A 144,179-nucleotide genomic window follows, 5' to 3' on the forward strand; every position below is an offset into this window, starting at 1 on the left:
CAGGAATTAAATGTTATAAAGGTTATAATTAAGAAGAAAGCTAAAAAAAAAGGGATTTTTTTTCAGAGGAACAGAAAAGGTTTAGTGGGATCTAATAGAGGTTTTCAAAATTCTGAGAAATTTTGAGAGAGTAAGTGGTGACAAATTGTTTCCATTGTTAGTGAATCAGTAACAAGAAACTGAAACTTAAGATTGTGAGAAGAAAGAAGTGGGAAGTTAAGATTTTTTTCACACAATGAATTGCTATAACATAATATGCTTTACTACAAGTGACTATTGAGACAACTATCACGAGGAATTGGATAAGTATTTGAAAAAGAATATCCAACTATGGGGAATAGGCAGGGAAATATGATTAGAAAAGATAGATCCAGTTAAAGAGCTAGCACCAATGGGCTAAATGGCCTCCTTCCATCTGTAATTGCTACCACCACCTGCACGTTCCCCTCCAAGTCACACACCATCCCGACTTGGAAATATATCGCCGTTCCTTCATGACCGCTGAGTCAAAATCCTGGAACTCTCTATGTAACAGCATTGTGGGAGTACCATCACCACACGAACTGCAGTGGTTCAAAAAGGTGGCTCACCACCACCTTCAAGGGCCATTAGGGATGGGCAATAAATGCTGGCCTTGCCAGCGATGCCCACATCCCATGAATGAATTTTTTTAAAAAGCTGGAATGCCTCCTATGATCTCCACAATCACAGGCATCACCCTCTTCCTTTCCCTCCTCCAGCTAATACAGAAGCCAAAACCCAGCAACGGTAATAATTCCCATGTTATATAACCGTCAAAGACTGAACAGCATCCTGAGGACCCTTTAAAGACCATTTGGTTAAGCCAAGTGTAGACCTGGTTTTCCTGAATGCAGCAGGCCTGGCACCACCTGCGTTCAGGGCAGCTCAATTTTACAAAGAGGGCATCAAAGAGGCTTGTCATAGAGGGCGTGCAGCAAAGGTTCACCAGACAGATTCCTGGGATGGCAGGACTGTCGTATGATGAGAGATTGGGTTGACTAGGCCTGTATTCACTAGAGTTTAGAAGAATGAAAGGGGATCTCATTGAATCTGAGGGCTAGACAGACTGGATGTAGGGAGGATGTTTCCCCTGGCTGGGGGATGTAGAACGAGGGGTCACAGTCTCAGGATACAGGGTAGGACATTTAGGACTGAGATGAGGAGAAATTTCTTCACTCAGAGGGGGTGAACCTGTGGAATTCTCTACCACAGAAGGCTGTGGAGGCCAAGTCACTGAATATATTTAGGAAGGAGCTAGATAAATTTCTAGACACAAAAGGCATCAAGGGGTATGGGAAGAGAGCGGAAATATGGTATTGAGATAGAGGATCAGCCGTGATCATATTGAATGGCGGAGCAGGCTTGAAGGGCCGAATGGCCTACACCTGCTCCTATTTCCTATGTTGCTATGTTTTACCAGAAAAGCTTGAGAAAAAAAATCTCATATCATAAAATTGCAATTACTTTCGGCCTCTTAAATTGCTTTCATGTCAGGGTCACAGCTGTATTAAACAGAGGAATTCTATTAAAAAATAATCAAGCAGAGTGTTTAGCTGAGGAATTCGATACAAACAGATTTCAGGAAGAAAGAAAGAATTGCATTTATATAGTGCCTTTCATGACCATAGAACATGCTTTACAGCCAATGAAGTGCTTTTGAAGTTGGGTCACTGTTGTATTGCAGGAAACGCAGCAGCCAAATTTGCACACAGCAAGGTCCCACAAACAGCAACATGATAATGACCAAATAATCTGTTTTTTAGTGATGTTGGTTGAGGGATAAATATTGGCCAGTACACCAGGGAGAACTCCCCTGCTCTTCTTTGAAATAGTGCCATGGGATCCTTTATGTCCACCTGAGGGGGCAGACAGGGCCTCGGTTTAACGCCTCATCCAGAAGACGCCACCTCCGACCGTGCAGCACTCCCTCGGTGCTGCACTGAGTGTCAGCCTAGATTTAGTGTTCAGGTCTCGGGAGTGGGGCTTAGAACCCATAACCTTCTGACTCAGAGGTGAGAGTGCTACCACTGATCCATGGCTGACACGGCCAAGAGGAATTACCACTCCAAGGACCACAGGTATGTTGACCATCCAGGTGCTATCAGGGTCCAGTCGCCACCAATAAACATATTTGTTTGGCAAAGCCCCTTAACTGCTTTGATGCGATTTTATGTGTGAGAGACTGAGCTAGTGGAGTCCATAATACAACAATATCATTCTTAAGCATTTGAGGTTTTGAATGGCTGGAAAGGCAACCTAAAAAAACAGATGTCAAACCAATAAAAAAAAAACAATTTTTGGGAAGTTATTTCCACCTCCAAAATGGATGGTTGGAGCCAGGAAGAAGCAAGGTAAGTGAAAGATTTTAAAGTTATTTTCTACAGTTACAAAATGATAAGAATATATAAATTTAGTTAGATTATACAGAAAAAGCTGAAATAATAAAAATAGGAATGAGGAAAAGGAGAAAAAAGGGACAGGGACAACAGGGTGAACAGAATGAAAGCTTTTAAAATTTTATTTTAATTTTTGTAGTTTAGCATTAATATTATAGTAAATAAGCTTCTTGTGATACCATAGTAATGATATACTGTAATATTATGATTTGTTATTGCATCATAGTGTATGAGCTGCAAACTTAAAAAATTGCCTAGCCCAGAGAGACTGGAGTTTCTCTGGACATGATAGCAGCCTACGGGTTAATGGACATTACTCGCTGATAACGCAATTTCTTATATACAAGAATGGTGCCTCGTTTTGCCTCTAAAGGTACATTTTGCAAGGTTCTGCTCCTGGTGTAGTGTATGGATTGGAGAATCAGGCACAGAGGACATTGTGCCCACTTCACGGTTCTTCCAATTTTCTGGCCACTAATTTTAATAACCATAGAATCAGACATGCTGACATCCACCACTGATTGCTCAAGTGGGCAATCAGTGTGGATGTCAGCATGTCTGATTCTATGGTTATTAAAATTAGTAGCCATAATGCTAAAGGGATCAAAGGATATGGGGAAAAAGCGGGAACAGGGTACTGAGTTAGACGATCAGCCATGATCATTTTGAATGGCGGAACAGGCCCGAAGGGCCGAATGGCCTACTCTTGCTCATATTTTCTATGTTTCTATGAAAATTAACGGCCAAAAAAATTAGGAATGCCACTAATCGGGTGCACTGAGCTGCAGTCTGTTGTTCTGGTGAGACTGCACCAGTAGTGGAGCCTTGTAAAATGTACTGTCTAGTTTTTTGGTGATATCATAACATTTTCGTAAGACTGTCATCTGCTAAAGTGATCCTCCTTGTGCCATGGACAGTTTCTGTGATATAGAAACAAAATACTGTGGATGCTGGAAATCTGAAATAAAAACTGAAAATGCTGGAGAAGCTCAGCAAGGCTGGCAACATCTGTGGAGAAAGAAACAGAGCTAACATTTCAGGTCGGAGACCTTTCATCAGAACTGGAAGGTGTTAAAAGAGTTAACGTTTTTAAGCAAGTACAGAGCCAGGGAAAGGGGGGGAGTGGGGGGAGAGGGGAGGGAAGAACAAAAGAGAAGGTCTGTGATAGGGTAGAAGGCATGAGTGATTAAATGACAAAAGAGATGATGGTGCAAGGCAAGGAAGGTGGTAATTGGACAGGTTAAGAAACAAAATGTTGATCAGGAGTAGCTGAAAATGGCAGCAGCAGAACCATTACCAGCACTAGCTGACCGAAAAAATGGGAGCAGTGGTTATGATCTGAATTTATTGAAATCAATGTTGAGTCCAGAAGGTTGTAAAGTGCCTAAACGAAATTTGAGGTGCTGTTCCTCGAGCTTACATTGAGCTTCATTGGAACAGTGTAAGAGGCCGAACCAGAGAGGTCAGAGTAGGAGTGGGAAGGAGAATTAGAATGGTAACTGACCGGCAGGTCAGGGTCACGCTTGCGGACAGAGCGGAGGTGTTCAGCAAAGTGATCACCCAGTCTGCGTTTGGTCTCCCCAATGTAAAGGAGACCGCATTGTTTGCAACGGATACAGTATACTAAATTGAAAGATGTACCAGTAAACCGCTCTTCCTTGAACGGAGGCCCAACCAGTCCCCATCCACCACCATCCTCCTCCGCCTGGCTGAACTTATTCTTACATTGAACAACTTCTCCTTTGACTCCACTCACTTCCTCCAAATAAAAGATGTCGCTATGGGAACCTATATGGGTCTCAGCTATGCCTGCCTTTTTGTGGGATATGTGGAACATTTCTTGTTCCAGTCCTACTCAGGTCCCCTCCCTTACCTCTTTTTCCGGTACATTGATGACTATATTGGTGCTGTATCCGCTGCACACAATGCTGGTCTCCTCTACACTGGGGAGACCAAACGCAGACTGGGTGATCACTTTGCTGAACACCTCCACTCTGTTCGCAAGGGCGACCCTGACCTGCCGGTCGCTTGCCATTTTAATTCCCCTTCCCACTCCTACTCTGACCTCTCTGTCCGCGGCCTCTTACACTGTTCCAATGAAGCTCAATGTAAGCTCAAGGAACAGCACCTCATCTTTCGTTTAGGCACTTTACAACCTTCTGGACTCAACACTGATTTCAATAAATTCAGATCATAACCACTGCTCCCATTTTTTCGGTCAGCTAGTGCTGGTAATGGTTCTGCTGCTGCCATTTACAGCTACTCCTGATCAATCTTTTGTTTCTTAACCTGTCCCATTACCACCTTCCTTGCCTTGCACCATCATCCCTTTTGTCATTTAATCACTCGTGCCCTCTACCCTATCACAGACCTTCCCTTTTGTTCTTTCCTCCTCTCCCCTCCCCACCTTTCCCTGGCTCTGTACTTGCTCAAAAACTTTAACTCTTTTAACATCTTCCAGTTCTGACGAAAGGTCTCCGACCTGAAACGTTAACTCTGTTTCTTTCTCCACAGATGCTGCCTGACTTGCTGAGCTTCTCCAGCATTTTCTGGTTTTATCTGTGATTTAGATGCTAGTCCTGTAGTGATACTAATCACTAGGAGGTTAGCTACTCTTTGATAGTTTGAAGTGACTAGCACTACTGAATGTACAATTACACATAACTGTAAAATGTTCATCAGTTACATATAACAATTATCAAAACTTTTCCTTGCAACTCATTTTAATTGAAAGACGTAAACTTGTCAGTATGGCCGACTGAATCAGGCGAAGTCAATAAAGTCACACTTTAGTCATTCATTTGCTCTGAATGAGTTTCCAAAACCCCAGAGCTTCCTGAAAACAAGTTGCTGCAGAAGGCTGACACAGAGGCACAACGCCATACAAGAGATTAAACAGAGTGCTGGAAATGCACAACAGGTGAATCAGCATCTGCAAGAGGAAAGTCAATTAACATTTGGGTGTGGCTTTATCGTCGGAACACTATGACCATCCTGACACACCCTATGGCATTTATAATTCTTAGTCCAATTCTCTGGTATTGTCTGTTTACAATAAGAGTGTAATGTTTGCTTAAAGAGGAATCATCTCTTGGGAGATTTGGGGCAGGCCTAGTACCTGAAACACCAAGGAACAGCCTAGTCTGACAACACTGATTTGGATACTGGGTAATAGTTACCAGGAAAGGTTGCACTGCAACCGAGGCAATAATGTAAACTTTTGCCATGTCCTTTTTGTGAGGCGAGTTTATAATTAAATAATCTTTAGTTGCAGTGCACGTTGCTTTCATGGTACATAGTATACTTGGTGCAGTTAGTGTCGGCTTATTAGTGTCTTGTGGCGACTCTGGTGTCTAACTCAGATAAGTGGTTGTACCTGGATATTTTGCTGTGATTGTTCAGTTTCATTTCTTGACCTTACTGTTATAGCTATATGGTTTTCTTCAGTTGGATCTGCCTTAGATACCTTCTTGGGTTCAGTAGCATCAGTCACTCTTGTACTCAGTCTGAGCATCATTATGGGAGTTGACTCACGCTGCTCTATCATAGAATCATAAGAAATTTACAACACAGAAGGAGGCCATTCAGCCCATCATGTCTGTGCCAGCTGAAAAAGAGCCATCCAGCCTAATCCAACTTTCCAGCTCTTGGTCCATAGCCTTGTAGGTTACAGAACTTCAAGTGCACATCCAAGCACCTTTTAAATGCACTGAGGGTTTCTGCCTGTACCACCCTTCTAGGCAGTGAGTTCCAGACCCCTACCACACTCTGGGTGTATTTTTTTTTCCTCAGCTCCCCTCTAATCCTTCTACCAAATACTTTAACTCTATGCCCCCTGGTTATTGACCCCTCTGCTAAGGGAAATAGGTCCTTCCTATTCACTCTATCTAGGCCTCTCATAATTTTATACACCTCAATTAAATCACCCCTCAGCTTCCCCTGTTCCAAAGAAAACAACCCCATCCTATCCTATCTTTCTTCATAGCTAAAATTCTCCAGTCCTGGCAACATCCTAGTGCAATCACATCTTTCCTGTAATGTGGTGACCAGAACTATACGCAGTACTCAAGCTGTGGCCTAACTAGTGTTTTATACAGTTCTAGCATTACCTCCCTGCTCTTATATTCTATGCCTCTGCTAATAAAGGAAAAGATTCCGTATGCCTTATCTACCTGTCCTGCTACCTTCAGGAATCTGTGGACATGCACTCCAAGGTCCCTCTGTTCCTCTACACCTCTCAGTATCCTCACATTTATTGTGTATTCCCTTGCCTTGTTTGTCCTCCTCAAATGCATTACCTCACACTTCTCCGGATTGAATTCCATTTGCCACTTTTCTGCCCACCTGACCAGTCCATTGATATCTTTCTGCAGTCTACAGCTTTCCTCCTCACTATCAACCACACGGCCAATTTTTGTATCATCTGCAAGCTTCTTCGTCATGCCTTCTACATTTAAGTCTAAATCATTGATATGTACCACAAAAAGCAAGAGACCTAGTACTGAGCACTGTGGAACCCCACTGGAAACAGCCTCCCAGTCACAAAAACACCCGTCAACCACTACCCTTTGCTTCCTGCCACTGAGCCAATTTTGGATCCAACTTACCACTTTTCCTTGGATCCCATGGGCTTTTACTCTGCAAAGTATTCATTAAGAACCATACCCAAATCTTCCACCACCACACATAAATTACCTTTTTGTTCTCTAATAGGCCCTACTCTTTCCTTAGTTATCCTCTTGCTCTTTATGTATTTATAAAACATCTTTGGGTTTTCCTTAATTTTACTTGCCAATATTTTTTCATGCCCTCTCTTTGCTTTCCTAATTTCCTTTTAATTTCACCCCTGCACTTTCTATACTCCTCTAGGCTTTCTGCAGTATTGAGCTCTTGGTGTCTGACATAAGCTTCCCTTTTTTGCCTTATCTTACCCTGTATGCAGCTTAACATCCAGGGGGCTTGAGATTTGGGAGTGCCACTCTTTTTCTTTGTGGGAACATATTTGCTCTGAACCCTCACTATCTCCTCCTTGAATGCCTCCCACTGTTCTGACACCGATTTACTTTCAAGTAGCTGTTTCCAGTCCACTTTTTCTAAATCGCTTCTCAGCTTAGTAAAATTGGCCTTTCCCCAGCTGAAAACTTTTACTCCTGGTCTATCTTTGTCTTTTTCCATAACTACTCTAAATCTAACTGAATTAAGATCACTACTACCAAAATGCTCTCGTACTGATACTTCTTCCACCTGCCCAGCTTTATTCCCTAAAACTAAGTCCAGAACTGCCCCCCTCTTGTTGGGCTTGCTACATCCTAGCTAAAAAAATTCTCCTGAATGCATTTTAAGAATTCTGCCCCCTCTATACTTTTTACACTGATTCTATCCCAGTTAATATTAGGGTAGTTGAAATCCCCTACTATTACTGCCCTATTGTTTTTGCACTTCTCAGAAAGTTGCATACATATTTGCTCTTCTATCTCCCTCTGACTGTTTGGGGGTCTAAAATACACTCCCAGCAGTTTGATTGCCCCTTTTTTTGTTCTTCATCTCAACCCATAGGGCCTCATTTGATGATCCTCCTCACATACAATGGGTGGGAGCACTGGATGACTATTCCCTGGACTGCTCCAAAATTGTGGTGGGCCAAACGTCGACAGGAATGGGCCGGTAAGAACTAAACAGTGATTTTGGTGTCACTGCCGCCCACCCCATTCCCACCAAAAATGGGGCAATAATTGAGCCCAATATATCTTCTGACTCACTATTAGCAACACCACGGGGATCTGCTACATATGTGAGTGTGAAAATATATAGTTTCTTCAAAAGAAAAATACTGTGAATGCTGCAAATTTGAAATAAAAACAGAAAATGCTGGAAACACTCAGCAGGTCAGGGAGCTGTCAGAGTTTCTCTCCCAGCAGATGCTGCCTGACCCGCTGAGTGCTTCCAGCATTTTCTGTTTTTATTTTATATTATACACTTTTGCAGATACATAAAACGAGGCAAATGAAATCACCACATTGGGGTAATGTCACTCACTACCTACACTGCATGATACAAACATCAATAAAACAATTGACTAGGTTTTTCCTCCCCCCAGTGGTGATGATGCACCTTTATCATGAGTGGAGGAGATGCTAACACTCACCCACTATTAATGAGATGCTAACACTCACCCACTATTAATGAGATGCTAACACTCACCCACTATTAATAATTCTGCTATTTCACATATTCGTGCTATTTCAGATGAGCTGAAATTCTGATGCAAAAACACTCACGATATATCTGACACATGCACACGCGTTCTTTCAGTTTTCACATGTATCCTTTTTATAAGATACAGTATCTCTACGCCTTGACTAATTTCTAATGAGTAAGTTCACCACTTCCTCCCTCCTTTCCTCCAACCCTTTAGTAAGAGCTTGCTCGGCGCGGGGGCGGTTGGTAGGCGTCAACCTCGGGTCCAAATATGGAAATCGTATTATTTTACATTCCGTATATGGATTCCACACAGCGTCACAACCCATATATGGGCATCTACGTCACACCGGCAGTTCCCCTCGTATAAATGCTATCGCGGGGATCACCCTTTCCAGAACCTTGATTAGTAACAACCGAAAGCCACCGAGAGAGCAGGCGAATTTTGCTTGGTGGCATAAATATCCTTCCCGTTTTTAAGTCTCTGAACTTAAAAAGAAAGGAAAGTTATTTTTACAAAAAATTTAATGATGACAGTTTCAGGAATCGACAGCCAGCGCTTAAAGAAATTTATTAGGAAACAAAGAGGTAGAAATCTGATGCTGGATTGCAGACCGTTTCTATCCTTCGCGGCTTCTCATGTCCAAGGTTCGTACAGTGTGAATTTGAATTCGGTGGTGATCCGAAGGTCGAGAGGTGGTCCGATCCCATTACAGTTCATCATCCCGGACGAGCGAGCCAGAGCCAGGCTCCGGGAGGGCAGAGTGTCCACCGTCGTGATTCTGGACGAGCGAACTTCGCAGAGTCAGAAACTGAGCAAGGACAGCACTGCGCAGATCGTGTTAAACACGTTAACTGCGATCACATCAACAGTCAAAATCTATTTCCTCAAAGGTGAGATTAAGGTGCAAATTGTCCACGTATTAAAACGCCAGGATTTTCCGCAGTTTGATGCTAGAGTTTGTTTCGGGTTTTTGTTTTTGTCATTTCCAGTACATACCGAGTTATTCTAGGCATCGGTCCTGGTTGCAATCTTTTTGTGTCACAGTTCATTTAAAAATATTTAATTCAACGAATGCATTTATGTTGTACCAAATATTCTTGTTAAAACTGCCAGGAAAAATTCTAAGAGTTCAAGGAATGCTGCTAATGAATAGTTATTTTTTTATTCCTAAAGTTTACCCTGTCTTAAACTAGAACCATTAAAACATTGGAAATACACCGTTCAGGCGTAACGATGCTTAACGGATTGGTCTGAGATTCCTCTCTGGGTTGTTTTCGCAGAGGAGTTCACTTGCTTAAAACAAACGGGTTCGAATGTTTCTTAGCGTAATTTTAGAGCAGGCGTTGTGAGGAACTAGCAGGAGAACCCCATTGAAGGTGTACAACTGATTACCGCTCCCCACGAAACTGGGACTAAATTGATGAAAAATTGAATAAAATGATATAAAATTGAGCACTGAGTAATCATTTATTTGTGTGGGTGTCCGAATGGAAATTCCTTGGAGTAAAAAAAAATCCACCAATGATGGAAATAAGCTCAGAAAATGCTGGAAATTCACAGCACGTTCGTCACACTCTGGGGAAAAAAACCTGGGTTAATGTTTTCAGGTGTGACTACTGTTGAAGTCACACCTGAATGATGTGTTTGACGGGTCACATCCAACACATCATTCTATCCTTCTCGTTCTTATGCTGACTGACCCGCTGTCCATTTTCAGCATTTTCTGTGTTTATTATTTATATATTACTCAGTGCCTGACTCTTGAGGCAGATGCAGGACTTTAGGGAAAGAGCAGAGCAGTGGGATTAGTTTTGGATTGCTTTGGCAAAGACCCATTAAGAAAAATTGGGCTGAAGGCCTCCTTCTATTCTATAAGCCTTTATAGTTGTACAGTAATACAAAACCTACAGACATTTCTGTTTCATTGAGGGCATTTGCAGTTAAGACTGCATAACCTATATCGAATCGGTCTCTTTGTGATGTGAGGGAACCCGGGCTTTTGTAGTGTAAAGTACAACAGTGATTTGATTCTATTGGGTTTACCAATGTACATAACGTCAATGGAAAAATAGCACTTTCCTACAAGGGAATGGGATATCCTGTCGTGTAGCCAATCACCATTTCCAAAATTGATCCATGATGCCACACCTGGCAAAAGAGATCATCATTAACTTTTCTATTGTAATGTAAAAATGATTCTTTTGTGTTTACACTGCTATTAGAGATAGAATGGTTATACCTCAATTACTGATTTCTACCCCAAATAATTGAGTTTACTGTTCTCACATTGGTTAAAACTGGACCAGTTTTACAACTGACTAAATGGTTTCTATCAATTACACTGACTTGCACGAAACTATGGATACAGGTGTGGGCGTGGTGGACTATCCACTGAACAGACAAGTTAACAGTTTTTCCTTCAGTGGGAAAAGTAAATAGCCAAACATCTCCCGCAGTCTGTTCGGAGAATTCATTGCAATCGGCATGGAGTTGGGAATGTCTGATCTAGAAAAGATAAGACACTGAGTGGTTGCTGCTGTCAGCCAGTACAGCAGGATATAATTACAGCCATGAGTGGTGTGCCTTGAAAGATGCGGTTTCTTTATTAAAATGAAAATCAGTTGTGTTCTATAATGGGGGGATGGTCCGCTCTCCCAATTTACCACCCAAGTGGTGAAGATGAAAATTACCCTCTACGAATCAATAAACCCGAAGAGGGGAAATACACATTGGTGGTTTGGGGGCCTTTTACGTGGTAAAATTGCACTTTATTTTTATAAACTCTTGGATATCCAGATTTGATATGGAAATAGGTGAGGGCTTGAGCAATGGTAGAAATTTGGAAATGACGTAAGAAAATCCAGAGCAACAAAACTGACCCGTCAAGCCCATTCAAGCCAGGGTTATCCTCTTCCCATTTATTAATCCCGACTTTAAGGAACATTAACTGTTCCTTGCCCTATCCCTGTTGGTGAAAAAAAAATCAAACAGTGCTGTTGATATCTTTACAGTTCTCAACAGATATCGATCCAGCTCCCTTTTTAAAGATGTTAACTGACCTCAAATAAGTGCCCTTTCTGGGAGTTTGATCCTTTCAGATTTAGACTTTTCTGAAGAAATCCTACCTGAGAAGCCATTGGCATTTTAGACACTCAGTGAAATGTTAGGGAGATTATTGGATAGGAGATGTGACATTCAGTATCCCTACGTAAATTCATGGGGTGGATTATTATCTAATACTGGATGTGTCACAGCAGTTGGGCGTCAAGTGATAATTAAGCATGTATCATGTAACTCTGAAATTGATATCAGCACTGAATACTGTTGATGAGCATCAGTGAGCAATCAGTTTGAAATTTATTTGAAAGAAGTTTCATTCTGTTTGGACAGGCAAAGTCATAAGCTGGTAAGAATTGAATCATTCACAGGTGGACAATAAAACCTTGTACATGAATCACAAAAAGTTAACATGCAGGTACAACAAACAATTAGGAAGGCAAATGGTATGTTAGCCTTTATTGCAAGGGGGTTGGAGCATAAAAGTAAGAAGGTTTTGCTACAATTATATAGGGCTCTGGTGAGATCACACCTGGAGTTCTGTGTGCAGTTTTGGTCTCCTTACCTGAAGAAGGATACACTTGCCTTAGAGGGGGTGCAACGAAGGTTCACTAGATTGATTCCTGGGATGAGAGGGTTGACCTATGAGGAGAGATTGTGTAGAATGGGCTTATATTCTCTAGAGTTTAGAAGAATGGGAGGTGATCGCATTGAAATGTATAAAATTCTTAGAGGGCTTGATAGGGTAGATGCTGAGAGGCTGATTCCCCTGGCTGGAGAGTCTAGAACTAGGGCTCATCGTCTCAGTATAAGGGGTCAGCCTCTACCCCAGAGGGCTGTGGATGCTCAGTCATTGAGTATATTCAAGATTTAAATCGATAGATTTTTGGACACTAAGGGAATCAAGGGATATGGGGATAGGGCGGGAAAGTGGAGTTGAGGTGGAAGATCAGCCATGATCTTATTGAATGGCGGTGCAGGCTCGAGGGGCCGAATGGCCTAGTCCTGTTCTTATTTTTTATGTTCTTATGTAACCCTCGCTGTTCCCCATAGTTATTAATCAGAACATTGCACCAGCATAAAATATCATTTTTAAATGTATACTTGAAGCAATATTATTTAGAAATAAACAGTTTGGTAGTAAAAGATTAGATAAATATGAATGCTTACAGGAAAAAAAAATAAACAAGACATTATGTAATTGACTGGGCAAGTGGCATGAGTCACATTTTAGTGCCTGAAGCTTCCATTAGTAATCGGCAATTTCAGTACTAACTATTACTTGGCTAATTTCTTACATTCTGTGTCAGCCAAAATGGTTAAGCCGGTTAAACCAGTTGACACTGGAATCCACAGAGATCGTAGCATTGGTGGTTTTGGATTTACTTTGGCTCATTTGTTCAGCCGTGAGACTTTGCTGCCCAAAGTATCTTGTCACCAGTTTCTACGTAACTTGTTCTTAATTGCATTAGACTTTTTAAAATCAAAACAATTTGTTTCATTTTCTACTGTCAGTCAATTAGCTCAATTTGATACCAAACGTTCCTGCTGTCACCACTGTTGTATTAGTGGTGTTGTATTAAAATATTCAGTGACATGGGGTACTAATGATCGTGCTTTTCTTATACACCCTGTGTCTTCAGTTTGAGGCATTGTTCCCATAACCAGTTTCCACTGGTCTGCACCAGCTCTTCCTTACATTCACATTTGTACTCACACAGCCTATTCTTACAATCTACAAGATCACTTGTCTGCTTCCTTAGTTGGGATATGATGTTTAGTAGAAGGGACTTATGGAAGGGAAAGGAAAAAAAATATAATTAACTTCCACCCAATTTATGGAATTTAGCATCTCCATTGTAGGTATTCCATTTGATGACAACCATAATTTCTTCTACATGAGGAAAGATGTGAATGTAATGCCATGGGGCAATATTAATATAGTCTCTTAGACCCTAGAGTGGGTAAACCTGGGCTTTCTTACACACAAAGGAGAGACCATGGCTAAAAGTTCCTTTTTTGTTTTTGAGCAGAGTTGAAATATGCAAGGCATAAACAATTTTCTCCTTTGTTCTTTGTTTGTAGGAGGATACGAAAACTTTCACTCCCTGTATCCCGAATGTTGCACTGAGCTGAAGCCTGGCTTGAACTATACCAGTGTGCAAGAGGTTAAAGAAACTGATGCAAGCCATATGAACCAACACGAAAAACCTGGCAGCAACTGCAGACCAGTCTATGATCAGGTGCGTATGGCTGAAGAATAAACACAGAGGCTTGTGCCGAGGGACAGACTAACATTAGAGTACATTTCCTTTCAGAAGTGCCACAAAAGAGGAAACAACATCAGACAGAGTTGTTTTTTTAAAGCCACTGCTGGTAATTGTCATCACTGCATGACATCACCTTGCTATAATTGGGCACACAAAAAAGTGCTACTCTAAAGATTGGTGGCTCTAGAATCGAAAACTATGTGAAGGAGTAATGTGGGAAGGTATTTTTTTTTTAAACTAGTTCCTGTTTCCTGAGGGTTTTTACGTGTGTTATTTTGAGGGGTTTTCTGTTTTGTTTGACATCCTTTTTTGCTTCTGCTTTGCATAAAAGGTAATGTTCCTGGTATCTGTGAATATGTTCTGTCTTTTTGACTGGAGGTGGAAGTGGATGTTTCATTAGTTCCGTTTAAACAAACAAATTAGACTGAGTATTAGTCTGAATTAACTAATGATTTGCATTAAAACAGACACACTCAAAGCTAGCAACAATTATTATTTTGGATAATATCAAACCCAGCATTCATATGGAGACCTCTATGCATTATGCTCGCCATTTACCTTTCTTCCCGATGCCACTCCAAACTAAGGCCAGACATCAGTCAATCCCACAGCTAAAAATGAAGGAATCTGGATTCACACTTTTAGCTTTAACTGGAGATCGAACTACAACTCACGAGGCCACAAAAACACTGTTCAGTCTCCAATGGCTGGTCATTCATATTAGAGTGCTGTTGACAGCAGAAATACAGCACATCTGCCATCAATGGCTCCATCAGTATAAAACTGCCTTATATATTTTTTCCCCCCGTTGCCCTTTTCTGGATCTGTTTGAGGGTGTGACCGAGGAACTTGAAAGGGTTACAGGAGACTGCACTATATCTGGCATATCAAAGGCATCCTAGAGAGTGAGACAAAAGAACATGAAATGTAAACTGGAATCAAATTAGTATTCAAATCCAGTTAATGTTAATCTGGTTACTCTTGTCTCCTGACTACATGTTGTGGAGTCACATGACGATAAATGAGTTAATAACAGTGGAGCTGACCCTCGAAAACATTAACATTAAAAGTAATGACAGTATATTTTTTCCCCTGCTGTGTTTAGAATTAAATTAATATTTAATATCATAATCAACAAATGTTAATTTAAAAATTCTAGGTTTTTCTGTACAGTATTTTTTTGCAGTGCCCTAAATAAAAAGGGCAACTAATTTCTGAGGTCAGATTATTTTTTTTACACACTATTCCCATGTGCTGTCAAGCTCATACCAGAATGAAACCTGTGCAGTTTTCATTCCACAGCAAGGCGACATCATACATTGTACGAGTCCAAAAACTCACCCCTTTGACTATGGTTTTCATACAGGAACTGGCACAGGCCTGATCTGACACCAGAATCAGCTATTGTTCTCCCTAAAGTATCTCCTAAGCAGTGTATAACATGATGACTAATTGAGCCCTTTAAAGCCTGTGCCTGAATTTATAATTTTTTTTAAAGGAAGCAACTTATTGGTGTTTTTACATTATTAAAGTGCTGGCAGGGGATTGGCATACATGGACTCCTGGCACTGCTGTCCCCATTTACCTTTCTTCCGGTGCCACTCTCAGACCTGAGACCAATGATTTCCGTAGCTAAAAGGGAGAGAATCTGCTCTGTGGTTTTAGTTTTAACTGGAGATCTGATGGCAGCTCACGGGATAGATGAAAATGTGGCTCTCTGATGCCTCTAAGTCTCCAGAGATTGCGTCATTTATTTTAAGGAGCACTGTTGATGGTGGGAGTACTCTGTATCTGTATCATCAACGGCATTCATCAGTGTAAAAACCCTTTTTATTTTCATTCCCATCACCCTTTCTAGGCCTGCCTAAGTGCATGTTCCAACAATGCTGCAATATAATCAGCTTCTAGGAAGTGTGTCGTAATGGTCCAGGGAGATTTCTATTTTGTTTCTTTTCTTTCTTCCTGTGTGGAAGCACCTGGTCTCTGGTTGGTCCTTTGCTGTGATGGCATGACTGAGAATATACAGGGAACTGCAATTGCACCTACCATTCTGCACAACATATTGGATCTTAAACATTCTGCACCACCATGTGGTTCTCAGATTTACAAGATCTGAGATCTGCAATTGTGTAAATGTCCAACCCTCAGAGTAGGAGCTGCTTATAAAATACTGCGTGAAGTGGGTAGAAGCAGGGAGATGAGAGGTACAAGTGCAAACATGGCATAAATTTGAAATACTTGAAATGTTATGACCAAACTAAAATAGATCTAAAAGCACTTCTGTATTAAATAACCTGTGAATAATTTCATGTCAATCCATACCGAACTTATTGTGATTGGCACTGACCTGCTAGACTGATCATTACAGTGGGTCACTTATACTCGATGATAATAGTCTGCAACTGCCCACGCAACTAAAACTGTCTGCCACTTTAACAGGATGAGATCAGATGTGGCTGATGTCTTTCTGTTAGCGCTGTCTTTTCAGTTAATTAGTAGGCACAGCAGGACAAGGATCCTAAAGCAGTCTCTGTTTACTGTTTATATTCCTGATTCTTTAGTCATACTGAAATGAAACACAGGATTGGAGCATTGACTTCCCAACACCAATGTTATTACAGGTTATGAGTTCCAGCAACATCTATTTTTTCAGCTTTTATTCTGGAGTTGAATTCATGTTGGATTCATTTAGAATAACATTTACAGTAAATGGAGTAGGCGTAGAGGGGTGAAGTGACATAGGTCAGAACACATTGGTGCTCTTATACTTTAGAAAGCAGACTTCTGACATTACCTGGCCTGAGTTGCATTTCTGCATAGGGACGGACAATCAGATGGACACCATCTACCAGCAGCTTGCTCCAGACCGATATTCTCAATGGTCTAAGAATCCATGAGAATGGTGTGTGACATGGAAAGCAAGGCCAAAAGTAAAGCCACAAAAAAACATACTGAGATAGGAACATAGGAACAGGAGTAGGCCATTCAGTCCCACGAGACTGTTCCGCCTTTCAATTAGATCATGGCTGATTGTATCTTAACTCCATCTAACCATCATGGTTCTGTAACCCTTAATATCCCTGTCTAACAAAAATCTATCAATCTCAGTTTTATAGATAGTGTCTCTCTTTAAATATAAAAACCTTTAATCACCTAGTGGGATTCTTGATTTCATTTTTTTTTGCCACCACATTCCATTCCGTTGTGGCTTTCCACTACAATGTGTTTTTTTTTTCAGTCTCTTCATATTATTTACCATGTTTGTTGTGTTCAATTTTCAGGGAAAACCTGTTGAAATCTTGCCCTTTCTATACCTGGGTAGTGCTTACCACGCCTCCAGACCAGACTTTCTAGATGATCTCCACATCACAGCTTTACTGAATGTCTCCCGTAACTGTGCAGAGTACTTCAAAAGCAAATATCACTACAAATTCATCCCTGTGGAAGATAGTGCGACTGCAGACATGAGTTCCCATTTTCAGGAAGCAATAGACTTCATTGGTATGTAACAGTTGTGTGGATTTAGTGTTTTTCACAATGAAATAATACCGGTTGGTTTTAAGTATCTGCTGGTATAGGCTCTTTACCAATATTCGTGATTATCCTGTGAACAATGTCACTTCTGTACTGACGATTGAAAGAGTCCTTTTCATACAGATGCCAGGGTCTTGCGTTTTCAAACTATTCTATTAGATTTTTCTCTGCACTCTTTTTACAGTAAGCTCCCAACAAGGAAACTAAAATGGGAATGTCCATCTCATACCAATCCCCAATTATCCAAAGAAATTGGGATGTTATATTGTGGAGCAATATTGATAAAAGTCCTCTTCTGAAGTAGAACACTCCAATTTTAAGAACCATTTCCCTTCTTTCCAAAATTGGTCATGCTAATAATTGACCTGACTTCAAGCCAGTTCTAATGGGCGAGGGCCCAGGCATAAAATTAGCTCTAATTTGGCACTAATTACTCAGAGGGGCTACGGGTTTCTGTAAGAAGTGGAAAACTGTCACACTGGTTGGGGCAGAGGTACATTGTGCAGCAGAGTAAAAAGAGCTTTACTCTGTGCCTAGCTATGCTGCACCTGACTTGGGAGTGCTTGGTGCTGGCACCAGCTGCTCGAAATGGAAAGTGGACAACATACATTGGGCTGATAAGTGGCAAATAACATTCACGCCAGACAAGTGCCAGGCAATGACCATCTCCAACAAGAGAGAATCTAACCACCTCCCCATGACATTCAATGGCATTACCATCGCCGAATCCTCCACCATCAACATCCTGGGGTCACCATTAACCAGAAACTTAACTGGACCAGCCATATAAATACTGTGGCTACAAGAGCAGGTCAGAGGCTGGGTATTCTGCAGCGAGTGAGTCACCTCCTGACTCCCCAAAGCCTTTCCACCATTTACAAGGCACAAGTCAGGAGTGTGATGGAATACTCTCCACTTGCCTGGATGAGTGCAGCTCCAACAACACTCAAGAAGCTCGACACCATCCAGGACAAAGCAGCCCGCTTGATTGGCACCCCATCCACCACCCTAAACATTCACTCCCTTCACTACCGGTGCACCGTAGCTGCAGTGTGTACCATCTACAGGATGCACTGCAGTAACTCGCCAGGCTTCTTTGTCAGCACCTCCCAGACCCGTGACCTCTACCACCTAGAAGGACAAGGGCAGCAGGCACATGGGAACAACACCACCTGCATGTTCCCCTCCAAGTCACAAACCATCCCGACTTGGAAATTTATACTTTGCAGTTCGCAGTGTTCTGTACTGCTATATTACCAAGCCAAGATAGGCTCTAACTGTAATGCACCGGCAAATCAGACGTTCCTTCGTCGCTGGGTCAAAATCCTGGAACTCCCTTCCTAACAGCACCATGGGAGAACCTTCACTACACGGACTGCAGCGGTTCAAGAAGGCGGCTCACCACCACCTTCTCAAGGGCAATTAGGGATGGGCAATAAATGCTGACCTTGCCAGCGACACCCACATCCCATGAACGAATTAAAAAAAAATTCCGGAGCACTAAGGTGTTAATGAACACAAAGTTCACAAAAAAGAGTAAAATAAATAAATGACCAAATAGCTTCAATTGAGGCTAATAATTTGAATGTCGGACAGCCTTAGTTCTTGGGCATTTGATCACTTAAGATATCCAGCCAATGCTTTTGCTGGCAGAATCCAGGGTTGGAAGGGTTTCAGAGTTTTGGTGTAATGCAATTCTTATAGAAGACCAGTAGCATCAACCTCCAAACAAAAAAGCTATTATTTGTAAAGTGTGTGACTTGCACGGAATTGAATCACACAAATGAGGAACATCTCAGGTTCAATCCCCAGACCCTGCAGAGTTAACTGATTTTAGCCAGGGTGACAGTAGGGATGCTGTAATTGGTCTCAGTGTCCGCAAACTAGAGCGAGAAAAGAAATCAGACATTCTTCCCATGCCTGATCACTATCCGGAAAATGTGTATATGGAGACATTGCATGAGGACAGGATTCGGCTTAGCCATGATGCCCTCCATAGTTGAATATCCCACGAACACTTGCCGTCCAGGCTCCCATATGTAGAATAGCCACTTGGATGACGTACTGGACTCTGTCCAGCAGCTGTGGAGCAGTACCTTAGCATGAGTCAACACCTTAACAAAAGGAAGAGGGAAATTGGAGAAGAAATAAGAAATGATCGATTGAACACAGTTGTGCCAAGTGGGCACCTTTGCCCCTCTTGGCTGAAGCATCTTTTATACTTTGCAGTTCGCAGTGTTCTGTACTGCTATATTACCAAGCCAAGATAGGCTCTAACTGTAATGCACCGGCAAATCAGATATTTTGGAATACACATTAACCATGAGCTAATGTTACTTTGCAGATCATGTCAGACATACAGGAGGGAAGGTCCTCGTCCACTGTGAAGCAGGCATTTCCCGGTCGCCCACAATCTGCTTGGCCTATTTAATGAGAAGCAAGCAACTACGATTGGAAGAAGCCTTTGACTATATTAAAGAACGAAGAAATACCATTTCTCCAAATTTTGGATTTATGAACCAATTACTGCAGTATGAATCTGAAATCCTCTCCCTCACCCCCACCGTCAAATCCTGCAAAAGGGAGACAGCGTCCTGCTCTGCGGAGGAACTGACCTACAACAAAAGTTTGGAAAGTTCAGTTTATACTTTTCCCAGTTCACTTTTGAGTACAGTGCCAATACCATCACCAGTGCACCAGTTTGAATTCAGCCCAATAAAGGTATCACTTTCATGCTGAAATACAACGTGACATCAGAAACCATGGAGTGGAAGAAACATGAATGTTGAATTACTAAAACGCACAAACCATGTGATGGTGAACCCTGACTGCTATTAAGTGGTTTTATCAAGTCCAGTAGTATTTTGTGCTTAACAAGCTTAGCTTTTCTTGCAATGTTTGTCCAATTTCAATAATCAAGTCAGATCAACACGTTTTCTGCACAAAAGCTGCATACGGTTGTAACTCATTAACACGCCTAGATGGAGTGAGAAGGCAGTAGTAAATCAGTACTACATCTAGATGGAGTGGGAAGGCATTTGTAACTCACTACCATGCCTAGATGGAGTATACGCTAATTATCATCTTAGCTACATGTATCACCTTGTGCTGAATCACATAAACGGCCACCTAGCCTTGCGTAGCCAGGGTCTTTCATTGTTCTGTGGCTCAAATATTCTGTGTAAGTCAAAGCAAACCAAAGGTTGCATCAACAGTGTATGCAGTGCTTCTGTAATTAACCATTTGTGTCAATTCAGGTCAATGTTCTTGTCTTTGTATCAAACAATTGCATGAATAGTGTTGATTTTATATGTGTTGTACTGTGTTAGATAGAACTCATAAATATCGTCAATGTATTTTTTTAAAAAAGAGCCATAACACAAAAGAGTGGGAGGGACAAGACTTTATCATCATTGGTCATGAATCGTAGTCTCTGTGCTGTGTTTATAGTGTCAGAACAAATGCCTCATTCAGGATTTTAAGTGTATTGACTCCTATAGTTTAAATAAAACCAAATTGAAACTAATTATTTCAATAAAAATCAGTTGTTACCCCCAACACCAAATTTGACCTGATTTTGCAGCAACTCTTCAGGTTTAAAACCTTAGGGTTCAACCCAGGGGTTGTAGCTGTAAACCGTTAACATAAAAGAGTTTATTATAGATCATGGGCAACAAATTGGTGAATTCTTCTGGAAAAGAAAGAACTTACATTTATATAGCATCTTTCACGCCTGCAGGATGTCCCACAGCAATTCATAGCCAATGAATTACTTTTTGAAGTATAGTCACTGTTGTTATGTAGGCAAGCACAGCAGCCAATTTTACACAGCAAAACAGCAATGAGGTAAATGATCAATTAATCTCTTATGGTTGAGGGATCAATGTTGGCCAGGACACCAATTGAATCCCCTAGTCTTCAATGGTGCCATGCGATGTTTTATATCCAACTGAACAAGCAGAAGGACCTTGGTTTCCTATCTCATTGGAAAGAAAACACCTCCGACAATGCAACACTCCCTCACTACTGTGCTCACATGTCAGCGTAGATTATGTGCTAAAGTCCTGTAGTGGGGCTTGAAGCCACAATCTTGTGCCCTAGAGGCTAGAGTGCTACCACTGAGCCTAGATGGCACAGGGAAGCTCTCTTTATGGAACACCATTGGGTTTTTTTATTTATGAATTTTTTCATGCACTTATCCCCCCGTCATCAGTCTGCCTACCCTTGGCACCTATGCTTCTGTTCATCTTGCTCTCAGACTGTTGCTAAACCGCTCTGCAGCCAGTCACCAAGAAGTGGTGGAGACCAGGGGATAGAATTTCAACTTGCCGCCTGGGCGTAAAGCTGGTGTTATGGATTGGTCGCCTGTTATAGAAATCGTTTCTATAATGGGTGACCAAGCTGCAACACCAGTTTAATGCCCGAGCGGGAAGTTGAAAACCTACCTTCATGACTATCCCTTCAGTCACACAGGGAGTCACTGCAATCTCCTCTTCATGGCTCAGTCCAGGAATTGGATGGAGTAGGATTTCAAACCTGCATCAGTCTCTCACTCTGTTTGCTGAGCGTTCATGGTCCAATGCTCTGCCCCAACACACCATTTTATATCATCTGTCGATTGACATTGAAATCCAAAATATCAAACTCCTTCATTCATTTCTATATAATTTGTCACATTTTATCTCTGAACCAAAGCTGCTGTTAAGAACAGTCAATTTTTCCGCGTAGAAAACAGGCTAGCCACAACTACCTGTGTGAATTTAGGCAGGCCTCCCAACTCATCAAGTGTAGGTGTGAATCATACCACCATCAGCCTCGTGAATATATTAGCACACTGCTACCTCTGAAGGTTGAAAATATATGTTAAATGTTAATATAATTTTGGTGCTTTCTACACGTACGATGATTTGAAATAACCGTTGAATCCCGTTTCTTGTCGGGTCAGCTGTCTTGCTTGTACATGTACAATTAAACTGAGTTCTGAGTTCTGAAATATAGTTTGAGTCATTGATGTCAAGTTTGTCTCAGGATGTTGTGAAGTACTGTATAGAATCTGTGAGCTGTGTAAATATTTTCAGGGAATGTTGCAATATCCTATTGTGAATGAGCAATGCACTTTGGGAATATGTACAGTGGTGGTTAATTGTATGTTTTCCTGCACAGTGTCAATAAAAGAATGTTTCAAATGGAAAAGATCAAAGTCGATAATTGAACTGATTTGAAGAAAACATTAAGCGCTTTCACCAAACCTCCTCCCATAAAAAAGTATTGGTTTAGTAAAGTATTGGTAACTGTTATGCAGAGAAAATATAGCTCTGGCTCTTTAACCAAGCTTTTGATCACCTGTCCTAATATCTCCTTATGTGGCTCGGTGTCAAATTTTGTCTGATAACGCTCCTGTGAAGCGCTTTGGGGACATTTTACTATGTTAAAGGTACTATCTAAATGCAAGTTGTTGTTTTGAAGGAGTTGAATGTCACAAGTGTTATTTTGTAATGAAAATATATAAACTGCCCTCATCCCTGCCATTTTTTTAAAGCCTATTTTAATTAATAACTTTTAATGTATTGCAGCCTCAATTAGCCAGGCTCCACTGACTTCTATGTTCATTGGGCTCAGATACATTAGCAGGCTCAAGAATGAGCCACTTGCATCCGCTGCCATGACAACGGGATCAGGCTGATGTGGGGCGGTGGCAGTACACACTTGCGACCCCTGAGTCACAATTGAACACAAACAGGATTGCAATCAGAGCAGTTTTAGAAGTTTTAATTTATTTTACATTTACCAAATGAGAGATTGTGTAGTTTATAAATGATTTAATACCATATCTGCTGTGAGTGGTAGAATGTGATATAGTATTGTAGTAAAGTCAATATCTGACCATCTCTTTATTTGAGGGGCACTTATCCTCCCCCATCCCCACAAAAAAAAATCGCAGGACCTGTATTTTTTAATATTTACATTCCAGCTATATTTTTCTTTATTTAAAGCCATTGACACACAAACGTAAAAGAAGGTATCGCACTATACTTGCAACAACATGTACATGGGGTCACATAGATGTATAATAATATAAGCAGATTTAAAGGTCTATTCATTTCAGTTTAGATTACTGTGTATAGATGAAATCTTAAAGGCCTGTGTAATGTTGGGAACTGTTTCAAACGTTATTATAAAAATTCTATTAGTGTGTACCACATATTAGTACGTACAGAAATGTTCAATAGTCCCCATTTAAATCTGCGCATTGTGATTTTGGAAGATTTTTAGTAAAAGAAAAAAGAAAGAATTGCATTTATATAGTGCATTTCATGACCTCAGGACATCCCAAAGCACTTTACAGCCAATGAAGTACTGTTTTTTGGATGTGTAATCATTGTTGTAACGTATGAAACACGGCAGCCAATTTGCATACAGCAAGGCCCCAGAAGCAGCAATGAACTAAGTGACCAGATAATTTGTTTTAGTGATGTTAGTTGAAGGATAAATGTTAGCCAGGACACTGGGAGAACACCCTGTTCTTCTTCGAATAGTACCATGGGATCTTTGACGTCCACCTGAGAGGGCAGACAGGGCCTCGGTTTAACATCTCAGCCAAAAGGCGGCATCTCTGACAGTGCAGCATTCCCTCAGTACTGCACTGAAGTGCCAGCCAGAATCTGTGCTCAAGTCTCTGCAGTGGGACACTTTGTAAGATGGTATGGCTTTCTTTGTTTTAATTGTACCAGACCATCCTTCCTTTCTTCTCGTAGCCCTCCTCTTCAGAAGACTTGAGCTCTGAGTTATGGTTTAATGAGCAGTTGGAACCTTCCCTGAAGTGACCACGCTTCATGTGTGAGCTTGTGCAGGGTATTCAACTTTGGGCATAACAGTCAAGTGGAATAATGTTCTCATTTGATGTCCACACATGGGCACTTTCCAGCAGGAATTAATGGGTTGCAATTAGGAACAGGGCCCCTTACTAAAATTTACTAAAAGTTCTAGTTGGGAACATTGTCCTGTGTGAGGTTGACTAACAGTTTGGGTTCTGCCAGGACCACTCGGCTCCAAACCTCATTACAGCCTTGGTCCAAACATGGACAAAAGAGCTGAATTCCAGAGGTGAGGTGAGAGTGACTGCCCTTGACATCAAGGCAGCATTTGACTGACTGTGGCACCAAGGAGCCCTAGTAAAATTGAAGTCAATGGGAATCAGGGGGAAAACTCTCCAGTGGCTGGAGTCATACCTAGCACAAAGGAAGATGGTAGTGGTTGTTGGAGGCCAATCATCTCAGCCTCAGGACATTGCTGCAGGAGTTCCTCAGGGCAGTGTCCTAGGCCCAACCATCTTCAGCTGCTTCATCAATGACCTTCCCTTCATCATAAGGTCAGAAATGGGGATGTTCGCTGATGATTGCACAGTGTTCAGTTCCATTCGCAACCCCTCAAATAATGAAGCAGTCTGAGCCCGCATGCAGCAAGACCTGGACAACATTCAGGCTTGGGCTGATAAGTGGCAAGTAACATTCGCGCCAGATAAGTGCCAGGCAATGGCCATCTCCAACAGGAGAGAGTCTAACCACCTCCCCTTGACATTCAACGGCATTACCATCGCCGAATCCCCCACCATCAACATCCAGAAACTTAACTGGACCAGCCATATAAATACTGTGGCTACGAGAGAAGGTCAGAGGCTGGGTATTCTGCGGCGAGTGACTCACCTCCTGACTCCCCAAAGCCTTTCCACCATCTACAAGGCACAGGTCAGGAGTGTGATGGAATACTCTCCACTTGCCTAGATGAGTGCAGCTCCAACAACACTCAAGAAGCTCGACACCATCCAAGATAAAGCACCCTAAACATTCACTCCCTTCACCACTGGCGCACAGTGGCTGCAGTGTGTACCATCCACAGGATGCATTGCAGCAACTCACCAAGGCTTCTTTGACAGCACCTCCCAAACCCGCGACCTCTACCACCTAGAAGGACAAGAGCAGCAGGCACATGGGAACAACACCACCTGTACATTCCCCTCCAAGTCACACACCATCCTGACTCGGAAATATATCGCCATTCCTTCATCGTCGCTGGGTCAAAATCCTGGAACTCCCTCCCTAACAGCACAGTGGGAGAACCGTCACGACACGGACTGCAGCGGTTCAAGAAGGCGGCTCACCACCACCTTCTCAAGGGCAATTAGGGATGGGCAATAAATGTCAGCCTCACCAGCGACGCCCACATCCCATGAACGAAAGAAAAAACAGGGAATTAATTATTTCTTGCTGATTTGGTATGTTTGTTCTGGTTACTTTAGTCATTTGCTACTCATCATAACATAGCAACCCTTCTGTTTAAGCATGTGCAATGGGAATGGCATGTTCATAATACAGTAATAATCATAACCACATATTTGTAAAGGACTTTTTGTGCCATCTTAACTCATGCCTTTAGACTATTATTTATCAATGAATTTCACTCAAGCAATCAAACACACACAGTTCGTAACAATTTCTGATTATAAGTAATACAGAAAGTTTAAAAGATATATGTTTTGTGGTGAGTTTGAAACATCAAAATCAAGCATGTTAATGCTAAGCAATGTAACACTCTTTCCACTTTGGGCACCTAGACTGCATCAAGCACTTTCAGGTCAGATGCAGAGTTCAGCTCCCTCTACTTTGTCCCAATAAAGTGCCTTAATCCCAATGTCTTCTCTTCTGTATAAAAATGAATTATATAATAGGATGACTAAAGGAAAGAGCAATGTAAGTGCACTACTATATTGTACCACATACTAGTTAGATATGGGTCTGCACCCAGGGCTGTAATCACTGTTGAGGCAATGCAGACAGCTGCCTCTGAGCTTCGAGAAAGATCGAAGCTTAGTAAGAGCACAAAAGAAAGGATAAATGCAAGTCCTTATTATATATGTACAAAAATAAGGACAAGGATTATAAAATAAACTTGCTAAAATATGTATTTGATGTTGCAATGTAAAATACCAAAGACTCTGGGCAGCCACAATTGTTGTGGGCAGCTATGTTTGTTGTGGACACGGAAGCTGTGTTTACATCAGTGAGCATTTGACCATGGCTATGACCCTGCTTGCACCTGAGATGGCCTTGTACATGGAGGCACAATCAGGAGCAGGGCTAGTTGAAAGTAGCATTGGTAGAGGTAGCTCAGTTGACAAATAACATGTGATATGTTGGACCCAAAGGGATGGGAAGTGGCGATCGTCACACAAGCAGTCTAAAGTAGTTTCTGCCATTTTAAATGTGTAAACATTTTATATTCCACGTCACGGGAGTGATTCTTTTTTAATATTCAGTAGAAAAATGGAATCAAGTTGGCAAGAGTTTATTTTAGTTCGGACTGCTGCATCATTCATTTTTACTTAACTTACAAAAAATATAACTGTTGCATGACGGAGCACATATGCAAACTGAAAACGTCAAAGGGTTAAATTTACACAGTACCTACTTTCAAGATTTCAGCACTGTAATACAAAATGCCTCTTGCATACTGATGTACCACATAATTCTTTTCAGATGTGGTTGAGGTGTTATAATGGACTGCTGTAAAATCTGTGTTATACATAACTTGCCCATACTTGATGCTATCACTGAAAAAAATGAAGTGTCATCTAATCACTGCTCCATAATTCATGTCATCTTCTGTCCTACTCTTTTCAACCTTGCTGGTGTTCTGTACTATGGACCTTAGCCCTTTATGCAGGTTTCTCAATTTAATAAATTCACTTACACTGTCAGAACATGAGAAAGTTAGCAGCTATGAAAACTCAGCCTTTTCCGCTTGTAAAGATGCTAGTTCTGGACTTTTTATTTAAACAGCCTATTTTAACATCACCCCACCCGAGAGCCAAACCCATATCCCTCCACTCCCTACTGAATCAGGAAACTGCCCACTTCCTTTTCCAGTGTTTCAACAGAATCTGCATTTATTGCACTTTCTGGCAGAATGATTCCACCAACAATTCCAAGTATCAACAGCATAACTCATCATAATTTGTGTTTACCTTGAAGTTTCCTTAGCAGTTAATTCTCCTAGCTCACAAAATCATAGAATTTTAAGCACAGTCAAAGGCTATTTCGGCCCATCATGCCTGTACTACTACTAGCTCAGCATCAGAGCTATCTGCTCTAGTCTCATTTTTCTTTTTGTTCCCTGCTCTCTTTAATATTTTTCTTCTTTGAGTGTTTCTCTAACTCCCTCTCAAATGTTATGATTAAATTGTCTTCAGCAGTCACTTGTGGTAATGTATTCTATAATGTAATAGCCTTTTATGTGAAAAAAAATATTCTAACCTCCCCATTATACTTCTAGTTCCACAATCTATTCCTGATAATTCAAAGTTAATTTTGCACCAAAATGTTTTGAATTATCCAATAATTTGAATTAAGCAATGTAATTAGCACTTCAAAGTGTGAATTCAGTTAAAAATTGATTCATCAGACAATTTGAATTAAGCAAATTTAAATTAAAAGTAGTAGATGGTAATCCTAAATGTATGCCTCCTCATTACCAATTCACCAACCAGTGAAAATAATCTATCACTATTTACCCTGTCAAACCCTTTCATAATTTGAACACATCAGAAAAAAAAACCTGAGTCTTGAGCGATGGTGGTATAGTGATGAGCAGAGCTGCCTTCCAAGCAGTTGACCTGGGTTCGATTCATGGCCATCGCAGTTCGGTGCCTTTTAATCCACTAACTTCAGAAACTCCCAAGATTGGACTGAAATTGACGCTGTTTTAAATGATTATGGGCGCTAAATTGGGCACTTCCAGCGTGACGTGCGCCAGACGCCATCTTGGTATAGGAATTAGCGCAGGCGCAGATAACGCCTGCTGAGATCATGTAAAGTAGGGAGAAAATGGCTTCAGTGTGCAACGCTGATTTAAAGTAATAGACCCTATTTTGGGACTTAACGCTCAACTCAATGCACAGTCTTAACCCCGACCATCTGAACGTGTGTTAGAGTGCCTGGAGGACCCCCACCAGCGCTATTTAAAGGGACCATGCAGGATTTACAGGTTAGTGGCTGGATTATTGCTACTGGCTGCCGAGACATTTGTAACTGTTTTTGGAGGTCTCCTATACTTGAATACTAGGACGCGGGGACATAGCCTAACATTTAAAGCCGGGACGTGCAGGAGTGAAGTTAGAAAATGCTTCTACACACAAAGGGTGAGAGACATTTGGAACGTTCTTCTGCAGATGGCAGTTGATGCTAGCTCACTTGTGAAAGTTAAATCTGAGATTGAAAGATTTCTGTGAACCAAGAGTATTAAGGGATATGGGGCTAATGCGGATATATGGAGTTAGGTCGCATGCCCACCATGATCTCATTGAATGGTTGAACAGGCTTGAGGGACTAAATGCCACCGCCATTTGCTGCTTCTTGATATGCGCCACCTTCTCCTGCAATAAAGCAGGACGTGTGTCTGGGTGATGTGCCTGTCATGGTTGAATAGCTGCCAGTGGGTGTGACCTGTGAGTTGTGGGTGGGCGGCTTGTTGGAAGCATCTGGTTGGAAGAGTTGCGTACTAATGGAAAGAGTTTGTTGGTATGTGGGTGATAGGGGGTGTGGTGCATGGTGCAGTTGGTAGGAGACGCCACTTGACAATTGACCTCACTCATCTTGACCAGTCATGTCAAAGCATTGAACTTCTTCCTGCACTGCATCCGTGTTCTTGATGCTATGCGCCTGGCATTAACTTTGTCCCCTACTGCCTTTTCGGTATATGTCTGGAGGGCCTCTTGCCTCCCTCCCCTCACTGCGGATATAGGATGTCCCTCTTTCTGTCAAGCTCTTGCACCAAGGCCCCTGGTGCATCAGCAGAGAACTTTGGTGCACGCACTCTCGCAGGCCTGGTACAAACTCAGATTGGCAGATTGGTGAGATCTAGCGTGCAAATTGGAGTATGTGGGATTTAGTGGTGTGCAACCTTTATTCAACGTTCTAACATAACTCATCAGTGTGTAAACATAGGGACGGGACCTGCATCTGTGCTTTACGTGTGCAATGTCTGATCTCTGTGCAGACAGCAGACTGTTATTTTTAGCAAATAACAGGTACCAGCTACCTTAAAGAGATTTCTAACAGACAGCCTGCCTTTAAGAGATTGGAGCTCCCCTTGCTGGTGGAAATTGCGATTTGCATTGAATCCTAGTTCAACGCTGGTTTCCAACGCAGATTGGAGGTAAGTCCTCAGGCGTGACAAAAGTCTTGTCCTGCCTGCGCAGGGGCCATTGGGCGCGGGATAATAGCGGATCGTGCTACCCCCGCCCAAAAACAGGCCCTATCCAATTTCCCCCCTTTGATTCCAAAAGAAACATGTTATAATTTATCTAAAATACTTTCAACATTCATTAATTTTCACTATAATGTTGAGTTTAACTTTGATTCCAATGCTTGGAAAATAAGAGTCTAAATGGGGTAGAGGAGCAGAGGGATCTGGGGGTACAGATACACAAATCACTAAAAGTAGCGACGCAGGTTAATAAGGCCATTAAAAAAGCAATCCAAGTACTGGGGTTCATTTCTAGAGGGATAGAATTGAAAAGCAGGGAAGTTATGTTAAACTTGTATAGAATCTTGGTTAGACCACACTTGGAGTACTGTGAACAGTTCCAGTCTCCATATTATAAAAAGGATATAGAGGCACTGGAGAAGATGCAAAAAAGATTCACTAGGATGATATCAGAACTGAGAGGTTATACCTATCAGGAAAGATTGAGCAGGCTGGGGCTTTTTTCTCTAGAAAAGAGCAACCTGAGGGGTGACCTGATAGAGGTGTTTAAAATTATGAAAGGGTTTGATAGGGTAGACATACAGAAGATGTTTCCACTTGCGGAGGAGACCATAAATATAAGATAGTCACTAATAAATCCAATGGGGAATAGGGGAGAAGCTTCTTTACCCAGAGAGTGGTTAGAATGTGGAACTCGCTATCATAAGGAGTAGTTGAGGCGAATAGCATAGATGCATTTAAGGGGAAGCTAGATAAGCACATGAGGGAGAGAGGAATAGAGGGAACGTGAAATTAACAGTGCAAGGACTGTGAAGGAGGGTAAATTAAAGGAGGTGAATTAAATGTCAAATCAGGTACAGAAAGAGAAACAAAGAAAGATTGGATTAAGAGACAGAGAAAAAAAAGAGACAGAAAGGAAAAGTAAGAAAAAACATTTAAAATTTGACATTTTTAAAATCTCCCTGAAAAATTCAAAACCTGAAGCAATGAGACTCCACACTTGCAATAGCTAATTTGTGGTACCAGAGAGGTTGATTGGCAGTCATTAACACTTATCATGTCATTAAAAGGGAACTTAAGCTGGTAATTACTAGCCCTAAATATCTTCGGCGGGTTTAGTTCGTATCTACTGCGCAAATACAGCAACTTCATGACATTCAATGCATGTCAATGGTGAGACAGACAGCAAAATGCTGTTTTCGCGAAGCTAATGGCAGAGCGTCGCAACTTGGCCAGCAACTTTTGGATATTGGCATTTAACCGCACATCTGCTCCTCGCCTGAACTTGCTGTACCATTTACGCATAAATAACTGCGAGCGCCATTAGCCTCACCGTTATTTTGACAGCAAAATCTGGCCCAGTAAAACTGATTCCAAATCTTAGATTATTGAGCTCAATGGCTAAATACATCATATCTGTGATACTGAACCATGTGGATCATGTCTCGTTGATTGATATGAACAATACGCACAGCATCAGTTTCCACATGTATGCAGACAACACTCAGCTCTATCTCTCGATCACCATCCTCGACTCCACAACTACCTCGGTATTGTGAGATTGCTTTTCTGACATTAAGTCATGGATGAGCCCGAAATTTTTCTGCTCCAACACTGGAAACAGCAAAGCCATCTTATTCAGCTCCAGCCAAAAAGTCTGCACCTTTGCCCCGGATTCCCTTCCCCCTGCCCAGATGCTTGTTCAGGCAGTCCTGTTCAACCTTGAGCTGAGCGGGGAAATGGGATTAGAATAGGCAGAGGCATGGAACAAATAGCTTCCTTCTGAGTTGTAAATTTAATGATTCTGTGAACTCTGTACAAATGAATAGAAAACAAATGCCTTTTTAATATAGGGTAGGTACACTTAACATATGCTTAATGCAGCAAACTGCACAATAAATACACTAGTAAGAATGTAAAGGGAGAAGGCAAGAACCGTTTTAGAGAGGTTGGAAGTGATTATGGGTAACCAGTCTGCTGAGATAGAAGATATTTAATGAGATCATCCCTCATCTAATTAAATCTCTATGTGCTGATTCCCATCAAAGGGAAGTAGACTGTTACAACTCCTGTTCAATTCAATTAAAGTTAGCCTTGGCAAATATGATTCTTTAGTTTGTTGTTTTTAATAGCTAATAAAATAATGGATTTTGTAAAAGCTTATTGTCTTCTCAACATCATTATACTAATTTGAAGTTGCCAGAATAGATACCGTGAGCCAATACAAGATAAGTCTTGTAAACAATTTTACAACACCAAGTTATAGTCCAGCAATTTTATTTTAAATTCACAAGCTTTCGGAGGCTTCCTCCTTCGTCAGGTAAACGTTTGTCTGACGAAGGAGGAAGCCTCCGAAAGCTTGTGAATTTAAAATAAAATTGCTGGACTATAACTTGGTGTTGTAAAATTGTTTACAATTGTCAACCCCAGTCCATCACCGGCATCTCCACATCAAGATAAGTCTTAGCAGGTATTAGTTACAACATAAATCAAACTATGATATTCCATTGAGTAATCAGACACTCTTCTCTAAACAACATTATGTAAATTAATTAGTCAGAAAATAAACTGGAACTGACAACTGCACCTTGTATAATGGATTGTGATATATATCAGCAGAAAATACATCACTGTCAAATTAAATCAATGAATTAGGCAAAACATATGGAGAGGGTAAGTAAGAGGCAATGGGTACATTGATGTTGGATGCAAAACAGCATCACATTGCAAGGGGCCATCCATGGCAAAGTATATGCTCCCCAATCCCTGGAACTCCGTTCCTCTGACTCCGGCATCCCCCCTCCCCTTGCCCCCACCTTGGAGGCTGTGCCTTCAACTGTCTAAGCACCATGTCACCCCAAAACATCTTGGCCTCTCCAGCTCTCATCCTTTAAGACCCTCCTGAAAAACCATCTCTTTGACCAAGCTTTTAGCCATCTCTAACTTTGAAGTGTTTAAATTATTTGAACTTAAAATATATTGCTGAGTAGGTGGTTTCTTTACACAGGAATTCTGGATTCAAAGTTAAAGGTAAAATATAATATTCTTAGTCTCAGTGATGTGGCTAAGGGGAGTGCTGAGAGGAGTCTAGGCATTTCCCCATGAGGAAGGGAGGTGCAATCACAGAGAGTCAATGTTTGCACATTTCCTTTGCACATTTCCTGGTAAAGCTTTTTGTCTAATAGGTGACCCTCTATCACATTCTCACTATTTCTTGTCTTTCTTTGTTTTATCAAACTACTGTTGTCATTGCACCTCTGAACTTCACTCTCTTGTCCCACTTAAGATCCAAATCCATTGTCTAACACACTCATCCTACGCTCTGCATTCTCACTGTGTCGAATAAGGCTCATCACGCCTTTTTCACAGGTTCTCCTTAACTTCCTCAGTCTTTCCTTCCTCCTCACAATTCAAAGGCTTTTAAAACCAAAACTTGATGTCATCTAATCATTAAATCTTGATCTATCCCATCTCCTTTCCTATCCTTTAGCTCTGGCTCAGTGGTATCACTCTCACTTCTGAGTCAGAAGGTCATGGATTCAAGTCCCACTCCAGAGACTTGAGCACAAAATCTAGCCTGACACCCCAGTGCAGTACTGAGGGCAGGGTTATACCGTTAGAGGTACTGTCTTTCGGATGAAACGTTAAACCTCTCAAGTGGACGTAAAAGATTCCATGGCACTATTTTGAAGAAGAGCAGGGGAGTTCTCCCCGGTGTCCTAGCCAATAGTTATCCCACAACCAACATTACTAAAACAGATTATCTGATCATTTATCTCATTGCTGTTTGTGGGACCTTGCTGTACACAAATTGTTTCCCCACATTACACCAGTGACTACACTTCAAAAGTACTTCATTGGCTGTAAAGCGCTTTGGGATGTCCTGAGATCGTAAAAGACACTATATGAATGCAAATCTTTCTTTTTAAAAAAATATGATGGATTATCATTGTAGCAAAAAGCTGGCTCAGAGCAGCACTGGAGGAAGCCTAGGTGTAGATCAGTCAGCTGAATTTGGTGCAGCTTTCAAAACTTGGTCGCAAATGTACCCCAGTCACTGAGTAGGATGAGTACTTATGATACACAATTCAGACATACAAACAATGACGGATAGGAAAAGACCCTCTGGTCCATCCAGCCTGTCCCACACAATTGTGATACTTCACAATATATACACTCTCCACCCCACCCGAAACCATGCGATCTCCTGGGAGAGGCGAAAAACCAGATAAAAACCCAGGTCAATTTCGGGGGAAAATAATCTGGGCAATTTCTCGCAGACCCTTCCTAGGCGATTGAAACTAGTCCAGGAGATCATTCTGGCCCTGATAATTCTAAACATACTTTTCCATTATGATTATTTCGTCCTGTCATTAATAATGTGTTAATCATTAGATTATCCTATTTGTCAGTAAAGGTTTTTGATTTAGTGTCATCCTTACATCATGTGGCTTTTGTCCTTCTCTTTTGTCCTTCTCTTTTGTCCTCCAGCAATGTTTGCAATCCAATCCTGAGCTCTGTGAGAAACCATCAGCACCTTAGTGCTGATTTCCACTAGGTGTCAACGTCACAGGTTCCCAAAATTCCAGTCTAGAAGGCTATCTGCCCTACTGTACTTTATGTAGAGGCATAGAGTACAAAAGCAAGGAAGTCACGATGAATCTTTATAAAATATTGGTTCAACCACAACTGGAGTATTGTGTCCAGTTCTGGGCGCCGCACTTTAGGAAAGATGTGAAGGTCTTAGAGAGGGTGTGGAAAAGATTTACTAGAATGATTCCAGGGATGAGGGACTTTAGTTATGTCAGTAGACTGGAGAAGCTGGGGTTGTTCTCCTTGGAACAGAGAAAATTGAGAGGAGATTTGGTCGAGGTATTTAAAATCATGAAGGGTCTAGGCAGGATAGAGAGAAACTGCTCCCATTGGTTGAAGAGTCAAGAACCAGAGGACATAGATTTAAGGTGATTGGCAAAAGAACCAAAGGTGACATGAGGAAAAACATTTTTACACAGCAAGTGGTTAGGATCTGGAATGCACTGGCAGAGGGGGTGGTTGAGGCAGATTCAATTGTGGCTTTCAAAAGTGAACTGGATAAGCATTTGAAAGGAAAAAAATTTGCAGGGCTACGGGGATAGGGAGGGGGAGTGGGACTAGCTGGATTGCTCTTGCATAGAGCTGGCACGGACTTGATGGGCCGAATAGCCTCCTTCTGTGCTGTAACTTTCCTATGATCCTACGTGGTTATATGTAGTGAATTTTGTTTGTAGTATGTTGCACAGCTGGATAATCAATTTTTCTTCCAAACTTAAATCTATATAAAGCTTTTGCAGCACTTTAGGCTTTTTTATAAATATAAATTTTCTGCATGTGCATTCCTCATGATTTTTAGTTAGATTTCAGGGTATTGTGGGCCACCCTCAAGTTGTTTCCATTGCCACTTCACCCCCAGCCACATATGCTTAGATATTTGGTGATTAAGTTGTTGCTTATGCTCTTTTTGTAAGTTCTTATATTTCTCCTTTCCCCCCCTGCAAATTAGGTCAACTTGTACTATGTGCGCTCTACGGCTGAAAGGATGCATTTGGGATGTTCTGAAACTTCTACCATTGCTGCTCTATAGCTGGAAAATACGTGCATGAGAGTGACTATCCAGCTGATTTTCCTTCCTTACTAGCCCATTGAAAAAACACCCGACCTCTGCTTCCTCAGTACTCCCTCCCTTGCTGCTTGGGCTGAGATAGGGCTCCAGGGTGTGGGAATTTGCAGGTGCAAACTTACAAATTACTGTGTGCTGTACCATCCACACTCCTTGTGTTTATCATGCTTTTTTTTGATCAACGTTTCAGTGAAATTGCTGCGAGTCATTGAAATTTAGTGCAAACAAAATAAATTTGCATATGTAAGTGTAACAGAATAGTGCATAATTTGCTAGTGTTTTTAAAATCGGTGAGAAAAATGTTGGATATTTGCAGTCAGATCTGGCAAAAAAACTTCAAAACTTTGAATTAAAAAAAAAAGGCACAACAACAAAGTTACATGAGATTCACATTATCACAAAGCCTCGCAAAAAAAAAAACCTCCGACAGAATGGATTGTAACACTTAAAGGGGATATAATCAAATGCCCCTTTAATACAAAACACAGCACCAGGCGCCAGAACTTCTCTTTGCCGCCAAACCTTTGACCTCGCTTGGATCGTACCATTATCAAATAGGGAAGACAGAGCGAATGCAGGGGGAAAAAATCTCGTATTTTAAAGTCAAACGAACGCATCAAAAATAAAAATAAAAATACTGATGAATATTTACTTCAAAAGAACGCTTTGGACCGCTCATTTTCCTTGCTGTATTTCTGTCCTCCCCCTTGTAATCTCTGATTTGGTGCAGGACGGGAGAGCTGCCGCCATTTTCTCTGTTTGTTGCTTTGAATTTGTTTCCCCCCCCCCCTCCCCCTTTCCCTAATTGCCGGGCAATCCGTCAATAAAGTTTATTATTAGTCGGAGGTGGCGGGCGAGGAGGGGGGAAAAAAAGAGTCGCCGCCGCTGTTGTTGCTGCTCAGTCCCGGGGTGTTGAGGTGTCGCGGCCGAGGGCGAAGCGAAGCGAAGCCGCGCTCGGTGTGAAGAATGTACATTAAACAGGTAAAAAGGCGCCGAGCCCCGGGTCCCGGGTCGGGTCTGAGGGCCCCGGGGCCGGGTCTGAGGGCCTCGGTCTCCCGGGACTCGTCATTGTAAAGCGCGCTGAGGGGGGAGGGGAAGCTGGAAAGGGTTAAGTCTGCGGGATCGGGATCGTTTACTGAAGGGAAAGAAATAAAACAAGCCGCTCGGTTTAATCAGGGGGGCGGCGACTTTTGTCAAAACGTGACCCCGATTAGTCTTTCAGTATCGTTTACAATTTCTGGCTCCCATCCCCGCTCTCCGTTTGTAGTTATGCGGGAAGCCTGCGTGACAGGCCCCGGCTCCCATAGGCCGAACTTTTAACCCCCCCCCATCCCTTTTCTTGGCCCTCTTCCCGTGTTAACGCGATGTTGTTTGTGAGGTTCCCTCGAGTTTGAGAAACTTGAGTTTCCTTGTGTCCGTTCGCGTGCGTGTTTTGGCTGCTGCTGCGGACCTGAGCCCTGATCACTTCTATTTGCTCCCCTTTATCCCTCCTCGGCCCCTCTCTCCTGTATTCATCCTTCCTTTCACCTCTCGGGTATTCTGCTGCCACCCCTACCCCCCTACCCCTACCCCCTACCCCAACCGTCCAGCACTTCCTCGACCTTTCTCCTCTCTTGCTGCCATCCCAGACTTGACTCCCTCTTCGATAAACCTACAGCTTCCCTCTGTGCCTTTCTTGGTGTCCTCCAAAGCGCCCACCGAGGCACTCGTCGCTTCCTCCTTACTAGCAGCAACCCCAACTGCCCCATCCTACTCTCTCACCGACCTTCCGCCCAGCGTGCCTGCAACATTGTAAAACCACCCAGGACACTTCACAGGAGTGTTGTCACCAGCCACACTAGAAATTAGGACAGGTGACCAAAAGCTTGGTCAGAGGTAGGTTTTAAGGAGCGTCTTAAAGGCGGAACGAGGTGGCGAAGTTTAGGGAGGGAATTCCAGGGGTTAGGGCCTAGGCGGCTGAAGGCACGACTGCCAATGGTGGAGCGATTTAAAATTGGGGATGCACAAGAGGCCAGAATTGGAGGAGCGCAGAGATCTTGGAGGGTTGTAGGGCTGGTCGCTCCCAGCGCTGACCCTGTGATCTCTGTCAGCGGATCAGCCCAGACTGCCGCAGTGGCGCCGAGGCCCTTATCACCAAATTGTACCTGGTTCTGTCCCTCTACTCTTCTGGCACCTTCTCCTTCTTTGAACATCTCGCTTTGTTGCATCCCTCTCGCCTCTTTAAAATCCTCGTTCTCTACTGCCCATCCAAGTACCATGCCAAGTTTTTCACTGAGATAGCTTCACTGCTTTCCTCCCTCGACCTCTGCATTGAGCGACTTCTCATCCTCCACTTCAACTCATTATGCCTGCTTTCCTCTGAGTCCATTGTCTTTGGTCCCCGCCACAAACTCTGTTCCCTGGCCACCGACTCCATCCCTCTCCCTGTCCACTGTCTGAGGATGAAGCAGACTGTTCGCAACCTTGCCATCCTATTTGACCCTGAAATGAGTTTCAGACCCCTTATCTGCTCCATCACCAAGACTGCCTACTTCCGCCTCCGTAACATCGCCTGTCTCCGGCACTGCTGCTGAAACTCTCATCCATGCCTTTGTTACCTCTAGACTTGACTATTCCAATTCTCTCTTGGCTGGCTTCCCACCTATAAGATTATCAATGATATATAATCATTGCAAGGGGAAAACAAGTAACTGTAACTCGCATTTATATAGCGCCTTAAAATAGAAAAAGTCCCAAAGTATAAGGAAAGAGAATGACATTGAAACTAGGAGATATATTATGATAAGTCTTAAGGGGGAGAAGGATCTTGAAGGAGGATAGGGGGGTGGACAGGTGGAGGAGGGGTTTAGGAAGGGAATTTCAGAATATGGGGTCTGGGGGGTTGCCAGTGGTAGGGCCAACAACAACAACTTGCATTTATATAGTGCCTTTAATGTAGTGAAATGTCCCAGGGCTGGGGGTGGGGGGGTGCAACAGTCAGAGGAATGGGGATTTCATAGGGGGGCTTGTAGCACTGTAGAAGGTTACAGAGATAAGGAGGGGTGAGGCCATGGAAGGATTTAAACACAGAAGAGAGTTTTAAATTTGAGGTGTTGGGGGACTGGGAGCCAGTGTTGGTCATTGAGGATAGGGGTGCTGGGTAAGCAGGACTTGGTGGAGGATAGGATGTGGGCAGTAGAATTTTGGTTGAGCTAAAGTTCAGTTCTATTCGCAGCCCCTCAGGTAATGCAGCAGTCTGTGCCCGCATGCAGCAAGACCTGGACAACATCCAGGCTTGGGCTGATAAGTGGCAAGTAACATTCACGCTAGACAAGTGCCAGGAAATGACCATCTCCAACAAGAGATTGTCTAACCACCTCCCCATGACATTCAACGGCATTACCATTGCCGAATCCCCCACCATCAACATGCTGGGGGTCACCATTGACCAGAAACTTAACTGGACTAGCCACATAAATACTGTGGCTACAAGAGCAGGTCAGAGGCTGGGTATTCTGCGGCAAGTGACTCACCTCCTGACTTCCCAAAGCCTTCCCACCATCTACAAGGCACAAGTCAGGAGTGTGATGGAATACTATATATTTGCCTGGATAAGTGCAGCTCCAACAACACTCAAGTGAACCTCGACACCATCCAGCATAAAGCAGCCCGCTTGATTGGCACCCCATTGACCACCCTAAACATTCACTCCCTTCACCACCGGTGCACCATGGCTGCAGTGTGTACCATCCAGAGGATGCACTGCAGCAACTCGCCAAGGCTTCTTCGACAGCACCTCCCAAACCCGCCACCTCTACAAGAAGGTCAAGGGCAGCAGGCACATGGGAACAACACCACCTGGATGTTCCCATCCAAGTCACGCACCATCCCTACTTGGAAACATATCTTCTTTCCTTCATCGTCGCTGGGTTAAAATCCTGGAACTGCCTACCTAACAGCACTGTGGGAGAACCTTCACCACACGGACTGCAGCGGTTCAAGAAGGCGGCTCACCACCACCTTCTCGAGGGCAATTAGGGATGGGCAATAAATGCTGGCCTTGCCAGCGATGCCCACATCCCAGGAACGAATTTTAAAAAAACTTGCATCTTTCACACTTCAGTGTCACATTTATCATTCATTGCACACAAAAATTGTGTGCTATAATGCATCTCATTGGCTCAAAATATCATTCATGTGACATCAATAAATCAGAACTGAACAGGAAGGTAACCAATTTGTGAGTAAGTAGTAGGTTTTTGAAAAAAGGTCAAGTTTAGTTTTTCTAACAAACTTCCCTGAGCAACAGCCTTTAATTGACCTCAGCATACGCATATTTACAGCACATTCCCACAGGGAGTAGTTAAGCAGATAGAGGGTCAAGATTTCTGCTCTAGTTTACTTAGTCTTTGATGACCTTAGAGAGAGAGAGAGGTTAAACACAGCTCCACCTTAACAGTAGACAGCTTTTGTCAAGGATTCTCCTTTTTGGCTGTCAAGATGTAAACACTGCTCCATCTTGTTAATATATTGTGCATCACATGGTATAATGTATTCTTTAACTTAGTATCAATATAAAGGAATAATATACTACCAGCTTTGTTACAACTTGAAATGTGCACATGGGTTTTTAATTTGTACCAGTTCAAGCAAAATTGTGGAATATTAATTGTCACAGATTGTACCTGAAAATATTGCCCATATACTGTGGTTAGTACGGTTTCTTCAAAAACTGTTTTTCAGGTGGAGAAGTGGGTCATCTCCTTTCAAATGTTTCTTTATCCTAATATTTGTTGCTTCGATTATATATAATCCTTGAATTCTCTTCTGGTCCCATTTGTAATATATTTACTTGAATGAGGTCTCTGCAAGGGTGGGCAGATATTCCGCTCCAAAGTCTCTCTCAGTGCTGCTGTTAAACAGAAGGAAACGGGAGTGTGCTGGGGTAATGCCCTTTACCCCATCTCCTTTCCCTTGTGCCAAATGCTTAGCCTATACTCGGCATCACCCCCTGACACATTGCCAAGATTAAGAGCTTGCTGTGTACCAGGCCCTCCTATTCTCTGCCTGAATGCATTGGAGTGGCAACTTACAGTGCAACCAAGAAGTAAAACTTATTCTATGGAAGTTGTTACCGTATGCCTTGACATAAACAGCTACTTTGTGTTGTCCATCTTCTCTGGATGCAGTATTTGACAGTTATGTTACATAGGATCAGCTACCGGTTGTCCAGCTGAGACTCTTCCATCTTGGACATAACAGGCATCGGTTTTAGCTGTCTCATTTTTGGGCTGCACACTGTAAATAAAGAGATGTAGGTACTGATGTACAAAATGCAGTAAGTTTAGGTCAGCAATTTACTTTGACAATGATGGCTAAGGTTGATGTTATACTACTGCTTTGGACAGACACAAGATTGGCAGTACAACTCGGGTGTCCAGATCAGCACATTTTCGGCTGAATGGTGAAAGCACCTCCAGCTGGTTATATTAACCTGGTTCAGTTGGTAGCAGTCTTGTCTCTCAGTCCTGTACTGTCATCCAGTACAATAATACACAAGAGTAAGCAATCTTTGAAAACAATTCAAAATAAAATACTGAGTGCAGGAATAAATCACGAACAGTAATCCAACTTCAGGACCCAAGAACAAATTGCTTTGATGCTGTGACTCAACTTGTCTGAACCCCTTGATTTGTAATTCAGTCCACCCATCCAGTATTTTGTGTGTAGCTGGATCTATTGTGGTGTATCATTTTAAAATAAAAATCAGTGAAGGAGATATTAAGCAGATATTTACCAGAATTGAACACGCTCAAATTTCGGAGGTATTTCAACAAACCAAAATGCATAACTTTTTATGTCATTGGTTCCAATATTACATGTAGCTCTATATTTAAGATGCATAGAAATTTAGACTGGGACAGAATAATTAAAGCTTTCTAAAGAAAGTGTCTACATTGTGTATGTGTGTTGTCACTAGGCCTACTAGGAACAGGAGTAGGCCATTCAGCACCGCAAGCCTATTCCGTCATTCAATTAGATCATGGCTGATCTGTATCTTCACTCCGACGCTTGCTGTCGTAATACTTAATACCCTTGCTTAACAAAAATCTATCAATCTCCGTTTTGAAATTTTCAATTGACCTAGCCTCAGCGGCTTTTTGGGGGAGAGTTGCAGATTTCCACTACCCTTTGTGTGAAGAAGTGCTTACTGATTCCAGTAAATTATAGAAAAGATTGCATTAATATTGTGTGATACTCTCAATTTATCACAAATTGCTTCAGTCAGCAACAGGCATGTATGCACCAGTACTTTCACTGAGTGTTGGAGCTTAAAGTGCTCTTCCCAGACAAAACCTAGGTTTGGAAGCACAAAACCTGTAATTTTGCGGCTAAATGTTTTTCACTGTTGTAATTGACACTATGAAAATTTGATACACCCACTCTTACAGTTTACTGAAATCTTAAGTGCTGGCACTCTATTTCTGTACCTGATTGTACATTGATGCTGCATACATGTTGCTCTTTCTGGGTGTGAAAATGTAGTGATGAAATGTTTGTGCTTTGAGTTGCTAAATGTTGCTAAACTAATTAAGAATTTTCTGCTGCACTTGTGGATCAATGGGTTTTACAGTAGATTTGTTAAAGTTGCAATGCTGTCTGTGCAGTTGTAGGTGCAAAGCCTACAAGAGAACTTTTAAATTAATAGGCTAGGTATTAAAGTAAATATGTAGTGACTAAACTTTGGCTTGTACAGTTTGTTTCCATTTCTGATAGTCTTTGAGTGTCCAAATTGGTTTTAATTCAAGAATGTCCCATCAGTAACTATATAATTTCAGATAATTTGTCAACACTATAAAAACCCTTTTGGAGTAGCTGATGTTTGTCACACATGACTGTAGGCTTAAGTTAAGGTAAATGTTTTGACCTGCATACTTAATTACAGTAAGACTTGTGAGCAAGATATATTTTTGTTTCAGGATTTGCGCCATTATTCAGTTGATTTTTTTTCTGACCAGTTGAGAAAGCAAACTTTTCTTGTTTCTAGGGTTAAATCTCGTCATATATCCAACAGTGTGGTTGTGAGGAATATTTAGCACATTGTTAGTGCTGTATGATGCATCTGTAATTGTGGCTTATTTTCTTATGCTTCATTGTGCTTAGTTTGTGAATTAAATACTGGAGTTGATCTTAGCCTGTACACCTTTAGTCTTTCATTTTCATATTTCTGTTATTCAGGGGAGACTGGATATGTGGAACATGGCCTATGTAAAGTTCACTGTGTGGTTACTGCAATTAATGGCAATTGCTAATCTGCAAGGGCAAAGCTCAAGAATCACACTGCCTGTTTGTGACAGTCCAGTAATGCTCATGAGAAGGGCTGAACAACTATCGAAAGAGAGGATAGTACTTCAAAAGCAAAGATTATAATGCTGTAAAGTTCTGCTATGCAACTGATGGCTATAAGTTACCCCCTCCCCCACCAACACTTTCATAATGTTGATAATGGATTGTGACATTAGCCCCCACCTCTCCATCCTTCTGTCCTCCCCTCCTCTGAAACCTAAAAACTTGGAAGCTTCATCTCTTTAAAATTTCTGGGTGATCAACATCGACCAATCAGGAAGCAACCTTTTCTAGTCCTCGTGGCCTAGGAACTTGGAACGTCATTATGCACCTCAGAGGTCCTTGTCTAGGAAGCTGATATGATGCCTTCATTATGCAACAGTTCACGGTGCCCGAGTTATTTGAAGGAGCAGAAGTACTGGGTAGCTGGCTCTTGGGAGAACAGGAGTATCCTTTGGATCCATGGCTGCTGACTCCACCGCGAAACCCTGAACAGCTTGATCTGTATATCTTAGCATCTGTTTGCTGTCCCACAGATGCCACCTCCACCTTCAAGGAAAGTGTGCTGTGCAGCTTTGCCACAATGGAAGGGTGTGTGTAACAGAGTAATGGCTGTGTGCAATGCTTCAAGTGGGCCCCACAAGAAATGTGCAGAAAAAAAAAGTGAGAAGCACCCTTGCCTTTGCCTTGTTCATGATACTAGCAAACTTCTTCCTTATTTGGAGCCAGGCACAAGGGAGCATGGTGACTTCATTAACTTGGTTGGGGCCTCCCTCAATGGAGCTGGGACCTGTCCTTTGACTGGAGGGTGGCCTTCAGCTCCAAGTAGGACCATGATCCTTTGGTGCACCTCTTAGCATCAAAACAGAGCAGCGTTGCCAAGATGTCTCCATTGTGAACAATTAATGCACTTTGCCACCATCACAACTTTCCTCTTTTATGGCAAACTGCAGCCTTGCCAGATTTTCCATTTCTCAGCCAAGTGTACTGCAGTCCAAGCTCTCTTGGCAAGCTCTTTCCATGCCAGTAGCCCATTTATATGTTGGGGTGGGGGATGGGTAACTTCTTGCAAAATCTGGCGTGGCGTGGCCTGTCCCTGAGCAGGTGCGTCTGCGTCATGGGTCCATTGAAGCCTGTTTTACCATTTGCAAAATTGGGGCTATAGAGAATTTCAACCATTGGCCTATTTGGGCATTGCTATTAAGTCGGGGACCCCCATGAGAATATGTTAATATGAAGTTATAATTATTTTCCTTGCATTAACAGAACTTTGTAGTTGTTAAAATGAAAACTTAGAAATGGGGAGTTTTGATTTGTAAATCTGGTCTTACTTAATGGTGCCAGTAGTCCTATTGCCTGATTTGGGAAAAAACTTTTTAGATTTAGTAATAGTCAGGTTCAGTGTATACACAAAATATAATGCTGCTTTGATGAATCCTAGCAATTTTTCTTTCACTCCGCTCGCTCATACTCTCTTTTGGTCTAGATAGTGTTTTAGTGTTTTAATCTTGTGTACTTTTGTAGGATTGGGATTTTGATGTGAAGTAGTTCTCGGCATTGATCAGAGCTGTGAATCTTGGGGTTTACATAAATGTGGAATTTTATTTTATGATGCTGGAAAATAAAGCTAATTGTACTATTTCTTATTCTAGGTGATTATCCAGGGTTTCCGCAGCTACAGGGATCAAACAATTGTTGATCCCTTCAGCTCCAAGCATAATGTTATAGGTGAGTTTCGAACATTGCTAATTCAAAAAATATTTGTCCAGAATGCTTATTTACTTGTGGTACATTAATTAATAACGATTAAAATCATTGTATTGCTTGATTTGTGCACCATTACAGTAAACTTCTAGGTGAGCTAAACTAGTTCCCATCTACTTTTCATGCATGATATTTGAATTTAATTGTGATTAAATGTCACAATTGAAATTTTAACACTAATTAATTAGGTTTTGATTTTAAGTTTTTCCAAAATGTTTAGACAAAATCTCAACTGGACAGGCCTTGAGTCTCTTACGGCTGTAATAAGAATAGCGTCAGTTTGACTCCATTGGTAGTATTCTCACTGCTGGGTCGCACCCTGCACCATAGAAGGATGGTTGGTGTAGGCATTGATGATGTTGGGGCACTTTTGACGTTGCAGTTAAGACGCACTGTTGAGCTAGAGTAGAAGATGCTCTACTCTGCATGTTAACTATTCTATACCCAACTGTGCCCGATAGTGGAAGTTAAAGGGATGATTCCGTAATCCTGTGCTTCCAGTGCAAAGTTGCTTTTGCAGGGTACCTAGATCAGAGATAAAGCTACATCATTGTTCCCTGATTCTCCAACTCGGGTTTCCTGCTGGGAGTGCAGGTTTTGGAATTGCTTTTTTTTAAATTGAAGTACTTTTGTTCCTTGGTAGTAGCACGATTTATATGAACAAGCACAAAAGAAAACCTACTTTTTAATGAATATTTGTGCTCATCGGGTCTGTCAGCTCAGGAGAATGGACTTCTTTTGACTTTTAGCACTCAGTATCAGCATCTTCCAAATAAGGGGTCATAATGTGCTGTCAGAATAACTGAAACTACTGATGCTCGCTATTATTTATGCGGAAATGCTACAGCAACTTCAGGTGAGGGCCAATGCGAGGTTAAACACGGAAATCCAAAAGTTGCTGTGCGAGATGCGCTGCTCCACCGTTAGCTTCACGAAAACGGCATCTCACTGTTGAAATGCATTGAATGGCATGAAGTTACTGTATTTTCGCGGTACATATGAACTAAACTCGCCATAGAAAGTTGAGTCTAGACCATTTCAGTCGAAGTACTTTTTACATAAGAACATAAGAAATAGGAGCAGCAGTAGGCCATCCAGCCCCTCGAGCCTGCTCCGCCATTCAATAAGATCATGGCTGATCGTCTACTTCAACGCCATTTTCCTGCACCATCCCCATATCCCTTGATGCCTTTAAAATCTAGAAATCTATCGATCTCTGTTTTGAATGTACTCAATGACTGAGCCTCTACAGCCCTCTGGGTAGAGAATTCCAAAGATTCACCACCCTCTGAAGAAATTTCTCCTCATCTCAGTCCCAAATGGCCTACCCTTTATTCTGAGACTGTGACCCCGGTTCTAGATTCCCCAGCCAGAGGAAACATCCTCCTTGCATCTACCCCGCCGAGCCCTGTAAGAATTTTGTATGTTTCAATGAGATCACCTCTCATTCTTCTAAACTCTGGAGACTACAGGCCTATTCTACTCAATCTCTCCTCATACGACAATCCTGCCACCCCAAGAATCAGTCTGGTGAACCATCGTTGCACTCCCTCTATGGCAAGTATATCCTTTCTTAAGTAAGAAGACCAAAATTGTACATAATACTCCAGGTGCGGTCTCACCAAGGCTCTATATAATTGCAGAAGACATCTTTACTCCTGTACGCAAATCCTCTTGTAATAAAGGCCAACATACCATTTGCCTTCCTAATTGCTTGCTGCATGTTAGCTTTCAATGATTCATGTGCAAGGACACCCAAGTCCCTTTGAACATCAACATTTCCCAATCTCTTAGCATTTAAAAAATACTCTGCATTTCTGTTTTTCCTGCCAAAGTGGATAACTTCACATTTTTCCAAATTATATTCCATCTGCCATGTTCTTGCCCACTCACTTAGCCTGTTTATATCCCCTTGAAGCCTCTTTGCATCCTCCTCACAACTCACATTCCCACCTAGTTTTAACAACGTGATAAGTGTTAATTATCGCCAATCAACTGCTCTGGCACTGAAAATGAACTATTACAACTGTGTGGACTTTCGTTCCTTCAGGTTTTAATTATTGTTGGAGGTTTTAAAAGTTATCAGGGCACACTTTCAGCAACTTGCCATGCAAAAAAATTTAAAAGCATAAACTGGCAAGTGTAACTAATGGCAGATGCCATTAGATGCCCTGCCACTGCAAATTATGGCCCAATATGTATTCTGATCAAATAAAGAGCAAAGCATTCCTCTGTTCTACCCAAAAATGTGTCTTACCTGTGACCTTGTAGCAGTGTAAATGTTTTTCCATTTTGCTTGTTATAAATTCTCACAGCTTTTCTGAGTGAGCTGTCAATTGGTTTTGTATTGAATTTCTGGCCGTTTTCTGCAGTGGGTCTGTGGTCATTTGAGATTGCCTAAATTTACGTCATCTAGGACCCTTACAGTTGATGGAGAGATCAGATTTCACTTGTCGTTATGGACTAGATTGAACCGTGACCCACGTGTGAAAGGACAATGTGGAAACGCTCTATGCAATTAATGCACAAATCTTGGTTTCCAGCTACCCATTAATTGGATGTACAGTGTCATTGCATTCTTCAATGTAACAACCCACACAAGAAAACCAACGTTAAGGAAAACATTGACCTGGAGCAGAAATTGCCTGAGCTTGAGAACTGCCCCTGACGTTGGACTGACCTGTACTGGCAGAACTCAACTCCCTGATAAATGCTTGTAATTTAATTAAAAAGTATGCCTGCTAACAAGTAGATGTGAGTGAGTGCATGCTAATGAAAAGAAGCAAGTGCATGGAGGTAATTGTGAGACAAGATGGAGCTGAAGCAGGAGACGAATCAGGGAACGTCAGAATAGAAAAGCATTTTTGTTTTAAATTCTTTAGCTGCTGTTTTGAAAAAAAGCCTGTTTTTAAAAAAAACTGTACTATCTTGAGGGGGGGGGGTCGCGGTGAGGGAGGAGTTTTCCCATGCAAACAATTAAGAGATCCTTATGGTATCTGGGAGCCCTAAAATAAATAAAATTAGTTGTGTTTCATGACCAGTAGTTCAGTTAATTTAGGCTAATTAAGAAGGAATGTATTAAATAATTCTGAAGCAGGCTGGGAGTTATTAACATTCTTTTTACTTTTTTACCAATCTAAACTTGACTGTTTTAATTGCCAAAGTATGACATCAACTGTGAATAATCCACTCAATACTTAACAGACCAAAATGTATTATTTAGGAAAACTGCATCATTGTTGTAGTGTTTCAATACTTTTTTGTCTGAATTTTACTTCAGGGGAGAAAGTTGCTTTGATAAAGGACTGATGGAGAACGGGAAGCTCTGCCAAGCTCAATGTAAAGTGGAGAAAACGTAGTGGGCATGTTATCCCAAATCCTTTTCTTGATCTGGAGTTTATCATTTTGTTTTTCATACATATTTTGGGGTTGAAAGGTTTGCCTGTTCTGATGTCACTTGAATGATAGCTTTCTCCAGTTACTATAAAATTATGGAAAATGTATAGTACTTTAAATAACATTTGTTGTAATTATATTTCTTTCTATTCAGTTGGCCGAAATGGATCTGGAAAAAGTAACTTTTTCTATGGTAAGACCTGGTGCTTCTTTATTTCAGGATAGGTTTTTATTTAGAAATGATTGTAATGTTCTAGAGATTATGCAGACTGAAACATTGTAAACTCTCAAAATGCTATCCCTCTTTATTGTTTGGATATCAGTAAACTGAATTAAATATTTGTACAAAATACTGTTTAAACTCTAGCCTTGTATCATTGACAGTAACTTTTGCAGGGAGTAGTATGATAATGTAGTATGATGGAATTCCAGTATACTCACCATGGAGTGGTAGGGCTTGTGCTTATGGTCATAATTTCCTAAGTGACCTTCTAGATCCCACTGTGCTGCTGTGGACATTCTCAGTTGGAAGCCAAGTTAGGGAGGGAATGAGAGAAAATCAGAAGGTTATTTTCCCTGGTTTCTTTTCCACACGTGCTTGTACCATAGAATGATATTGTTGGAGGTGTGAAAGCAAGACTCTTGCCCATTTTCTCAGCTGATGAGATTTATGGAGGAGGGAAAAAGTAGATGGAAATAATATAAAATAAATTAGAAACAAAATCTTTCTGTCTTAGAAGGGCTTTTGAAGTTTCTCAAGTGGTAAAAATTCCAGGATAGATATTATAAATGACCACGCTGAAAGAAAATGCTGATGGCAGTTTTTGTGAGTGCTAAAATTTCCTAAAAATTAACCACTGAGCAAACGACTTTTCAGAATGGAAGAAATTTCAGACCAGTATCTTCTGATTGAACCGCTATGTTTAGATAATGTATTCACGGTAAAAGGTGTAGGAATTAGAGAGTTAATTTTACACTGTACATCGATGAAATCACACTGTTAGGATCACATGCATTTCATGTAATTTCACCTTTCAGTATTGTTCTTCTTGCACCAAGTGAGTGGCTGCAGAATAGGACTTTTTTAAAAAAAAAGATTTGTTGATTAAATTATAATGTGAACGAGTCAGCTTTGTAGCTCTGATAATACAGTTGGGTATTGTGACACTCTAGTTTACTGTCAGATGCCAGCCTAAAACTCATATTGAAGATATTTTCTGCTCTAGTACCTGAATTATATCAGTTGTCCTTTTCCTTTGAATAAAAGTGTATTTATTTGATGCAACATTTTTTTTCCCCCCATCTTCCCTCATACTTGCAGCGATTCAGTTTGTGCTTAGTGATGAGTTCAGCCACCTGCGCCCGGAACAGAGACTTGCTCTGCTGCATGTAAGTACTGATACCAAAAAAAGTTAATTTGCGTCTGCAGTTATCAATCACTTATAATGTCTTGTATTGCACAACTGGTGTGTTTCATTTTGCAGAAATTGCTCTTTACAATATGCTTGATACCTTTTAGAACTTATAAATTGTTATGGAATCCCTTGTAAACAGTGAACCAAAGACACCAATTACACAAGAGTACAGCACCTAGGCCATTCTTACTACCAAGGAAGTGCATCTACTGATTTGTTGAAATGTCTTAACATTTTAAAATTTTTTTCAAATAAATTTGGGAAAACCAATAGGAAGAATGCGTATTAACCTATATTGTATAACTTTTGCAACAAAAAAAGAGAAAGCATCTTATGACGTTTTGCTAGGCTGCTGAACACTACAGGGCTAGCCGCTGCTTTGAAAATGGTTCCATTTTTAGGAGCCTGTCCGACATCCAAGATTAAAAAATATTACAAAACCACAAAAACCTGTGCACAGACCATATGTAGAAAGGCAGACTTAAAAAAGAAAGTTAGTCACAAAACTTTTTGGAACAAAAAAATGGTCCGAAGGTTAAATGCAATGGTACCATTCTTTTAATTCAATGAATGTTGCTTGTTTACATATAAATTACATAATTATTTGTCTTTGCAAATTACCCACCATCTTGGGCTTGATGTCTCAGATGGTACACAGATAGGTTGTTTGCAGGCCACTGACATTGCTTCTTGTGGCTATTTCTCCCAGCCAGCTCTTGACATGTAATTTTTAAAAATCAAAAATATTTTTAAAAAAAAAGCAAGAAAAAAAATCTTAAAAAAAAATAGTTGTGACAGTGAGACTCCATCTCTTAAGTTCACTTTTTTTTTTCTCCCTTTCCCCTGATGGCTACTGTGTACTTTCCCTAACTGAGAGGGAAGGCAGCTGTTTGATTTCTGAGCTGGGATTCTGCTCTTTGGGGTGAAGTTCCAGCAAAGCCTGCCCGTCCTGAACTATTTCCTGAGTTCGGGGGTAATTTTGTGGGGCATGGTGGGATTCCTGCCACTAAGAGGCAATGGCACATAATCCCTGCAGTGCTGCAGTGGGGGCAGAAAAAGTGATGAGGGGCTTTAAAAAGACAGAAGCGGCCTGAAGTTGGCCTCGGTCAAGAACGAGGTCTTCAGTATGCAAGTGCTGGGCCCAAATTGGAAGGAAAAGGGGACGCTACAAGGCCGTTGGAGAACTCGGGGCCTTTACTGTTGCTCCCTGGGGCCTACTGCCACCTTCCACATGGAGGAAAAGCCTTCAGAGATCTGGGTCTCAAACACCACCCCCATTTGAAAGCAGTGGGTGGGGAAAGAGCAGCCAGTGGTGGTCCCATTGGGGGCAGAGGAAGGGAAATACCGTTGAATTTTCCCTTATTTCGCCACTGTTCCTAGTTGGTATGTCGCTGTATTACTGACTGTTGGGAGGTGGACTCGTCTGGAGTGTCTTGATCAAACTCCCAATACCATTCCATTTGTTTTTTGCATGGCACATTTTCACAATAGCACGACAGATTAAGTGAGTTACCCTGCTATTCTCGCCCTAACACTAGCTTGAGCATGTTCCAGTACTGAGGTGCTACGTTTTGTTACCTTCATTTCCTCCTTTTCCACCCCACTGATAGTTTATTCTAATGCAAGGTGGTCAATTGGTCTCCTGTGCAGCCTGTATTGCTAATGGAGTTAATTTTTACTTCATAAGGTTCATAAACACTTTCAGTGGAGCCCCCCCTCTTAGCCAACCTGTTTGAAATAAATCAAAATTCTCTCAATCCTACACATTTTACTATTGCTGCAGTCCAGGAAGGGTTAGATGACAAGTGTGTAGCATTTCTGCACCAGAATCAAAAGTGTAATGAATGTAATTTATTTATAACTAAATTAAGAATCATTATGTAGTTCTTTTTGTTTATTCAATTCTCTTTGTATACAGGTATTTAGCTTAAGAAACGTAATAATTGTCCTGTTTTTCAAATGGTAATTGATGTAAATGTGTGCACGTTGAAAGCTGTTTGATATATTCAGTCTTTGTAACATTGAAATTTTATGGATTGACCTTGTGACTCAACTATTTCAAATTGACAAAATTTAACTACAACTTCAATTAAAGTTTTTAACTTTAATTTTTGGTTGTTATTTGTAGGAAGGAACTGGACCTCGTGTTATTTCTGCTTTTGTTGAAATAATATTTGACAATTCAGACAACAGATTACCTGTAAGTATGTTGTTCATTGAGTTGAAAGAAGCATTCTTTTATATTGTTCACATAACACTGTATAAATGAAAGTTTATATGTACATTGCCTTAATGATGATATAGTATGCCACCTTTTATCACCTTCCTTCTATCAGGAGGGAGACTTGGTCTGGAAACTAGAGTTCACAAGTTAATGGTTACTATCAATGCGATTGACAAGTGTACATGATTCAAATGCAGTAAGCCAGACGAAGACAATGTTTGCTTCTTCCTTGTTCTTCGCCTTCCCCCACTAATGCCAACTTGGAAAAATTTGCCTTTCCGTGGCGCTCCCCTGGCGAATGAGATGGTGTGACACCCAGTCCAAATAGACTCAAACTTGAGGCTTTTGGAGTGGGGTTGGGGAGCTTAATCCTATCACTTGAGTAAACAAACTGCCCAGTATTTTGCTTTTTGTTCAGATGAAACAAATACTGTAATCTAAAGTGTTGTAAGATTATTTTCATATGTGTATGTATATGCAATTGTTGTTGCTATGCAAACTTAATTGGTTAATGTGTGTAATCAAGATTTATGATGTAAAAGCTACTGGGGGCTCGTCCGGGAAACTTCATCGTTGCCTTTAATTCAACAGTCCAAAATCCACGCTAACACAATAGATCTAGCATAGGTGGACTGAACAATATTTATCCAAATTGGGTATACCAGCTCTTTGTTATTGATTTAGTGTAATGATATTGGAAAGGAATAAATTGGTAGTTGGGTACAATTTTTGTTTATCAGGATTATACATGCGTGAATTTGACTAGATTTAAATGCAGAAAGTTGGGAAAACAAAAACAAATAAACACTGATGCTGTTTTTATGATTTGCCTTATAACAAGAATTCTGGTTGTTGGCCCAATTGAGTTGTATTTGATCAACTTTTTGTATTTAGGATGTGCATGAATGTGTTGGAACAGCATGGTTTCTTGCTGTTGTTGAATTAATGGATTCCTTTCATTCTGTAGATCGACAAAGAAGAGGTTTCTCTCCGTCGTGTCATTGGAGCCAAGAAGGATCAGTATTTTTTAGACAAGAAAATGGTGACGTAGGTTTCTTGGTTTCTTCTTACTCCCACACCCCCTCACACCACCTGGGTTTTGTTCAGCTTTTTATATGAACTGTGTTAAAGAAACAGTACAACACATTTCATTTATGTTGGTACTTACCATTAACCTGCCAGAAGTTATCTTTTCAATCATATCTTTTAAAAAAAAAATTTAAACCTTTTTAGTTTTGACTACAGATCTCCACAAAATTCTGCTGTCGGGTACACAATAGATGTAGGGTACGGTAGCGTGGTGGTTATGTTACTAGACTAGTACCCAGAGACTTGGACTAATAATTCAGAGAAAGCAAGTTCAAACCCCACCATGGCAGTTTGAAAATTTGATTTCAGTTTAAAATTTAAAAAAAGCTGGTATCAGTAAAAATGACCATGAAGCTGTTGGATTGTTGGAAAAACCCAACTAGCTGTCTAATGTTCTGTAGGGAAGGAAATTTGCTGTCCTTACCTGGTATGGCCTAAATGTAACCTCCAGTCCACACCAATGCAGTTGACTCTTAATTTCTCTTCAAAGTGGCCCAGCTCACCACTTGGTTGTATCAAATTGCTTTCAGTGGTTCAAGAAGGTGGCCTACCACCACGTTCTCGTAAATTAGAGATAGGCAATAAATGCCGGCCTTGCCAGCGACGCCCACATCCTGAGCAGGATTATTGGGTACAAATCTGGATGTGTAGACTGGTAACCGTGCAACGTTAAGACTCTAGATGTTGGGGGTTACTAGGAGATGATTTATTGTACAAGTTGTCATCAGTGGATTCCTTATATTAGCAATTTTGCCCTACGTAGAAACAGGAGTAGGCCATTCAGCCCCTCGAGCCTGTTCCACCATTTCAGTGAGATCATGGCTGATCTGTATCTTAACTCCATACGACCGTCTTGGCTCCATATCCCTTAATACCCTTGGTTAAAAAAAACTATCGCTCTCGGATTAAAAATTATTAATTGAGCTAGCATCTACTGCTTTTTGAGAGTTCCACACTTCTACTACCCTTTGCGTGAAGAAGTGTTTCCTAACTTCTCTCCTGAATGGCCTGGCTCTGATTTTAAGGTTATGCCCCTTGTCCTAGACTCCCCCACCAGCGGAAAAAGTTTCTTTCTATCTACCCTATCAATTCCTTTCAAAATCCTAAAAATCTCAATCAAATCACCCCTTAACCTTCTATATTCCAGGGAATACAAGCCTAGTTTATGTAATCTCTCCTCATAATCTAACCTTTGGAGCCCTGGTAACATTCTGATGAATCTGCGCTGCACTCCTTCCAAGGCCAATATATCCTTTCTATGATGCGGTGCCCAGAACTGTACACAGTACTCCAGATGGGGTCTAACCAGGGCTTTGTATAGCTGAAGCAAAACTTCCTCCCCTTTATATTGTAACCCTCTAGCTATAAAGGCTAACATTCCGTTAGCCTTTTTGATAGTTTTTTGTACCTGAGTACTACACTTCACTGATCTGTGTACATGGATCCCTAAATCTTTTTGGACCTCCACTGTTTCTAGGTTTTCACCATTTAAAAAAATACTCGGACCTATCCTTTTTTGGTCCAAAATAGATGACCTCTCATTTACCTGCATTGAAATCCATCTGCCACAGTTTTGCCCACTCACATAATCTATCAATGTCTCTTTGTAATTTTATGCTCCTGCCTACACTACTTACTAAGCCACCAATCTTTGTGTCATTGGCAAACTTGGATGTATGACACTCTATTGTGTTAAATAAGTCATTAATAAATATAGTGAATAGTTGAAGCCCCAGCACAGATCCTTGTGGGACACCACTAATCACTTCCTTCCAGTTTGAGTGCACTGGATACAGCAAAGGCTATGAGCCCCGACAACAACCCGGCTGTAGTGCTGAAGACTTGTGCTCCAGAACTAGCTGCGCCTTTAGCCAAGCTGTTCCAGAACAGCTACAACACTGGCATCTACTCGACAAAGTAGAAAATTGCCCAGGTATGTCCTGTCCACAAAAAGCAGGACAAATCCAATCCGGCTAGTTCCTGCCCCATCAGTCTACTCTCAATCATCAGCAAAGTGATGGAAGGTGTCGTCGACAGTGCTATCAAGCGGCACTTACTCACCAATCACCTGCTCACCGATGCTCAGTTTGGGTTCCACCAGGACCATTCGGCTCCAGACCTAATTTCAGGCTCGGTCCAAACATGGACAAAAGAGCTGAATTCCAGAGGTGAGGAGAGAGTGAATGTCCTTGACATCTAGGCAGCATTTGAACGAGTGTGGCATCAAGGAGCCCTCATAAAATTGAAGTCAGTGGGAATCAGGTGAAAAACTCTCCAGTGGCTGGAGTCATTCCTAGCACAGAGGAAGATGGTAGTGGTTGTTGGAGGCTAATCATCAGCTGCTCCATCAATGACCTTCCCTCCGTTATAAGGTCAGAAATGGGGATGTTCGCTGATGATTGCGCAGTGTTCAGTTCAATCCGCAACCCCACAGATAATGAAGCAGTCCGTGCCCGCTTGCAGCAAGACCTGGACAACATCTAGGCTTAGGCTGATAAGTGGCAAGTAACATTCGCGCCAGGCAATGACCATCTCCAACAAGAGAGAATCTAACCACGTCCCCATGACATTTAACGGCATTACCATAGCCGAATCCCCCACCACCACCACCATCCTGGGGGTCAACATTGACCAGAAACTTAACTGGACCAGCCACATAAATACTGAGGCTACAAGAGCAGGCCAGAGGCTGGGTATTCTGCGGCGAGTGACTCGCCTCTTGACTCCCCAAAGCCTTTCCACCATCTACAAGGCACAAATCAGGATTGTGATGGAATACCCTCCACTTGCGTGGATGAGTGCAGCTCCAACAACACTCAAGAAGCTCGACACCATCCAGGACAAAGTAGCTCGCTTGATTGGCACCCCATCCACCATCTTAAATGTTCACTCCCTCCACCACTGGCGCATCGTGGCTGCAGTGTGTACCATCTACAAGATGCACTGCAGCAACTCGCCAAGGTTTCCTCGACAGCACTGCCCAAATCTGTGACCTCTACCACCCAGAAGGACAAGAGCAGCAGGCGCATGGGAACGCCACCACCTGCACATTCCTCTCCAAGTCACACACCATCCTGACTTTGAAATATATTGCCGTTCCTTCATCGTCGCTGGGTCAAAACCCTGGAGCTCCCTACCTCACAGCACTGGGAGAACCTTCACCACATGGACTGCAGTGGTTCAAGAAGGCGGCTCACCACCGCCTTCTCTAGGGCATTTAGGGATAGGCAATAAATGCTGGCTTCGCCAGCGACGCCCACGTCCCATGAACGAATTTTAAAAAAAAGTACACTTCCTTCCAATTCGAGTACATACTCGTTATCCCTACTCTGCTTTTTACCGCCTAACCATTCTAATCAGGTCAATTATTTGCCTTCAATTCCATGAGCTTTAATTTTAGTTAACAGTCTCTTATGTGGAACCATATCAAATGCCTTTTGGAAGTCCATATAAACTACATCCATAGACATTCCCCTGTTTATTACTTTTAGTTACTTCCTCAAAAAATTCAATTAGATTTGTTAGACATGACCTACCCTTTATAAATCCATGTTGGCTTTCTGTAATCAGCTCAAAGTACTCAGGTGCTCTGTCCTCAATTATAGATTCCAATAACTTACCCACAATAAATGTTAGACTAACAGGTCTGCACTTTCCTGGTTTCTCTCTCTCACCTTTCTTAAATAATGGAGTTACATTTCCAATTTTCCAATCTAAAGGGACAATTCCTGAATCGAGCTTTTGAAGATTAAGGCTAATGCATCTGCAATATCTCACCTACTTCCTTTAAAACCCTAGGGTGGAAACCATCAGGTCCTGGGTTTTGTCAGTTTTTAGTGCCATTATTTTTTTCTAATTCTGTTTTTCTTGCTTATGTTAACTTTAGTGAGTTCCAGTCCTTGATTCATTATTGGTTTCCCTGGGATGTCAGATATATTATCCTCTTCCTCTACTGTGAAGACTGACACAAAATTATTCAACTAGTCTGCCATTTCCTTATTTTCATTTGCAACATTACCTGCACCTGTTTTTAAAGGTCCTACATTACCCTTGATTACTCTTTTTTTCTAATATAATTGTAAAAACTTTTTGTGTTCCTCTTGATATCCCTCGCAATTTTTTTTTTGTATTCCCTTTTTGCAGCTCTTACTGCCTTTTTTTGAGGGGATCTAGAGAACATTGTTCCTTTTATATTAATGATGTAATAATGTAGTCAGCTTATGGTGTCACTTTAAAATGTGTAGCTAGTGGCAGAAGTGCCAAGTGAAGGGTGGGTTCTTTTTCCAAAGGAGGGAAAATCAACAGGCAAGTCACCAGAGACTGATTCTGGGCAGGTCCTAATGGCTGCTTTGTGCAGTATTGGCTGTTGCCTGCCTTCTTTCCTTCTCATCCAAAAAACCTTCCCCTCTCATCCAAGAATTGAAGTGTAGCATGTGTGGGACTCCCAAAATAGGAAGACAAAATAAAAAAGTGATTGCCAAATATCCTTGTAGGTAAGTGGGAGGATTATTAAATTGCTAAATAAAAATGTATCTTGAGTGTAGCAAGTGCAAACTGAGATGTATTGTCAATGTCTTAGTGGCACACAGGAATATTTTTATATGCCTTGCTTCTGTGGATTCTCAAATAAATTTGTATCATATTTCAATCCTGTTTTTGTTTGAATAGGAAAAATGATGTGATGAATCTTTTGGAGAGTGCTGGATTTTCCAGAAGCAATCCTTACTATATTGTCAAGCAAGGAAAGGTAATTGAATCTAGAAATGCATGTGGTATTTCCTGACTTAAAAATGTGTTTCGACTAGATTTTCAGCTCTACATTGAAAAATCCTTTTTAAAGTCTATTCTTAATTAAAATGATCTGATAATTCAGTTTTTAACACTAAATTCCCACTTTGCTGAACTGTTGGATGATTTTTTTTAGCGCACAAAATGAGTTTTGAGGCGTGGACTGGATTTAACTTTTTAAGGGAGTCAACATTGTTAGAATGTGAAGCAGGAATTAAAATAACATTTTTCTACGGAAGTTGAAACAGGTCTTAATTTTTGCTACTGTTTTGGTTGCAGTTTCCATTCTTATTCAATTGGCATAGGCCTCTGGCCACTCTGATCTGCGGCTCCATGTATACTGACACCATTTTCTTGAAAACAAAAATAAACTCAATTAATTGTATTTGGAATCAGGTCTTGTTAAGCAGCAATTAAAATCAAAGTTGCAGTTTTGAATTTAATTTAATCTTTAAATAATTCTGGCTGCCAAAAATAATTTTGGCCACTTGACCTAGTCATTTAGATTTTGTATGGTTGTACCAGCATGCTGTGCTGCAGAGTGGTAGGATGTGGGTTTCTGACAACCCCATGAGGTCCCCTTTTAGTTGTCTCCAATCCGAAGAGGTATCCAAGGAGTTACAAAAAGAATTGGATAAAATACTTAAATGGATGAATTACTGGCAGATCAAATTCAATACGGATAAGTTTGAAGTACTGCACATTGGAAGAAAAAAAAGTCGAAGTATAGACTTGGTGGAGTCTGTTTTAACCTGTTAAAATCTACCTGAATGAATTGTATTCAGATAGCAATGGTGAAGTTGAAAGAGGTCTAGGGATGTTAATTGAATTGGTGCTGATAATGTTCTGTCACTGCAGAGCAGCAGCAACTAAACAAACATGTTTTCTGGTTCATTTTTCAATTTCAATGATGACTCAACCCACTTACACACCTCGACTCCATTGTGAATGGAGTGAGGCATCTGTGAGCATTGTATGGCTTGCTCTCATTAACGTGAGGGTGAATCTAGTAATGAGTGTTGCAGATGGTGAGACTATTTTACAGACTGAATCTTTTTTCTATATGAAAATGAACAAGTCAAATTACAAAATTAGACAAAATTGTGAAGGCGATGGCTGTGATTCAGGTAGCAGAGGAATAAGGCAACTCGCAGTAATTTTTGTACTAGAGCTGTAAAAAGTAAGTGTTATTGGACCAAATTGGTGAGCTAATTGACGAGAAAAGGCCATAGCACCCATTGAAGATCACCCTTCCAGTGCAATGGCTCTCAAACTTTGTCAGCTGGGCCCCACCAAATACTTTTCATGGCCATTACATCGCTCAGAGGCAGGTTTTGTGCCCCACCAGTGAGCCACTGTTTGAATACATTAACTCACCCATCGTGGCATCTAGTTGTATTTTGAATAATCCCAGTGCTTTTACTTTTTATTGTTTTGCTTGGTAGATTGTTCCATATCATTCCTTGTAAAAACATAGTCAGGGATGACACGAGTATCAATTTGGCATAAATGCCAACATAGAAAACTCTCAAACGTTAATGATCAGCCTGAATTTAGGCCTGTGACCAGGACCGCTGCTTTATGGTGACAGAATGAGTTAAATTCTGTTTGATTTTCTGTGGGATTTTCACCAGTGTTTTGAGGACCACATTTCACAATTGGGACTCTGTCTGTAAAGAATGAAACCTAAAGACCTTTCCTATGATGTGAAAACAAATGATTATACTGAGAATGCAAGTATGCAGTAGTGGAAGTAAAAAAAAAAGTTGTGAATGGGAATGAGAGCACTCAAGATGCAAGGTTTATCTCTTAGTGCGGTCTGGGGGTGTACCCACTCTCTTCCAGAAAATTTTGATATTAGGTGCATTTTCCAGCATTTTGGGGGCACTGTTATTCAGCCTTTGAGGACTAAAATAATTTGTTTTGGAAGGGTTACTGACATTAAATATTAAAAGAAAGTAGTTGTTACATGTTACAATTGACTTGATTCTTTGTACCATCAAAAGGTAATGCACAGTGAGTATAACACTGTATAATACTGCTAATAATATATTAAGCAGTAACAGCTCATGGTAATAAGAAACATTGTCTTGCAGTACAGAGTTCATTAATTCAAAAGAAAGGTTGGTGAATGTCAATCCCCTTACCTGTCTGCCACCAAATGCCAGGCAGCACCAGTGTAGACCCATGTGTTTCTCCCCGCAACATCCATGGATGCGCACAGATCTTTGTGTGTAGAACTTCGCTGATTCACTGAACTTCCTTGATTTGTGCATGCAGGAAAATGTGGGGTTTTTTTGGTGGAATGTGGGGAGAAAATTGAAATTGTTCAAAAGCTTTCTTTTCCCCCCCCAATGTAATCGGTGAATAACAAAAGTAGAAAATAGCCATTTGGAAATGATGATGAAAATTGATAGATCTGATGGTTAAAATGTAGACGTTGGTCATGACTAGAAACTTTTTTTAAAATAAGGTTCTTTACTTTATCTTGCAATTATCTATTTTAGATAGCCTTTCAGGCTAGATGTGGCCTGTGGGTCTCACATTGTGAAACTCCACTCTTAACTGATCATTAGCGGAATGAGACTCTTAGTTGCTTCACCACTCCACTCTGCCCAATCATGCCCCTGAATATCCACCAGCAGGTGTAGTTTTAATTATTTTGAGGGAAGTACCATGCAAAACATTTTTTCCCATTACTAATGGGATAACTTGTAGGGGGTGGGGGAAGAAATGAATTTTGTGTATCAAACTGTATCTGCTTCAGTCCATTGTACATCAATTATTTATTCCATTTGCTTTTGTGTGGTGCTGCTTGTGCTGACATTCACTATTTGAATCATATTTACTTTGCTTTGTTCACTATGATTATTTCAATATGAATCACTCCCTTTTAGAGCTAAAAACTGCATTGCTTAATTACCATGCATGCAGTCGCTGTATTTTCCTAAGGGAAGTACAATGTGTGTATTTGCAAATCCTAATTAAAAAACTTAAAAGCATAAAATAATGAAGAAGTGCCCATTTATAGTTTATTTCTTTTAACTTAGAGAATATATGCCTGTCATACATTTGGTTTGATCACATTTAAAGGGATATTATCATTAAAAAAACACTTGCAAAGCTTTTAATCATTTGCAAAATGGGAATGGTGAATTATGTTGTAACATCACCTCCATGTCAATTGCTCATTTTGCATCTTTCTTGCACTCCCCCCCCCCCCCCCGCCAATCTTTACATCATCCCAGTTATTGCTGCTGCCTTGTGGTTGAACTTTTCTCCTTTACCTGGCAGATCTGTTTGTTGATGCTGTGCGGTTTCAGCTAGGAGGTGCAGTTTACTGAGTGGAATAAATTGGCGTACTGCGTTCTGCATTAATCCTCTTGGTGCAGAATAGGACCCAGTTATGTAAGGTCCTGAAATTCTTTGAGTCAAAGTAATCCGTTTATAAATGCTTTTCAAATATTCATTTCAAAATGGACTCTTGAGATTTCTTTAGACTTTTTTATTGAGCAACATGACTTCAATAAATATTTATTCAAGGACTTTTGATTTTATACAATTTGCATTGATGGTGCAAACAAGCCTGTATTTTTGTTTCTGGGCTATCTTTGGAATTAATATAGCTCATTAGACTTCTGCATTGTGTTTGGATTAGATTAATCAAATGGCAACAGCGCCAGACTCTCAGCGACTGAAACTTTTGCGAGAAGTTGCTGGTACCAGAGTGTATGATGAACGTAAAGAGGAGAGCATCAATCTTATGAAGGAAACTGGTAAGAAAACGGAGTTTCTGCCGCTTGCCTTGTTTTATGAACGAGGTTCCAAATAAAATGTAGATTAGGCTCTCTGGGATTTGGTTGCCTGCTTGCCAGAGTTCTTCACTGTTTCTGTAAATGCCTGCCTTGTGGAAGGTTCTTCATTCTCCTTCTCAATGTTCTCTGTAAATGGCAGGATGGGTATTGAAAAGGAAAACTAGTACGCGTTCGGGAATTATTCGGGTAACATATCTGCTTTGAACGTCTCAGCAGTACTTGCCAGCCAAATATCATTGCAAGATATTATTGACATCAGAATTGACCAAGGATCTGCCCAAGTGTTTTCTGAATGACCCAAAACTTCTTCAGTAAGTTCCGTACTTACCAGGTGTGATATCTAGTGAAATAAAACAAGGTCCAGATTGGATAGTTGCCAGATCATAAAGGGAAAATGCTATATTTTTAAAAATAAAGTTGTTGCTTGGTTTAAAAAGAGGGGGAACTGGATGATGCAATAGATTATACTTTAATCTGTGGGACTTGAGTTTCAATCCAGCTCAGATTTACGCAATGCAAGCCATTGCTCTGTCACTCTGGCTGTAGGGGTCCTGTGTGAAATGTGTTTTGACTGTCTGTCTAGTTCTCACTGACCTTGGGTTCACAGTATAAAACTGTTTTAGATTTTGGCACAAAATAATATTAAAATGGACAGTCTCTGTCTGATATGTGCTCTCCTGAGTTGGGATTAAAGGATATTGTTGCAGCAGAGCAGAACGAGCTTTATTCTGCATCTGGCTGCATATACACATGATATGGGAGTGGTTGATGCCGACACAGGGAGCCCAAAATGGAAAAGTGTTCCATTTCCTAGTACTGATATCTTCACCTTGAGCATGAATTTTAGATCTAATACTTAGCATTGCTTTATAAACATAATGTTTATCTAACACCATTTTCTGTATATTTTGCAGAGGGGAAGAGAGAAAAGATAAATGAATTGTTGAAATACATTGAGGAGCGTTTGCATACGCTGGAAGATGAGAAGGAAGAATTGGCGCAGTATCAGAAATGGGATAAGATGAGAAGGGCACTCGAGTATACTATCTACAATCAGGAACTGAATGAGACTCGTGCCAAACTTGATGAGGTGAGAGAGAAGGGGTATTTCGTATGGCTGTACTTTCAAGTTAGGTTAAATTGTCCCTGGAAAAAAATTTTTGCACTTCACATTTGCATGTGCACTGAGGAATGTAAGTTACACTACAAAATTCTTTTGTTAGAAAAAACAGTCTCTTTTGAGAATCTCGTGGGGTTTCCAGTTATGCATTTCCCGTACTTTATTTTTTCCAGGTGCCTAATGACGTTTCAACTTCCCTGGCATATATTCTTGACCAGGGTCAACTCAGTTGAGTATAGAGGGCTTTTAGATTCTTTATCAATTTCTAATGTCACTATTGTGATATGAGGAAGAGATCTGTATCTGGGCTGAAATTTTAAAATTTATTATGAACATTGAATTTCTTGACATAAGTGCTAAGAATTTGGCCGATAAGGTGCAATTCCACCATTTGGTTCCATTGATAAATCATTCTTCTAAAGTTCATATCTTGCTTTTGATTGATTGGAATATAATTTCTGTTGCCAGCTTTCTGCAAAACGGGAGACCAGTGGTGAGAAGTCAAGGCAACTACGTGATGCACAGCAAGAAGCTAGAGATAAAATGGAGGTAATGTTTTTCTCATCATAAATGAATTGCTGGGTATGTGTGCACTATGATTAATTGTTAGCAAATGCATCTGGGTTGAAATTGATGCTCTGTACAGATAAGACTTTTTATTGGAATGTTATGTATGAAAGTTTAGATACAGTATATGAAGCTGTAATTTACCATCATTCCAAAGCATTTCCCAAAGTAGCCTGAATTTCAAAAAAGATCCTTGCTGCTCATTAATTACAGAAATATTATTTTCTCTGCTTTGTGTATTTGTTTACATTTAGTTAATGTGTAGGGTATCTCAAGAAACAGAGGCCCATCAGACGGCAGCCTGTGGTCCTAGTTAAGACTACAAGTTTGATTTGATTAAAAATACACTTTTACAGTAAACCATAGTACAAAAAGATTGAATTGTTACTCTGCTAAATTAGCTTATTGTCAGATTTACGTGGGTTAGAAAGTTTTGTAAGTTCTCTCTATTTCATCACTTTTTGTAGATGTAATTGGGTGTGCCATCAAACTGATCGCGTTGTTAAGAATGTGGCATTGCTTGTCTTACCATTTGTATTTGAAACTAATTCAAAAATATATTCACTTTTCTTCAAAAACAAGGATATTGAGCGGCTGGCGCGTGAACTGAAAGCAAAAATCTCATCTATGAAGGAAGAGAAAGAGCAGCTAAGTTCTGAACGACAAGAGCAGATTAAACAGAGGACCAAGCTCGAGTTAAAAGCAAAGGATCTACAAGATGAAATGGTTGGGAACAGTGAGCAAAGGGTAAGGAAATGGGAATTGTCAGGCTAGATATTTTGAATGAGTTGGGGGGACAGCAGTGAGAAAAAGGTCCTGTCGTGCGGGGCAGTCAAACAGCTGCTAGAACAGGAGTTTCCAAACTATGGCTAGTGATTTGGATCTGCCCTTCAAGTCTATCCAGCCTGCAAAACCCCTGCTCTTCTGTTCCACTATTTTGGCTGCTACACTGTTGGATTTTAAAGTATGGGGCTGTTTGATTGAAAAATGTTTCCTGATTGGTATAAAAAGGCCGGTGCCAGAACAAAATTGTTCTCCAATTGGTGAAAATCCAACAATGAAGGAACAGTCTCTCTACTGCTTTTTTATACTGATCAAAGTATTTTCTAATCCACGAGAAGTGTATTTAAAAATTAAAACACATAAAGGGAAAGAAAATCCTATCCACTGGAACTTCACGGATTGGAATATCTACCCTTGTATGTGAAAATAAATCTTCCTCTTTTGTGTCTGTATATACTAGCAGACCTCCTGTGGTGTTCCCCAAGACAAACCAAATGGTACATTCTTTTATAAGAACAGAAGCATTATACCATGCAATGCTCAATGTTTTACTCTACTGCTAAGGTGCATCTGTGTTGAAGGTGGCCTGTCCCTTCAAATACTTATCCAATTCCCTTTTTAAAGCCACAGTTGAATCTGCCTTCACCACCCCCTTAGACAGTGCATTCCAGATCATAACCATTCGCTGTGCTTTTTTAAAAAAAAATTTCTTCATGTCACCTTTGATTCTTTTGCTGATCACCTTAAATCTATGTCCTGGTTCTTGACTCTTCCGCCATTGGGAACAGTTTCCCCCTATACTCTGTCTAGATCCTTCATGATTTTGAATATCTCTATCAAATCTCCTCTCAACCTTCTTTGCTCTAAGGAGAACAACCCCAGCTTCTATAGTCTATCCACGTAACTGAAGTCCTTCATCCTTGGAACCATTCTTGTAAATCTCTTCTGCACCCTCTCTAAGGCCTTCACATCCTTCCTAAAGTGTGGTGCCCAGAACTGGACACAATACTCCAATTGTGGCTGAACCAGTGTTTTACAAAGTTTCATCATGACTTCCTTGCTTTTGAACTTTATGCCTCTATAAAGCCCAGGATCCTGTATGCTTTTTTTTTAAACCGCTTTCTCAATCTGATAATAACAACTTGAGGTTAATTGCTGTTAGGGAAGTTTGTAGATCGGCAGGTGTTTGTAAATTCATGGCTGTAGCTTGGAACAAACCAGTATAAGATGGCTGGCTGCCTGCCTATTTTTTAAAGAAAATGTACTTTTGATACACTGACGTGTAGTAGACTCAAAACTTTTACATTTAAACAATACCTATGTAAGAACAGCTTAATAGCTATGACCTGGAAATACCTCAAGCTTTTTGATTCCCTTCTATTTGAGGGAAAAGCTTTTCTCAACGATTGAATGCAAAGCCCCATCTAACTTAATCCTGGTGTTGATGCCAGCAAAGCTTGGCAAGCTCCCTGTCTTTCCAGGTCTGTCTGCAGTGCACATTTTAGCAGTAATAATCTATAAATTGGTGACAGTTCATGCCATTTTCAGGTAACATACAGCACAAAACTGCCAATTCTGCCTGCCCTTTAGCTCACTGACCCTGTCCACACTTTTTAAATAGAATCATTAGCTACTTTCAAGGTATGTTACTAATCCAGTGTTAGATAACTCTGAAAATTTTTGTCTTACCCTCATTTTTTGTTAAAGTTGTCTCCCTTTTCCCTAACCACTCATTTTCTTCATCTGCTGCCATGAAGATGTTGACTCTAGTGCTGGGATAAGGTCCATAGGTACCAACAGCCATCCATTACATCGCTCAAGTGGCTGTTTCTCATCTGGCAGCCTTGACAGGCTAATCATCTGTGGAGGGCAGCCCAGCTAACCAGATCCTGTTTTTACTCATGCCTATTTTCTAGCAGGGGTCACTTGAAAGTAAGAAGGAAAACCATCACTGATCTTACCCCTCTCTGGCCCAGTGTCATTGAGGTCAATTGTAATGCCCCAATTGCTGCCATAGCTAAGATAAGCTAACTTTTTATCACAGGCTGAGAATCAAGAAATTTTTGTTATGTTTGGCTGTTTTGCACCAGGTGGTGTATTTACCCATTGGGGGAGCTCTACCCTTTTTTTGCACTTTATGAATATTTTAAAGCTCCATTTTCTTACATTACCATTTGATTGCAGAGCTATGTTTCTCCATGAAAGATGGATTGTTCCTCTCATTTACTGGCATTGAAATAATATGGGTGTTTGCTACAGTGAAAATTATTGTAAATTTATTTTGTATGGTTTGTTTCCTTCACAATTTTAGCCCAGTCATCATTATAGGTTCCCCCTTGTTCTTTTATTGCCATGTCTACACATTTACCCAGGGAATCTCTTTTGTCTGTTGCCGCCTAATACATTATCAAAAGGGGACAACTCCCAGAGGTTTGCTTATTTGATGAGTTTCCATGCCCTTTTATGATATGCAGCAGCTTATTCACTTATTAATTGCCATTATATTCTTGTACTTTAAATGCATTTATTTATCTGCAATATGTTTCATTTTTAAGCTGGTTTTCTTGGCCGCTCCTGATGCAAATGTGTAGAATATATTTATACATGTTTTCAGCAGAATAATCTAATTATGTTTGTATCTACCCATTTTATGTAAGTTATTGTACCGAACAGTTTGTCTACATAAAGCATTACACTTTAAAGGTAATTCAATGTGTGAAGCACTTTGATATGATGAGGTGCTGTATAAATGCAAGTATTATAGTAATTAAATATATCAGTAGCTGAAGAGATTCAATTGAATGTTCTGACGCATCAAATTGCCGTCAAAAATTGTTTCATTGACGCACGTTATTTCAGAGTCTTGTTCAATTATGTAGTGACATCATGCTGAACAAGCTGTGGTTTGTTTAGAATTGGACTTCATAATTCCGTCAATGCATGTGTCAATCACCCAGCTAAGACCAAAAATGCTTATTTATCTATCCCCTTATCATAAGACCAGCAGTCATCTGAGGATTTGAGCAGCCAGATAAAGCGTGTCCACTGTTGCAATATGCTCATACCAGCTGACTCAGTCGTGACTTAATTATGGATTTAAAATATTGATATATGGAAAATTTAAATAATCCATTTTCATTTTTAAAAAAAAAAGACATGAAATTTACTGGCACAAAATGCATTTTAAAAAAAAAAGACGCCTTCCGGTAAGGTTTACTGTGATCTACCTGTTTATTGAAGAGCAGCGTTTCAGGTCTGTTCAAACTGTGGAGGGCATTAAAAATGCAAACCAACACATTAAAGGGAAGGAAAGTCTTGGAGATTTGTTGTCCGATGTACTACCCTATTGTTGTAGAGTAAAATAATAATCTCATTCGAATTTTGTTTGAGGTTTTTGTGGAAGTATCTATTTGTCTTGCCTGCATGGAGACTCTTAAGTCAGGTCTCTCTCCCTGGTAGGCCACACTAGTGATATCTTCAACTAGGAGTGTCCCAGTGCATCCTGCAGCACATCCATGGGAAACAGACTACCCTGAACGCTACACCAGAGCTGCCTGACCCTAGGAAACCATGCTGTTAGCTGGATTTGCAGATTTCCCAGCTGATTCTATCTGGTATATCTAACTGTAAATATCATTTTTCCCATATTGTGGAGCAGCTTACCTGAGACGGTACTTGCCCCTAGAAATGCCTTCAATTTGATATAGAAGAGATACGGAAGTAGAAACTGTATTTATACTTATGTTTTCCTATTCATTTTTTCTTTCTGTAGAAACGTCTTTTGAAGGAAAGACAAAAGCTGTTAGAAAAGATAGATGAGAAGCAGAAAGAACTTGCAGAAACAGAACCAAAATTCAGTGCTGTCAAAGAAAAAGAAGAAAATGGGATAGCAAGGTCAGTAGAAATTGGTTTGAGATAACCAAGATAAAATTAAATAACTTGCTATTGTACAAGGGGATGTTTCAATAAATACATTTTTATGTGCCTTATTTTTTTTCCTCACTGATTTCTTAAGGTGTTAAATCATGCTGAAGTATAGTTCTATGGGTGCTGGCAGTCCTCTGGAACCTCAGCATGTTGCCATTTTTGAAGTGTAAGTCAAGACAGTGGGTGCAGACAGTTTATTTGACTGTGGGAGACATCACAGCTGAACCTGATACTGTTCTTGCCCAATGTCAATGTGTACTTTCCAGCAGGGGTCACTGCATAGCAATCAGAATGGGAACCTTGGCTGATTTGGGTGCTTCTAACATATGCTTCTATTACTAAATGGTTTTTAATTGTTTTTGAAGACTATTTGTTTATACAATAAATATAAATTATAGTAATTCTTGGTTCCAGTGGTATGCAAATAATTCATTAGAGATTAATTTGTTTTAATATTCTTCATAAGCACCATATACTGGAAAACTATTCATTGTACTAATCTTGAGGATTTGAGTACAGGAGTAAAGGTGTCTTACTGCAATTATATAGGGCCTTGATGAGACCGCACCTGGAGTGTACAATTATTGTGTACAATTTTGGTCTCCTTACCTAAGAAGGGATATACTTGCCATAGAGGGAGTGCAATGAAGGTTCACCAGACTGACTCCTGGGATGGTGGGATTGTTGTATGAGGAGAGATTGAGTAGACTAGGCCTGTATTCTCTAGAGTTTAGAAGAATGAGAGGTGATTTCATTGAAACATACAAAATTCTTACAGGGCTCGGCGGGGTAAATGCAAAGAGGATGTTTCCCCTGGCTGGGGAATCTAGAACCAGGGGTCACAGTCTCAGAATAAAGGGTAGGCCATTTGGGACTGAGATGAGGAGAAATTTCTTCACTCAGAGGGTGGTGAATCTTTGGAATTCTCTACCCCAAAAGGCTGTGGAGGCTCAGTCATTCTGTATATTCAAAACAGAGATCGATAGATTTCTAGATATTAAAGGCATCAAGGGTTACGGGGATGGTGCAGGAAAATGGTGTTGAGGTAGAAGATTAGCCATGATCTTGTTGAATGGGGGAGCAGGCTTGAGGGGCTGGATGGCTGCTATTTCTTATGTTCTTATGACCTCTCAACTGGCCAATCAGGGATACAGCCCAGAAGCTTCTAGGGTGGATGACCAAAATCAAAGTCCCTGGAATTTACAATGCTGTGCCCATCTGTACTCAAGCCAGGAGTCATAATAACAAGGAACACAGCTGGGGAATCCAACTGCAGCCCTCTCAAACGCTTTCTTTTAATTTGTTTTATCTTAAACTTTCTATTTTTTGTTTTCCTTCTTGCTGTAGTTCCATTTTGCTATTTTTTTTCCTATTTGAATATTCTTTATTTCTCGCTTTGGCTCATTTTTCCTTCTGCCCCCTTTTATGTGTTCACATTGTCTCTGATGTGTTCTAAATTGTATCTTGCTCATATGAAGTTGTACTGTGAGTTTAAAATAGAACTCTGTTGCTTCTAAAGGATTTCTTTTGTCTTAACACTCAGCTTCAAGACAAACACAATACTGTCTGTAGAAGAACTGCTAGTTCAAGATTAGGTCAGCACTCGTCTGTTTCTCATTGCCTATAAACAAAAGCTGATCAGGTCACAATTGTCTGGCTAGTGTGTCCACTTTTGTGAAATAATAATATGGGCAAGTTTCCCACTGAAGAAACTGAACTGATTATGTGATTGCCACAACTATTATGTGGGTATCCTGCCAGATAGAAATACCAAAGGACTTAATTTGAGGCTTAAACATCTCTGCAGACACCTATGGGGCTGCAATCTACACATGGTACCTACTTTGCTAATAAATAATTACAATTACCAGCATGTTGAAAGGAAAGAAAAACCTTCAGTTTCTTCAAAGAAGCTGGCCTTCACTTCACTTCAAAGGATGTGAGGGGTATAACTGGACAGCAGCCCTATAATGGTTAGTTAACTCAATTCAGCTATTTCCATATCACAACAGTTAGACAGCTCCGTTGGTGCAGATAAATACACCAACATAAACCATCATCAAAGGACTCTGTTTTAAAGATTCTGAAAAGGGGACTTTGTTTTCAAATTAAGGAAATAAATAATAAGTAAGTTTAAACTTATTGTTCTGTTATATGTTTTTGGGAAGTTCTTCCTTGTTATAAATTCAGTTGGTAGTTTAGCCGGCATTATATGATCTGACATAAACCCCTTAGCTACTTCCTTCTTTTAAGGCATTATTTAAAACCCATCTCTTTGACCAAGTTTTTGATCACCCCTCCTAATATCTCCTTTCTCTCGGCATCCAATTTTGTCTGTGGTTACGCCTCTATGAAACATCTTGGGATTTTTTTTTACATTAAAGACTGACCTGGTGTGACTGTCTTTCATGTGCTGAAGTTGAAATGCAGAGTTAACCATTACTTGTTCAGCCAGGGCAATCTGTGACTTGGCCACTGTGGCCTCAGTATAATTTCTGCCTCAGCAATTTGAAGGGATTTTGCGCTGATAGAGCGAACATGAGCATTTGGTTTGGTGCTGCTGCCATTGCTCTGAAATCCACCCCATAATGTAAAGATGGAAGACTCCAGAATGTACAGAGCTGACGGATAACAGAACGACAGTGAAACCTGTATAACCGGACACTCCCAAAAAACGGACACTTATTGACTGTCTCAAATAACTTGCATTATAACAGATACAAGAGACACTCTGAAACTACAGACACTTGCAAATTATGAACTACAGACAGCCTTCCATGCACCAAATCCTTTTACATCTTAAAACACGGGACACAGCCTGCCATCACACATTAAAATGTAATGAGCCTAATGTATCTGAATCTGAAGATCGTAATGACTGATGGATTGTCACTGGATTCCTTTTTGTTCCTGCCTGTATTGGGGTTTGAATCCCCCCTGCAGCTGCTGTCCCGCTGGTATCGGGGTTTGAATCCCCCCTGCAGCTGCTGTCCCGCTGGTATCGGGGTTTGAATCCCCCCTGCAGCTGCTGTCCCGCTGGTATGGGGGTTTGAATCCCCCCTGCAGCTGCTGTCCCGCTGGTATGGGGGTTTGAATCCCCCCTGCAGCAGCTGTCAGTACATATGATGACCATCTTGAAAATAAGGACACCTGCAAAAAAAGGACAGCTGATATCAGTCCCTTAGGTGTCCATAATTTACAGGTTTCGCTGTACTTCCGTTTGAAGTAGTCTGCACGGTATAAATTGACTGAACCAAGAATGCCAACAATTCCATTGAAATGTATATGAAGAACGACTTTACTACTGGGAGTTGGTCTCTTTTAAAGGCAGCTTATTGAAGAAGGTATGTTTAGGGAATAGTAGCTTCAAAAACACAGTCATTAGCTCTGTCTCATCTGTGTAAAGGCCTGATGGTGACATACTGAGAAAGAAATGGTGGTAATCCTGGTAGTCTTTTGATTTACATTCAATCGCTTTTGTTCTGCTTAGGTTGGCACAGGCCACCCAGGAAAGGACAGACTTGTACGCTAAGCAGGGTCGAGGCAGTCAATTTACGTCAAAGGAGGAGAGAGATAAATGGATCAAGAAAGAGCTAAAATCACTCGATCAAGCTATCAATGATAAAAAACGACAAATTGCTGCTATTACCAAAGACCTGGAGGATACAGAAGCCAATAAAGAGAAAAACTTAGAGCAGTACAGTGTAAGTAATTAGTAGCATGATGGATTATTTGAGATGTTTGTCAACCTTTTGTGTGTTACATGGTGTAGTGAGTTACTCATCACTTGTTGAGAATTTTGTTTAAAAGGAATTCTTGTCCAAATTAATTTTTCTCTTCTAAAAATTTTGACATGAATTCTAAATGAAGGAAACTACCTGAAAAGGGATTTGCATCAGTAAGCAAAAGGAAGAGCTTGAACAGGTCACAAAAATGCTCTGAATCATTAGAGAAATTAAAAGACAAACAAATATGCTCCAGAACTAGCCGCGCCTCTAGCCAAGCTGTTCCAGTACAGCTACAACACTGGCATCTACCCGACAATGTGGAAAATTGCCCGGGTATGTCCTGTCCACAAAAAGCAGGACAAATCCAATTACCGTCCCATCATTCTACTCTCAATCATCAGCAAAGTGATGGAAGGTGTTGTCGACAGTGCTATCAAGTGGCACTTACTCACCAATAATCTGCTCACCGATGCTCAGTTTGGGTTCCGCCAGGACCACTCGGCTCCAGACCTCATTACAGCCTTGGTCCAAACATGGACAAAAGAGCTGAATTCCAGAGGTGAGGTGAGAGTGACTGCCCTTGACATCGAGGCAGCATTTGACCGAGTGTGGCATCAAGGCACCCTAGTAAAATTGAAATCAGTGGGAATCGGGGAAAACTCTCCAGTGGCTGGAGTCATACCTAGCACAAAGGAAGATGGTAGTGGTTGTTGGAGGCCAGTCATCTCAGCCCCAGGACATTGCTGCAGGAGTTCCTCAGGGCAGTGTCCTAGGCCCAATCATCTCCAGCTGCTTCAATGACCTTCCCTCCATCATAAGGTCAGAAATGGGGATGTTCGCTGACGATTGCACAGTGTTCAGTTCCGTTCGCAACCCCTCAGATAATGAAGCAGTCCATGCCCGCATGCAGCAAGACCTGGATAACATCCAGGCTTGGGCTGATAAGTGGCAATTAACATTCGCGCCAGACAAGTACCAGGCAATGACCATCTCCAACACGAGAGAGTCTGACATTCAACGGCATTATCGTCGCCAAATCCCCCACCATCAACATCCTGGGGGTCACCATTGACCAGAAACTTAACTGGACCAGCTACATAAATACTGTGGCTACAAGAGCAGATCAGAGGCTGGGTATTCTGTGGCGAGTGACTCGCCTCCTGACTCCCCAAAGCCTTTCCACCATCTACAAGGCACAAGTCAGGAGTGTGATGGAATGCTGTCCACTTGCCTGGATGAGTGCAGCTCCAACAACACTCGAGAAGCTCGACACCATCCCGGACAAAGCAGCCCACTTGATTGGCACCCCATCCACCACCCTAAACATTCACTCCCTTCACCACCAGCGCACAGCGGCTGCAGTGTGCACCATCCACAGGATGCATTGCAGCAACTCGCCAAGGCTTCTTTGACAGCACCGCCCAAACCTGCGACCTCTACCACCTAGAAGGCCAAGGGCAGCAGGCATGTGGGAACAACACCACCTGCACGTTCCCCTCTAAGTCACACACATCCCGACTTGGAAATATATCTTCCTTCCTTCATCGTTGCTGGGTCAAAATCCTGAAACTCCCAACCTAACATCACTGTGGGAGAACCTTCACCACACTGACTGCAACGGTTCAAGAAGGCGGCTCATCACCACCTTCTCGAGGGCAATTCGGGATGGGCAATAAATGCTCGCCTTGCCGGCGACACCCACATCCCAGACGAAGAGCTAGGGAGTTTCCCAGTGTCCTGGCCAACATTTATCCCCCAACCAAAATCACTAAAACAGATGATCTGGTCATTTATTTAATTGCTGTTTGTGGGACCTTCCTGTACTCAAATTACCTGCGGCGCTTTTACATTACAACAGTGACTACACTTCAAAAGAGCTTCATTGGCTGCAAAGCGCTTTGGCACGTCCTGAAGTCATGAAAGGTGCTATATAAATGCAACTCTGTTTCCTTGTTATAAAGCCACTGAGTTCATTTGTGTATTGGGTTATCATAGTTGGAAGTTGCATCACTCTTAGGAAGGCAATGAATGAAATGTTTGGACATGTAAACTGTTAGTAAAATTTAAACTGTTCGAGCACTGAAGACCTCTGAAATTTAGAACTATGTTCTGTCAATTATGTAAACTTGGTTTTGCCTAGTCACAAAATGATGTTGCTCTTAAGTGTTAATGTCTCACCTAATGGGGGATAAAATGCGGTGATCACAAATTGATGGTCAGAGATGGTGTTTTCTTTGTGCGTGTCCTGCAGTACTACTTTCTGGTGCTGTATAGAATCTCTTGAACAGAAATGCAGAATAAGATTATTGTGATATTGTTTATCATTTCTGCCTGATCAGTTACATTCTTCCTACAAGCGCAATATCAAGCGTCCTCATTCTAAAAAAAAACAGTGGTTAAGATATGAGACTATCTTTTGTGAAGCTAATGATTCAGTCTTCGATGATTTTCACATAAATGACTGGATTCCATGCTTTTTATTTTATTCTGTTTTATTTTTGGATAAGTTTTTCTCCCTTTTTGTGTATTTTTATTCCCTTTGTTGCCTAGTATGACATCCATGATAAAGAGTGCAGACGTGTAGGTTACTTTCTGACTTCACAAAGCCAGTGGGGAGCTGTACTTCTGGGAATGCATATCTTCTTCTGGCACAAGCTACAAACAGTTTTCTGACACTTAATTCAAATGGTTAGAAAACCATGCACAGTGGGCGCCTAGAATTCTGATACGCACACCCTGCAGGCAAGGATCCCTGCCAGGAGTGGGAAGTTGGAAAATTACCCTTAAAGTCGACTACCAAACTGCTACCATTACCTTGTTACTGCCTGCCAGGAATTGTACTGGGAGTGTCATTGAAACCACTGTGTCAGCCAATGAATTGCACTGCATCAGCCAATGAATTGGGGGCGGGGTGGGACTTACGACAGGATTTACAGCAAACAGTCTATTTACTCAGCAAACAGCAAAGCAAACAAAGTCTATTTACAGAGTCTATTTAAAAAGAGTCTGCAGTAAACAGAACTCATGACCAAAACTGCAGTAACTTCTCCCGATAAAAGCAGGATGATTTCTCCAGCAAAATGTAGTGAGTGGAGGATAGTTACACACAAATTTTGCGCGTAAAATCAATCCCAGTCACTCCCAGCCACTTAGTGCGATCTCCAGGCGTGATTGACGGGGGAGTTACCCAATCACTCCATTCTGGCTGGGAATATTGGCGTCACTATATGCAGCCCAACTGTAATGCTTTCCTGCTGAAAGGTACTCTGGAGAGATGCCCCCGAGAGATTCTTGGTCCCTCCATGCTCCAATCAGGATTTCAGCCTGCAATTTCCTTCCTTATTAAGCATTAGCTTCTATTCAGTATCATTGTATTCCCCCACCATTCCATTGAGAATTTTGCTCAGCACTTATGCTTATAGCTAAGTAGGTACAGTACAAAAATCCCAGCATTGATTTGACTCCAGTTTAATGTCTGGAATTGACACAGTTGTCCCCCTCTCTCTCTCTCTCTCTCTCGTTCCCCCCCCACGCCCCCAACCCCAGCCACCGCGTCAGGCATCTGAATATCCACCAGTCAATTAGAGTCTGACCCCCCTCCAGCCAGCAGGAGGTGCACCAATGAGGAAATATGAGTATAAATGTGATGCAAATAGCAGGAAAATTCCACCACACGTTAGACGAGGATGGTTAAGCAGCCCTGCGCACGTCGTCATTGTAGTTGGGGAGTAATGGGGTCAAAAACATTGTTTTGTAATTTCCCATGATACACAGGACTTATTTTTTCATTGTTCATTAGAAACTTGATCAAGATCTGGCTGAAGTGAAAGCACGAGTGGAGGAACTTGATAAGAAATACTATGAAGTGAAAAACAGGAAGGATGAGCTGCAAAGTGAGAGGAAGTAGGTTCATAGATAGTTACAATACATTGTAATGTTCTTAAACTGGCAAATATTATTTGGGATACCAAAGTATCATACTATTTGCATTCACAGATCCCTAAAATAGTGTTTTTAAAATTTTTTTATATTTATTTTAACATTGTACATTATCACAGACCTATTAATTCATATTGAAATTTCCTCATGTTTGTGTGTGTGTGTGTGTGTGTGTGTGTGTGTGTGTGTATTCCTACAAACACAACTAAACAAACGAATTGCGATTGCTGTCATGAAGCACAGTATTGGCAAGACTTTTTAAAGCACATCGATTATAGAATATAGCATTTTGCGAGCAGCAGGGGCTCGTAGTGGATGGTTAATTACAACATATATGTTCACCGCTTTCATACAGCAACCTGAACCCATGCCTAAATGCGGCAAATCCTATTTAATGAGATTGAACTTTGGTGGCTGCTCATCGTTTTGCCTATAATTAGAACTGGAACTGATGGGGTTTTTTTTAAACTTAAAATTTCTGCTCCAGTTTCCTACCATCTTTGAGGACACTTACTCATGTTGAGGTACAGTTCCAAGGGTTATCCCCTGGTACCAGGTCCAAAGGGGTATTCTTAACTCACGGAACAGTGAATGTTGCCAGGCTGTTCATGCATAGGGACCATCAGGACCACGCTTGAGTGCATTTCCATGCAGCATATGTGCTGCTGTCACAGGATAGTAAACAGGAATGTGCTGCTGTCATAGGAGAACAGTGCTCGACTACCTCATTAATTCATTGAAAATATTCAATATTCTACAGAAAACCATATGTTTTCCTTTGGCGCAGCCTCAATGATTTAAAAAGAACAATTCAATGTTATCCAGATTAAAATGATAATTCAAAATTGTAAATTTGCCCAATAGCTGCATTGAAGGCTCTTTTTGAACCAATTGAGAAAATTAATTTCAGATGTCTATTGCCAGTTTTCTTCCTGTTTAGAGAATTTGTCATGTTTGTTAATGTGGAACTTCTCAATATAATAAAACTTGTCACAATAATATGATTTAGCTTACACAAGCTCAGAAACCAGATGGTAATCGTGCTCCACATTTTAGGAACCTTGGTGTTTTATTCATTCTCTGGATGTGGTGTCGCTGGCATGGCTGGCATTTATTGTTCATCCCTAGTTGCCCTGGGAATCAGTGGCTTTATGGGCCACTTCGGAGGGTAGTTAAGAGGGAGTGGACTGGAGTTCCATATAGGCCAGACCAGGTAGAGATGGCAGGTTTCTTGCCCTAAAGGACATTAGTTGGGTTTTACCTGTTAGCTTCAAGGTCACTTTTTTTTACTGATACTAGCTTTTTATTTCCTTTTTTTAAACTGAATTCAAATTCTCAATCTGCCATAGTGAGATTTTAATTTGCCTTCTCTGGATTAATCCAGACCTAACTAGTCCAGCTACTGTACTACTTTGCACAGGTTGAGAGGTGTGTCAAACACAGACTAGGAATGAACTTCTTTGCAAGATTTGTATCATAGCAAATGAAACTTCTTGGTGCTGTAGCTAAGCATTTTTTTTAACCTATACTTCTTATTCTTTAGTTACCTATGGCGGGAAGAGAATGCTGAGCAGCAAGCATTGGCAGCAAAGCGAGAAGAGTTGGAAAAGAAACAGCAGCTTCTACGAGGTGCAACAGGAAAGGCAAGTCTTGTTACTAATCTGCAGTAAAACAAATTGTGCAGGAACAAAAACAAAGGCAGCATGTTGCCGGAGGAGCAGAATTGAGGATTATAGTTTGTAATTTTTTTTTTGGATAAAGTTTCCCTTTTAGCTTGTTTGTGGAAAACCTGCTCTGAATGGCACTTGCACTGTACTATGTTCTTGTTTTTATTGTATGTCCATTTGCCTCACCAGGTATGAGTGATAACCTAAGACATCAGTGTCTGGACCACAAACATTGTGATATGTCTGCAATGTATTACAGAAGCACTGTGATTTTTGTAGTTATCGGGTTCGGAGTCTACACCATTTACCTATTTTGTGGGTCAGATTATTCAAAGGCTTAGTTTGTTTGCTTCATATATATCATAAGTATAAGAATGAAAATGTCTCATTGGGAAGAAATGTTTGCATTATATTTCCGAACCTCTTTTCCGTCCCCCACTCCACCCTCGTCCAGGCTACATGTTGTCCGTTTAGCAGGTCAGGCAGACAACCTGTTTTCAGGTCGTCACTATTTCAGAAAGGAATGCAGGAATAACGTAGGGTGACTCTCTCCCTTTGATTTTGTTTTTCTGTACGTTAGTAAGGGAAATAATGCCAACCCTATTTGGTGCCTGCCCTCGATTGCATGGCTGAATGTGGGAACTCTGTATGTGGATGTTAGAGTTGGAATCCCCTACTACCTTGTGGCACATCCTCCAGGATAATTTTCAAAAGTTCACTTACATGGGTTAAATATTAAACTAGTACTGCACTTATATTTTCTAATACCTACTCTGCTGCTATTTGATTTACAAAAGGCAGTCTTTTTTTTTCCCCTGCAGGCCATTTTGAATGGTATCGACAGCATTAACAAAGTCTTGGAGCACTTCGGTCGCAAGGGCATCAACCAGCATGTCATAAATGGATATCACGGGATTGTAATGAACAACTTTGAATGCGATCCAGCTTTTTACACCAGTGTGGAAGTCACTGCTGGAAACAGGTAAGCAGCTTTTGTGAAATAAGGATTAAATTAAGTTTTTTTTTATTGAAGAATGAAATGTTGGTTGGAATATATTAAAAAGCTATAATGCAGTATAAGGCGATGCTTATAAACATTGCTGTATCTACAATGACAGTGCTGTTTCAGTGGTTGTGATGCAGTAAAATTCACTGCCTGTGTTGTATCCACCATGACTGTGTTCTGAGTCTCATGGTGGTAAAACAACACTTGATAAAAGACACCGTGTAAGAACAGTTTTAGGAAGGTAGGAATGTTTAGTACTGGCTTTTTAAAAAAAAAACTGATTCATCTGACCGGTGCTAAAGTTCCAAAAATACTGTACTATTTTCCTATCTCTTTAATTGCTGCTTTCATCCCCTCGCCCCCTCCCCTCTCTCCTTTCTATCGACCTTTCTTTAGCTTTGCTAGAGTACTGCTAGAAAATATCTTGGAACACTGCATAGTATGGGGGCTAACTAATGATTTGTTTTTATATTTTTAGACTGTTTTATCACATTGTGGAGTCTGATGAAGTTAGTACAAAGATTTTGATGGAATTTAATAAACAAAACTTTCCTGGCGAAGTCACTTTCCTTCCACTCAACAAACTGGATGTGCGAGATACAGCTTATCCTGAAACCAATGTGCGTAAACTCTTCTCCTGTCTGCTCTTCTCCTGTCCCCTCCTCTCTTCTGTCCCCTCAAGCTTTGCAGTACCTGTAAGCAGATATTCTATAATCTTACTGTCATTGTAGTATTCAATTTAAAATTAATTCCCTATGGTGAAACATTCCTAAACTATATAGTTAGTTCTTTCTCAGCATTAGAAATAGTTATGTACTCTTAAATAGTAATTGATCAAAAACATTTCATCGTGACTGTCTATTTATACAGTGCTTGTGCTCCAAAATATTCATTTGATTACTTATGTGGTCTTTATATTTGGTAAATCAGCTATCAGCAGTATTTCCTATCTTTTATTCTTCAATGCTGATTATTGAAAAATGTTGCTAAGGTGTAATTTTCACTTTCCAGGATGCTATTCCTATGATAAGTAAACTGAGATACGTACAAAGATTTGATAAAGCTTTTAAACACGTGTTTGGAAAAACACTGATATGTCGCAGTATGGAGGTATCCACCCAGCTGGCCAGAGCATTTAATATGGATTGCATAACTCTGGAAGGTATGTGTAAATTAACTCTAAATATGGGATCTGTTTTTGTGCAGGATATTTTCAGTTAATTTGTATATGTTTGAATATTGCTATCATCTGCTTGTTACAGGAAGATAAAGTAAATATAATTTGAAAAAATTTTGTGTTACAGCACATCACTCATTCCAACATTAATTTGTGCAACTTCTAGTGGCTATGGCACTGGAAAATCCAACATAGAACCGGAATTTTAAAATTTGTACGATTATGTGTTTGAAACAGCTTCCTGTGGTCAGTCATGGGGCCCGATTTTAGCACCCGCTCGCGGGTGCGTTCTCGGCGGGGGGCCCTGAAAATCCCGAAATCCAGGTGCGGGACCGGATTGCGCCTCGATCCCGCCCACTTCCGGGTTCCGCGCTGACGTGCGGGGGTGCGTGCGCAGCCCCTGCTGGTGGGAATCCCGCATGCAATTAAAGCCAGCGGGATGCCACTTGAGTGTATTTACTTTGCTTGTTCAGGTCATTAACTGACCTGATTAAGGGATTGTGTGTGATTTTGGATAAACATGGGACTGTTTCACACACTGGGGGAAACAGTCCCAGTTGAAATGGACGTGTTACAGCCGTCAGCCTGTGGCAGCTGCAAAGGTCCATTTGACAGGTGGGGGAGACCCTCAGCCATTGCAGGAGGCCGCTCTGTCACTTGGGACAAAGTTTGGCCTCCACCACCCTCCTCCTGACGGTCGAAGTCACCAACCTGCACACTTACCCCGGGGTCCGTAGACATGTACCTACCTTGCGGACTCCCTCAGATGTACATCTTGCGGATGGGGGCCGCCGTAGCTGCAGTCATGACCTCCTCGGAGGGCGAACAGCATCACCAGCCTCGCCATCCACGCCGTCCACCTCTGACACGTGGAGCTCCACAACAGAGTGCTGTGACACATCCACCTGTACAGCAGGAGGGAGGGCTACCGCAGAGAGAGATGCATCGCAGAGGGCACTACCCTCGCCACAGGTTCCACAGACCGAGGCTCAGCCTCCTGGACCTCTCTGAGCAGCAGTGCACACGGAGGCTCAGAGTCAGTCGACATGTAGCCATGGACATCTGCAGCCTCTTTCATGCCGAGCTGCTCCTGGCTGGCCCGTGCACCATCTTCCTACCTGTCACTGTCAAAGTCACCACTGCCCTCCCGAACTTCTGCTCCACAGCCTTCCAGGCTGCAACCGGGGACATCCCCGATGTCTCTCAGTCGTCTGCGCAGAAGAGCCCTGCAAATACACCTACACCCACTCTGCAGTGACATCAGTGCCACTGGGTGGCATCAGTGGTGGGTCCTCATAGGGATACCCAGGAGTGGGCATTATTGCACAAACCGGACAGGATTCGCGAAGACATGGCAGTAGTGGAGCCAATATAATGTGTGATGTGAGTTGTTCTTTAATTCAATATAAGTAACAACCATGACAAACCCTCAAACACCCTTGTGCATCCCCTTCATGCTCACGAGGCGTTTGCCTTACGCTGCCTACTGCACATATGTGATGCATGCCCTGTGGCTGCAGCACAGGTGGTGGCAGGTTGAGTGAGGCTGGCCGTGAGAGAGATGCACGAGAGGGTGAGTATGGGATAGAGCCATGAGATTGTATGAGGATTGGGTTGCGTGGTAGTGGCGGGGTGAGTACTCGCGAGGTGAGTAGGTGCAGGTAAGATGAGGATGGGGTTTGAGTGGGTATGAGGGGTGATGTGACAGAGTAGTGTTGGCAGTGGCGAAGGAGATGTGGGGTGGGGGCAGTGTTGTGGCAGATGGAGTGTAGGGGAAAGACTACGTGTTCTCACTGTGGCTGACCTACTGAGGTCATTGGAGCACCTCCTGCACTGTGTGCAGGTGGGCGATATGTTGGTGGCGCAGGTGACCCCCTCTGCCACCTCGAGCCAGGCCTTCTTGGTGGCAGAGGCAGGCCGCTTCCTCCCGGCCGCCGGGGGGAAGATCTCTGTCCTCCCCCTCCTCCTCACCCCATGTATTGATACCTGGGTGAGGCATCATTAAACTGGGAGCAGCCTTCCCCCTGGGCTGCTCCATGCTGTAATTTTTGCTGTTTGTGGCAGCATCTGTCAGTGGAGGACTGCCCCTTTAAATAGAGCGCCTCCAGCTGACAGATCTTACTGCGCATGCGCAGCCCGCCCGACGTGCAGATCAGCATCGGGGAACCCGGAGGAGCAGGTAAGTGGATCCAATTAGTGTGTTGCCTGCTCCGATCGCGCGGGCAACCCACTAATTTCACCGCGCCCGCTGGCCTACCTGCCGAGAACCCGCACCCCTGGTAAAATCGGGCCCATGGTGTCTGAGAGGAAAAAAAATTACCGGCTATAGCCACTTACGGGTTAATTGGATGAAGTGCTGTGTTCTGGACTTTCAGATTACAGTCTATACTTCTAAGAGGCCCATCTATCCAGAATTCGCATAACTCTTCTTGAAGGGAATAGATTGTTTTGAGCTGTGAGACGTTTTGTCACAGCTAGCAACTTTGTGTAACTGGAATTTTGCTTCTAAGAGATGTTAACGGATTGATGTCAAATAAAAACACGTCTTCAGTGTAGTTTCATGTCAAAAAAGGCAGGCTGTATTTGTGAAAGTGACCAGGTGATAAAGGGTGCAAAAAACAAAAGATTCCAGATAGTATGTTTACCTTATTAACACTGCAGGGGTCTTTACAATATTGTGATTTAATATTATGAGAATCTGCGCTATTATTTGTTTGATCATTATTGGTTGACAGCCATGTCTTCAAAGAGATTAAGAATATAAAATACAAGAATCTGGCAATGTTCAGTAGTTATGGCGTATGGGGTGATTACCATTCATTTCTAAAAGTTCTACCTGAAGAACCCATCTTGAGACTGCACTCTGTTTAACCCTTTTGAATTGTTTCTAAATTATTTTGCTGTTAGCATTTGTAATTTAGTTATTAGCCTGTATGAAATGAGCTTAATGTTTGATATTCTTCCACCTTACTGGACACAGTTACTGCTAGGTACATTAACTGTTCACGATGAACTAAATAATCTAGTATGCACATTACCTGATCATGTGGGGAATCCAGTATAACTTTTGAGAAGAAAACATTTAAAAAGCCCAAACCATAACAGTTTAAATTTTAGTACTCAGAAGTTTATTTGATTTTCTTGGACAAAGTGAAAATTGGATTAAAGATCAGGTGTGAAGGTCTTTTTAGATTAGTTTTATTAAAATGAATGCTCCATGGCATATGATGTATAATTGTCACAATATTGTAGTGATTCACTGATGATTCAGTTGAAAAGATAATTTTGTTTTTTTAAAAAAAAAGTGGAAGTGAGGAAGGGGCCTTAAATTTGCTTCACTCCTGCTGGTATTAAGTGAGTCACTAGCTACGATTAATGCAGAAAACAATATTTGCTTGCGCATTACACTGCTCCACCACACTGGATACCATGTTCAAGATCAGCTCCATAACTGCGACGATCTTTTGACCACTCCTTTGTCAGTATCTTGTTTATTACAAATGGTAAACTGACAAAAACAAACCTGTTTCAGTTTAGTCTCCAACGGCCTCATTTATTTGCAGCAGCGCTAGTAAACCGGTTAATTATTTTTATCGCTGAAATCCTATCCCACATCTGCTTACAATTCTCTTATTACATGGTGTAACACTGCTGCCCTTATAAGATGGGAGGCATGAATGATGGGGGAGGAGTTGCTAATATATTTAAAGTTTGAAGACTTCCTGCTTGTGCTATGATTTGACTGTCAACTATTTGTGCAATACCTGCGTGTTGGTTTTAAGCTGTAAAAGCATACTTACTATTATACTTCAGCCAACCAGGAGCAAGGTGGTGCTATGCTTTACAATATCTCTAGTCCTGGCTGCGTGAACCTCCACATCCACAACTGTAGTCTTCGCTGGATCTCTCCCTCACAACAACCTGCTATATCCCGTTGACTTTGGGTGTTGGCTGAATCCCTCCATCCACTGACAACTGCCATTCATGACCCAAATTAAAAAGGAAATAGAAGAACACAGAGAAAGAAAAATAGATGAGCAGGAACAATCCAGCAGAATCACAAGATCAGAGAGAGAGAGAGAAAACCAGAAGATGAGACAGAGGTGTAGAAGAGGAGATAAAGGGAGAGAAGTGGAACAGGTGATAAAGAAAGAACTTGCATTCTCAGGATGTCCCAAAACACTTGACAAGCAAATTTCTTTTTGAAATACATTCACTGTTATGTGGGAAATGCTGCAGCTGGGTGATCTGTTTTTTGTGGTGTTGGTTGAGGAGGTATGTTGACCAGAACTCCCTGCTCTTTGAATAGTGCACCCGAGCCTTGGTTTTAAAATCTCATCTGAAAGGCAGCACCTCTGATAATGGAGCATTCACTCGGTATTGCACTGAAGTGTCAGCCTAGGTAATGAGAAAGACAAGCAACCAAACAAAGACAATAGACATTTAAGAAAGAGTCTCCTCCGACTCACCGTGAGCAGCACCATGGGAGATTAGTTTATTTAATCTGGCGTATCGGTGTGCTTGTTTATCGCCCTGCCACCCCGACTTTTCATGGTTTAGATGTTGTATTGCATTGAATTGAGCAATGAAAAATACATTAAAATGCTAATGCTAATTATATCTGTTAATTAAAATTGTTAATCACAGAACTTTATAATTGCAAGATATGACACGTATATGTTTTTAAATTCATTTTTCCAAATTAATTTGCTCAGCTAGTCTGTGCTAGAAAGTAAGCTGAAGGACCCACTTTAAAAATCATTAGTGGTTAGTCAGTTTTACAGCATCGAACAGCATAGTACTGTTTCTGTTAGCTGATTACGCTCAGGTGCTGCATGGGTCAGTTCTGACTCACGGTGATGTGTAGTAGTGTAGGCTTAGCTGGTTGGAGTGAGATCGATATTCTAAGGTTTTTTGTGTGTGACACATGGACACTGGATTACTGTAGTTTCCATTATTGTATCATGTAAGGAGTGATGACACCATTCTTATGGGACTACCTGAATGTGCAAATCCCTTGGGCACAGATGTTATTGCAAAGTTTTGCCTCTGTGCCTGAAGTTAAGAGCTTGGCTGATCAGTGGGAGGATGGAACAGGCTGACTCATTCACAGTAGAGATGATGGGTTTTTATGTGCATTTTCTCTGGCTGAAATTACATCATTTTCTTCCAGATCAAGTTGATGTTTAGAGATGATGATCCATTTATCGTTGTCAAAGTGCAGCAGTCTTTTTGATTTTTTACTTTGACATAATTAAAAGTACAAAATGGTGTAAAGTTGTCATCTTTCCCCAAATTCGCTTGCAATTTATCAAACCCATTCAGTTGAAATTACAGGGTGGTGCTGTGTGTAGACTCAGAATTTTGAGTTTGCATGGCTGATGCAGTTTACAGTTCACATCCATTTTGCTTTTAAATGTATTTTTTTTCCTTTGGCTTCCATTTTTTTTTGTTCCTCGACTATAATTGACTTTCTGACATTTACAATAGCTGTGTAAACTCAGTATTTTAGCAGCAGACACCACTAATTGTTGTTGTCACTAGCATCTGATAAAGTGGACCATTTTGTAATAGTCAAAGAAAAGAGCCAGAGGCTTTGGGCTCGATTTTACCACCCGCTATCGGGTGCGTTCTCGGCGGGGGGGGGGGGCCCCCGAAAATCGCGAAATCCAGGAGTGGGACCGGATCCCGCCTTGATCCCACCCACTTCTGGGTTCCCCGCTGACACGCCGGCGTGCGCGCGCAGCCCCCGCTGGTGGGAATCCCGCAGGCAATTAAAGCCAGCGGGATGCCACTTGACAATATTTAGTTAGGTATTTCAGGTCATTAACTGACCTGATTAAGGGACTATGTGGGATTTTGGAACAACATGGGACTGTTTCCCACACTGGGGGAAACACTCCCAGCTCGAATGGACGTGTTGCAGCTGTCAGCCTGTGGCAGCTGCAAAGGTCCATTTGACAGGTGGGGGTGGGGGGGAGGACCCTCACCCATTGCAGGAGGCCACTCTGTCACTTGGGACAAAGTTTGGCCTGCACCACCCTCCTCCTGACGGTCAAAGTCACCAACCTGCACACTTACCCCGGGGTCCGGAGACATGTACCTACCTTGCGGACCCCCTCAGATGTACATCTTGCGGTTGGGGGCCGCCGTAGCTGCAGTCATGACCTCCTCGGAGGGCGAACAGCATCACCAGCCATGCCGTCCACCTCTGACACGTGGAGCTCCACAACAGAGTGCTGTGACACATCCACCTGTACAGCAGGAGGGATGGCTACCGCAGAGAGAGTTGCGTCGCAGAGGGCACTACCCTCGCCACAGGTTCCACAGACTGAGGCTCAGCCTCCTGGACCTCTCTGAGCAGCAGTGCACACGGAGGCTCAGAGTCACTCGACATGTAGCCGTGGACATCTGCAGCCTCTTTCATGCCGAGCTGCTCCTGGCTGGCCCGTGCACCACGTTCCTACCTGTCGCTGTCAAAGTCACCACTGCCCTCCCGAACTTCTTCTCCGCAGCCTTCCAGGGTGCAACCGGGGACATCGCCGATGTCTCTCAGTCGTCTGCGCAGAAGAGCCCTGCAAATACACCTACACCCACTCTGCAGTGACACAATGGGTGGCATCAGTGGTGCGCCCTCATAGTGATACCCAGGAGTGGGCATTATTGCACAAACCGGACAGGATTCGCGAAGACATGGCAGTAGTGGTGCCAATATAATGTGTGATGTGAGTTGTTCTTTAATTCAATATAAGTAACTACCATGACAAACCCTCAAACACCCTTGTGCATCCCCTTCATGCTCACGACGCGTTTGCCTTACGCTGCCTACTGCACATATGTGATGCATGCCCTGTGGCTGCAGCACAGGTGGTGGCAGGTTGAGTGAGGCTGGCCGTGAGAGAGATGCACGAGAGGGTGAGTATGGGATAGAGCCATGAGATTGTATGAGGATTGGGTTGCGTGGTAGTGGCGGGGTGAGTACTGGCGAGGTGAGTAGGTGCAGGTAAGATGAGGATGGGGTTTGAGTGGGTATGAGGGGTGATGTGACAGAGTAGTGTTGGCAGTGCCGAAGGAGATGTGGGGTGGGGGGAGTGATGTGGCAGACGGAGTGTAGGGGAAAGACTACGTGTACTCACTGTGGCTGACCTACTGAGGTCATTGGAGCGCCTCCTGCACTGTGTGCAGGTGGGCGATATGTTGGTGGCGCAGGTGACCCCCTCTGCCACCTCGAGCCAGGCCTTCCTGGTGGCGGAGGCGGGCCGCTTCCTCCCGGCCGCCGGGGGGGAAGATCTCTGTCCTCCCCCTCCTCCTCACCCCATGTATTGATACCTGGGTGAGGCATCATTAAACTGGGAGCAGCCTTCCCCCTGGGCTGCTCCATGCAGTCATCTTTGCTATTGGTTGCAGCATCTGTCAGTGGAGGACTGCCCCTTTAAATAGAGCGCCTCCAGCTGACAGATCTTACTGCGCATGTGCAGCCCGCCCGACGCGCAGATCAGCATCGGGGAACCCGGAGGAGCAGGTCAGTGGCTCCAATTAGTGGTTTGCCTGCTACGATCGCGCGGGCAACCCACTAATTTCACCGGGCGCGTTACCCACGCACCCGCTAGCCCATCCGCCGAGAACCCGCAGGCCTGCTAAAATCGGGCCCTTTGACTTCTGCCTTGGACGTTATAGCTGTGTATCCTGCAAGCCACCCTCCACCCACAACTTAGCAAAGCTTGGTACACGGTTGACTAATCATGTTGGACATAAGCTAAGCATTGAAAATTTGTTTTTGAGCAACTGCTAAGGGAATGCAGACAAATGTAATTCGAGGGGTGATGGGAGCCTTAACCTGTAACAGTATTGTACTGTAAAGATGTGTAAGTATATTATTGTAAACAATTTTACAACACCAAGTTATAGTCCAGCAATTTTATTTTAAATTCACAAGCTTTCGGAGGCTTCCTCCTTCCTCAGGTGAACGTTGTTGGAAATGAAATCCTCGAAATGAAATCGCATTTATAAATCACAGAACAATGCTTGGTGATTACAGACAGTTTTTTCAACTGCCCGTTGCCAAGGCAATCAGTGTGCAGACAGACAGGTGTTACCTGCAAGGTCTCCGAATATACAAATCACCAAAAAAAAACAGAGATAGAGAGGTAGAAACACAGAAAAGACAGCAACTTACCCGTTATATTAAAAACAGATAACATTTGTTCGCTGGTGGGGTAACGTGTAGCGTGACATGAACCCAAGATCCCGGTTGAGGCCGTCCTCATGGGTGCGGAGCTTGGCTATCAATTTCTGCTCGACGATTTTGCGTTGTCGTGTGTCTCGAAGGCCGCCTTGGAGTACGCTTACCCGAAGGTCGGTGGCTGAATGTCCTTGACTGCTGAAGTGTTCCCCGACTGGGAGGGAACCCTCCTGTTTGGTGATTGTTGCGCGGTGTCCGTTCATCCGTTGTCGCAGCGTCTGCATGGTCTCGCCAATGTACCATGCTCTGGGGCATCCTTTCCTGCAACGTATGAGGTAGACAACGTTGGCCGAATCACAGGAGTATGAACCATGCACCTGGTGGGTGGTGTCCTCTCGTGTGATGGTGGTATCTGTGTCGATGATCTGGCATGTCTTGCAGAGGTTACCGTGGCAGGGTTGTGTGGTGTCGTGGACGCTGTTCTCTTGAAAGCTAGGTAATTTGCTGCGAACTATGGTCTGTTTGAGGTTGGGTGGCTGTTTAAAGGCGAGTAGTGGAGGTGTGGGGATGGCCATAGCGAGGTGTTCGTCGTCATTGATGACATGTTGAAGGCTGCGGAGAACATGGCGTAGTTTCTCCGCTCCGGGGAAGTACTGGACGACAAAGGGTACTCTGTTGGTTGCGTCCCGTGTTAGTCTCCTGAGGAGGTCTGTGCGATTTTTCGCTGTGGCCCGTCGGAACTGTCGATCGATGAGTCGAGCGTCATATCCCGTTCTTACTAGGGCGTCTTCTGAGCAGCTTTCTTGCTAATCCAGCTCTGAATGCTTTCCCCAAAACCTAGGGGAAACTCAACAGCTTCTCTACCTTGGAAAAACAAGTTAGTTTGGAAAATGCTTGTCCCAAGTAGTCCTGAAATCCCTCCATGGTCTTGCCCATCCCCATCTCTGTAACCTCCTCCAGCCCTACAACCCTCTAAGATCTTTGCGCTCCTCCAATTCTGGTCTCTTGCGCATCCTCTATTTCCTGCACTGTATCGTTGGCGGCCATTTCTTCAGCTGCCTAGGCCCTAAGCTCTGGAATTCCCTCCCTAAGCCCCTCCACCTTGTTACCCCTCTCTCCTTTAAGTCACTCCTTAAAACCTACCTCTTTGACCACCTGCTCACTTGTCCTAATATCTCTATGTGGCTCAGTGCCGAATTTTGTCTGATAACGCTGCTGTGAAGCGCTGTGGGATGTTTTACTATGTTATAAGCGCTATATAAATGCAAGCTGTTGTTGAAGATAATCACAGTGAGCGAAAACTCACGTACAAAGTCAGTGGTGCAGTAAGCTGTTGGCGCTTTCATTACACTGCCCCATTGTAATTTTTTTTGTGGTAAGCATCCTAATTTGCATTGGGTGTCCCTCATCCGACCTGCCACTGTGAGCTGTCCATATAGGCATTGCACCTCTTGCCCTAGAGAAAGAAAGAAAGAGAGAGAGAGAGAGAGAGAGAGAAAATCTTTTGTGCAAATAAGTGGTAGATATTCTTGGACCATCTTGTTTTGTACTAATGCTACCTCTCATAGACACTGGGGTAGGTTTTTAACTTGCCGCCCAGGCATAAAACTACCGTTGGGGATCGGTTATAAAAACCACCTGATTTCAATGGAGATTAATGACCCGGTGGCAAATTGAAAATTCCTCCACTAAGTTCCACAATGGTATAGTAGTTGATTCTGAGACTTTGTTTTTCCCACTTCCCAGCCTCGCTCTTGTAACTACACTTGAACTTTACTTTTTCTCCTCCTTCCACCTTTTGGTTCCTTGGGCTAGATTTTCTCGCCCATTCATAGCAAATGGCTTAAATATTTAGCCCCTTATCTCTTTTTCCAGTTTTTTCACCTGCTCCATCACTGCTTGAGGTGCTAGGAGGGTTGGTTCTATTGAGGGTATTATGGCTACAAACAGCTCTGCAGCATGGCTACCTAAATGTTACGTGCCTGAGTCCATTGGTAATACTTTGGGAAGCTGCCTTTTCTGTAAGTGAAAATCCTAACATAGCTGTGATGCAGGTTTATGACTGGATGGGTATCTTTACAGTTCGACTATGTCTTGGCGACCACTGCTCACTATGTTTGATTGGCAGCTTGTCACGCTGTGTGGTCTGCGAGACCCTTTTGGTGTTTCAGCAATGATGGCCTCTTACTCTTTTTCTTCCATCCATCTAAGTGAAAATGTCAAGATTCATAACTGCCTGCCAAGACAACTGCAACACCCAAAACTGTACTTGTATGACAACATTCATAATGGCTTCATTTCTAGTAATTCTACTGTCAAATCCTAATCTCATTGAAACCCAAATTTTATTTCACTCCTGCCCCTTTGTATTTTTCTTCTTGTAATTCCTTCTCTAGCTTCTGACCTAAAGATGATGTATTTGTTATCTCTGCTGCTTACCTTGGTTCCTTTCCATCATTTGAGTGATCTTCTATGGCTGAAAATACCTTTCCTCTCAAAATTGATTTGCTGTTACTATTATTTTCTCAAACATTGATAACTGTTCAAAAGCTTTTTCAATTCCTTGTCAAGTAAAATTGAATCTCTTCCCCATCCCCTGAAATTAGCATTCTTGCTAACTTCAATTTTCTATATCAGCAATGGCTCTGCTGCTTTTCTACTGATCAGGCTGGTACTAAAGTTGAATCCTATACTATTCTGAACAGTCAGCTTATCTGTATCCCTGATCATCCTGGTAATTCAGCTAATCTATTAGATCTTTTTCACTTCCAGTCCTATCTCTTGCACTATATTTTGTTCTTTGTGCCCTGTTTCATAATCTAGATCTTGTAGCTAGCTCTGCAACTAACTGCACACTATGACACTATAGGGTTAAAAAATGATTTGACACTACAGGGTTGAAAAATCGTGGGGCGTGCACCTGCAATTTTCTGATGCATGCTCCCAGCAGAGAGGCTCTATGGTAGGAGCGTGCATTCAGAAAATCAATCCTTGTAAGTCAGCCAACTGGGTGTTATTTCAGAATTATTTGCTGATTATGTTTCCAGGTTCAACCACTGCTTTCATAGAAACGTAGAAAATAGGAGCAAGAGTAGGCCATTCGGCCCTTCGGGCCTGCTCCGCCATTCAAAATGATCATAGCTGATCGTCTCACTCAGTACCCTGTTCCCGCTTTTTCCCCATATCCCTTGATCCCTTTAGCATTAAGAAATATATCTATCTCCTTCTTGAATACATCTAATGACTTGGCCCCCACTGCCTTCTGTGGTAGAGAATTCCACAGGTTCACCACCCTCTGAGTGAAGAAATTTCTCCATCTCTGTTCCAAATGGCGCACCCCGTATCCTGAGACTATGACCCCTGGTTCTGGACTCCCCAGCCATTGGGAACATGCTCCCTGCATCTAGTCTGTCTAGTCCTGTTAGAATTTTATATGTTTCGATGAGATCGCCCCTCATTCTTCTGAACTCTCGTGAATATAGGCCTAGTCGACCTAATCTCTCCTCATACGTCAGTCCTGCCATCCCAGGAATCAGTCTGGTAAACCTTTGTTGCACTGCATGGCAAGGAAATCCCTCCTCAGATAAGGAGACCAAAACTGCACACAGTACTCCAGATGTGGTCTCACCAAGGCCCTGTATAACTGCAGTAAGACATCCCTGCTTCTGTACTCACATCCTCTTGCAATGAAGGCCAACATACTATTCGCCTTCCTAACTGCTAGCTGTACCTGAATGCTCGCTTTCAGCGACTGATGTACGAGGACACCCAGGTCCCGTTGCACCTCCCCTTTTCCCAGTCTGTCACCATTCAGATAATCTGCCTTTCTGTTTTTACAACCAAAGTGGATAACCTCACATTTATCCACGTTATACTGCATCTGCCATGTTCTTGCCCACACACCCAACTTGTCTAAATCACATTGGAGTCTCTTTGCATCCTCCTCACAGCTTACATTCCACCCCAGCTTTGTGTTGTCTGCAAACTTGGAAATGTTACATTTAGTTCCCTCATCCAAATCATTGATATATATTGTGAATAGCTGGGGCCCAAGCACCGATCCCTGCGGTACCCCACTGGTCACTGCCTGCCACCCGGAAAAAGACTCGTTTATTCCTACTCTCTCTTTCCTGTCTGTCAACCAATTCTCAATCCATGCTAGTATATTCCCCCCAATCCCATGTGCTTTAATTTTGCACACTAACCTCTTATGTGGGACTGTATCAAAAGCCTTCTGAAGATCTAAATACACCACATCCACTGGTTCTCCCCTATCTATTCTACTAGTTACATCCTCAAAAAACTCCAGTAGATTTGTTAAGCATGATTTCCCTTTCATAAACCTATGCTGACTCTGTCCAATCTCGTTAATGCCCTCCAAGTGTTCTGTTATCACATCTTTTATAATAGACTCTAGCATTTTCCCCACTACTGATGTTAGGCTAACTGGTCTGTAATTCCCTGTTTTTTTTTCTCTCCCTCCTTTCTTAAATAGTGGGGTTACATTTGCCACCCTCCAATCTGTAGGAACTGTTCCAGAGTCTATAGAATTTTGGAAGATGATCACCAATGCATCCACTATTGCCAGGGCCACTTTAGTACTCTGGGATGTAGATTATCATTTTCCTGCCCAACAAAGTAACATGTTATTTTAGCTGGTATTGAAGGTCAGTCATAAACCTTGTAAACCCAAATCTTGCAGTACCTTAATTTGCCCATGCACCACCTCCAGCACAACTGTAATCAATTCATAAAGGAATGTATTGTAATAGAATTGAAGATTCATACAATAAGTATTATTCTGCTTGCTGTGCTGGCTGTAATTCTTTCCTACGGAGTTATCACGTCAACTCACTTCAATATAAATTTTATGCACAGCTCTTGTCAAAACAGCTTCCTTTTAAGCCCAATTCAGCACGCTCATTAAGATTCCACTACTCTGCCCACCTGAGGCCCAGAGCTGCTTTCTTCCCTGTCAGCCCGAGTTACTTTTCTATATAACCTCTCTTTTCTAGGTTTTTGAAAGACTGTTGTGTGTCCTGATCTAAAATGCCTACATCATGCTGTAAGATTTGTGGCTTACCTTTGATGTTTCTCAGTGGCAATAAATGTTGTTCAATTCCTCCTAGGTGACCAGGTTAGTCACCGTGGTGCACTTACTGGTGGCTATTACGACACTCGAAAATCAAGACTAGAGCTTCAGAAGGATGCACGAAAGGCAGAGGAAGAACTGACTGAACTGGAAGCAAAACTGAATGAAAATCTCCGTAGAAACATTGAAAATATCCTTCAGAAATCCTATATCTGATTATTCTTTAAAGTCCGAGGAAAGTGGTAACTACACAGAAGACCATATTCTTCGCTGATCTTAGTTAATTTCTGCTTAATGTTTATATATAGATGTCTGAAGTCGATGCATAAATTAGGGTCAAATCTGTTTTTGTTGCTAACTTACAAGTAGATGTAAAATTATTCTATATGTAGGTTTAGCTATGAGCAACTTTATTTTCTGTGTTTGCACTCTGTATACGTGCCAACCCAGTGCTTCTGGTGCACCTGAAAATTCAGATATTTAAGTATGGTGACATTGTTGCGACTGTTCTGTGATTTCCTTATTCTCAAAAGCACAAGTATTTGACCCTGAGAAATGAGTTTGTTTTACGGGGAAGATTTTTTCTGAAAGAGTTGCTTTAATTGTGTTTTTAAATATTAATTTTGTGCAGTTGTAACTAGATGTAGAAAGTGGTGTAGAAATGTCTGTTGATTAACAAATGAACGCTGGATTAACCTATAGCATATGATCTGTACAAGTCCTTGCTGATTCCTTCATTACAGGGTAGTCTTTCTAGAAGAGTGGGGGCGGGAAGGAAACAAAAAGAAAACATTATTCACCCAGGCTTCAGTGACATTTCACTGCTGGTTTTCTTGGAAATATGCAGTGTGAAAAGATGATTTTTATCAGTTTGTAAAAACTGGACTCCCTAATAGCAGTGAGTCAGTGTGATATGTCATTATGGCCTTTGCTTTTCTGCTGATGATAATGAGTACACAGCTGTATACAAGACTTTTCAGATCCGCATGATTCATCCTAAATTAATGTCTTCAACTTAGGACAAACAAAATGCAGATATGACACAATACTCCGCAAATCACATTGCGTTTTCTGAAAATAACAGTAATTGACTTTGTGGATGTTTGAGCTAATGAGATGTACGGTTCACAGAAAATGTTTCTTCAAACATGTAAATATAAGTGAATATTTTAATTTACATCAAGGTTACTTAACGTGTACTAAACATTAAATAATAATAGCAACTTGTTCTGTTACTTTTGAATTAGATAATAGTTTGGGCAAAGTTGCCAATGTATGTAAAATATTAAAGGGAACCAATTGGAGCAACGGATTATCAAAGTGAGGGCGCCAGTACTGGGGAATGGTTATCCATTTGTGGCATCAAGCATCCTAGATCAGATAACTATGACCAAGGCTATGCATTTGTCATAGGAGTTACTCATTTTGGGTTCTTAAAAGCAAGATAGAAGGTGATGGTGCTGTTTTAGATCCTCTTGAGGCTGGAGTCAATGTCTATCACAATAAGCTGTTCCCTCAGGCTCTTACCCTTTGCAAAACAAGTTCTGATGCTCTGTTTCTACCTCTCCACTTGAATCCCAATGTTGCCTCTCCCTGCCCACCTAAGATGTGATGCTTTTGGTAACTTCTCATCTGTTTAAAAATTTGATGCTTTGGCAGCCTCCTGCACTGACAGATGCTGAGATAAATGAGAGGTCAAAGTACAGGACCAAAAAAGAACATAGGATGGGGGAGGTAGTTGAAACAGTTGTTTTCCCACATTTAGTAATACATGCCAACAGTTTGAAAGAATGATTGAACTGGTAAAATATTTTAACGTTTTCATTAACGTTTTTAACGTGTGTTGTCACTACGGAATAGTGCCAGCTAAATTATAAAAGGGACCAGTGCTTCCTTGTTCACTTATGTGTATTAAGAATCTTATCTGAAATACCAAGGAATTTATTTGACAGTTTAAAATGCTTTTGCATTATTTATACAACTAAGAAAGTCAGTTGATAGCAGGCTGCTGAAGATGTTCTTTTGACACTATGGTGGAGATGTTGTTCCTTAGCACAGTGTACAGATTAATAATGAGATTGACCAGTTGATGAACCAAATGCAGCAGATTGAAACACAACAGAGAAAGTTTAAAGCATCACGAGACAGTATTCTGTCAGAGATGAAGATGTTGAAAGAGAAGAGGCAGCAGTCCGAGAAAACCTTCATGCCTAAGGTACCAGTCCACGGACAACTTGGAAGTACTGATCAGATCTGGTTATCAAGCCAGTCAACATTGCTTTTATAATGATATAAGACCTGCTTACCCCGCCTTAACTCCACGGGGCAGCATTTTGGCCCAGGACCACCACCGCTGAAGAGCATTCGGGCTTTCTGGCTAACTATCACCTTCCTCCTCCCATCATCCTCCTTCCCTCACCCCTTCCCTTTGCCCCAGCCTCTAAGCATGCTTGATCTGAATATTATCCTTGGTCTTGACACCCAGTGCGCAATGTCAAATTACTTCATGCAACTAAAACCACACCATGCTATAATGGCTTACGGTAATGGATCATCTGTTTTTGGGGGGGAAAGGAAGAAGAAGCAACTGATTTTATTTGTTTTATACTAATAGTAAATGCACCTAAAATGTTTAATTCAGTTAGTGGTAGGTACTGTTGTGGATTTGAATGATAATTTGTTGCAGTTTGTTCATTAAAAATGCACATTTGATAAAAGAAAAGAATTCTTGACTGTCTTGGCCAACATTTTCAGTAGCTAACTTTGCACGTGACACTGATGTGTTACTTTTGTTGAAAGTTGTAAATGTCATTCAGCACTTAAAAGGGAGATAGGTATAGCAAGGTAATAATTGAGTAATGGCAATTTTTCATTTTATTTATAAAGCAACGAAGTTTGCAGAGTCTGGAGGCCAGTTTGCATGCTATGGAGTCAACACGGGAGTCTCTAAAAGCTGAGCTTGGTACAGACCTGCTCTCACAGCTTAGCTTGGATGATCAAAAACGAGTTGATGCACTCAACGATGAGATCCGACAGCTCCAACAGGTATGGTGTTCGGAAATGTAGAAAGTCAACTTTTTTCCTGATCTTGTCGGACTGCTTTCAAATTTCAGCTTTAATTTTAGTTTTGCTTCAAATTGGGGTTGAGGAGAATTTTCTCAGTGTGGTCAAAAGGGAGAGTGACCCTTAAGAACTATCAGAGAGGGATAATTGCCTATTGAGTTCATCCATATTAACAAAATTATTTTTTCGTTTTCAAGGAATCCTTACTTGGGTGAATTAGCCTGTTTAGAGAGAAGCTATCATCCATAATGGGGAAAAATGCTTGAGGGCATTCTGAGATGCTATAAATGAACATTTAAAAAGCACTGGTAATATAGGGAACAGTCAACATGGTTTTAGAAGTAATAGCTGATGTCTTACACACCTGGGGTTGGGGTTCATTTGAGGGTATATAAGAATACGTAGTAGTAAACTTGTATAATATTTTAGGTTAGCCGAGGGATCTTATCGCACGTTAAAGGCACTATATAAAATGCAAGTTGTTGCTTCCCTTAAAAGGACAATAGCATTAAAAGCTCAGGGAGAGATGGTCTACCCAAACTAGTTCTAAACAATATAACTAACAAAAAAAAATTAAATCACATCAAAACTATAATCAATTTTCCATGCGGTGTCCACCATTCACGAAAGGCATCCAGTGATGCCTATTGAGAATGGAGGACATTGCATTCATCAGACATAGTATATTGTTCAAGAATCGCTTGAAATGTGAAGGAGTAGTGGAAGGTATCCTGCCTGGTGGTTTTATGCATCTTATACCTGTGGATGATAGCTTGAAAGAGCTCTATTGGCAGAGGCCGAAAAGAATTTGAAGTCAGCATTGATCTTACATTTGTTTTTGGCCAGATTGATTGATTTTTAAAAAAAAAAAATTTGTTTACCCTTTTAGGATAACCGACAGCTATTAAATGAAAGAATTAAGTTGGAAGGTATAATGACCAGATTGGAGACGTATCTCAGTGAAAATTTAAGAAAGCGCTTGGACCAGGTTGAGCAGGTAAAGTAGCCGTTTTGGATAATTGGTTACAATACTAGAGATTTGTACAATAACAGATTTTGAAATTACATGCAGTTATTTTACATGGCTTGGAGAAGGATTAGGCCAAGAATCTAATGACATTCTTGTAAGTTTTAATCAGCTTGACAAATCTCCAAAGTAGCATGTCCCAGTTAGTTAGCCTGATCTCTGTCCATGACCCTGACACATGCCAGTGTTTCAAGGGTTTAAGTCCCATTTGACATTTGTAGTCAAAATAATTGCCTGCATTACAAGCCTATGGCCTTTGAATTAAGCCATATATAGAATAAATGTTAGTACCATGACATGCTACTGCACTGTTAACCTGGTATCTCTGGTTTGGGTATGACTAACATAGATCAAAGGTGGTTACACTGTACGCATGATGCAGTAACATATATCAAACTGATTCTGTGACTTGGTGGCACAGTGAATTAGAACATGGTTGTTTACTTCAGGGACATTAGTTTGGATCCAGTTTAGACTGAAGTGATTGAATTCTCTTCTCACTAATGGTTGTAAGAGTTTCTAAATGAAATGGTTTTGGCAGTTCCTAATGAATTCAAGTCCATGATGTGATGTCCCATAATTCACTACTAATTAGCAGTCACATGAATGGCTAATTTAAGAGGATCAAAAATTTTCACCGTAACGAGCGAATAGTTTTACCCTGTGACATAAAAGTTTTATTATACCTGACTTGGGAGTGCTTGATCCTGATGCACAACTTCAAAGTAATAGAATGTTCTGTTCCTTAACACTGAAATCCTGTATTTAAAAATATCCCTACTCAACAGCAACAAAAAAATTCTTCCTTCCCTCAACCCTGCCCTCAAAAAAAAATTCAATACTGTTTCATAAGGACAAAGCTTTAACACTGCTGTGAGGGGTTTACACTACAAATTTAAACCTGGAGTGAAGTCTTTGTGTAAAGCTCACTGGAAATCCCTGGTTTGACTTTGATTTTGTTTTGTTTGTTGTATTATGAGCAGCCATACCATATTGGAATTGGCCTTGCTCCTTCGCATTACAAATCAAACAGAAAGGGTATTGGGCTTTAATTAACTTGATTGTGTGTTGTACTTCCTTTACTTAGGAATTAAATGACCTGAGAGAAACTGAAGGCAACACCATTCTAAATGCCACAACCTCTGAACTAGAGAACATTAACAAGCGCGTGAAGGACACCACAGCACGTGCAGAAGGTTAGAACAGTTTTAAGTGCTTAGTTTTTTGTGCCTCTTTTAATATGTTTAAATTGCAACCTTTGTGCCTAGCAGGATCTGATTGCTTTAATTGAAGGAGAAATCCTTAACTTGCCATCTCAAAATGGGATTGAGTGGTGCAGTGGATTAGTTCTTAGTGGGGGTTTAATTGAAATACACTCCTGGGATAAAGATAGGATTGAGGGATTTTGTGGGTAGGTGGGATTACTAATTAATGGCGGCAACAAGTTGCATTTATATAGCGCTTTTAACATAGAAAAACATCCCAACGGCTTCACAGCGGCATAATTTTAAAAATAGACAATGAGCCAAAGAAGAGGCGTGATCAAAAACTTGCTCAAATGGGGTGGATTTTAAGGAGGGTCTTAAAGGAGGAGAGGGATTTGGGTGGGAATTCTAGAGTGTGGGGCTAGGTGGCTAAAGGCATGGCTGCGAGTGGTGGGGTGAAGGGAGAGGGGGAAACACGAGACACCAAAGTCAGAAAAAAGGAGAGTTCGGGGGAGGGGATTGTAGGCCTGCAGGAGGTTACAAAAATGGGAAGGAGCGAGGCCATTAAGAGATTTCATACAAGGGTGACATTTTAAAATTTGAGGCGCTTGGACCGGGGACAGTGTAGGTCGGTGAGGACAGAGGTGAAGGGTGAGCGGGACTTAGTGCAACATAAGGAAAGATAAGGAAGGAAAGAAAAGAGGGGGTGTGGCAGTATTGATTAAGGAGAATATTGCAGTGCTCGAGAGAAAGGATGTCCTGGAGAGGTCATGGACAGAATCTATTTGGTTAGAGTTAAGAAACAAAAGAAGTGCCATTACACTACTGGGTGTATTCTATAGGCCACCAACTAGTGGGAAGGATACAGAGGAACAAATTGGCAGGGAAATTACAGAGAGGTGTAAAAGCCATAGAGCATTGATAACGGGGGACTTCAACTGTCCTAATATAGGCTGGGATAGTAACAATATAAGGGGCAAAGAGGGGGAGCAATTTTTGAAGAGTGTTCAGAAGAAATTTCTTAATTAGTACGTTTCCAGCCCAACAGGAAGGAGGCATCACTGGATTTGGTTTTGGGGAATGAGGTGGGCCAAGTGGAGCAAGTGTCAGTGGGGGAACATTTAGGGAACAGCAATCATAGTATCATAAGGTTTAGATTAGCTATGGAAAAGGACATGGACCACTCTAAAGTAAAAATACTCAATTGGAGGAGGGCCAATTTCGGTGGGATGCGAACAGACCTAGCCCCGGTAAATTGGAATTAAAGATTGGCAGGCAAAACTGTAATTGAACAATGGACAACCTTTAAGGAGGAGATGGTTCAGGTACAGTCTAGATACATTACCACGAGGCAGAAAGGTGGGGCGACTAAAGTCAGAGCTCCCTGGATAACAAAAGAGATAGAGAACAAGATGAAGCAGAAAAAAGGGGGTGTATGACAGATGTCGGGTTGATAACACAAGTGAGAACCAGGCTGAAAATAGAAAGTTCAGTGGGGAAGTGAAAAAGGAAATAAGAGGAGCAAAGAGAGAGTATGAGAATAGACTGGCGGCCAACATAAAAGGGAATATAAGTGTCTTCTATAGGCATGTAAACAGTACAAGGGTAGTAAGAGGAGGAGTGGGGCCGATTAGAGACCAAAAAAGAGATCTACTCATGGAGGCAGAGGACATGGCCGAGGTACTAAATGAGTATTTTGCAGCTGTCTTTACCAAGGAAGAAGGTGCTGTCAGATTCTCAGTCAAGGAAGATGTAGTTGAGATACTGGATGGGCTAAAAATTAATGGAGGTGGTACTGGAAAGGCCGGCTGTACTTAAAGTAGATAAGTCACCCAGTCCAGATGGGATGCATCTTAGGTTGCTGAGGGAAATAAGGGTGGAAATTGCGGAGGTACTGGCTGTAATCTTCCAAACATCCTTAGATATGGGAGTGGTGCCAGAGGACTGAAATTGCGAATGTTACACCCTTGTTCAGAAAAGGGTGTAAGGATAAACCCAGCAACTACAGGTCAGTCAGTTTAACCTCGGTGGTGGGGAAAATTTTAGAAACGATAATCCAGGACAGAATTAGCAGTCACTTGGACAAGTGTAGATTGATTAGGGAAAGCCAGCACGGATTTGTTAAAGGCAAATTGTGTTTAACTAACCTGATTGAGTTTTTTTGATGAGGTAACAGAGAGGGTAGATGAAGGCAATGCAGTTGACGTGTATATGGACTTTCAAAAGGTGTTTGATAAAGTGCCGCATAATAGGCTTGTCTTCAAGATTGAAGCCCATGGAATAAGAGGGGCAGTAGCAGCATGGATACAGAATTGGCTAAGTAATAGGAAACGGTAGTGGTGAATGGTTGTTTTTCAGACTGGAGGGAGGTGTACAGTGGTGTCCCCAGGGGTCGGTACTAGGACCACTGCTTTTCTTGACATATTATTGACTTGGACTTGGATGTACAGGGCCCAATTTCCAAATTTGCAGGTGACACACAACTTGGAAGTGTAGTGAACAGTGAGGAGGATAGTGATAGACTTCAAGAGGATATAGACAGGCATGGGCCCTATAGTTTATATTGCCTTTATAGGGCCATGGATCAAATTTTTTTTTTAGTGCAATTAAACTAACTTGAGTGCACAGATATGCATTAAGCATTTTGTGACTGTAGCAGCTGGTGTTATTACTCTGTGAGTCACAGTCCATGATTTGTCATTGCCTAAATATAAGATTAGTTCGTGAATGTTAACTATTAACAGCCAGTAATTTCATTATTAATATTCACACACAAATTGCATTAGGGTGAATGTACCAGACATATTGAATATTTGACAGATTTGCTTAAGATAAGTTGTTTCCAGTTTCTCTTTTTTTTCCTCCCCACTCCAAAAAAAAATCTTCTGTGCTAAAATAACACACATATGTTACAGAACTGGACGGTTTGATAGACAAAACAGAAGCAGAAACCAAAGATCGTCAGAAAAGCATGGACCGCTGGAAAAACATGGAGAAAGATCACATGGATGCCATTAACCATGACACCAAGGAGCTGGAGAAGATGACAAACCGGCAGGGCATGCTGCTCAAGAAAAAAGAGGAATGCATGAAGAAAATCAGAGAATTGGGCTCGTTGCCACAGGAGGCTTTTGAAAAATACCAAACATTGAGTCTCAAACAGGTAACATATAAACATCTTTGAAAGAAAGAGGTACAAAATCATGGCTGTCTTGAGCATTGTTTTTTTAATTTATTGCTGAATCATTTAGATTTGAGATTTTTAAGTTTAAAAACACGGTTTAAAAAAAATGTGAGACTATAGTTACATCAGTCTTTAAAGATATCTAGAAAATTGCACCCTTCCATTTTGCTGCATGTTTCCATTTTGTGGTATCTTGCGTTGTGGCATGGAAATATGGGTGGGGCTGAATGAATTAGGAAAGTTGACTTTGATAAAAGTTGTTCCCTAACTCTTTTCACTGAAAATAAGCCTATGTAGTACTGTAGACATTGTTGAGGTCTGTTGTATTCAAATCACCTGCTGTAACGTTGGTGTTACATAACGGAAGCCCATTGGGCTGGTGAATGGTTGAGTCAGGAAAACAAAATGAGGTTGATTTTGTATATTACTGATGTCTGTGACCATATATATCCTATAGTATTCTGAGGTAATCGATTTGCCAAATTGTATAAATTGGAACATTATAGAAAGAGATCCATTAACTTATTTGAAACTAGGCTGAAGGTAATGAGCACCCTCTGCAGGCTGACTGAGGCTGTGGACAATTTGGGTTCTTTTTGGTGAAACCTACAGTTTCTTAATATCTATTAAATAGGGTGCAAATGTGATTCTTTTTTATTCTTCTCTGAACTGTCTGGTAGAACATTACAACGTGAATTGTTATATTTCAATTGTACTGTTATTGGATCAGTCAAGGAGGGAGATTCACTGGGCCCGACATTCCTGGGAGGATGCTGCGGTGGTGTTAGGTGGGCAGGATGAGGGGGGTGGGGGTGGCGCCTGTGATTTGGGGCAGGACTTGGTTTCACTGCATCTCCCCTTTTTGCAAACATCAATTCTGATGGAGGTGGGGAGCTCCGTGCTGATGTCAGAAGAGCAGGTGGGATGATGCCACCTGCCAGAAATCCTGTCCGTTCTGCCGTACGTGTGCTGAAGGCAAAGTACACCTCATAATGCAGCTGTACTTGTGTTGCTAGGATGTGCTCCTGTCTGAAGTGGGGCACACTGTGCCATTTTCTAACTGCAAGAGTAAATGCTTTTTGTACACTAAATGCTACACTTAGGCTGACTGAGCAGGCCTCCTGCAGTTTCAGACCATCTATCTATATTCTTTTTCAATCTAAAAAATGGTTGCAAAGAATTATAATTTAACTTGGCTTTTAGAAAGACTTGCATATATGTAGTGCTGTACTGTGTCTCTCAGAAACGTCCCAAAGTACTTCACAATGAATAAATTTGAAGCAAAGTATCGGATTGGTGGATGGTTAAGTTTTGTTTTTCCTGCACTATCTTAATTTGCTTTTACAGTGTGGGCTGATGACTTCATTGTGAGAAGCATGTTTGGAGAAGTTGCTGAGCCAGGCAGTGAAGGAGTTGAATTCATGTCTAATTGAAATGACCTTATTGCTGAAATAATGACTGCATCTCTACTGATGCTAATTTAGTTCCCTCATACATTTACTCTCGAACACCATAGGCTAGTTTTCCTGATGATGCCATCAGCACTGCATGCTTGAACTAAAACATTCAAAGTAATCAGGGAGAGGAAGGACAGAATATTAATTGAGGAGGGAATAAGTACTTGGCTTTACATCAGGCCCAGTTAGTTCAATTTTATTTTCATTGAATATTTCATTTTCAAATATTAGCATTTCTCAGGGTCCTCCAGGAAGACTTCTAAATCCTCCACTGCATCAGGTGAACAGTGAAGCTGATGCACCGAGGTGACATAGGCTAAAGGGATCCCTTGGAGCCTATTATCACGGCTGTAATTCTGATTGGTTACACATCCTATTCAAAGTAGCAAAAATTCAGAGGCACTGAAAAGATAATCTACAGATAAGTCAAAACAGTGAGATCACACTGATAGCAATGACAGCTTTCTGATGCATAGTATCATAGTAGGTACAGCACAGGAGGAGGCCATTTGGCCCATCTTGCCTGTGAAAGAGCTATCCTTTTTAGTCCCATTCCCCTGCTTTTTCCCCATAGCCCTGTAAATTTTTTCCCTTCAAGTATTTACCCAATTCCCTTTTGAAAGTTACTATTGAATCTGCTTCCATCACCCTTTCAGGCAGTGCATTCCAGATCATTACAACTCGCTGCGTTTTTAAAAAAAAATGTTTCCTTATGTCACCTCTAGCTCTTTTGTCGATCATCTTAAATCTGTGTCCTTTGGTTACTGACCCTTCTGCCATTGGAAACAGTTTCTCCATTTTTACCCTGTCAAAACTGTTCATGATTTTGAATACCTCTATCAAATCTCCCCTTAACCGTCTCTGTTCTAGGGAGAACAACCCCAGCTTCTCCAGTCTCTCCACATAACTGAAGTCCCTCATCCCTGGCATCATTCTAGTAAATCGCTTCATTGTGCTTAAATTGTAAAATTGCAAACTCAATTTTTTATTTTCTGGTGATCCTTGATATTTTTGGGTAGAAGTCTATGATTTTAAAAAATTCAGATTGTTTTAAGAGTGTTTTCTTCCAATTTAAGCAACATTTTCAAGCTGTGTTTATTTTGTAAAATCCAATAGATAAGGTGCACTTCTGTTTTAGAGCCACGTAAGTTTAAAAACTATGTTGAGCCAGTTTGGAAGAATCTTGGCTTTATTTAGATGGCATAAAATGTACATAGCTGCAACTTGTACAGTGAGTTGTACGTGTGTGACATGCAGTTACTTGATGCGTAAATATACTGAAATGAAACTGAGATAACCCTGGTCTCTCAAATCTGAATATGACAGTAAATTGTTTTGCATATTGCACGTATAATTTAAATTTGCTGTATAAAGATTACTCTGATTCGCATGATAATTTTCAGTTAATGTCCCATAGGCCATTCCATGTACATCTTACTAATTATCAAATACTCCTAGACATAATTGCTTCAAAATATTTTTCCAGCAATCATCCTGCTTAGAAAGTTTTTTTTTGTCTAACCTTGTAATGTGAGTATGGTATGCTCCATATAACTTTTCCATCTGTATTTTGAAATATACAAAGGTTGTCTGGAGAGTTCTGGATAGTTTTAAAGAATTTCTTTCAGGATTAGTGGTCAGGTCTGAACATTTAACAGTACTCATTATGTTCAATTATTCATACTATTTCAAGCTGCAGCACGGCACAATTTTACCTGTATTTCTGAAACATTTTTGAAAATAACTAAATCCATTATAATTTTCTTTGAATTAAAAATAATAACGTAACATTTGTGTTTGCACATACCTTTAAAGCAGTCCGTCATGTGAGTTGTGACTAAGATCACAGGCTTTCAGTTTGACAACAGCTTCTAATCCATAGCTTGTCTTGAAACAATTAAACTACTTTTGCTGTTCTGTCTTTTCTAAGTGTATTTCAACTGTTTCTTTTTGTATTTTCCATTTATTTCCCACCGTTCACAGCTGTTCCGGAAATTGGAACAGTGTAATCAGGAGTTGAAGAAATACAGCCACGTCAACAAGAAGGCCTTGGACCAGTTTGTGAATTTTTCAGAACAGAAGGAGAAACTTATGAAACGTCAGGAGGAGCTTCACCGTGGCCACAAGTCCATCATGGAGCTTATGACCGTACTGGAGTTGAGAAAGTATGAAGCCATACAGCTTACCTTCAAACAGGTAAAGCTCAGAGTAAAATTTACTGGTTTGTAGAAGTGGGTGAAAACTAAGCCACAGGAATTTTCAACTTTTGATCGCTTGAAAATAAGACTATATTTTTTGATGTCCTGCGAAGTTTAAAATTATGGGAAAAGTAACCCACTATGATGACTGTAGTTAATGTTGCTGAGATTCCTGGTTTTCATTTCAATATAATGTATATCAATGGTTTAATCTTCAGTGGTCAAACAAAATAAACTTTAACAGTGATGTAAATGGTCTTTGCATGAGGAGCTCAAGTGTCAAGGGTTTGTGGAGAATCCTACCGTTTACTCTCTGGCTAAAATCACAACAGTTTTCAGGTGTATACTCTTGGAGACAGTCCACTCCTCATTATGTTTCTCTCGTCATCAAAAAATGGAGAATAAGTGAAGAAAATATAAATAGAAAATAAGTGAAGTAAAAGAAAATTTGAAACAGATTGACCCTAAAATTGTCAATGAGGGGGCTGCATCCTGACAGGGTCTCAATTGTGCATTAGCTCCATTGTTTGCAAAATGAAAAGGATGAGTATAAATCTCCATGGAGCAGTCCTGTAAATATAATTACTTTTAAAAGTAACAAGCTTCCCAGTGCCTGGGTGAGTTTGGCCAGTGAGTGACTTAGCCAGGGAGATCCTAGGTTTGATCCCTTGTCTTTGCAGAATTAACTGATCTCAGCTGAAGTGCTGCAATTGGCTTTAGTGTTCTGAGTTAGGAAGGGGAAAATTGGCCATAATTCCTTCATCCTGGAGCTGTTCAATGTACCCCACTGAATGTGTGGTTATGTTACTAGACTAGTAATCCAGAGGCCTGGACTAATCCATGGAACATAGGTTCAATTCCAACAATGGCAGAATTTGAATTCAGTTTTAAAAATCTGGAAATAAAATGCTGATATCCATAAAAGCGACTACGAAGCTGTCGGATTGTCGTAAAAACTCATTTGATTCACTAATGTCCTTATCCTGTATGTAACTCTAGTCCCGCAACAGCGTGGTTGACTCTTCAACTGCTTGCTGACGTGGCCTAGCAAGCTACTCAGTTGTATCAAACCACTACAATAAATCAAGACGACCACCCACCACAACCTTCTCGGGGCAACTAAGGATAGACAATAAATGCCAGCGGTGCCCACCTCCTGAGAATGAATTTTTAAAAATTAGATGAACAGGTATGTGCTCGGCTGTATTGCCCCCATGCTTGAAAAGCCTACCCACACTTGGTGTGAAGGCTCAATCATGAATAATGGCCACTTAGGCAAATACTGAAGAACACCTGATGCCCGTGGAACTAACCTGAAAGATTCCACTTCCTGCTGGGTGGGGGCCAAATCTTTACAAAGTAGCTTGGGACTTTAAGCTAGAAAACCCCTTTTTTAAAAAAAACTTTCAATATGGCAGAGTGACAAGAAAATGAGTGAAAAATGTATTGTTGAATGATACAAATAATGCCAATTTCTAAACTTTATAGTCAGGCGGACACTTATTTTTACTACCCTTAATTTAAAAACAAAGCTAGATGTTTTGAGTTTGAGTTTAATCCAATCTATTTCTGTAAATTAGATTACTGTAATGGCAGTTTTTTGGGATTGGAAACGGGTCACAAGTTTGGAACTGAGTACTTTGTATAATATAGCATACTCTTCACAAAGCTGACCTTGTAGAAAATGCACTGCATGTAAATGAATTACTGCATTGCCTATAAGATGATGAGTGGCAGAGAAGTCTTGCCTCAGTGCACTCATTGCCCTGTTGTAAATAATCTGAATGTGCTTACAAGAGTTCTTTCTTTGCTAACTCGCTCACCCACTGTTTGCCTCGTGGGAGAACATGCAGGACCATTAACTAAACTGGTTTGGTACTATCCAGCTTTGATCGATTAGTTCCAGCTGAAGATGTCCTGTACCATGACATTTCACCAAATTTAATTGCATTTAATAAGCAAGTTGATCTAGTATCCCCAAGATTTTCCAGGTAGCCACAGTCACTAGGAAGAACTTAGTGGTGCTGCACATTGCAGTTCTGCTGCATTTACTTTGTGTGTCCATAAGTCTGAAAAAGCAAGATGTTTGGTCTGCATCATTTGTTTTCATCCCCCTATGAAATATTCCCAAATGTTGAATCACTATGTTGCTGTGACCAGGTGTCTAAGAATTTCAGTGAGGTGTTCACGAAGTTGGTGCCAGGTGGCAAAGCATCATTGGTAATGAAGAAAGGTGATGTGGAAGGAAGCCAGTCACAGGACGAGGGTGAAGGTAGCGCATCCCAGAGCAGTGTCCCATCTGTTGATCAATTCACAGGAGTTGGGATTCGGGTAAGTAACAGACTCTACTGCATGCGCAGTTTAATCCCTTTCTGTGCTCACAATTGTATTTATTTTTAGTGAAGTCCACTTGGTCTTTCACAGTTTTCAAAGTTAAATGATCTATTATGGAATAGGTATATCTGTAAATTGTTTCTCTTTGCTATGGTCACAGATGAACTAATAATTCAGTTTTACAAATTTGAAATAAACTATTTTGGAGATATTCACAAAACTGTCAGAAATCTGATACAATCCGATACAATCTGTTTTGCCTTAAATCAAAAGATTAGATTAGCCTGTTTCAGAGGCTCACTTGTGATCATAATGAAAATATCCACAATCTGATTGTTATAGGTTAGGTTAGGTTCAAGGCATTCATAAGAATTCTTCTGGGCTGCTCAAACTCCAAAGCTTGTTTAATGTACAAATACATAAAGGGCAAAAGGGTAACTAGGGAGAGAGTAGGGCCTCTTAAGGATCAACAAGGTCATCTATGTGCGGAACCACAAGAGATGGGTGAGATCCTGAATGAATATTTCACATCGGTATTTACGGTTGAGAAAGGCATGGATGTTAGGGAACTTGGGGAAATAAATAGTGATGTCTTGAGGAGTGTACATATTACAGAGAGGGAGGTGCTGGAAGTCTTAAAGCGCATCAAGGTAGATAAATCTCCGGGACCTGATGAAATGTATCCCAGGACGTTATGGGAGGTTAGGGAGGAAATTGCGGGTCCCCTAGCAGAGATATTTGAATCATCCACCGCTACAGGTGAGGTGCCTGAAGATTGGAGGGTAGCAAATGTTGTGCCTTTGTTTAAGAAGGGCGGCAGGGAAAAGCCTGGGAACTACAGACCAGTGAGCCTGACATCTGTAGTGGGTAAGTTGTTGGAGGGTATTCTGAGGGACAGGATCTACAGGCATTTGGAGAGGCAGGGACTAATTAGGAACAGTCAGCATGGTTTTGTGAGAGGAAAATCATGTCTCACGAATTTGATTGAGTTTTTTGAAGGGGTAACCAAGAAGATAGATGAGGGCTGTGCAGTAGACGTGGTCTACATGGACTTCAGCAAAGCATTTGACAAGGTACCGCATGGTAGGTTGTTACATAAGGTTAAATCTCATGGGATCCAAGGTGAGGTAGCCAATTGGATACAAAATTGGCTTGACGACAGAAGACAGAGGGTGGTTGTCGAGGGTTGTTTTTCAAACTGGATGCCTGTGTCCAGCGGTGTGCCTCAGGGATCGGTGCTGGGTCCGCTGTTATTTGTTATTTATATTAATGATTTGGATGAGAATTTAGGAGGCATGGTTAGTAAGTTTGCAGATGACACCAAGATTGGTGGCATTGTGGACAGTGAAGAAGGTTATCTAGGATTGCAACGGGATCTTGATAAATTGGGCCAGTGGGCCGATGAATGGCAGATGGAGTTTAATTTAGATAAATGTGAGGTGATGCATTTTGGTAGATCGAATCGGGCCAGGACCTACTCCGTTAATGGTAGGGCGTTGGGGAGAGTTATCGAACAAAGAGATCTAGGAGTACAGATTCATAGCTCCTTGAAAGTGGAGTCACAGGTGGATAGGGTGGTGAAGAAGGCATTCAGCATGCTTGGTTTCATTGGTCAGAACATTGAATGCAGGAGTTGGGATGTCTTGTTGAAGTTGTACAGGGCATTGGTGAGGCCACACTTGGAGTACTGTGTACAGTTCTGGTCACCCTATTATAGAAAGGATATTATTAAACTAGAAAGAGTGCAGAAAAGATTTACTAGGATGCTACCGGGACTTGATGGTTTGACTTACAGGGAGAGATTAGACAGACTGGGACTTTATTCCCTGGAGAGTAGGAGGTTAAGGGGTGATCTTATAGAAGTCTATAAAATAATGAGGGGCATAGATAAGGTCGATAGTCAAAATCTTTTCCCAAAGGTAGGGGAGTCTATAACGAGGGGGCACAGATTTAAGGTGAGAGGGGAGAGATACAAAAGGATCCAGAGGGGCAATTTTTTCACTCAAAGGGTGGTGAGTGTCTGGAACGAGCTGCCAGAGGCAGTAGTAGAGGCGGGTACAATTTTGTCTTTTAAAAAGCATTTGGACAGTTACATGGGGAAGATGGGTATCGAGGGATATGGGCCAAGTGCAGGCAATTGGGACTAGCTTCGTGGTATAAACTGGGCGACATGGACATGTTGGGCCGAAGGGCCTGTTTCCATGTTGTAACTTCTATGATTCTATGATTCTATGATTCTCGTTAGATACAAGACGCAACGCAAATATTGCAATTTAAAAAAATTGCTGAGCATCATCTATTCGGTAAATTTTTCCAGATTCCACCTCATCAGAATGTGTTTTGCTGATGGCCTCTGGGGTTGTCTCATCCTTGTTTTCAAATCCCTCCATGGCCTCACCCCTCCCTATCTCTAACTCCTACAACCCTCCAAGATCTCGGCACTCCAGTTCTTGCCTCTTGCGCATCCCCGATTTTAATTGCTCCACCATTGATGGCCGAGCCTTCAACTGCCTAGGCCCTAAGCTCTGGAATTCCCTCCCTAAACCCCACCGCCTCTCAACCTCCCTGCTTCTCAACCTCCCTCTCCTCCTTTTAAGATGCTTCTTAAAACCTGCCTGTTTGACCAAGCATTTGGTCACCTGCCCTAATATCTCTGTGGCTCGGTGTCAAATTTTGTTTGATACTCGCTCCTGTGAAGCGCCTTGGGATGCTTTACTACATTAAAGGCTCTATCTAAATGCAGGCTGTCTCAAAAGTTGTCATTCCTTCAACAAGTGAAACAAAAAGGATAGAACAGGGTACTTTCTAAATGGTAAAAAGTTAAAAACAGTGGATGTCCAAAGGCACTTAGGGGTTCAGGTACATAGATCATTGAAGTGTCATGAACAGGTGCAGAAAATAATCAAGAGGGCAAATGGAATGCTGGCCTTTATATCTAGAGGACTAGAGTACAAGGGGGCAGAAGTTATACTGCAGCTATACAAAACCCTGGTTAGACCGCACCTGGAGTACTGTGAGCAGTTCTGGGCACCGCACCTTCGGAGGGAGTGCAGCGTAGGCTTACTAGAATGATACCCGGACTTCAAGGGTTAAGTTACGAGGAGAGATTACACAAATTGGGGTTGTATTCTCTAGAGTTTCGAAGGTTATGGGGTGATCTGATCGAAGTTTATAAGATATTAAGGGGAACAGATAGGGTGGATAGAGAGAAACTATTTCCGCTGGTTAGGGATTCTAGGAATAGGGGGCAGAGTCTAAAAATTAGAGCCAGACCTTTCAGGAGTGAGATTAGAAAACATTTCTACACACAAAGGGTTGTAGAAGTTTGGAACTCTCTTCCGCAAACGGCAATTGATACTAGCTCAATTGCTAAATTTAAATGTGAGATAGATAGCTTTTTGGCAACCAAAGGTATTAAGGGATATGGGCCAAAGGCAGGTATATGGAGTTAGATCACAGATTGGCCATGATCTTATCAAATGGCGGAGCAGGCACGAGGGGCTGAATGACCTACTCCTGTTCCTATGTTCCTAAATATACAGTGCTTAGCGTTGGTGATGGGACATTTTATATCAACATTAAATTAGTACACCCCCGATTTACTCAATTTGTTTTAATTTCCCAGAGCGTAAAATTAAGCCGTCCAGAATATACTGTTTGTAAATGGTTTGTTAATCTGTATGTTTAATAGATTTTTCAATCCATTTACAAGTGTTTGCTATGCTGTATCTTGATTCCTTCTCCTTTGTTGGCAGGTGTCTTTTACAGGGAAACAAGGAGAAATGAGAGAAATGCAGCAACTTTCTGGGGGTCAGAAATCCTTGGTGGCACTCGCTTTAATCTTTGCGATACAGAAATGTGATCCAGCTCCCTTTTACCTCTTCGATGAAATTGACCAGGCCCTGGATGCTCAACACAGAAAAGCTGTTTCAGGTAAACTTTTCCAAAGAAAAATGTTTTTTGATTTGGAAGATGAGAATGCTTCATACATATTATATCGTATGTGCATGCATATGAGATGATAGAAATATTTGACTCCCAATTGTAAGTTTATAAGTTGGACTCTTGTGGAGCTATCCATTACTTCAGCTCCGTGCTCAAGTACGTTTTGGTGAGGCTACTGAAAGGAATGGCATACACGAGGTGAGATACTATTTTGTAGGGATGGGGAAGGAAATACTGCCATAGATAAGGTCACCTTTCTTAAATTGTTGTCATATGGTTATGGAATGCCATATGTGGAAACTATAGAAAAGTCCACTTTCCAGATTCACTATGCTGTCGTATGGTAGAGGATATGTTTGCATTATGGTGAAAATCACGATGGGGTGGGAGGGGTGTTGTGGGAAAGAAATAAATTTAACCTCCTAAACACCGCTGATGAGATGACTTGTTTTTATGAAATCCCTTGCCAGGGTTGCTGAAGAGTTTACTTGTTTTGTGGTACTGCTCCCTTTCTTGTACTGAGCAGTTGTACCAAGGGTTTGATCTGTTTCTTTTATGACATGATCATAAACTTTAACCAACTACTCTTCTGAATGCCTAAAGCTTATTTTAAAATCCAATATTTCATCAGGTCAGAAGTTTGATTTCATGCGTCATATTCTGCAATTACAATTCTGCAATCAATGGCAAACATTGCTTGTTGGGAGTGAGACTTGGATGTACTGTACATGATTTTCTGACCATTTAAATGAATGGTCAGAAAATCATAGGCAGCATGCACCCTCATTTCTGACCTGCTGTCCCACCAGGTGAGGCACTGCACAAGGGAGTGCAAAGTTGGAAAAATACCTTAATTATCTTGTTAAATTTTAGCATTGACCAACTTTACATAATGGTGAATGTTAAGACTTAATGTTATAGATGACATTATGCAGCTGTTCTAAATTCTTCACAAACATTAGCTAGTCTAGATGGTATGAAATATTGTGGAGCTGCCAGCAGTCAAAGCTAAATAAACAATGTGTTTTTTAATGTTATGATTGAACAGGTGAGACTATCACTTCTCTCATGACATTGGAAAGGTTTCATGGTCAGTGTAAAAAGTGACCAGTTTGTTCAGTGGATGTCTTCAGAGGCCTTAGGGTCAGGTTATAACCCAGTTTTTGAGTTAGACTACCATTCTTAAATCTCTGCATTGGCAATCCTTTCGTATCAATGCAAAAATGGTAGTAGAACAGATATTAGGGGGCCTTGGTACCCTGAGTTAGGGAGGGAATTTCAGCAATGGTTCGCACTGCTGATGTCGATCCACTGACCGTTTTCCCCACTCTACCTGCTTGGAAAGTGTATATTTGGATGTCAGGTGAAGACGCGATTAGGCTCAGCTGTGACCTGCCCTTTGGTTGAATAGCCTGCCAATACCCACTCTATGCTTGCACATGCAAATGGCCACTTGGAGGGTGTTTAAGTGTCTGTGGGTAGCCTTCACCACTAGAACTGTGTTTCCCTGGCAGGAGTCAATGCCATTTGGCGGGGGTGGGGGGGTGGTGAGAAAAATCGACCAAAGAAAATGCTAATGAAAATCAACAATTTGACTAAGTTTCCTGTCGAATCGGTGGATGGTTCTCTGATGGAAGAAGAACCAGATCCTGGATGTCCATATCACATTGAAAGCCAGATAGATGAGTTGCCTTGCGTGTCAGGTGCTTGGCAGCCAGACCTCTCAAACTCGCAGCCTCAAATTCAGCCACAGGACATTGCTGCAGGAGTTCCTCAGGGCAGTGTCCTAGGCCCAACCATCTTGCATGTGCTGCTTCATCAATGACCTTCCCTCCATCATAAGGTCAGAAATGGGGATGTTCGCTGACGATTGCACAGTGTTCAGTTCCATTCACAACCCCTCAAATAATGAAGCAGTCCGAGCCCGCATGCAGCAAGACCTGGACAACATCCAGGCTTGGGCTGAGAAGTGGAAAGTAACATTCGCGCCAGACAAGTGCCAGGCAATGACCATCTCCAACAAGAGAGAGTCTAACCACCTCCCCTTGACATTCAACAGCATTACCATTGCCGAATCCCCCACCATCAACATCCTGGGGTCACCATTGACCAGAAACTTAACTGGACCAGCCATATAAATACTGTGTCTACAAAAGCAGGTCAGAGGCTGGGTATTCTGCGACGAGTGACTCATCTCCTGACTCCCCAAAGCCTTTCCACCATCTACAAGGCACAAGTCAGGAGTGTGATGGAATACTCTCCACTTGCCTGGATGAGTGCAGGTCCAACACCACTCAAGAAGCTCGACACCATCCAGGACAAAGCAGGCCGCTTGATTGACATCCCATCCACCACCCTAAACATTCACTCCCTTCACCACTGGCGCACAGTGGCTGCAGAGTGTACCATCCACAGGATGCACTGCAGCAACTCGCCAAGGTTTCTTCGACAGCACCTCCCAAACCCGCAACCTCTACCACCTAGAAGGACAAGAGCAGCATGCACATGGGAACACCACCACCTGCACGTTCCCCTCCAAGTCACACACCATCCCGACTTGGAAATATATTGCCGTTCCTTCATCGTCGCTGGGTCAAAATCCTGGAACTCCCTTCCTAACAGCACTGTGGGAGAACCTTCACCACATTGACTGCAGCGATTCAAGAAGGCGGCTCACCACCACCTTCTCCAGGGCAATTAGGGATGGGCAATAAATGCTGGCCTCACCAGCGACGCCCACGTCCCATGAACGAATAAAAAAAAAAATTCAAACCGATCCGGCAGACGTGCTGCCATTATGGTCTGTCGCTGTCTTTCACGCGTCGGGATTAATATATCTCTTAGTGCCAGCTGGAAGGTGGTACCTGATTCTGTATGTCAAGTCCACTTTTTAAAAAGGTTTGGTTTACTTTGCAATGGGTAGTCTTATTGTTACTTAAATGCTCTTATAAAATGTAATCATGCTGGCACAGCCTGCTTTTCTCACCTCCTATTAATTTTTAAAAATGTTTTACACAATAGATATGATTTCCGAGCTCTCAGCGCACGCCCAGTTCATTACCACTACATTCAGGCCAGAATTGCTTGAATCAGCAGACAAATTTTATGGAGTGAAGTTCAGGAACAAGGTAATGTTGTCACACTGTGAAATGAATGACATAACCTATTCTTACATTCAGGGTTTATTGGGAAAGATGTTTTACTCTATCAATTTTTTAAAAAAAATCCCTATTAAAACAGAGAGAAGGGAATACTTTTGGATCATACTAACAAGATGCACCAGAGAGCGGCAGGATGCAAAGTTGTGCCGTTGATTCTCGCACGAGGTGGGGCGGGGTGTGGCGAAGAGATGCTAAGAGGTCAGCCCCCTCCCTAAAAGGAGGAGGCATCTAAGGACTAGTCAACCCAGACTGTTTGCCCACTAGCAATTAGCTAAAGTTTGCAGGTATCAGCACAGCTCTGCTGTAGTTTGGTGTCTGCCAGTCCCAATATGTAACTGGGTGTTAGCAGTGGTCTTGGATAGCAGATTTTAAGAATATAAGAAATCTTTGACTCTAGTGTTGTCTTCATGCTCTGTATGTATCTCAATCAAGACGACAGATTGGAGCCCTGTTCAACTCTCTTGGAATAGCCGTACTCTTTGTGTTCCCTCTTTTCATGTGGAGCAGTAATACTTAGTCTCATCTGAGCAGTAGCTTACCATATGGTGAATAGTAGGTGCACACCTCCATCCTGCTGCTCAGTAGTACAATGTGTTGGAGCTTAAAGCACCACACTTCAGGGAACGCTTTTAAAATTCCTCCTTCTCCACCTGCCCCAACTCAAAAACTGTCGTTCTAAGAATGGGAACTCAGCAAATAAGGTAGGGTAGCATATTATAGAATGCATTTCACTCACAGTGCCATTGTTTCTGATTTTAACATTCAGAATTTGTACACACGGGATATCTTTGTGTTAATTATTTTAGTGCCTGCAGCAAAAAAGAAATCTTCATTATTCTTTGCAATATGGAAAGTTAATTTTACTCCAGTAAGAAAATTATTTAATTATAGACTGGAAAGCTGAACACGTTGTATAATTGATTTACTAATTATTTTGTATTCTGGATAAGAATGCGTTTGCAATTTGATTTTATTTTCTAAAATATAAAAAAAAATTGCAAGTTGTTGAATTCTTGCCACTTGGTATTTGAGCATGTTAGGAACATAGGAGCATGTTAAATATGTATTTTAGTTTAGGGGAGTTAGGTGATCAAGGGTCTTCTAGCTTATAGCACTTGGGTAATAATTGCAAAATGAACCCACAATTACGTCAATTACTGATTTAGGGACTTGGCGCTTGTGCTTGTTTGAAAAGCTTTTGGTGGAGAATTTCTTTTTCTGGGAGAAAAGGGGAATCATGATATATCCATAATCCATTAAAAAAAAATCCTATCCTGACCAGTTCAAAACCATAAGAATTTTTATTGTATTGTTCAGCAGATTTGAAATGATGGTTCAGAGTTACTTATGTCCTTATCTTTTCTGTCTCCATCTCGAACCTTCACTATCCTCAATGAACACTTGTGTAACTGCTACACCTGTGTCAGTTCATGGTCCAGCTGAGTGATAGGGGTAGTCGCTGCGGAATGTGACCTATTGAGTATTTCACTAGAGGTGGCAGCCATCACTTTTTGCCATAGTACAACCTATGCGCTCACTGAGATCTACTAAAACGGGAGGCCCAGGAACGAATGGTGCAAGCTGAATCTGTCAAGCTAGGAGCTTGAAATGGCTACATTGTCAACATTAAAAATGCTTCATCGAATTTTTAATTAACCCCACATAAAATGTAATGTTATCAGACTGGGATGGTTTTGTGTAAAGCAAACTCTGAACATCCATGTGGCCTCTTTTAAGAAATAATGCATTGCCTCGATAACTGGGTTTTCACCAGATTTGAGTGAATCATTCTCATCCCTCTGACTTGTGACCTCAATAAGTTAAAGATAATTAAATTTAGATACCAATTATACCCCTAAGTAACTTGTCAGATTTGGAATCAAATAAAGTACCACCACAGGAGTTTTCATTTGGTGCATAATGTGATTGGTAAATTAACCACAATTTGGCAGTATCGAAATGCTTGTTGAAGAAATTGTGAAAGCACTAAAATAGCAACCAAAAAAAAACCAAGGGGTTACAAAAAGCACTACAGCACATTAATTTAACTGTTACATTTTTGGAGGAGTTGCAGATTTTTGTCTTAATTGACTTGCATATCTGAGTGGACTTACTTCACGTGATATTTTAGCTGCGTTTTTTTCAGTCTTGTCCCTCCCATTTCCACATACACCGTGCGTTCAGATTTGTGTACATCTTGTATTTTATGTAGTTTGGCTTAGAGTGAAGCTGATGCCTATTTTTTTAAATGATCTGTTTTACAGGTCAGTCACATTGACGTGATAACGGCTGAACAAGCTAAAGACTTTGTGGAAGATGATACCACACATGGATAAAAAATGGCAGAACTCGTTTCCAGTCGATTGAACATAAGTTGTACACTTTTTATCTGCAGATGTGAATTATGCAAATAGTGCACATATTCATCATACTAAACTCTAGGTGGTGACTGCATTTTATATGGGCCACTTAAGAACTATTCTTAATCCTGCCTCTCTGAGGTTGAGCTGAAGTAAATTTAGTTACAGAACTCATGGTATTTAGGAAGTGACCGATGTAGATCTTTTCCTCCCAATAAATTGTGCTTCTATGATATATCTTTGTTGCTATGCGTTTTTTAAAAAAATCTGCTTCAGCTACCTTTTACACAGAAAGCTGAAGTATGTTCATGGTTTTGTAAAGTTCCTAGTTGCTATTTTTACGCTCTTTGTAATTGCCGTTGCAATAAATAGCTTTTCTCTGTAATTTTATCGTTTCCTCTCTGTTACATTTCACTGTTTAAGAGTTGCAATAAAATGTTACTGAGCAATATTTCAAGTGTTTAAGTTTTTGTTTGGAGTGAGTGCTTCTATGATATTGCAGTTCTGTTGCTAACAACTGGGTGACTGCCACATGGAGCAATTTTCCTACGCGTACTAAACATTAATGTCTAGGTTTAATTGCAGCACACAACAATATCTCTGATCCATCAGCCCTGGCAGCTTGTCTATGGGTTCTATGCAGGGCCTCCCCATCCTAAATCCTGCACTACTTGGGTATGTTGCTAACTGTATGTTGAGGATATGAAATGATGAAAAAAGTTTGACTATCTTGTAGGGTGGTCTTCATTCTTCAAATGATGTGCATCCTCCACAGACTATCAGACCCATCAATCCCAGTGAGGTATAGTTTTGTCAGGGGTATAATTAGTATTAATTAGTCAGCTTCAGTTTAACTTTTGGTCAAAATGCAGTGGTGCAGATCGGTGATGTAGGCACCACGTGCGGAACATTCAACTTTGGGGCATAAAACGGGCGCTAGCGGATCAGCTGCCCGTTATCCACCCTGCTCGATCAGTCTGGGTGTATAACAGGAGACTGATCCGCTGTCACTTGCTTTTAAGCCCCCGCTGAATTAGAAGGCTCTGCCCCACCTATCTGACACCTCATGACATTTTTATGTGTGTGTTCAGCATATTGTTTCAGCAGAAACTGTCAAGCAAGGATGTACTCCAATGTTACGTGAAGGATGCATATCATTTTGTAGAATGAAGAAAGCCCTACAAGGTAAGTATTCTATTTTTTTCTAAGCAGGATGGCTGGAAATGACCTGTCTCCCAGACTTGGAGCAGCCCTGGATTATTCTATACATTTTCCTACATTTTTCTTCCTGCTTGTCTATTAAGAAGAATTTTGTCTTCATCGCTCTACCTGGATAAAATCAGGGACCATGCATGCTTGTCCATGTCCAACCATGTACAGGAGGTAAATATTACTCTCTCTTTTCAATATTTCCATTTATCTTTTTCTCATCCAGGTTGGGTTACATCTTCATTAAGTTCAGAACTCATTGCAACCAGGGCAAAAAAAATAATAGGGACTGTTACAAAGGCCAACTTCAGGAGTCAATAGCAGATTGTGGACACAATCTAAAATTCATCACCAGCTGAATGCAATTGGCTTCCAGAGAACCCTTGAAATAAGGGTTGTTTATGTCTCTGGCAATGGTTTTGCTGATCTTAGCCTGGCTGTTGCGAGAGGACCACGGCAAGGCACAGTAAGACTGCTGCAACACCAATTACTTCCTGAGCTTTATGATGGGTTCTTAAAGCTACTAATACGCAAATTTAAAAAAATCTAATTTTTACTAGTCAATATGGAGAAATGATTGAAGTGTACTGAATGTAAAATTCAATAAAATAAAACAATCGTGTTCCCTTCCCCTCCTCTCCAGATACCAATAACCACTTTAAAAACCTTGTGCATCAGTGTCTTTATAGGGGGTCATTTATTTCCCCACCCCCCCCCCCCAAGTAAGCACATCTTCACTGTTCCTTTGAGTGGAAATATTATAAGTTCTCATCAACTGATGATTCACACAATTCTCATGTAAAGTGTTTCCTGTTTCAGCCAGGCTGTGTCTGGGAGGTGTAAAGTGGAGTTCCTTCATTGGAGGAAGGAAATCAGGCCAGGTCAATCCACAACACTCTCATACACCTACTAGTGGTCAGTTACAGAGCATGCTGGCAGAATCCTAATAATCAATTTGCCCCCTTGGTCAGGGAAGGTTCTGAAATCCAATCCAATGTGCATGTTCCCCTTATAACTCAGGTTAATAAAAAAAAGGAAAAGGTTTACCAAAAAACAAATTTTTGTTTACTAATTGTGCTAAGAGTCTATGTATTCTATTGCTAAGACTGGCTCTCTGGTGAAAAAGCAGACTTGATACGTGTGATCCGCCCACATCTGAACGGAAGCAGTCCCACCACTGTCTCAGCCAAATGGTTGTATCCGGAACTGATGAAAATTTGCCAAAAATGTTTTCATTCCTTCTAGGCACGGATAGTTAATCTCTATTTCCGACCCTGCTGTATGAATTAAATTCGGAATAGCACCAGCGGGGGGTCTTTAGGTGTGAAATGCTTCTGCTCACTCTTATGGAATCATACGGTTGGCTCTTTGAAAGAGCTATCCAATTAGTCTCGCTCCCCTGCTCTTTCCCCACAGCTCTGCAAATTTCTTTTCAAGTATATATCCAATTCCCTTTTGAAAGTTGCTATTGAATCGGCTTCTACCACCCTTTTCAGGTAGTGAATCCCAAATCTTAACTCGCTGCATTAAAAAAAAAATTCTCATTTCCCCACTAGGTTTTTTGTCAATTATTTTAAGTGTGTGTTCTGGTTACCGACTTCTGTCAGTGGTAGCAGTTTCTCCCTATCTACTCTTATTAAAACCCTTAATCATTTTGAACATCTCTTAAATCTTCCCTTAATTACCTCTGCTCTAAGGAAAACAATCCCAGTTTCTCTCGTCTCCACATAACTGAAGCCCCTCATCCCTGCTAGCATTCTGCTAAGTCTCCTGTGCATCCTCTACAAGGACTTCCTAAAGTGTGGTGCCTAGAATTGAACACAATACTCTCGTTGAGGCCTAACTAGTGATTTGCAAAGGTTTACCATAACTTCCTTGCTTTTGCAGTGTATGCCTCTTACATGTTTATTTTTCCAATTTATTTGCTTCTCTCCTAAAGGTGTTGACTCATGTAGATACATGGATGCTGGCAGCAGAAAGGTGATATATTTGAGTTGTCATTTTTCTTTTGAGAGTGAGTGCTGCTGGCTATTCTATCCTCAGCCAAGACACACACATGTATACTTTCCAGCAGTAGTCACTGGATAGCAATCAGGAGCAGCAGTGCTGCTTGATTTTTCTCTATCCTCAGCTCATGGGTGCTCAGGCAAGTTCTAGCACCCCAACCAGTAGTCTGGCAGAGATAAGCTAGCTCAGCATAGCCTGGGGTCCTTCCTGATCTGTAGGACCCCAGGGAAGTACACTCACCAATTTGGCCACTGAAGGGAGCTTGCTCAATTGTTCATATCAATAGTGCCTTTTCACTCATCAGCTGAAGGCAATCATTTTATTCAGCACTTTTGTTTGTGTTCTGTATATACTGTACAATTTTCTCCATCTAGTGAAACTATCAATGGGAATTGAGGTTCGTATGACAATTTATACAAGGATTCAAATAGATTAGTCTGAATAAGATTACAGCACCTCATTGCTAAAAGTGCCAGGCTCAAAGGGGTTAAAAAAGTTTTGTTTGCTCTTAAAATAATTTTTCTCCCAATCTAAAGATGTCCACCCTTTTAATGAAGATGAGGACATGACCAACTCCTAAGCTTCTGGCAAGACCACCCAACTACTGTGCATCAAAGCAGTCCAGGGTGACGTACTCTCTGATTCTCCCTCTCTTTGTGTAACTGTGTTTAACCTCCGCATCCTGTGATGATCTGGCTGAGCTAGTAAACATACCATACGTGTAATTGCATCCTCCATTGTTAGAGCATCAACACACTGGACCACATTGCGGTGCACTCACCCATTGAGCCATCAGGTCAGCTAAATCCTTTGAAATGCGGAATCGGATGGTCATGTAGCGGTGGAAATGACACCATAAGACACCACATTCCGTGATTCAGCCTCCAGCTGCCATGTTTATTTTTGCAATTCTATGTAAGATAATTTTATGGACTTTAAATGATGTTTAATAAATTGTAAATGCATCATGTTCCTTGCATATAATTAGGAATTGATTCACCAGTATACTAAAAAAGGTGTAATCAGTCCTACACATAGTTTTAATTTGCAGTGGTATGGATCATTGCAGGGTCCGGTAGAGGGATGCTGCTGATTTTATAGGATGCTAATTTGGTTTTAGAAACCATGCCCAAGCCACTTCTATTTCATTTATGTCACAAAATGAGTTTATTTATTAGACTTACTTCTTGTTACAAGCAGGAACATTTTTTTTGTGATCTGACCATGGATGTTTCTGCTTGCTAGTAAAAACTTAGACTTTGAACTATATGACAGTCAATGCATCTATCTGAAAAGGAAGAACTATTGTTTTTGAACTATAGCTATCTGGTATTTTAAAGAAAAATTCCATTTTATTTCATGTATTTGTGGATTTTGAGCATTTTACATTTTTAAAATGGAATCCTATGGAAAAACTCACAGAATTAAACACTACCCGTAGAATCTCACAACTGCACGTGTGCCTGTATGTTTGGATGGGGGTGAGGGAACTCCACATCTTTGCTAAGGGTATGGAAGGGATGGTATTTTGTTTCCTCAATGGTCCAAACTCAATAGGGAAGAATTTTCTGGTCACGATGTGCAGCAAAATTGGAAACCTTTTCTTTTTGAATGCATTCATAACATTACTACACATAGCAACCAGAACAATCTTCTGCCAATCTGTTTCACTTGCTCAAAATCCATTTTTAAATGTACAGCGCTCAAATTCAATTTACACTTTATGAATATGAAATAAAGCTCCCATTTTGGATGTTTGTTCGGAGTTCTGTAGTGTACATTGTAAATTAATCCAAACACAGGCCAAAATACATAGTCAGGATGAAAGCAAGAACTTTAGTTCCCTTTTTAAATTCCAGGGAGCCCATTAGTAGTGCTGGTAATTGTTAAACAAAATCTGGGTGTTGATCAGGCACCTCTCTCTCTCTCTCTCTCTCCACTGCTTTCTTTTCTATGTTATTCCCTCTAATACCAATAGAAACCCATTCCTGGCTCATTGATTTTAGAAAAACACTTTTAACGCTTCACTTCACTTAGATTCTCAGGAAAAAATAAACAGTTGAAACAGGGAGTCAACAATCTGCAGTCTGTTTTGAAACCAATGTAAATCAAAGAATGTTAATTGTCATAGTTGTGTTGTGCAGATGCAAAGTTGTACTGACATGTTCGAGAGTTAGGGAGTTTGAACCTTCTCATTGAGATTGTGTGAAGTATTCAGCAGTAAAGTGTTATTGGGACACAAAATAAAAGTTCCCACTATAAGTGTGAACATGTTAGCCCACCGGAGAGAGAAATAAACTACATAAAGTTAAATATGAGTCGTTGACATTCTACAAAGACAGGGAGGTTCTATGTTTCATTGCATGCTCTTTTTTACTATAAGTTTCCTATTGTAGACAGGAAGGTCCTAAACTAGATTTTTTATTTAATTGACTAGAAGGAGTGCTTCAATGTTGGAGGCGCAGTCCTTTGGATGAGACATTAAACTGAGGTTCTGTGACTTCCTGTTAAAATGGATGTAAAAGATTCCATGGGACTATTCAAAGAAGAGCAAGGAGTTTTTTTGGTGCCTTGGTCAATATTCTTCCCTGAACCAACGCTACCAAAAATAGACGACCTGGTCATTCATCTCACTGCTGCTTACCATGCTGCGCACAAAATAGCTGCTGTGTTCACTTACATAGCGAGAGTGAAAGCCCTCAAAATGCAATCCATCGTATATGAAACACTTTGGGGTTTTGTGAGAAACACAGTTAAGCTTTATAAAAATTCAAGTTCTTTTTTAATGACATCACTTGAATTAGCTGCTATCGCTGCTATTTGTTGAGGATAGCCAGACCTCTCTGTGATCTAAATATTATAAGCATTTCTGGATGGCTGTCAATGAATTTAAGACTGTAATCCAATCTTAACATCTGATGACCCACATCAACCACTTGAGTTAGCTTTCATGATTGATTACATTGTGCAAATCCCTCATTTGGGTTACTGTGTTGTAATTCATTTGACAGCCACCCAATATTCTCTGTGTAGCAAAACATTATTCCTATTTATGCATTTAATAACTGAAAATGAATAACGATGGAAACATCATAAGTAGGGAGAGGCTTTAGGCTCTAGAAACAATAATGTTTGGTTATTCATGAGGCATAAATCTGATTGGTACAAGATAGAGTTTTAGCCTTCCTAGGTCCCCACGGATTGGAACCATACTTGTAAACATTAATATCCTCTTGGCTGTTAAGACAGCCGTAGATACATATCCTCCCTAAACTACCAGAGTGGGCAATATTTTTCCCCTCCCCCCAATGCTGAACTGCCAAGAAAGAGAGGTCTACACTTGCTTACCTAAACTTACCTATATAATTGGATTTTATATGTTTGAAATGTATCTAACTTTCAGAGTCAGAGAGGTTGTTTGGCAGTCATTAATACTTACCACGCCGTTAAATATTAGTTTAGACCTAAAAAAACTCAGCGTACCTTTTTTCGTGGCGAGTTTAGTTAGTTTCCAGCTGGGGAGGAGAGCAAGTTCGCGCTGGTCCATTGATTGCAGCCGATGAGGTCCCTTTAATGCAAAGCTTTCACATCACCGGCGAATCAGGAAGAGCAAGTTACAGATTTCCGCATTTGACTGCACATGTACGGTTGCCGGAACTTACTCTTTGATTTGCCCATTAATAACGGGGAGCGCTGTTAGGCTTACCATTATTTTACGAGCAATTTCAGGCCCAATGTGATCTGACATCGCTCACTAGCCCCATAAACAGCAGTGAACACTAATAATAACTATGAACATGTTAAAATGCATGGATTATTATAGGGCACAAACTAATTACTCTCGCTCTCTGTACGACAGGAAATTCCTATGAAAAAACTGCTTTGTGACTCTTACCTGGCAAGGTGAGAGTTTATACTTGACAAAAGATAATGGCGACAGGAAGTAGCAAAGGAGGCAGTAGGGATCACAATAATTAGAATTTAAATATATCAAACCATGTTCCATTCATTTCCATTGGACGGAATTACTAATCCAAGTGTAGTATACTCCATAATTTCCTGCATTTTAACGCATGGCTGAATAAAATCCATTTTGAGATAAATTTAGAAATCTGACCACTGAGACTTTGCTCAGATTTTCTTGAATTGTTTAGTTTTAATCTGCAGTTAGATTGCTGGAGAACTAGTTACATATTTATCAGGATTTAGTAATTAGCAAAGCAAAACTTTCAAGTAATTATGAAAAACAAGAATGCATAGTTTTACAGTGTACAGGCATTAACTGCAGAGGGTGCTGGTGTGTCTTGGTTGTGTTCAGTTGGTTTGTGCTGCCTCTAGATGGCATTTAGACTGTACGACTATTGTGTGGAGTATTAATAGGCACCTCGCGATGAGGAATGGGGTGAATGGATTGACTGATTGCTCAATTCTAGATGTATAATTTGCTTTACAGCAGCGAGAGAATATACATCTTCCTTGAGTTTTTGTAAAAAAGAATAAACTGTGAAATGCTGTAAAACCAGAAACAGCAGTCCATCAGCACTTTTGAGCAGATGTCGCAGGATCAACTCTTTTCCTCTCTCTCTCTGTCTCTCTTTGACTTTCTTTCCTTGTGAGGAGGAGCCTGGCCTCCATCTCCTCACAGCTGAGATTGGATGGTCGTGCCTGTTACCCACCTCTTCCTGGGACCATGTAATGGAGCTTTAGTACGCTGCACAACTGAACCCTGCAAAAGACCTTTTTTAAATCAATTACAAGAAAATTCTGAATATTTTTAATATACATTTTAGGTCTTTCTGTTGAATTGTGAAAAATAAGTTTTTTTGGCCCAATTTTCTCCTTTTTTTCTCTTCTCTTCCTAAAGGCAATAACTTTTTGGCAACCAAAGGTATTAAGGGATATGGGCCAAAGGCGGGTATATGGAGTTAGATCACAGATCAGCCATGATCTTATCAAATGGCGGAGCAGGCACGAGGGGCTGAATGGCCTACTCCTGTTCCTATGTTCCTAACCTCTTTTGGGTGATGGCTGCCCTCTAGACCTCACCCAAGTGGACATTCTTCAGATATGAGGCTAGACACTGAGTATGCAAGGCTATTTTACCATGGAGGGCATTGCAACTGAGGCTGATCCTATCCTCACATGATCTCCATACACGTACAACGTCCAACAAAAATCACTGATTAACAACAACTTATATTTGTATTTAATATGGTAAAATGTCCCAAGATGCTTCAACGAAGACAAACAGATGGCAAGCATTAGAAACATAGAAAATAGGAGCAGGAGTAGGCCATTCGGCCCTTCGAGCCTGCTCCGTCATTCAATATGATCATGGCTGATCCTCTATCTCAATACCATATTCCTGCTCTCTCCCCATACCCCTTGATGCCTTCTGTGTCTAGAAATCTATGCACCTCCTTCTTAAATATATTCAGTGACTTGGCCTCCACAGCCTTCTGGTTCACCACCCCCTGAGTGAAGAAACTTCTCCTCATCTCAGTCCTAAATGTCCTACCCCGTATCCTGAGACTGTGACCCCCCCGTTCTGGACCCTGCAGCCAGGGGAACATCCTCCCTGCATCCTGTCTGTCTAGCCCTGTCAGAATTTTATACGTTTCAATGAGATCCCCTCTCATTCTTCTAAACTCTAGTGAATACAGGCCTAGTCGGCCCAATCTCTCCTCATACGACAGTCCTGCCAGCCCAGGAATCAGTCTGGTGAGCCTTCACTGCACTCCCTCTATGGCAAGTATATCCTTCCTTAGGTAAGAATATCCTTTCTTAGGTAATAGAAGAGTTGGGAGAGGCGGCTGGAAGCATGGTTGAAAAGATAGAGATTTATGAGGGTGGATAGACATGTAGCAAAGCAGGAGGGATTAGAGGGGGTTAGGGGTGGGAGTTCCAGAGAGTAGGGCTGAGACAGCTGTAAGTACTGGCACAGATGAAGGAGCAAAGGGACAATGGGATACACAGAATGGCAGGGTTGGAGGACTGAAGGGTATTGACTGGGACATGTGACAGGAGGAGGTTCCAGAGAGAGGGTGGAGTGAGGCCATAGAAGGGTTTGTAGATAAGGATGAAGATTTTGAATTCAATGTGTTAGTGGGCAGAGAACCAATGGTGATTGGTGAGAATGGGGTGGTGGGCAAATGGGACAGGATGCCAATGACAGAATTTTGAATGAGTTGGATTTATGGAGGATGAAACTTGTGAGGCCATTGAGGAGGATATTGGAGAAACTGAATCTGGAGGTAACAGAAGCGCAGAGAAGGTTTTTTTGTGGTAGGATGAGTTAAGGGCAGAGATGGATAATGTTGAGGAAGTGAAATTCAATGGTACTTATGATGAACAGGATATGGGATTTGAAACTCACTTCAAGGTTGATCAGGACACAGAGGATGCAAACTAATTTGTTCAGTCTTAGTGAGCAACCAGGGAGGGGTATGGCATTGGGATAAGGGTATGGAGTTTTGGTGGGAGCTGAAAAAGATGCTTTGGTCTTCTTGAAGTTCAGTTGGAAAAAGTTCTAGCTCAGCTACGATTTAATGTCAGCCCAGCAATTTTGTCATGATTAGTAGTGAGAACCTCCACTGATTTTTTTCCCTTCTCTAGATTAAAGGTGCTGAGGCCAATTGGAGTACCTTAATCGCTGCTTGGTTCATTTCAATAACTCAGCATCAACCAGGATTGAACCTGGGATCTTTGTGGTGGTCTGTAAGGTTTAGTGCTACAATGAGAGAAGCCTTTAGTCACTGGGCCACTGGAAGAGACTACAAATTATAAAGAATGAATGCTGATGACATCATCATGGAATTCGACTAGGAGTAGTTACAGTACCTGATGATGTGAGGAAACTGGATTAACATCAGTAGAGATACAGCCATTAAGTCAATGCACTAAATCGACAGCATTGAGTCAGGCAATTATCCTGGTGATATCTGGAGAACAGTGTGTAATATAATAGGTTACCAGCTTGGCATAGCTAAAGAGGGTCATGGGTGAATTAGCATATGGAGCTACTGTGAGAGCATAGAAAGAGAGAGAGAGAATGTGCAGTACAGCATATACTCTGACAGGGAGATTGAGGCTGACTTTCAAGCCTTAGAAATCTCTGTGCAAAACAAATAATTTCAGTAAGAAAAGCAGAACCAAATGCAGATGGCGTAGATGTAATTATTCCTGTAGAACTGGGTTTAGACAATAGAATCTTAGAGGAAACTTATGTCACATGACTTTAGTAGTGTATAAGTCAAAATAGTCAAGTCAGATAGGGGGGCTACTATGAAACAGACAAGTTTAAGTATAGTGAAAAAGTACTGAGATAAGCTTAGCGGAACTATGTAAGAAAAACAGGAGACAGAAACTTTGAAATAAGAACTGGGGCCTTATGTCTAGTTTCAGACAGATGGATAGCACATGATGCTAGGGTTACATCGTATCCTATAAAGGTATAAATGTAGAACACAATGTATCTTCTGGAGGTACTTCTGATCAAGAGCTGGCCATGATTGGAGACCCTTGTGATCCCCGATGGGTATCCTACTTGTGAGTATAATCGACATATATGCTTGCTTATAATCACGTATATGTTCAATAAATCCCTAGAATCCAAGCTTTTCTTAGGACTGAACTGAAAATCCTACATGGTATCAGTCCAACAATATACATTTGTCCATTACATATGCAATGTCATAGATGCATTTTTAAAGTGTCTGCAGTACTATCCTCTGCTGTCACTGTCTTTGTTCAGATCAATGTGACTAAGATGAAATAATTGGCATGGAGTGGCTACTCTTATTGTTTCGTTTGACACAGTTCACTCCATGTAATTCAATTAAATAGCAGCCCTTTATATTTATCTTTAGGTGGGTATAACTATTTATATAAAAACAGAAAATGCTGGAGAAGCTCAGCAAGTCAGGCAGCATCTGTGGAGAAAGAAACAGAGTTAACGTTTCAGGTCGGAGACCTTTCGTCAGAAGTGGAAGATGTTAAAAGAGTTAAAGTTTTTGAGCAAGTACAGAGCCAGGGAAAGGGAGGGAGGGAGGGGAGGGGAGAGGAGAGGAGGAAAGAACAAAAGGGAAGGTCTGTGATAGGGTGGAGGGCACGAGTGATTAAATGACAAAAGGGATGACGGTGCAAGGCAAGGAGGGCGGTAAAGGGACAGGTTAAGAAACAAAAGATTGATCAGGAGTAGCTGTAAATGGCAGCAGCAGAACCATTACCAGCACTAGCTGATCGATAAAATGGGAGCAGTGGTTATGATCTGAAGCTATTGAAATCAGTATTGAGTCTGGAATTTTGTAAAGTTATGCAATGTTATAGATGCATTTTTAAAGTGTCTGCAGTACTACCCTGTGCTGTCACTGTCTTTGTTCAGGTCAATGTGACTAAGATGAAATAATTGGCATGGAGCGACTACTCTTATTGTTTCGTTTGACACAGTTCATAACTTAATAACTTCAGATCATAACCACTGCTCCCATTTTTTCGGTCAGCTAGTGCTGGTAATTGTTCTGCTGCTGCCATTTACAGCTGCTCCTGATCAATCTTTACTTTCTTAACCTGTCCAATTACCACCTTCCTTGCCTTGCACCATCATCCCTTTTGTCATTTAATCACTCGTGCCCTCCACCCTATCACAAACCTTCCCTTTTGTTCTTTCCTCCCCTCCCCTCCCCTCCCCTCCCTCTCCCCCCACTTTCCCTGGCTCTGTACTTGCTCAAAATCATTAACTCTTTAACATCTTCCAGTTCTGATGAAAGGTCTCCAACCTGAAACATTAACTCTGTTTCTTTCTCCACAGATGCTGCCTGGCTTGTTAAGCTTCTCCAGCATTTTCTGCTTTTATTTCAGATTTCCAGCACCTGCAGTATTTTGCTTTTGATAACTATTTATATATTTGGCAGTAGCCCAAATGACACGTTTCAGGCACATCTACTTGTGCGGTGCCTCAGGTTCACATTTAATTTGCAGGCCGATATGTGCTTATACAACTATTTGATTGACCTTTTGATAATTTGTGATCCAACAGGTGTTGGCTGTAACACTAAACACAGAACGCTATTTAGATACAGTGCCGCATCCAGAGTCTGCCCTACGCTGACTGAAAACAGCACGTGCAGTCGGAACGATTCAATGTATGCATACAACTCAGTGTCTGGAGACTACCAACCCTCGAGATGCTTTCATTAAGAATCTTCTCCCCATTATGAACCTCCCACTGGTTTGATCAAAAAAAATTGCTAAGCTATTAATGGTAGATAAATGGTGAAACTGTGTTAAGTGAATAAATATGTTTTGCATGCTGTTGGTTGCCCACGCATATTAACACGGTTTACCATACCATAAATCCTGGGAAAACATCTTCACATTTAATTTCCATATATTCATAACTCTTAGCCTCATAAATCACCTATCACTAGTTTGGCAGTAGTCCAATTATTTTAAAGAGACCATAAAGCTGAAATAAACCATTTTACTGGGTGCAGCCCCCGTGCCCCCCACTACCCCATCCCCATGAGTTGCCTTCACTCCCAGTGCAGTGCCAGATATGACGTAACAATAACCATATTTCAAAGGAACTCCTCTGGGAACGTTGTTACTGTTCCTGTGGATGCAAGGAATTCTGCCACAGGCAAAATACAGATTGTGATTATGCTCAGATGCTAACTATCAATGAAGCTTTCTACTTGGTTATCAGTAAACTAATTTGAAATACTGATTAACAGCACTGCATAGACTTTAGTGACTGTTCTGGTTGAAGGCTGGTGGGACTCTTTACTGGTTAAATTATTGATTCTTGTTGTTGAATGTCAATAAATCACAGTAGTTAAAAACAAAATGGAGATTTATTACCAACTGTCCTGTTTTCTCACACTTGTAAAGAATTTTTTACAACATTCTGTGGCATTGACTGTGGGTATCATTTAAACTGAGTAATCAGAAGTATTAAATCCACAGATTAAACCTTCTCGTTGTTACTTAATTATTTAGATGAATAAGTGCGATAGAATGTATTGAATAATCCACATCTATCTCTATAAGTATTGTGTCTATAAGGATGTAGGAACATGATTATAAGAATGTAGCAATGAAGGGCTTTCGTATCATTTTAAACAATCGGATGCCACAGCCAAAAGCTGCTGCCCTTTCAATCATTCCTTTGAACGAATAACATCGATAGTGTTGTTCCCCCGTTTTTATGATTGAACCAATCAGATTCTGTCAGAAACATTTTCGGTAGCATGTAACTGTTATGAGAATTTCTTACCTGCCTTATTGTATATTTCTAAAAATAAATTTATAACAACATGAATAGATTGTAAAAAATGGATCATGCAGAAATAATAAAAAAAGCTTATCCATAAACATTCCTATAATAACTTTCCCTCATGTGGCCTGATCCGCTTACCAGGCCTCATGGACATCCCTGATCTTGGATACCCTCTCCCCAGATATTTCATCGCCTGAGCTGGGTCTCACCTGATGAGATACTCAGACGCAGACATACCAATGAAATGCCAAAAGATGTCGAGCCAATTTTGGGCCTGAGTGCTCATGAGGAAAAGATGCTCAGAATAAAGGATCAAAATGACATTGGATATGGAACACTTATAGAGGAATACAAGGATCTATTTCATGGTTTTTGCCAGGCAACGCTGAGATCAGGTTTGATAGATAAGTTACCACAATAAGATACTCACGCTGAAAAGTACTGTTTAAATCATGGGAAAACGAGAATGGAGCTTGATAGAATGGAAGACAGAGGTTTTATGTAAAAAGAAGACAACCAATGGAATGTGTGAACTCTGTGATGGAAGCAGAGCTCTGTCATGCCTCAAATAGTCAAATTTTATTTCCTTATAAAACTACCAGATAGAGCCCAAAGTCCAGCTGTCTGTAGGAACGGGTAGGGTCTTTGATCTGTAAGTGAACCAGGATGCAATAGCTTTATTCTGGATGCTCGGCTGATTATATTTGGTAAAAGCGTTACTTATTTTGTGAGGCCTGGATGATATGCGAAGCATTACTTGTTAATGATTCTATGTATTGGTTGCATCATTTTGTCTTTCAACTTGATTGATTGACAACACTCCCAATCAAACTTCTGCTTTGATTATGTTTGGACTTGGAGGAATGTGCAGATCTGGGTAGGAACATAGGAACAGGAGTAGGCCATTCAGCCCCTCGTGCCTGCTTCGCCATTTGATAAGATCATGGCTGATCTGTGATCTAACTCCATATACCTGCCTTTGGCCCATATCCCTTAATACCTTTGGTTGCCAAAAAGCTATCTATCTCAGATTTAAATTTAGCAATTGAGCTAGTATCAATTGCCGTTTGCGGAAGAGAGTTCCAAACTTCTACCACCCTTTGTGTGTAGAAATGTTTTCTAATCTCGCTCCTGAAAGGTCTGGCTTTAATTTTTAGACTGTGCCCCCTACTCCTAAAATCCCCAACTAGCGGAAATAGTTTCTCTCTATCCACTCTATCTGTTCCCCTTAATATCTTATAAACTTCAATCAGATCACCCCTTAACCTTCGAAACTCCAGAGAATACAACCCCAATTTGTGTAATCTCTCCTCGTAACTTAACCCTTGAAGTCCGGGTATCATTCTAGTAAACCTACGCTGCACTCCCTCCAAGGTCAATATGTCCTTCCGAAGGTGCGGTGCCCAGAACTGCTCACAGTACTCCAGGTGCGGTCTAACCAGGGTTTTGTATAGCTGCAGCATAACTTCTGCCCCCTTGTACTCTAGTCCTCTAGATATAAAGGCCAGCATTCCATTAGCCTTATTGATTATTTTCTGCACCTGTTCATGACACTTCAATGATCTATGTACCTGAACCCCTAAGTCCCTTTGGACATCCACTGTTTTTAACTTTTTACCATTTAGAAAGTACCCTGTTCTATCCTTTTTTGATCCAAAGTGGATGACCTCACATTTGTCTACATTGAATTCCATTTGCCACAGTTTTGCCCATTCACCTAATCTATCAATATCGCTTTGTAACTTCAGGCTATACATACAGACACCTTTTGGGCTGGTATATGTTTTGTAAACTATCCTCTGTATATTTAGTTCAATGTTCAATATCTTAAATTCAGTTTAGATCAGTGGCAGCTAATTCGATAAACCAAAGATGAGGATTTTAAATTCATTGCTTTGAGGAACAGGGACCAGTGCAAGTTGGCAAGACTGGGAGAAAGTAGAGCCTTTTGTAAGACACAATCAATAGGAAAATAAAGATTGAGTGAGCTAAAAAAGAAGGCAAACAAGATTCCAATAAAGAAGAAATAAGGAAAACAGAGTAGTTGCCATTCATTGAAACTGCTGAGAAAGAAATATTGAACTCAGGAAAGTGAGGGTGAATCGGAGAGTCTACTGGCACAGGACAGTTAAAAATAAAAGTGGTGCCAGAGCCTCACACAAGTATAATGCAGTTATGATATGAGAAATCAAGGCAAAGGGACAAGTTTGAGAATAAATGTTAGAAACTGAGGAGGTGAAGGGAGTGGCGTTGTGGTGAGCCAGGACACAGGAGGGAGGAAGGTTGACATGTTTGGAGTTTAGGATGAATGTTGTGGAGGTGCATTGATCAAATAGAAAAGTACAAAAAAAAGTTTTGCAGTGAAGAGCGAAGTTGGAGGATAGGTGAAAGAAGGCTTTCCTATTGCATGACAAGCTTTTCCTTGTACCCTCCCCAGAAATAGGAGAGGTGCTAAGATGTGTCCCCAGATATGGAAGCAGTATTCATTTCTCAGACAGACTTAGGCTTTATAGAGTTCATGGAGTGCTCATATAAAATAAAATAGTTCCTTCTGATTCAGCAAAATCAAGAAGGTTTGGAGTCAGGTCAATGTTTTACTCTTGTTTTGGAGCAAGTTGGAAACTTCCACATTTAAAACCGCTCCTAGAGGTAGCGACAGAATAGTTAGAGAAGACAATTGCTTCCCAGAAAGTTGCACAGAAACCCAGACGTGGAATGGTAAAAGATTTACTCACTCATCTCACTGCTGAAGCACAGACACCTGTTGTTTTGCTGAAAAGAACTGCAGATGCCAGAATTGTTAACATGTGAGCCAAGCAGGGCCTAAACTTAAGTTTTTGGCAAAGGAACAAATTGCTCTTTATAAATTCTAAGTCAGGTGCAAAACACAATATTTATTTTTTTACATTTGCTGCCCAAAACCTTCCAGTTTTTCTGTCTCTCTTTTTTGGTTTCCCCCCCCCCCCCCCCCATTTGCTCCACTCAGTTAAATTTCTCTCCTCACAGAAAATAGCTTTTGGCCTGAGATTTATATCCATAATAGACGTTTGCATTGTGATTCTTATTTGTCTCTCTTTTCTCTCCTTTACCTTGAACCCTGATGCAAAATACAGGGCTGTTTGCATTGAGGTGATTTTGTTGCAAATTTTGAGTAGCGCCTGGATCAGAAGAGCAAATAAAAAGATTAAAATGGGCATATTTGCTCTTAAAATAGCCGTAAGTTTGTGTTTTACTGGAATCGCGAATATGCTGGAAGAAACACAAAAAATTCCAGTTACTCTAAGTGCCTATGATAAGGGTTAAAATGTAAAAAAAAAAGAGCCAGGGAATGGTTATTATGCCAGCAGTTCTATGTGCTGCAGATGGGAATGTTCAGTACATTTTAGGGAGACGAGAATATACTTCAGTGATGGAAGTACTGATGATAAAATTTGAAACCTAGATTTTGAACGACAAATAGCTGCTCCTGGACTCTTTAAACCCTGACAGTCAACAACCTTTGTCTACAATTGAGTTAACATGCTTAAGAAAAGGAATGGAAACCTTTCAATTTTCACGCATCTCAAATGTGGGACAAACATTTTTCTCAGCAGCTCTATGGAATTTTCCCCAGAATTCCCTGCACGCACAAATATTTTCACCCAGATTGGTATCTCCAAAAGTAATAGAGAGAGATATGAAAAATCAGATCATGACAAAGAATTATGCTTGACATCTATTGTTGATTATTTGTCTGTTTATGGAGATGCTCTTTCCCTTCCACACTCTCTGCAGTTCACGGAGACATGCTCCTCGTCCAATCCCCTCTCCCAACGCACTGAGGAATTCCAGCCCCCCCCAAAGACCCCCACTGTTCCCAGAGGCAAAATCCTCGTCCTTCCCCTCCTCGCGGCTCGCAGAGACACTTCAGTTCACAGATGCACACTTTCCCACCCCCAACCCAGCACTAAAGTTCAAGGAGATACTTTCCCCAACCAAAGTTCTCTCGTTCCCCCTCCTCCCCTTCCTTAATGTTTTTCTTCCGGCAGTTCCTGTTGCTCCTACCTGATGTTGGTGCTTCATGCAGGGTCAGACCTTGTACAGTAGGTGGGAGTTCAACAGCTGAGTCCCCAATGGCACAGTTGGTTTCTCCAGTGAGCATCTGAGAGAACTAGACGAAGAACGTTGCAGATTTGCTCCTCGGATTGTGCTGAGCTGGCCAAGGCAATGGTAGAGGAGGCTACCACTGGCTTCAATGCCATCGGGGAGAGGATAACCAGCCAGGATCCTTGCTCCTTAGTGTTATACATTGTTGAAAGTGTATGAGTGCGGACCTTGGGTGAGGATGGGATCAGCCTTAGCTTGATGCCTCCCATGATGGTATAGCCTGATGCTACTGTTAAAGGCTCACGCAAGAATGATTTACTTGCGAAACCATGTCCCCAGCAAAAAATCAACGGGGGAGAAATTGATCCGCGTCGTGCTCTTTTTTGGGCGCAAAATTCACATTGAGGGAGACCAATTCTGCGCGTGATCTCCCCCCACCTACCCTCCCCCATCACCCACCCATCCCTCCTCCCGTAAGACTTTCGAGTGCCTGGGAAGTCCCGCCTAAAACAGTCATCAGACTCCTTGAATATATAATTGAAGCTAGATAAACACATGAGGGAGAAAGGAATAGAAGGATACCCTGATAGGATTAGATGAAGTAGGGAGGGAAGAGGCTCGAGTGGAGCATAAACACTGGCACAGACCAGTTGGGCCGAATGGCCTGTTTCTGTGCTGTACATTCTATGTAATTCTATATAATATGCTAATCAGGGGCCTAACGCCTATTTTAGGAACCCACTGCACGTGCTCCGCTCAGTTTTTTTGGGTCTATCACGGCCTAAGCATCGGTCCTTAAAGGAACGGTTGCAACCTATAGAAGAACAGGTAATTTTCTTAGATTTACCTTGCTCACTGTGGAGCTAGAAAGATCAGGTGGTGCTTCTGTTGGATCCACAACAATATCGTTGATGGTCCGCGTTCGCCCCCTCCCTTCAACTTCCCCCCCACTAGGGCTCGGCTCGGTATCCAAGCCAAATGATTTTGGGAAGCCCTGGACCAGTGAGTTGCATTGGGATGCCCGATTGGCTTTCTTTCTCTTTTTTTTTAAAGATTGTTTCGCATGCGTAACAAAGTGTAACGTCTGGTGTGTGATGTCTGAGTGGACACTAAATGCAAAACTTTACATATATAAGCTTTTGGAGTGACTATTGACATTGCAGCCATCCTGAATCACACATGCGCAATGACATCATTGGCCCCTCGCATCTGTGATGACGTCATCGGTAAGCACGTGTGCGATGACGTCATCGGTCCACACGTGTGCGATAACGTCACCAGACTCACGTATGTTCAGTGACGTCATCAAGCATGTGGGATGACATCATTGGCCCAGCGCAAACATTTTGGCAAGATTTTACACAAATATACATATATATATTATACACCTCTTCACTTTAGGTCAGAGAACATGCTGAAGACAGGAATATTATACAATGTTGTTTTTGTTGACCTCACCTAAGAGCAACTATTTGACCTCCTGATGTGTCTATTTACAGCAATAAAACCTTGTGGCCTTAAAGTGACAGGCCTAAAACACCTAGCTGCACTTTAAAAGCAGAATAATACATGATACAATGCTCTTAACCTTACAAAATAGCATTTCCTCTGATCTATCATGATAAATGACACGAGAGATCTGCTAATTATGACATAAGAGATTATTATAAATTTTGTGTTTGCAATTTGTCCCGTTGACAGACAAAACTTAGCCAGCTGATCACTAATTTAGAAAAACCTCAACATGAATTACATTGACAGTCACGTGCAGGGTGGATGAATCTGTCCTGTTACAAATTTACATGATTCCCTAGGAAAATATTCCAAACAGACAAGTGGCTGGAGATACGTTTTTAAAGTAAAGAATTATAAACCATCTCTCGATTATTGATGTACCAAACACTGCAAGTTATTGTGGCCATAAATATTTCACGTACTATAAGGGGACATAAATATCCCTGTAGATGTACTTCCTATTGATTTACCAGCAATAGTCTGCCTTTGGGAGGCATTTCCTTCATTGAGAATCTCACTATCCTTACTCACAAACACTCATCCAGCCAAATCTATTGGCAGCTCTGGGAAATAGGAGATCACTGGGTAAATTAATGCCTCTCTTCCAGACTGAAAAAGAAATGACTGTTGGAATATTGGCAACATTTACAGTGAGTGGGTAACAGGTTACTCCTAGCAGGTTATGTCCTGTAGTTAGGAAACTGGGCCGTTAGCTCTGCCGCCAACAAAAGAATGCCTGAGGTTTCAGTTTATTAGAATAAATAATGCAGCTGCTCTCTGCATCAAGGTTTTATGGGCTGTGCTGTGCAAAAGAGTGACAAGTTTTATGGTAATGACCTTGAAAGTCCCACAATACCCCACAATACTGCGACCTACACCAGCTCTGTCCTTTCAGCAGCAAAGTTACCAAGACAGAATATAATTCAGTTAGGGGAGAAGGGTCTTTACCATTAATCATTTTCTTAAGACAATCTAGTTCAAATTTTAATACTTGAGAGGACTGATTTCTTCTGTACGCTAGGTGTAGCAAAATCATAAATGTGTTTGTAAAGAACACAACAACAACGTGCAATTATACAGCGCCTTTAATGTAGTGAAACGTCCCAAGGCGCTTCACAGGAGCGTAATCAGACAAAATTTGACACCGTGCCACATAAGGAGGCATTAGGACAGGTGACCAAAGGCTTGGTCAAAGAGGTAGGTTTTAAGGAGTGTCTTAAAGGAGGAGAGAGAGGTAGAGAGGCAGAGAGGTTCAGGGAGGGAATTCCAGAGCTTAGGGCCTAGGCAGCTGAATGCATGGCTGACAATAGAGGGGCGAAGGAAATTGGGGATGCACAAGAGGTCAGAATAGGAGGAAAGCAGTGTTCATGGGGGGTTGTAGGGCTGGATGAGGTTACAAAGATAGAGATAACACACAACAAACCCTTGTCTACAGTAGTGGTTTACACGGGTAATAAGATAGACCACAAACCCTGGTCATCCATTTTTACAATTCATAGAATTAAAACCTGTGCTGAACATTTATTACTTGTAATTTTTTGATACATAGATAAATAAGTGAATGATGATCTTTAACATTTCTGAATTTACAATGCTGCTTCATATATATGTCAATGGCGAAGAGGAGGCATTAAATTAGAAGGAATCAGCCAACAGTGTTAATTTAGCAAAATTAATCTTTGTTACAGCTTGTCCTTGTATTTTTCTCCTCCCATGGTGGGCTATCATCTTCACACAGCTTCCAACCTGAATTTTACAGAATGGGCACTTGGCAGATAAATAATAAATCTGAATTAAATTGGTCTGGATAAACCCAAATTTTCCTTTGTTCAGACCAGTTCAGATTTAGATGTGCAAGGGGGGCAGAGGGTTGTGCTATTGCCCCAGATTTATTTGCATTGGTGCTCATGAAAGAAGCTGCTGACTCTCTCTTGGAAGAAGGACTAATTTTCTGTGAAATGAGGAGGAAATTTTAAGGGCGGTAGTAATTACTGATAGGGAAGTGTAAGAAACGTTGAAGGCAATAAAAGAAGATAAGACCCCGGATGGATGGCATGCACAGGAGGGTTCTTCAGGAAACGGCTGACCAAATTAGTCACATTGTTGGGGATCGTTCAGGAATCATTAGAATCAGGAGTTGTACCAAAGGATTGAAGAGAACAACATAAAATCTATCTTTTAAGAAACACATCCTGAAATTTTTTTTGTGGGTGAAATGTTAGAGGCTATCATGAAGAAGGGTATCATAAAACACTTAAAGATTACGAAGTGACCAGGGCAAGTCGGTACGGTTTTGTGGGGGAAAGATCACACTTCATTAACCTGTTAGTATTCTTTGAGGAGGTGCCATATGTTGTGGAGATAGAGAAACCAAAGGACATTTTTTAGCCGACACAGCGCTATGTAAGCATTCGGCCCATGGAGTGGGTGAAGTGGATTGAAAGCTTGCTCCATCAAAGGAGACAGAGGGTGGTCATGCATGGAGCTGCATCGGAGTGGTAGGAGGTGACCAGCAGCATGCTCCAAGGATCAGTTCGGGCACCTTTGCTATTCACAGTGTATATCAATGATTTGGAAGTGAGAATAGAGGCAAAACTGTCAAAGTTTGCTGATGATGCTAAGGTGGTAAGGGGTTGGATGTGAATGTTCAAGAGCAGACTGATCAGTTGCAAGAAATCTAGATAGATTGAGAAGATAAACTAGAAGTGAGCAGATAACTTCAGAAATGGGATTGATTACTAAAGAGGTCAGGAACTTGAATTTGAGAAATGATTGCTCGGGACTACAGCAGAAGTCATTGAATTCCTATTAAAACTTTAATTTAGGTAAAGCACTGACCTGTCAAATGCAATAACTAGCCTCAATTTTATCCTGATCATTTTAAACGTGACCTTGCGTTTTATTTCAAGCAATATCAAGTCCCCTGATGGCAGGCAGCCATGACCGGAGCATTTTACAATCATTGTTGAGTATTTCAGTGGTCATATCAGTCATTTTGTTCCTGATTTATGACATCTGTGACCATGTGCCTATTCCAGTCATTTACTGCCATCACTGTCTTAGTGTTGGCCAAGGGCAAGTTGTGACCCTGAGGCTTACAGTCTCGCTGCAGTCTGGTTTGGATATATTCACGCTAAACACAAGCACTAGATAAATGGCATCTCTTATGGACACCGAGTTAGCATCTTATTAACTTGCATAACATTGCACTACTAATAACATAAATGATGGAATAAATTAGCTGATTAATATTAGATGAGGTTATAATGAGGTTTCACTCTCCCCCTCTCCCTTCTCCCAAATGGTGCACTGTAATTACTGACTGGCAGACTATAGTCTCATCTATATCATGTTCTTACAATAACTATAAACAATTTTACAACACCAAGTTATAGTCCAGCAATTTTATTTTAAATTCACAAGCTTTCGGAGATTTTCTCCTTCCTCAGGCAAATGTTTCAAGATCTCCTTGAAGCCTACGCATCTAGGCTTCAAGGAGATCTTGAAACATTTGCCTGAGGAAGGAGAAAATCTCCGAAAGCTTGTGAATTTAAAATAAAATTGCTGGACTATAACTTGGTGTTGTAAAATTGTTTACAATTGTCAACCCCAGTCCATCACCGGCATCTCCACATCATTACAATAACTAGTTAGTGATGTAGGAATAATATTCCAAAATGGCACCCCCTTTGAGCTCACAAGACTGACTAAATATTACTTGTACAGGCCTGGGCGTGGCCTGCACCCGAAGGAAAAGGTTGAAATTTTTATAAAAATGTAAGTTCAGACCCCTTACAAAGGGGGCCGATGGAGGCACCAAATTTCTTTCCAGGGTGGGGGAGGGGTCAGGCAAACATCCCCCTACCCCTGACACACCAGCAATGGTCCAATTTCCCAGCAGGTGTCTTTCTCAGCAGTTGCCACCGTCTTCTGCAACAACAACAAAAATGGACACTGAAGTATGCAGCATAAACCAAAGAGGATGATGTAACCAAAAGCAAAATACTGCGGATGCTGGAAATCTGAAATGCCAACAGAAAATGTTGGAAACATTCAGCAAATCAGGCAGCATCTGTGGAGAGAGAAACACAGTTAAAATGTTTCCGGTCGATGACCTTTCTTCAGAACTAGAAGAAGTTAAAGATTTAACAGTTTTTAAGCAAATACAGAGCCAGGGAGAGGGGGTGGGGGAAGCGGAGGGGAGGAAAGAACAAAAGGGAAGGTCTCTGATAGGGTAGCGGGCAGGATTGATTAGATAACAAAAGGGATGATGGTGCAAGGCAAAAGGGGGTGGTAATGGGACAAGCAAAGAAACAAAAGATGGGTCTAAAGGAGCTGTATAACTAGGTGTATAACTAGAGAAAGATCTGACCTTGATCAGGGTTGTCGGTGGACAGCAGCATGTGAATGCATCATACCATCCCTCGGGCTAGCAAAAGGAAAACTGGAAGGTGAATCAGTACATGTGGCGCGATCCCAGTGCAGCACGTGCTGCACACGCCTAATGAGGCCGGCGGTAGCACCACGACAAATCGGTCTTCCGGCCTCATTTGCTTATCGCGGCCCCAGAGGCAGCTCCACGGTCCCGGGAGGCAGCAAGATTGTCCGGTTCGGACGCTGGCTGAGGTTGTTTGGTGAGTGCGGGCGGTGGGGTGGAGGTGGGGGGAGGATATCAGGAGGGGTGAGTGTTGGCCAGCACTCCTGCTCCTCCCGGCTCCACAATAAGGTAAGTAAAAAAGTTGAAACTTACCTTTTTGACGGTCCCTTTAAGGATGGCTGGTTTGGCTGCCACGTGCCTGAAGAAAATGACGGCAGCGAACACGACATGTGCTGTGGTCAATTGCAATTGAATTTTGCAAAGCGGGCCTCAAACAGGCGTTAGGCTCCCTGTTTGCATATGCAAAGGGCCTAACGCCTGTTTCGGGCTCGTAACCCGGACGCCTATAGAGGAGCCCTAACGAATATTGCGGGCGGTACACTTCTGGCGTGGAAGAAGCGCGCACAGGCCGTCGCCATATTGGACTCTTAGGCCTCTGTTTTACGCCTGTAAATGGGTGCGCCATGATCCAATTTGTAGGCCAAAGTGTTCTCACGCACGTCCCAGCACCCGAGGAAAAGCTTCATAAGTAGAGGCTCAGGATCAAGTTGACTTCTGTATCTGTTGTGCCAGAAACAGTACAATGGTAAGATGGACAAAAGAAGAGAAATATAACCAAAAGAGGGAGACAAAATAAGACAAAGTTACTGTGGTAAAATATTTTTAATTTTGTTCGGAAATGGCAAAGAACGCCACGTGCTATACCTGAGGCAGCAGTGTGGCAATCATCCCATAGCCAGACACTGTCTCCACTACAGATAAACTTCAGCTCTAAGATGGAAAAGTGAAGCTGTGCCAACACGGAGAGAGAGGAGTTGCTGTGTGCCTGCTGTGGACATAGCCAGTATGATTCAAAACAAACAAACAAACTGATAACAAGGATTAACTGTCTTACTTTAAGCTCATTTGGAACACTGAGTTTAATGTCTTGAGGTTCTATATGTGTTGAGAACACATCATGCCTTACTCAAGGAGGAAAAGATGATTGGCGCACTCCAAGGCATGGCTTTACGAGATATCGAATTACATCATAATGAAGACCCATGGTTACAGTGTAGGTCCATTCCTGTAGGGATTTCTGTATTTCACGATGCCCTGGTCCGAAAATGGTGAAGAAGAATTCAGGTCTTTGGACTTTCCAAAGTCCATGGAGCACACCTAAATGGGCATTTCGATTTTCAGAAAAATCTCAGAAAAAAATACACAATCTTGGAAGAGCTCCGTGATGATTTAGTCACAAAAAGTGCTTTGCATTTTCTTGTGCTGCATGTGGCAGAAATGCTGGGAATACCGTGAGTGAGTGAGTGAAACAATGAAGAAGGAAAGCAGATTCGTAAAGGAGCATAGAGGAGCACAGAGACGGAGAAGAGAAGCATTCTAAAAATAAACAGGAAATTATAAGTACTATAGTATACCACAATGCATTTGACTATAGGGGAACAGCTACTCTATAGCACTGGTTTGAGACCGGTACCTGCTTAGAGTGCTGCGGAGTCAACAAACCCAACAAGTAAGGCCAGGCAAAGTGGCATCCATTGGACTGCCTGGGAATGTTTTTAAACTTTAGTTTGCACCTGGTGCAATCATACTGGGGGTGGAATTAATTTTTGGTAGTAGCATAAAACAGGCAATAGCAAATCAGCCGCCTGTTTTACTCTCTGCCTAGTTTTCTTTTCCATTGAAATCAAAATTGGGCGAGGTGTAAAATGGACTGCTGATTCGCTACTACCCGTTTTTCACCTGGTGACACAAGTTGAAATTACCCCCACTGCATCTTCTCGAGATGGTCTCACACTGCTTTCGTAACTTCAAGTGGGTAAACTTTACGCCAGGCTTGCTCCACCCAGCGCACATCAGTGCAAAGCCTCTGAGTAGAGGCCCCTGTTTTACGCCTGTAAAATGGGTGCACCATGATCCAATTTGTAGGCCCAAAGTGTTCTCACGCACGTCCCAGCACCCGAGGAAAAGCTTCATAAGTAGAGGCTCAGGATCAAGTTGACTTCTGTATCTGTTGTGCCAGAAACAGTACAATGGTAAGATGGGCCAAAAGAAGAGAAATATAACCAAAAGAGGGTCCGCCTCAGTGCCTCCCCGACAGCCTAGCTGTGATCAGACACTCAAACTATGGTTTATCATGACCAAAAAAACTCATGATGAACTCATCAGGTGCTGCACTAAAAGGCAGATCCAGGAGTCTCATGACAATGGGTGGGGGACAGAAGCAAACCTTGAATTTATTTTTCCTGTGGAGGATGCATTTCCAATGGGCCTGTAAAAATACCATGTCATTTTATGAGGCAACATGCAGTTTTACTGGGTCAGTCAGTGTATGTCAAAACTGGGAATCTATGTCTGGATAATGCCTTCTCTCTTATGTAAAGTACACATCACCCTTTGGGTGTCTTAAACGACCTGAACTAAATGTTTCAAAATTAAATCAACATTTAATCTGCAGTGTGACACCAAACAAGCAAGCCTTAATACTCTCCAGTCTAGACTGTGTTACTTTAAAGGGATTAAATGCAGTTTGGTAACAATGATTAATCCCAGCTGTGTGCTACAATCAGCCTAAAGTATTTTAACAAATGACCAGCGGGATCTAGACATCAATTATCACTATGTTAATTGGAAAACTGCCCTGACAGTTGTTAAAAAAGACTTCTGACTTTATATTTTCAGTTAGCATTCCTTTAAGAAACAAATGCTGTTAGAATGGAGTGTAAAAACAGCATCTCATTATAAAAGGCCACTGCGTTAGACTCAAAACCATGGGATAGATAGAAATGTCTTAACTTGGATTAAAAATGGCTAGTTGAAATAACCAGGTTAATGCCTCAGTTAAAATAAATGCCTCAGTTAATGCCTATGTTAAAATATGACAGAGGAATGTTATATGTTCATCTACTTTCAACTCCAACAGCGAGTTCTAGCTTTATATTTTGGTTTCACTAAAAATAGTTACTTTAACACTTATTTTATGGAAATGATCTACGATCCAGAGGACACAAGTTTAAACTATGGAAGAATAGGAATAGATTGGATGTTGGGCGGTTCTTCTTTTCCCAGAGAATTGTGAGCCTCTGGAATACGTTGCTGGCTGGTGTGGTGGGTGCTGACTCTCTGCCTTCAAAGGAGGAGCTGGAACGGTTCCTGACTGGGGCAGAGCTCACATCAATTAGAAGCTAAGTGTCTTTATAGATCACACATGGTCAATGTGATCTCCGGGACGGGTTTCGATCCCCAGAGGGGGTTGGAGAGGAATCTTTTCTCTTTTTTTTTGCCTCTCCCAGGAGATTACATGGCTGCGGGCGTGGGTGATGGGGGGGTGGGAAGGAAGACGTGTTTAGCCATGATGCTCCGGGCATCATGGTGTGGGGCAGGCTTGATGGACCAGCTGGTCTTTTCCTGCCCGTCAATTTCGTACGTTGGTATATAATCGAGTTGTTAATCTTAAGGCGCTTCACGGAGGCGTAAACAGAAAACATGGGGAGGATTGAATCATAATGGAATGAGGTATATTTTAGCCTTTATTGCCTGGGTGTTAAAGAATTGAGTTAATGGAATTAAACTCCGGTGGGTTCTGTTGGGGTGTGGGCACCTGCCCACCTGACTTCCTCTCTGAGTTCTGCCCAGGCGATGCTTAACACCCGGGCAGTAAACATAGGAACATAGAATCATAGAGAATAGGAGCAAGAGTTGGCCATTCGGCCCTTCGGGCCTGCTCCGCCATTCAAAATGATCATAGCTGATCGTCTAACTCAGTACCCTGTTCCTGCTTTTTCCCCATATCCCTTGATCCCTTTAGCATTAAGAAATATATCTATCTCCTTCTTGAATACATATAATGACTTGGCCTCCACTGCCTTCTGTGGTAGAGAATTCCACAAGTTCACCACCCTCTGAGTGAAGAAATTTCTCCTCATCTAGGTTCTAAATGGCCTACCCCGTATCCTGAGACTGTGACCCCTGGTTCTGGACGAAGATCTACCTCAACGTCTAACATATATGAAAATATCGACTAAGAAACGGATGGTCGGGCTTATGTATAAAAACCAAAAGTGATTCCGAGATGCTGTGACACTGACACGTTCATGAGTAATAACACAAAGAGAAATCCTAAAATCAAGAGATGACATGCATCTTAGCAACA

At 41.5% G+C, this 144,179-nt stretch overlaps 2 protein-coding genes across 2 annotated transcripts; both read left to right on the top strand.

Moving 5' to 3' along the window:
* The first annotated feature begins 9,030 nt into the window (after positions 1 to 9,030).
* Positions 9,031 to 22,673, top strand: dusp5 (dual specificity phosphatase 5). The gene is made up of 4 exons (XM_068002702.1): positions 9,031 to 9,509; positions 13,762 to 13,919; positions 17,228 to 17,447; positions 19,825 to 22,673. Exons 1-4 carry the CDS (start codon positions 9,143 to 9,145, stop codon positions 20,217 to 20,219), a joined length of 1,140 nt encoding a protein of 379 aa, XP_067858803.1. The 5' UTR covers positions 9,031 to 9,142; the 3' UTR covers positions 20,220 to 22,673.
* Positions 22,674 to 36,170: 13,497 nt separating this feature from the next.
* Positions 36,171 to 116,787, top strand: smc3 (structural maintenance of chromosomes 3). The gene is made up of 29 exons (XM_068002110.1): positions 36,171 to 36,378; positions 44,376 to 44,451; positions 48,038 to 48,076; positions 49,205 to 49,272; positions 51,427 to 51,498; positions 52,490 to 52,569; positions 57,280 to 57,358; positions 61,058 to 61,175; positions 62,129 to 62,304; positions 62,803 to 62,883; positions 63,484 to 63,648; positions 67,457 to 67,578; positions 71,102 to 71,315; positions 75,139 to 75,242; positions 76,822 to 76,921; positions 77,767 to 77,927; positions 78,430 to 78,571; positions 78,963 to 79,113; positions 92,440 to 92,592; positions 94,466 to 94,617; positions 95,289 to 95,447; positions 96,355 to 96,462; positions 97,580 to 97,688; positions 100,613 to 100,860; positions 104,322 to 104,534; positions 106,697 to 106,867; positions 110,626 to 110,803; positions 113,837 to 113,943; positions 116,241 to 116,787. Exons 1-29 carry the CDS (start codon positions 36,364 to 36,366, stop codon positions 116,310 to 116,312), a joined length of 3,633 nt encoding a protein of 1,210 aa, XP_067858211.1. The 5' UTR covers positions 36,171 to 36,363; the 3' UTR covers positions 116,313 to 116,787.
* Positions 116,788 to 144,179: the final 27,392 nt, after the last annotated feature.

The sequence above is a fragment of the Heptranchias perlo genome, chromosome 21 (genome assembly GCF_035084215.1).
Source record: "Heptranchias perlo isolate sHepPer1 chromosome 21, sHepPer1.hap1, whole genome shotgun sequence".
In the NCBI taxonomy this organism is placed as follows: Eukaryota; Metazoa; Chordata; class Chondrichthyes; order Hexanchiformes; family Hexanchidae; genus Heptranchias; species Heptranchias perlo.

What these genes read in the sequence shown, in the direction of transcription:
- smc3 (XM_068002110.1), top strand. An exon ending in CTCGTGCCAAACTTGATGAG is followed by an intron (nt 62,305 to 62,802) that starts GTGAGAGAGAAG and finishes TTCTGTTGCCAG; the next exon opens with CTTTCTGCAAAACGGGAGAC. An exon ending in AAACATTGAGTCTCAAACAG is followed by an intron (nt 100,861 to 104,321) that starts GTAACATATAAA and finishes CACCGTTCACAG; the next exon opens with CTGTTCCGGAAATTGGAACA.
- dusp5 (XM_068002702.1), top strand. Translation starts at nt 9,143, where the DNA reads ATGATGACAGTTTCAGGAATCGACAGCCAGCGCTTAAAGAAATTTATT. An exon ending in GCAGACCAGTCTATGATCAG is followed by an intron (nt 13,920 to 17,227) that starts GTGCGTATGGCT and finishes TTCAATTTTCAG; the next exon opens with GGAAAACCTGTTGAAATCTT. An exon ending in GGAAGCAATAGACTTCATTG is followed by an intron (nt 17,448 to 19,824) that starts GTATGTAACAGT and finishes GTTACTTTGCAG; the next exon opens with ATCATGTCAGACATACAGGA.